This window comes from Phaseolus vulgaris, chromosome 8 (assembly GCF_000499845.2).
Source record: "Phaseolus vulgaris cultivar G19833 chromosome 8, P. vulgaris v2.0, whole genome shotgun sequence".
NCBI classification, from domain to species: domain Eukaryota; kingdom Viridiplantae; phylum Streptophyta; class Magnoliopsida; order Fabales; family Fabaceae; genus Phaseolus; species Phaseolus vulgaris.
In genome coordinates this window covers 15,251,865-15,372,144 of record NC_023752.2, presented here as the reverse complement: position 1 = coordinate 15,372,144, position 120,280 = coordinate 15,251,865, and the positions used below count along the sequence as shown (strand labels likewise).

The 120,280-nt window shown below is 34.7% G+C and overlaps 6 protein-coding genes across 13 annotated transcripts; 4 read left to right on the top strand and 2 right to left on the bottom strand.

Moving 5' to 3' along the window:
* The first annotated feature begins 10,737 nt into the window (after nucleotides 1-10,737).
* On the top strand, nucleotides 10,738-20,909 carry LOC137823709 (transcription factor MYB3R-3). Of its 2 annotated transcripts, none has more exons than XM_068628944.1 (9): nucleotides 10,738-11,016; nucleotides 11,474-11,625; nucleotides 11,839-11,890; nucleotides 12,132-12,189; nucleotides 14,559-14,653; nucleotides 14,732-14,835; nucleotides 15,098-15,226; nucleotides 15,855-16,962; nucleotides 20,605-20,909. In XM_068628944.1, exons 2-8 carry the CDS (start codon nucleotides 11,477-11,479, stop codon nucleotides 16,948-16,950), a joined length of 1,683 nt encoding a protein of 560 aa, XP_068485045.1. In that variant the 5' UTR covers nucleotides 10,738-11,016; nucleotides 11,474-11,476; the 3' UTR covers nucleotides 16,951-16,962; nucleotides 20,605-20,909. The 2 variants fall into 2 exon arrangements, with proteins under 2 accessions (XP_068485045.1, XP_068485046.1); XM_068628945.1 differs by having other exon boundaries at nucleotides 10,848-11,016; nucleotides 11,465-11,625.
* Nucleotides 20,910-23,961: 3,052 nt separating this feature from the next.
* On the bottom strand, nucleotides 23,962-48,597 carry LOC137826445 (E3 ubiquitin-protein ligase PRT6). 5 transcript variants are annotated; one of them, XM_068632408.1, is made up of 19 exons: nucleotides 48,198-48,597; nucleotides 46,895-47,965; nucleotides 45,528-46,678; nucleotides 45,295-45,435; nucleotides 35,682-35,925; nucleotides 34,893-35,603; nucleotides 31,965-32,177; nucleotides 31,148-31,833; nucleotides 30,007-30,058; nucleotides 29,271-29,910; nucleotides 28,412-28,617; nucleotides 27,789-28,330; nucleotides 27,605-27,709; nucleotides 26,625-26,710; nucleotides 26,354-26,431; nucleotides 25,567-25,635; nucleotides 25,372-25,476; nucleotides 25,150-25,282; nucleotides 23,962-24,575 (listed from the first exon to the last, which is right to left on the bottom strand). In XM_068632408.1, the coding sequence occupies exons 1-15, from the start codon at nucleotides 48,267-48,269 to the stop codon at nucleotides 26,358-26,360; spliced, it is 5,994 nt and encodes a 1,997-aa protein (XP_068488509.1). In that variant the 5' UTR covers nucleotides 48,270-48,597; the 3' UTR covers nucleotides 23,962-24,575; nucleotides 25,150-25,282; nucleotides 25,372-25,476; nucleotides 25,567-25,635; nucleotides 26,354-26,357. The 5 variants fall into 5 exon arrangements, with proteins under 5 accessions (XP_068488509.1, XP_068488508.1, XP_068488506.1 ...); XM_068632407.1 differs by having other exon boundaries at nucleotides 23,962-24,572; XM_068632405.1 differs by having other exon boundaries at nucleotides 26,625-26,691.
* An 8,503-nt stretch (nucleotides 48,598-57,100) lies between these two features.
* LOC137825571 (transcription factor AS1-like) lies at nucleotides 57,101-60,243 on the bottom strand. Of its 2 annotated transcripts, none has more exons than XM_068631265.1 (2): nucleotides 59,924-60,243; nucleotides 57,101-58,443 (listed from the first exon to the last, which is right to left on the bottom strand). In XM_068631265.1, exon 2 carries the CDS (start codon nucleotides 58,385-58,387, stop codon nucleotides 57,317-57,319), a length of 1,071 nt encoding a protein of 356 aa, XP_068487366.1. In that variant the 5' UTR covers nucleotides 58,388-58,443; nucleotides 59,924-60,243; the 3' UTR covers nucleotides 57,101-57,316. The 2 variants fall into 2 exon arrangements, with proteins under 2 accessions (XP_068487366.1, XP_068487367.1); XM_068631266.1 differs by having other exon boundaries at nucleotides 59,824-60,139.
* A 5,041-nt stretch (nucleotides 60,244-65,284) lies between these two features.
* On the top strand, nucleotides 65,285-66,078 carry LOC137826239 (uncharacterized). Its single transcript, XM_068632133.1, has 3 exons — nucleotides 65,285-65,320; nucleotides 65,404-65,610; nucleotides 65,693-66,078. Exons 1-3 carry the CDS (start codon nucleotides 65,300-65,302, stop codon nucleotides 65,981-65,983), a joined length of 519 nt encoding a protein of 172 aa, XP_068488234.1. The 5' UTR covers nucleotides 65,285-65,299; the 3' UTR covers nucleotides 65,984-66,078.
* A 582-nt stretch (nucleotides 66,079-66,660) lies between these two features.
* Nucleotides 66,661-67,998, top strand: LOC137826169 (uncharacterized). 2 transcript variants are annotated; one of them, XR_011083421.1, is made up of 5 exons: nucleotides 66,661-66,688; nucleotides 66,773-67,008; nucleotides 67,085-67,252; nucleotides 67,331-67,753; nucleotides 67,831-67,998. XR_011083421.1 is itself a non-coding variant. In XM_068632041.1 (4 exons), the coding sequence occupies exons 1-4, from the start codon at nucleotides 66,674-66,676 to the stop codon at nucleotides 67,437-67,439; spliced, it is 528 nt and encodes a 175-aa protein (XP_068488142.1). In that variant the 5' UTR covers nucleotides 66,661-66,673; the 3' UTR covers nucleotides 67,440-67,998. The 2 variants fall into 2 exon arrangements, 1 of the variants encoding a protein (XP_068488142.1); XM_068632041.1 differs by having other exon boundaries at nucleotides 67,331-67,998.
* Nucleotides 67,999-113,760: 45,762 nt separating this feature from the next.
* Nucleotides 113,761-116,276, top strand: LOC137824637 (protein transport protein sec31-like). Its single transcript, XM_068630302.1, has 2 exons — nucleotides 113,761-114,106; nucleotides 114,871-116,276. The coding sequence occupies exons 1-2, from the start codon at nucleotides 113,761-113,763 to the stop codon at nucleotides 116,274-116,276; spliced, it is 1,752 nt and encodes a 583-aa protein (XP_068486403.1).
* Nucleotides 116,277-120,280: the final 4,004 nt, after the last annotated feature.

Sequence of the window (120,280 nt, the reverse complement as noted above, 5' to 3'; positions counted from 1 at the left end):
GAGTAGTTGAAGCACAAAGTGGAGTTTAACAAAGCCTAATCCATACAAAGGGTGTATATAGAGGTATAAATGAACAAGACTTATTTAAGAGAGTAGATGAAGTATGACCTTGTAAAGACAAAATACAAGAGAAAAAGAATAAATGAAGTCTTTTATATGTGTACATCATCAAAACACATAGATTAAATATGAAGATCTTCTAAGAGTCCCAAGTTCACTAAAACACATCATAAAGTTGATTTTGTCACAAGTGAACAACCATTTAAGTTTGTTTGCTCAATTTAATTTTTCTCGAAGAATAAAGAAAATTTAGAGAAAAAATTGTCATTTACATAACACTTTAAGTACAACAATAAAATGTGTTAATATAAAGTCAAGCATATTTTGAAAAGACTTTGACATAAGAACAAGTGAGAGCATCAAGTACAAGGGTTCAATTTAGGACCTCTATAAAAGGAAGTTTCCTCATAAAAAAAAACACTAATGAGCTAATGAACATATGAATAAGTAAACATACACCTATTATTTGAACTTTGCATGCAAATTCACATAATTCTTAGTGGTTATAAAAATATCTCATATACTGGATCACTAATAGAGTGCTTTGTTTGTAAAATCCTTCACACTAATGAAATTAACCTTTAGAGCTATGAAGATTATTTGTATATCATCTCATTGAGAGTTTTCCTTGGAATATTTCAAAACAACTTTTGTTATATATTTAAGAGTGACTTTGTATACTTAGCTAAAAGTGAATTATATACTCATGCTTAATATTATGAGGAGATTAGTAGATAACTAAGAGTGACTTTGTGTACTTGTTGTAGCCAGAAATGACATGCAATATTTCTAATCAAGTTTTGATTAGTGAAATCTTTTACGATTAAAAAAAGAGAACTAGGCGTATCATAGGTTTAGGTGAATCAGTATAAACTAAAGTATTCATTATTATTTTATATTACTCGAGTTATTTGCTCTTGGTTGTCTTTTGACTTTTGGGCAGAACAACCATAATGCAATTATGATCACAAAATAAATACAACCCTAATTTAGACTACGTGACGATATATTAATTACATTTGACAAAATTGAACTGGTAAATATTAAAATAACGTGTGAGCTCTAAAAGGGGTTGAATAAAGAATTTAATTTTTTTCTCAAAGCTTTTCAGAAGATAGATATGAGTAAACGATATGATCTTAGTGTCTAATGTTCAAAAAGGTTCCAAAATGTTTTTGCATACACCTCTGGAAGGATGTAGAAGTGTAATAGAAACAAATAACAAAAATAACAATGAAAACTTGTTTTTGTAATTATTCATTCAAACTAAATTATATCTAGTTCTCCTTTAAAAATTCTAAAAGATTTTATTATAATCAAACTGATTACACAAAATCACTCTTGATTAGATAAAAAATCACATGTAACACCATTGTGTCTTCTTCTTATTTCACAATTATTAGAAAAACTAGGAAATTAAGTTTATCAAATAATTGTCTTTTTATTCACTAAAATAATTCTCCCATTTTTTTATCATAAAATTGATTCAATATTTATTCCTAAAGTTTAAAAAAATCAATTTTAATTTGTAAGATTATAATTATTCTATAAAATTCAACAAAGTATAAAAGATAATTTTTGAAAGCATTAGCCTCACAAAATACTTTGTTTAACGGAACAAAAGCATATGTTATATATATATATATATTACTCATAATTTTAAAATAAAGTAACTTAATTTAACATACATCACAAAATAAATTAAGCTTTATTAGCTATAAGTTTTCATTTAACAAGGCTAAAGTCGTATATTTCATACAAAAATCAGTGTGAACTAATCTCATTGTTAACGTTTGTGTTCTTGTTCTCTTGCTCTAAATAAAGAAAGTAAGTAAGGGTGAGTCTTTCCCTTACCTGTAAAACTTTACCATATATCTCAAAGTTTTACAGCATAATTAGTAAAATAAATTTGCAATTGATTGAAACAACTTCTAAAAGAAAATATTGAAATCATGAATCATAACAAATCACACCCAAAATAAATCAAGTTAATCACAAACTCATTTATAGCAAATAACATAAAATTTTGCTATAAATCCATGTATTTTATGTTCAAAAGTTTGACCCTTTCAGTTATTCATCTTTTAGTAATCATATTCTAATATTTTAAGTTCAGATCCATCATCAAACTCCTATCATAATCATTATTTAAGTATTTAGGACCCTTAAATACTGTCATTATAACTTATTTAAGTAGGTTGTAGGCTCCCACATATATAATGTGCGCGCCACCCCACCTTCTTGGTATAAAATTATAGTTAAGAGGATAGTCAAGAATAGAGTATATGGCATGTGATTTAATATACTCTACTAATTTTGTACATTAATCCAGGGTAAGCATATCATCACCCTATATTTCTCTAGGTTTACCTGACATTTCTCAAGATTTTATACCCAATGTATATCTATAACTATCCATACAATTCTTAAAATATTCATTGTAATTTATTTTAAATCTCTATCATATTTTATCTTGTGATAATCTTCCCACATTAATTTTTCATGCAATTGAAATTTATTAATAAAAACTTCGACAACATAACAATTACATTTCAACAATCAAAATTACTAGTCAACAAATATAGTTCATCCAAATACATATATGATATCAAATTATCAATGTGCAAGAAATTGGAGGTAATCAAAGTCATTCCAAATTGCAACAAAAATTTATCAAATTATACTACAATCTTAAAATTCAAAGCACATATTTTAGTATTTTGTGTATACATTTAAATTCTTCATGCATTATTTGACTTAAAAATAGTAAACAAGGTTACAAAAAATTAAGTTCAAAACAACAACCAAAAAAAACATAATTCTCGCATAAGCATTTTATAACTAAACCAACAAACTTGTTTTATTTATAAATTTTTTCTACAAAATTTCAAATGAGGTGATGTTTTAACCTAACCTTAGATTTTCATACCCAATGAATTTATTTATGAACTCATAATTTGAAAATGATGTGCATACAAATGTAGAAAAGAACTGGACAAATTGTATACTTGGAGAAATATTTGTCAAAATAATTTAGAGATTGGGATTGACCCTCTTACCCTAATGAAGTAAATGAAAATCTAAGATTGAAATGGAAGGCTTACAATGACGTATTTCCTTATTTAAGTTGCTTCACAATAAGCTTTAAAAAAGAGAAAATCAATTTATAGAGTAGGAGTTAAAGGATATGAAGGAATGAATCTTAACTCCAACTCTAATTGAATGAAACTAGATGACTAAGAATTTAAATAATAAAGAAGATAAGAGGAGAAAAAAAACTTACCTTAGACCTTTCTTTCTCTTGTTGTAGGAAATTGTGAGGAAGATGTGAGAGAAGTGGTTGTAATATAGGCAAACCTTTATATAAAAGGACAAAGATAATTTATAAAATAAATGTTTTTAATTATTGCAATTTTAAAGGTTACAACTGGAAAAGAATAAAGAAAAATATTCTTAAACTTATCCTTTACACTAAACTTATCATGTCATAAGGGTAAGGCACATCTTACTACTAGGATATATGAAATTTGTGGTAAAAATGGGCTAATCCACTTGTTTCTATTGGTTTCAATAGACCAAACAATAGACTTAAGTTCATGGGTTTGTAATACAAAAGTTTACTATTTTAACCTCCTGTTAAATTTAAAACCATGTATTTAAAAGAAAACATTTCAAATGATTTTTAATATATTTTTACGTCTATTTCTATGGATTACTGATGAGTTTCAAAATGGAAGCATAGTTTTTTTTTTCTATTTTCTGTTTTTTTATTTCAATTTCAGCTTTTAATTACTAAATTTTCAGTAAAAAAAATTATTGAATAAAAACTAATTTTAGATAAAAAAAAATAGTTAGTTCTTATAATGACTAAATTAGAGACCAAAGACTAAAATAATTTTTTGGTTTCTAAATTAGTTTTTATTATTGTTAAATAGTTTCTAAATTGGTATTTAATTAGCTACCAAGGTTTTAACTATCAATTATTTAGATTTCAAAATTTGGTAGAAAAAATATTGGTAGCTAATTAGATACCAATTTAGAAACTATTTAACAATAATATAAATTAATTTAAAAACTAATTTTTTTAATTAATATAGTAACTAATTATTTTTTCTCTAAAATTAGTTTTTATTTAATGATTTTTTGTAGTGTTTGTTTTTGTTTTTTTATTTTATTTATGTAGTTAATACAAGTTTTTGTTTAGAATGCATTTCAGTTTCTCATTTAGATTTACATTATCTTCAATTTCTATTTTCTTAATTCTTACTATTAGATAAATTTTTGGTTTACATGATCTTCAATTTCTGTTTTCTTAGTTCTTGTTATTAGATACAATTTTTGGATTTAAGATATGACCGTTGGGTTTGCAGAGTGAATTTGAGAGTCACTTCTCATTTTAATTTGAGCATCAGAGAATATGGTCCCCTTTGTTTGTGGGACCCATATACCATGCTTAAAACTCAATTTTAGAAACATATTTATATTATAATATTAAGGTTAATAGGCAAAGATATAATTCATAAATAAATAAGTTGATTGAAAATTTAATAAGAAGGTGCTGATATTGTTAAATAATATATTATCATAATTCTTATTATTTAACCATTGTCAGTGATAATTAACATAATTTTCATTTAATATAATTTTTGGTAAAATTTCTTGGAATCATTAGTGTTGTTATATTGATAAGTGCGTGTCAATGCTGCTATAAAAATAAGTGAATGCTACTTGTAATACTTTAATTTTTGTAGTTTCGTTTATGTAGATATTTTATTTTGTAAATTATTGTATGTTTTATGTAATAAACATGTATTAAGTATTCTGTAAGTTTATTTTTAATAAGAGTTATGTAGTTCTATTTGGTAAAAATTTATGACTGGTTTACTAATTTTATTATTGGACTCATTGGGAGATGATTTAGGATCATTTGGCCATACTATCATCTTTCTCACGAAGACGATTTAACATTAGTTAGATGGTTTACGCTAGAATCATTCTAATTTGACTGCTAAATAATAACAATCAATAAACAACTTCACCATTTACATTTCAGTTTTTAGTTATTCTTGGTTTTCTAGTTTTATTCAGTTTATACTTTTGATCATCCGAGTTCTTCATTTTCTCTCTTCTTTGTCTCATGTTTTCTCTTGTACTCTTTACACTTTTATCTCATTTTATGCTTTCTAATTTGTGAATTTAGATTTGAAAGTTGATTGAATTATGAAAATGGATAACAACAAATACGAAATTGTATTAGACGATGCTCCATTTCAAATTTTTTTTCTTCTTTGAAATCGTTTTAGAATTTAGTTCTTGTTTAAGAATCATTTTTTTTTATTGTTTGGTTATGTGTTTTCTTCATTAAACAATGAATCCAAATATGGGTTTCTCGCATTCAAGGTTGAAGATAACTTGACCATGATTTATATTTATTATTGCACATTTCTTGAATGAAATTTTATTTTCTTTACTGCGATTCCTTTTAATTTTTGTTTGTTTACAATTATGTGTTTTACATTTTTAGTTTATGCACTTAATTCATTTCAATTATAATATAAATTCCAGTCATGCTTTGTTTTCTATTTCTCATTTTTTACAGTTTTAGTTCATTAGACGGTGTCGTCTCGCTTGTAGTCTTTTTGTTTCCTTTTAATTTCTATTGATTACAGTTCTTTTCGTTTACAGTTTTTGCATTCTACATTTATGTTGTTTATGGTTTAGAGTTTAGGATTTAAGGTTTATGGTTTTAGGGTAGATAGTTACACTTGTTTTACATTTCACAAATTCATATGTGTTTTATGTTAGAATTAGAGGCCTTAAATAAGAGAGGAGTGAATTGTTCATGAAAGATTTTTGCAAGTATTGAAGGCAGAGTAAAAAGTTATGAAGAATTAATCAATGGAAAATATGTTAAGCCAAATAGAAAATTGTTTTTAAACTTGATTCCAAAAAATCAACCTATTGTTTTCACGAAACAATCGTTTGTTTATACCAACAGATTTGAAAACCAAAGATAAAACAGTTTAATGAGTGTAGGGATAGAGAAATTCACACAAGATGTTCATACTGGTTCACTCTTAACCAAGAGTTACATTCAGTCCTCAACTAACCACTGCGAATTCACTATGTAATCAAACCTAGATTACAAATCACACACCAAAAGTGATGATCTTGAACCCTTCAAGAACACACACCACTTTTGGCCAACCACACAGTTTTCAGAAACACCTTCAGAAACTGCAGCACACCAGAACACACAGAAATACAATGTTCATAGAAGAGAAAAAAAATACACCTGGGTAAATCAAAGATTAAAGTTCATAATTACAAGAGAATCTTATTCCACACTTGAGATGATCCAAAAGCTCTTTGAAATCTTGAAAATTGTTTTTGATTGATCTATCTTTCTTAGTTAATGCATAGGAGCATAAAACAGCCTTTTTATACTCCAATCAGATGGTCAAAACAGTTAAATCAAGAACCAAAAGCTGTTGGAATCATTTAAAACAGATTGAAACATCCTAACAGAATTCTGTTAAGGTTTCCAGAAAAAAACAACCAGTTGAATTCTCGAAACAACCGGTTGAATTAGTTTGATAGCAAAGTCAAAACAAAGCCAAGCTTTTCAAACCCATTTTAAAAGCCACTAAGTGTTAAACAATCGATTGAATAGACATTTCAACAGGTTGAAATTTCACACTCTTTAGAAAAATCATCTTTTCAAAAGGATTAAGATTCAATTAACATTGGATCATCTTAAAGAGTGGATTAACAATTTAAAGACTATTAGACACACATAAAAAACCAACAACACAGTCTTCAAGCGTTCATCTTGGATTGGGAGACATCAAAACACGTTGTTCAACACTTTACCTTTTGTTTTAAATTTGGATTGTAATTTTAATTCACTTTACATTCATGTATTACTTGAATCGTCTAACATAATTTTAATTTAACCATCAAATACATGTTCTATTTTGTTTCTGCACTGTAATTTTAGTTTTTGCCAATTTATTTCCAATTTTTTATTCACAATTCTAGTTTTCATCTAATTATGATACACAATTCAGTTTCTATAGTTGAAATGTTGGTAAACGGTATGATAAATGATTGTCATTAGGCAGTTTACTTTGTACTATTTTTTTCTTGTTTATGTTGTAATTTGTTTTTGATCCTAAACATCTTTCAAACCCCCAATACTTAATTTGCTAAGAAATAAATTCTTCAAATGAACTTAATGCACTTATGTTCCTTGGATTGACCTAGGTTGACCCTATACTACATTAGGGAGGAGCTTATTTTTACTTGAAAATTGAATATGACAAACATTTTATCAAGGACCTTATGGAGAAAACTTGGAACTAAACTTTTCTTTTATACTACTTGTTATTCCCAAACTGATGGTCAAACAAAAATGGTTAATAGAACTTTATCTTAACTATCATAATGCATGATATTTAGGAAGCCAAGAGAGTAGGAATACCTCTTAGCTCATAAAGTTTGCATACAATATAGTAGTCACCACCAGAACTTCCCATTCTCCTTTTGAAGTTGCATATGGGTTCAATTCCTTAACACCTCTTGATTTTATACATCTTCCAAACTTTAACTTTATATTATGCAATGATGGATTTGAAAACTCACAATTTGTTAAATAATTGCATACTAAGTAAAAGTCCAAATGGAGAGAAGGTTGATTATAAGTCTAAACATGTCAATCAAGGAAGAAAGGAAGTCATCATTGAACCACGAGATTGGGTTTGGTTACTTGAGAAAGGAAATATTTCCCTCTTAAAGGAAGTTCAAACGTCAACCAAGCAGTGATAAACATTTCCAGGCCCTAAAAATAATAAATAATAATGCATATGAGTTAGATGTATCACATGATTACATAGTTAGTTCGTAACACATTTAATGTGTGATCTTAATCCTTTTGATGTAGGCTTTACAAATTCAAGGAAAATTTTTCTCCAAAAGGAGTAGATGATAAGTTTATGAGTGAAGACAAGGAAAAGAGTAAGAACACAACATTTAAAAAAGGATAAGAAGAAGCATGATAAGAAAAAATATTACTCACAAAAATAGTTGTTTAGTTTCTTTATTTTTTATTTCTTAAACTGAAAATATAGGATTTAAATTTTCTTTAATTGTAAAATAGTTACAAATAAATATTTTTTTTATGTAATTAAGCCTAATAAGCTTATTAAGTTTGATACAAAATCATTGGTAAAAAATCAAGGTCTCCAAAATAAAAAGTGTTTAATTTCAATAAACAATTTACAATCTATAACAAAATTTTGTAAAAGAAATATAACTAAAATTAACGCATCATCAACTTTAATGGTGAATGATCACACTAAAGACAAAACACAAGGAATTATTTTATACATTCAATATTAATTATATATACACAATTTTATAAACCAATAACATGATAAAATACAGAAGTTTGCTTCATTTAGCATGGTTGAAATGTACTTTCATACAATAGAGCAACTTCCATTCTCTTTCTAGATAATGACAAATAAAATCAATGGTCATGATCATTATATTTTATCATAATAACTGAATAAAGTTCACTCGTATAATATAAGGTTATTTTTCAATGGTGATGATCATTATATTTTATCATAATAACTGAATAAAGTTCACTCGTATAATATAAACATAATATAGAGTTATTTCTCTAATTATTCCTAGAATCTATCTTCTATTATATACAAACAAAAATCATAAACCATCTTAGATGTAACTATTAAAATAATCATATTGGTAGAGCTACTTTTCCTTAGAACTAGAGATACTTTTAAACACTTTGCTTAGAGCTACTTTTCCTTTACACAAATAAATTATGTTATTTGGTAGTGAAAGAAAAAAAGCTTAAAAAAAATTGCAGATAAGTTCATGAATATTTATACTTTGTGAATTTAATGGGTAATTTTTCACTAAGTATTTTGTGTGTGTAGAATACCTAATTTTAATTTAGAAGGTTTCAATTTTGATGTTTTAAATATTTTTTATTTTAGATACAAGAGTGAGTAACATGATATATTTAGTATGGTTGACTCTATATTTATTTTTTTTAGATATTTTGCATATTATATTATCTAGTATGTTTAAGATAGTTAACTTTGCTGTTTCAATTATTAAATCAGTTAAACTAGTTCAACATCGTTCACTTACCACCTAAATTTAAACTTTGCAAATAAAATAATTGAGAGATAATATTTTACTAAAAAGGATTGTTCAAACTTGATAATGAAGATTAATTATCAATAAAACTGGTAGATATTTTTTTTATTAAAAACATGGTTATAAAAGAACTTTTATAAGATTAATATTCTTACCTTCCAAAAGAAAAAGAGATTAGTTCTTAAATATTTTTGAGTCACCCAGTTATTAATACATTTTTTTAAAAAACTTTCGTAAACCTTATCTTCATCAAGAAGCTAGACTGATTTAGTAAAAATTATCCTTTCAATAATTATGTTTTATCCATTCATAAACCCAAATTCCCAACAACATATCAATAAATTAATTCTTAGATTTTGATGGTAATTAAATAAATAATCTCTTAAAAAAATAATTAATCATATTAATAAGTTATCTACATTCAATCAAGTTTGTTAATTTTAACTAATAAAGCATAAATTTAAATTTATGTAAGAAATATTTGTAAATTAAATGGTTTAAGTGTTAACCATTATTTTTTTTGTCACCATGTTCTTGAAACTTTCATGATAAATAATTTTCATGAGAGAAATTGTATGACTACTTTTAGTGTGATTTTTCAGTACAATACTCTTTTTCATCAACATGTTTAATATGGAATTTAACTTAATACATTCTTTTCTCTTGATTAACATAATCCACAAATGTCCTACAATATTTAATTCATGCTATGTGACTTTCACTAATTAATAGTTTTAATGACAATACTTCTAACACAAATGATATTTTTTCCATCAGTAAATGTTCACATGCATGGAAAATTAGTGAACTATTGTCTCCAAAGTAAACTTCATAATAAATTAAGTGTATAAAAAGGAATTAACAATATAAATCTATGTTTGTCACAATTAGTACAAAAGACACACCTATTTATTTCTCATATAAAACATTTATTTATTTATTTTAATAAAGTAAACATATAATAGGATTATCTATTTTTTTTCTATTTACTGAATTGGATTTGTGTAGGTACATCCTCGTTATTTTAGAGGAAATTTTATAATAAAAAATAATATATACAGACTAAATTGTATAATAAATTTATTTATTTGAAGAAAAAATATATAAAAAAAAATATAAAATATCATTTGAAAAATAATAAAAATAAAAAGTATTATTATATAAATTATTACATAAATAACAAATGTATTTTATGACAACCCTTTCTTTTAATAGTTGCTATCATCCAAACCTAATATATTATTATTTTATAATATATTATTATTTTAGTTATCAATAATTAATATATTTTTTTAACCTTCTAACAACTAGTTAGAAGTTTTTTTCTTATACCTCAAATCCCTACCACTCCTCTTATCCAACGGCCGAAACTTGTTCGACCTTTATCGCCGTCACGCCTTAAGTGCCGTTTGAGTTTCAAACTTTTGTTCCCCTAGGTAACGTTCACAACAGCCGTTAAATGACGGGCTCTGAAACAACGCCCGCACCCCTAACGGTAATTCACGCGACGTTACGTCGGTGCTCCAACATTTATTATTATATATTGTTATTATTATGGTTATGTGTATATTCGTCACACATACACTCATTTACGTAGTAAATAAATAAAATTCTATTTTTTTTTAAAACTAAATTTCAATTTCCATTGTTTCAACGTTCGAGGATTTTTCGAAACCTTAGCTCAGAGAAGAGAGATAGAGAAGCCATCGTGGTTTCTCTTCTATGAGCTTCACTTCGATTCCCGCCACTTCTCTGCAAGCATAGGTACTTCACTGTTGGGAGAAATCACGATTCTTTTTTTTTTCTCGATTTATTTTTATTTCTTATCTGTTTCCGTTTTTTATTTATTCTGCCAAATTCAGATGTTAATTTCCTTTTATTGATTTGATCGAGTCTTTCCGTTTCCTTTTGCTACAAAGACTCCGAATAGATTTTGTTTGAGTGGAGCGTTACCATGTTTCGTGTGAGAATTCTTTTGGGGAGGGGGTATTGAAGGTTTTGATCTGATAATAGATTTTAAGATCTGGCTTCTGCTTAAATTTGTCTTTCACTGTGAAAGTTTAGAAAATTTTCAATTTGAGCTGGGTTTTTATGATGTTTTGATGGTTGGTGTACGGTGGGTTGTTCTGAGAATTTATGCTTTGTTTTTTTTTTCTTTTAACAAATTTTCTTTTAAGGATATGAGCTATGGTTTGTTTATTATGATTTTGAGCTCTTGAAGGATATGGCTGAGGTGGTGAAATCGGAGGAGTGTTGCCTGGAGAATAAGCAGTCTACTGCTGCTTCTTGCTCCTCTGTTTCTGAAGGCAGTGGCAGTGCAATTCACAAGTCTCCTGGGATATGTAGCCCTGCATCCACATCACCTTCCCATCGGTAACATCCGTTAAGTTCTTTACTTTTTCATTGCAGTATCAGTCATGAACTGTGATCATTATGCTCTACCTTGATGGCAGTTTTCTTTGCTGCATGTTTTATACCTATGTGGAGTGACTGATTCCCTTCATACTGTGGAAAATTTTCTCCACAATGAATCCTTGCTGTGTTATATATGCATTGACTTTTGTTACATGAATGTTTTTGGCACAGGCGGACCACTGGTCCTATCAGGCGTGCTAAGGGTGGTTGGACAGCACAGGAGGTTAGTCTTTACTCATTGGAGACAGATGCTGATTTTTTAATCATCAATTTTTTTGGTTAGATATGTTCTTGGTTGTTAGCAAGCTGATTAAATAGTGAATTCAACTCAGTTGATTTTATTTCTGTGCAAGTCTAGTTCAAAATTGTTATGCTTGTCCTTTCAATTATTGCTGGTCTTATAGAAGTTAATCATAACAAAAATTATTATTATTTTTCTTAATATTTTATTTAACATGATGCAGGATGAAACATTAAGGAATGCTGTGGCAGTTTTTAAGGGAAAAAGTTGGAAGAAAATAGGTATTTGTTAATAGTTACCGCAGTTAGTCCTTCGGAGTTCTGACATAACTTGTTATTGCTGAATTACTTTTTTCGAGACATCTGGTTCAATAAATCACTAATGACCTTTATATGTGATTTTCAAATTCATAGAAGAAATGGAATACACTCTAAGATTGATTATGTATACGAGGAAATGAAACACATTCAAGCAACATGTGGGCAATCATCAATGAAATTAATAATTCATTGATTACATTTGTATGAACAGTAGAGGGAAACTGTACATTCATATTAACAAGCTAAAAAATGTGCTTCTTTTATTGCTTTAATGGTACATGCTTGTGTATAGCTCTAGCTCACGCATCTCCCAATGAAGATTCTCAACCAACTGTAGTTACAACAATACTGTCTGCACTGGTAGTTTTTTCATTCCTGGGACAAGGTGAATATGTGAAGTGTTTGGACCAGTGTCACGTGGTCTGTTGCTCATGAATCCAATATCCATAACTGGGTTGAAGGTAGTTCAGAGATATTTAATCGAAATGGGAATGGGAGCTTACCTGAATATGCCAAAACAAATAAGTACCTGTTGGTTTAGGCTTCCAACCCTTTGTATCCCTTCCTGATTAGTTTGTTGATTTTCAGGCTTATTCTCTTTGTTAGTTCCAGCAACAGCAACAAGAGCATGTCCTTTCTTCTTTGCATTGTCCCCATTCTTGATAATAAGAGGTTTTCGATGCACTTTCCATCATTTCTCTTGGGTGTAATGTGCAGTAGGTGCATGTGCTCACAATCCATCATTCTTCTATTTTCATGTTTTTGAAACCACTTCAATACGCCAGCCACCATAGCTGAACTGTCAATAGTTGGGGTATCTGACATTAAACTCCTGCTGTCTTTCACATTGTGAAATAGTCAGCACGTCACTGAAAATTTAGTTTGTTGTTTTCCCAAAATTTGAATTCTGATTTAGTAAAGCTGGAATTAATACCAACAAGGAAGTATTCAGTTATGCTCAATAATTTTCTTCAGAACTGTTGCGTTATCAGAGCATTTAGTTTTTATCACTTTATAATGATCTATATCATCATCCATAGAGACTTCAGTTGATTGTGACATTCAATAACTGTTTTGATCCCTTGTTTCGTCACTACTGTTATCCACTATATTTCTTATACTTGAACAGCCTCTTTGACTTTGGAATAGGTTTATTGCATCCCATGTTTCATCTGCAGTGTTGAGAACAATGCAAGTGTCTCTAATTTCTGGGATCATTGAATTCCAGAGCCAAGCTGTTATCATGGAGTCTTCTATCCCATGCTGCAAACTTAGGGTCAACATTGATAGGCCGGTTAGTAGTTAGGTGAATCTGATTTCCTTTTCCTTTCAACACTGTACAGACAAGTTGAGACCATCTTTTATAGTTCTTCGAATTCAGCCAATACACAGAACAGATACTTAGCAAAGCCCACACCACATGATCAAAGTTTGTAGGTTACACATTGATAAACCGGTGCATATATGTAACTGGAAGAAGAAATTATCATGTCATGATTGCCTATCGGAAGGAGAATGACAAGCAGAGAATTATTGGCACTGAAGGCAAATTGACTTTGGAAGGATTTTAGGGTTTCAGTAGAAGGTACATGAGATGTAGTCTGTCAGGGGACGGGAAGAGAGAGTATCAAAAAGGTATACTCTAGAAGGAATAAGACAAGTAATAAGTGATTAGGAGGGTAGTATAAATAAGAGGGGAAGATAGTGGCGAGGGATTATGAAATTTCTAACAGACAGCTGTATTTCAGTTGCAAAGTGAACATTTCCTTGGAAGGGTGTTTTCCCTTGAGAAGTGAATCCTTGTTTTTTTAATTCTTTTCCACTGTCTGTACTTCTCTTTCTTTTTCTTTCACCAATCAATTGGTCCAACCTAGTTTGGAAAAGCTCTATCACCATCTAAAAAATTTGGGCTGGTATACATGTTTCATGAAAATACCAATCAGTTTATATATACTGGTCTGTACATTAATTAAGGAAACAAATTTTGCCTTCTCTACACTGTAGTCCCATGTTTTCTGGATTTACACTTATTACTAACTAATTAGGTATTACAATTTAATTTCATGATAAGATAAAATAAAATATATACATTCCTGAAATATCACATGGATTCCCACAGTTTTTCACTTCTTTAGAGCTCAGAAAGTTAGAATGAAACAACCAAACCACTAAAATTTCAAACTTGTTTTTGCATCTTTCAATATAATGTTTATTTGTTATTTGTTCTGTGATGGACTATTGTCATATGTATAAACCTAGTAATGGTCATGTGGGTTTCATGAAAACACTATGATCATTTTGGTGACATATATTTAAAATGTGGAATGCAGCCGAGTTTTTTCCTGATAGGTCAGAAGTCCAGTGTTTGCATAGATGGCAAAAAGTTCTTAATCCAGAACTTGTTAAAGGACCTTGGACACAGGAGGTTGAAACTTAGTCCTTTTCTTTATTAATTTTCTTACAATTTTATTCAATTAATAACTTCTCTTTACTTGGTTTACAGGAGGATGATAAAATTGTTGAACTGGTGACAAAATATGGGCCAACAAAATGGTCTTTGATAGCCCAGTCTTTACCCGGTCGAATAGGCAAACAATGTCGAGAGCGGTAAGTTAGCTGAAGATCATGTGCAAGTTATTACTCTTTGTATCTTCTTTTATGAATCTTTTTATTGATAAATAAATGTTTCCCTCTTTTTATGAATCATTAAATATAATTTTAGATTTGTTTCTTGCATACTTCACAACTTTTGGAGATCTTAATTTATTGTGAGTGGCCCTTTGTTTAAACTGACAATTTGACTACAAAGACTGGCTTTGAATATGGACTACTCAGATTATAGTGGTTTTTCCTTTTAAACTGTTGTCAGGTGGCACAATCATCTTAACCCTGAGATAAAGAAGGATGCCTGGACTTTGGAGGAGGAATTAGCCCTGATGAATGCTCATCGTATACATGGGAACAAATGGGCTGAAATAGCTAAGGTCCTTCATGGAAGGTTTGTTTTCTTTTAATTCCTTAGTTGTTATAAAGGAAATTAAGGTCATAGAAAAAAAAATCATGGAATGTAATCTTTGAGTTATTCGAATTGAGAAGTATTAGTCTGGGCTAGTGTCCAAAGCAGCTTTATTTTTCTGGTGGTGGTGGTACCTCTTGCTCTCTTTCAGTATTCATATATTCTTATATTTTTTAAAATAAAAATGCAAATTCATTAAGACTAGAAAATATTACCGGGAAATAAATGGGAGTAGGATTTTTTTTAATGTAAGACGGAAACGTGAAACAAAAAAGAAAAAAAATAAAATTAATGCAACAAAGCTACTTAATCCTGAACATCAAGTTCTGAAGATTTGTCCACCTTTTAAGGAGTTGACTAAGCTGTTCAACTTTCTTCAAAACATATTTAGGAGAAGCACTACATGGTATAATTCGAATAAGTCCTAGAGTGAATGACTGCAAAAAAAAAATGACCAAAGATACTTCAATGAATATATAAGTTATGTAAGAGGGATGGCACTCGATGTTTATTATCTGACCTTGTAGAAGATTTATTTTGTGATGGAATGGCATGCCATTTGATTTATTGCAACACATGCTAATATTTGCCTGTTATTTTTCTTCTGCAGGACTGATAATGCAATAAAGAATCATTGGAATAGTTCTTTGAAGAAAAAGTTAGATTTTTATTTAGCTACAGGAAGACTTCCACCAATTCCCAAGAATAGTCCACAAGTTACTGTCAAAGATACAATTAGACGTTCTGCTAGTAAATCAATACTTGTTTATTCAAATAAAGAATTAAATGCAGCTGTTGAAACATCATCTGAAACTACAGCCATAAGTAAGCTAGATGACAGTAGCAGGAATCAGTTTGAGTCCTCGGGAACAGTTAGAGAAGTTGGTGATTCTTCAAGTGTTCCTGCAAATGAATCTGCTGATTCTGACTGTGTCGAATGCAAACCTGGATCTTCCAACATTGATCTTAGGTGTAGCAACTCAGAACAACTGTCAAAAGGTAATTGGGGAATAACTTATGGGCCAAGACCTGACAATTCCGGATTCAATGGACACTCCACTTTTGAGCATTGTACAAACAATGGTGACATGAGCACTACAAGCTTAATTGGAACATCTTTGCAAGAAAGTCCGACCTGTGGTTCTCTGTGTTATGAGCCACCACAGTTACATAGTTCAATTCCCATAGATTCTCTTTATTTAAATTATATCTGCCAGCAGAATGAGTTTTGTTCGACTCCAACTTTGTCACCTATTGGTTTCTTCACTCCACCTCGTGTGAAGGGTGATGAATTATGCACTGAGACACCTGAATCAATTTTGAAAAGGGCTGCCAATACTTTTCCAAATACTCCTTCCATATTGAGGAGGAGGAGAACTGAGGTTCAAGCACTCACTAGTCCTAGTAAAGTTTTGAAGGTAGATAAAGATCCACGTTCTTCTAATGAAACAGGGAGAACCAATGATGATTCTGGTTCTAGGCATTTCTCCAGGAGTCCGGCAAGCCATGGCAATGTGAATGACATTCCCAGTAATAAGACATTCAATGCATCTCCCCCATATAGGTTAAGATCCAAGCGAACTGGGATTGTCAAGTCAGTGGAGAAACAACTGGAGTTTGCTTTTGACAAAGAGAAGAATGATGACAAGAGAAGCAATGTCATGACTGAAGATTGTCTCCATGAAAAAAAATTGGTTGCCACATAGTGCACAAAAATTGTAAGTCATTGCTAATTATTGTTTTTTAAATGTATTATGTTATCTTTCTGCTTAAGCTTTAAGGCATAAGATAAATTGCTGTCTAGTGGTGAATAAGCCAAGCTTTCTTGTAGGATGAAGTTGATCCAAAAAACAAACTCAATCCACTAGTAACTGATAATATTAATTACTTTGTATTATATATCTTTCTGCTTAAACGTTAAGGCATCAGATAAATGGCTGTCCACTGGTGAATAAGCCAAGCTTTCTTGTAGGATGAAGTTGATCCAAAAAAACAAATTCAATCCACTAGTAACTGATGATATTAATTACTTTTTAATCTCAGAAAGGATATTTTTATTATCTGATTCACACAGTTGTCTTTCTTATACAATTTGTTGAAGTCTTGTTTCTCCATCAAATGAGAAGACAACTTTTAGATGCTCAAACTAGATCTTATTTAATGGATTATCTCATTTTGTTTACTTAAAGTTTATTTATGCTTTAAATTATCAATGTTGATTGTGATAATCGTTTTCATATCACATTACTTATTTTGACCTATAATTGTGGTCCCATTTCAATCTAGATTCTTTTTGCAAGACACAAAATGATTGAATTAGCCCATTATGTGTTAGAAAATGTTTTTAACCAAAATGAGACAATTGCCGACCAAAAAAAAAAAAAAACCAAAATGAGACAGATTTTTGGTTGTGTTAGAATAGTTTGTATTATCTTCTAAGCAAAAGCTATTTTGTACTATATCTATCTGTAACTTAGAATCTTAGGGATAAACTCTATAATGTTTTTCATTTTCTTTTCTTAAGCTTCTATTGTAAGCAACTAATTTATGTGTGTGTGTTTGAATCTGTAGAGATCTCTCTCTCAAACTCTTTTTCTCATATATACTCTTTCAAGTTGGTACCAGAGCGGGTCGATCCTACTTTGTATATATTGTCCAAAACCACTATCCACTATCTTAGGTCATGTTGTCCAATGTCTTTGACTGTCATCTGTTGCATCCGGACTCTGCCTTTTTCTCAAACAACCACCGACAGCAACATGACCAGTCACAAAGGCTGATTGTCTCTCTTGCTTTGTCATGTGCCACTTTTCTATGTGGCTCAGTCAAGCGCATGTGGACCACGCACTACCTTCCCTTCCCATCACCGAAACACCATCATCTCGCCTCTGTCAGTTTCAACAACTTTTCTTATCCTTGTTCCACCCCTCATACTTAGCTTTCCGATGTTATGCAAGTGTTGGTTCTCTTGAAACCTATGGGGCTTCTCTCCCTTTTTATTGGTCTTATGATAGTCTATATGGTAGACCTGCCTACTCATTTTTTTTTCAGGGTCTACAACATTTACTTCAAAAAACTTAGTGGTAAGAGTTATTAATTTTGGTCTGGAATCTAACATACCGGAACTAAGTCACATTACACCTTTTAGATTTTGATATTTTTTTAGTGTCATTAGGAATACTTCATATGTACTTGAGTTTATTTAATGAAAATCATCCTAAACTTTTGTCCATCTTTATATTTTTCTTGAATGAAATAAAAAGTCAATTTGGATAGTTATCAAAAAAACTTAGTGGTAAGAATTATTAATTTTGGTCTGGAATCTAACATACCGGAACTAAGTCACATTACACCTTTTAGATTTTGATATTTTTTTAGTGTCATTAGGAATACTTCATATGTACTTGAGTTTATTTAATGAAAACCATCCTAAACTTTTGTCCATCTTTATATTTTTCTTGAATGAAATAAAAAATCAATTTGGATAGCTATCAAAATTTTCTAAAGTGATAATATTAAAGAATATTTTTCTTCTGATTTTTTATGCTATTTTGAGCTCACATGTTACATCAATCTACTTGTTCTTGTACACTTCAACAAAATGGGTATAGTAGAAAGAAAAAATGGTCAGTTGGTTAAAACTGCATGCACCTCTTATTACTTGGTGCTAATATAGTTCATCGTTGGGTGATGTTTTTCTTACTAACTTGTTTTCTTATCAATAAAATATCTTCTTCTGCGATAATAAAATTCCTTAATCCATTTTGTTTTCGAAATGAACCTCTATTTCATGTTACTTCCCATGTCTTTGGTTGTGTGTTTTGTACGTGACATGTTTCCAAGTCTGGACAAATTCTTGGCAAGAGCCATCAAATTGTGTTCCTAGGATATTCTCGCCTCCGAAAAAGGTACCACTGTTATACTTGTGAAACAGAAAGTACTATGTCTGCAAGTTTCATCTTTTTTGAAGAGACATGTTTCTTCTCTAGTCTTTATTTTGTCCTACATGTCTTATCGGTGGTTGAACCCTTATTTTTTCATACTTATGACAGTGGTACCCAACCCTCCAAGTTCCTTTCCCACCTTAAAAACTCACTTGAGTCATCGTTGCCTATCATCAGTGATTCATCCAATTTACATGATGAGTTCTTTTCAGCAAGTCCTTCACCATTGTCACTCAATACCATGACCCTTGATAATGAAGATTCCAGTTGGCCCATTCTTTTTGAAAAGGAACTCATTCTACTTGTAATCCTTATCCTTTTAACAATTATCTAAGCTTCACAGATTATTTCCTTCCTACTTCTCATTTATTTCCTCTATGTCTTTTACTAAAATTCTAAAACTGTGACTGTAACACTTTATCATCCTGGATGACAATAAGTTATGATTATTGAAATCTCTTAAACATAATCACACATGGACTCAGTTCCTCTACCACGTGGGCAAAAGATAGTTGGTTGTAGATGAGTGTATGCCATTAAAGTTAGGCCGAATGGTTAGGTTGATTGTCTTAAAGTCCGATTGGTTGCTAAAAGATATACTTAGATATATGGTTAGGATTACGGTGATACTTTTTCTCATCTAGCAAATTTGACTATTGTCCATTTCTTCTTTGCTATGCCAACTGTGGCCATTCACCTCTTCAACAAATTGGATGTTAAGAATGTTTTCCTTCATATGGGAGGAGGACACCTACATGGAGCAACTTCCTTAATTTTGTTACTCGGGAGGAGTTTGAGTTGGTTTGTAAATTGAGACAGTCTCTTAAAGTTCTCAAGCAATCTTCAAGTGCTCAATTTGGAAAATTTAGTTATATTGTTCAAATCTGTCTAAAATACAGTGTATCAAATATTTTAGTTTTTTATTGTCATACATCTCCTAGAAAATATGTTTTGCTTCCAACCCAAGATTGTCTGTCATTTTGTTAGAGAAAATTGTCCAATGAAATTTGCTTTAAGTTTGTTGATTCCAGATTAACTTGTACGACAAAATACTTGAGAGTACCTCATTCAATTTATATGTTCTAAGCCTGTCACAAAGACTAAACTAGATTTCAAGCTTGTTCTTCTCCTCCGATTTATGGGGTACAAAATGGAATCATTCTTTATTTGTTCCATCAGAAAAGCATCCAAACAATAAAATGGTTCCATGCCACTCACCATTAAACATCTAAACATCGTCCTTTGAATTATTGGTTTTTTTGTATAGCTTTAGCAATATGATTGAGCAGGTTTATTTACCTTTATCTCTTTTGGTAGGAGATGGTGTTTTCCTTGCAGTTTTTGTTATCTGATGATCAATCATCATCAGGCTAGTAGTTATGAGTCCTAATAACTATTTCTTCTGAATTGACGCAGGGATTATGATTGGACTTGGTATTAAAGCTGGCTGATTGTTTTCTAAATTGTTTGAAATGTTTACCAATATTATAAAGAAAATTCAGTGCACGGGTCACAATGACTTGCACTTGTCCACATAATAGTTTGCTGTCATTTCCATCACACCTCAGCAACAGTAGGGGTCTGGTATGTGTAGAATAAGAATTGAAATTTTCATTTACTTGTGGATACATATAGCTAGTTGTATTTATCAGAGATTTGTACAGTTGTCTTAGGACAAATAAATTTTCTCAAATGTCATCAATGTTCTTAGATTCCTTCAATCATTTTTCCAAATAATTTCTTGCCTGAGCTACTAATAAGTGTGTGATCCTTACGTTATCGCCCCAGCTGGTTTGATGTACACTTTACATTGAAATTACTCTGACAATCACTGAGGTGCTGCTATTTCAGAATGGAAATAGAGCATGTTCAATCTGAAATTATCATCAAAATCGAAGATAACTTATGCATACAAGTGGTATCAACACAACTTAAGAGAAATAATTAGTAGTCCTAGACCACCTTGACCATTCTAATATACACGAAAAAAATTTACTTTAACTATTTTTTCTTATAAATTTTAAAGTTTAAATGTATAAGCATTGGTTTGAATTTGATCCTTGAGAACTGTTGCATTAAAAGCTGTTACAGTGATTTTGGAATAATTTAAAAGCAGCGAACTACCAAGTTCGTGTAAGGGCAAAGGAAATTTGCAGTGGAGTGGCAAAATGCTTAGATAGGAAAGAACACCAACTTTATTGTGTGGACACTGACACTGAGAGAGGAAAGCTAGGGAGTAAATGAGATTAAATACCCACTTGTTCTACGCAAAAATGAAACTATAAGGAATTAACGGGTCTTTTCAAGGGGTAGATCATGTGGTTTAACTAGTAAAATGAAGAAAGTTTTAGATTAATTAGAGATAAGTAAGATAAATAATATATAAATAGAAGTAATCATAAATGTATTATTTTATGATTTTAGGTTGAAAGGGATTTCTTAATCATTTATACATGAATTTATTTATGACATTAAGATTGCATTTTTTCAGTGTTTTTTCTTGAAATACCTAACAAATGTAAGCTCGGAAGGTGATCTCATCCTAGTTAATTATTTTTAGTTTTTCTTTTAATTTAAGATATATTTTGTTTGTTTAAATTTTTAATCCAGTTTGAATTGGATTGATTTTGGCTTTTAATATTTTTTAGAAAGTATTAAGTAAGTGCTATAAATAAAAGCAATTTAAAATGTCAAATATTTTTATGTATTATATAACTAATGATAGTATAACAGTTAAAATATAGTAAAAATAAAATTTTACACCACTTGATAATTACAACTCACAGTTAGAATTTTTTATTTATTTTAATTAAATACTTTTATTTAAATAAGTACAAATTATGTGAATTTATAAATATATAATATAAAATACAAACATAAGTGATATTGCAAATTCATGAATAAAATTTTATACGTATGTGCAAGTAAATTTAGTTTGAATTTAATTGCACCTGTTTTTAACATCAAATCTGAAATACAACTCCATATAAAAAAAAAAGTATATGCTGTGTTCAATTTTCAGTTTTTACGATTTTAGTCTTTTAGATTATTTTTTTTTCTTTTTTCTTCCACTGAATTAGATAGGTTTATGAAATCAATATTACAATGTTTTTTCCTTCAGTATGGTTTGTGACCTTCTTCTAAACGAAAAACAAGTAGCAGGGATGGAAATAGTAATCTTTTCATTCTACTTAACCTCAGCGTAAATAAAAGGGATGACACAACAAATTATTAATTGTTTTTCATTTTTGCCAATTATGCTTTTGGTGAGCAAAAAATGGAGTTCATAACCTGATATTATTAGCCTAACAATAACACGATGGAGTAAAAGCAAAAATCACTCTTAAATAAGCACTTAGTCATCAAGGTTCTGCTTCATTAAACCGTAGGTCTTATATTATTAATTATCAGAATAATTTATTAAACTTAATTAATAATATATTTAGATTTTGATACTTGGTTATTAGAGTGTGTAAAGTGTACATGTATACAGAATAAAGAGTATTTGAATATATAAATATTTCTTATATTTGTAATACAATTTTGAAAATTGAAGAATTATATTTAGTTATTGATTATTGTTGTCTGTTTGATATATATACTGATCGTATCTTGTATGGAATAGACTACAATTTTTAAAATACAATAAATAAGAGAAATAGAAATTAATTATGTGTTGGAGTATTTCAATCAATCTAAAATAAGACTTCCTAGTTACAATAAATCTTTTTATGAAATAATATTTTAATTGTATATTTTTAAATTAAAATCTATATGTAAGTAACGTGCACAACCCAATTTATATTCTATAAGATGTTTGAATTTTTTAGTTATCATTGTACAATATAAATAGGTTGTGAAGAACTTATTAATTATTATATTTAGAGTAAACCATGAGAATTTTTTTTAATAGTTAAAATTACAATACTTCAGATGTATTACAATTATAACATTACAAACTTCAGCTTTCATAATTTTTATAGTTTTTTTAAAAAATTAATCGATGGCTTAAAGAAATTAGTTTTTTAATAATTGTTACTATCTTGTTTTTCTTTTCCTATTTTCGTTTCTCTTGTATTAGTAATATATGTACTTCTAATTTTATGATCAAGAACATTAATTCATATTTGATTTATCGTCATTAAGTTTCATTTGGTATGATTAGTAATGTCAATAACTTTAAAAAGTAAAATTCATTTTAAAAATATTATAATTACATAAACTTTCAATTATTTTTATTTATATCAAGGCTTGCACATTTTATGGTTGAATTTTACTTTTGCACATTTTACATTATTGTTGGTGTGTCAAAAATTTAAATGGCCATAATCTCTAGTATTCTTTGTAGTATTACTATTTTGAAACAGGCCAAAAGATACCTGGGACCTATTTGAAGAAAAGAAAAGAAAATTATGATAGACACAAACCAGCATAAAATTGATTGTCTACTCTTCTACTTTTTCTCTAAAAACAAATTTGAAAATCTCTTTCAGCAAACATGAACCTGCACAGTTCAAGTGAAACCTAAACATAATGCAGATATGAAAATTGACAAAACATTTGAACACAGTACAGCCCTAATTAGCAGTACTCATTTTTTAAATTTCCCATTTATAACTTCATTCACCTGTAAAGTCCAAAGAAAGCATCAGTTAAATTATAATTTGTCCTGGATATTGTGAAAGAGTGAATCTAATTGAGTAGCATACTTCCCAAAAAACTTAAATTTGCACGGTTTAATTAAAATATGAGAAAGCTCAAATTGAAAATCGCTTTCCTTCGCAACATCCACCCACTTCACTAGGATAATTCAAATGGTATTCCAGCAATAGCTAGATAGTGTTACTTATCTAGTCTTACACTCCAATCCAATCAATTCTTTAGTTTATTTAATTCACCAAAATACGATACTATTATCACAAGCGACACTTGAAATGAAAAACAACCCAAATTTTACAATCAGTCTATTAGCATTGTTCCTCAAATATACTAAACAGGAAACATAGACGGTAAAATTTGGTGTACATATATGTACCTTGTATACAATATGCCCATAAATTGGGCATTGTCTTGTTTCCCCTACCTGGGTAGAGGAGAAAGGCTCAACCAAATATCCAAACTTACGATATTGATATACCTTGAAGTAAGGATACGCTCATAATTCCACAAAGTATACCTTGAAGCAATTGCTCCTCTCACTGGTATGATGATATATATGTACACCAGTGCACCAACTAAATTGGGAAACGTACTTTATGGTAAGCATGGAGCAGAAGAAAAGTCGCAGCTATGTCAGCATCGACCAAATCTGTACAGCCATGACCAGCAGGTAGATTCTCCCACAGGAGCCAAGTTTTAAATCTTTACCCGGCAACTGTATCAATCTACTGACATGTGAAAAGAAATAGCCTTGTAAGTATAAACTCTTACCAAATATCATCTCTTCATAATCTAGAGTTAAAATGATTTTTTATTGATGAACCATAAATCCTAATTGCTATGATAATATTGTAGCAGCTTTAGGCTAGGGAAGATACAAAATAAATGGTGTCAATGGATATTTGAAAGACCTGGATTCGTCCCTCTCCCTACTTAAGAAGTCTGTCCTAATCTCAATCTCCCCTCTTAACTATAGTCAATATCCTTATTTTTTCTACTATCTCAACACCCTGAACTAACTTAACTTCTTCACTAATAGACTCATAATTAATCTATCAATGAATTCCTAGGGATATGGATCACTGGGTAGCATTCCTTCTTCCTATAAAATAAGAAGTCTCTTAAGTCCGATGACTATTAACCTTTATCCAAATAAGAAAATCTCAACATTTTCTCAATTATTTGAGGCAGTTACGAAGATTTATGAACATAAAGAGGTCATCCAATTATCCAAGAACATTCTTCCATGGCAAAGATGACAATGAAATTGATACAAACAATTTTCCATTATAACATGCACACCTTAATGGGCTGTACATTTTTAACAGAAGACACAGCATGGAGTAGTGATCTTCTGATTAGTCAGGAGTGTATGACATGATAAATTAGCATATCTAGAACCAATTTTCATCCTCCACGGGTCCAGTAAAAAGCTCTGCATGCACAAGGTCACACCAACACAGTGATTTAGATGACAACAAAAGGAAAAATGAGGATTTTGAACTGCAAATTCAAACATCAGACCTTAACACTATAGTAAACATGATATTTGAACTAAACCAGGAACAAGGAACCAATGGTGGTCTGACCGAGAACCTTGGAACTCCGGTCCAGACCATGAGAAGCAACCTAAGCAGATAAAAAACCATTGTTTAAAATGTTAATTGATATAAGAAAATTGAAAGAAAGATAAGGAGAATAGATGGAATATTTCTTTACCATATATGTTAAAGCAGCATAGCGTTCCTCTTTCAGGTAAAGTGGCTTCCCTCGTGACATTTCAGAATCCTGAAGCAAAGAACATGACAAATAGAGAAATTTAAAGAAACAGAAATACAATAAATTTGAACTTCTTGGCTTCAGTTATATATCAAGTGCCAAAATCCTGACAGCTTAAACAGAATTCCAAGACAAGAAATTCAAAACCCTGACACCAAAATATGAGGTTTATAATTTTCAACCCCCACTTCCTGCTCTTTTTGACATGATGCCAAATGACCCCTGAAAAAGATTCAACTTCAATTCAAATACCTTGAAGAAAGACCGAGCATATCCAATTAGGCATAGAGTCAATATCCATCAACATTGGACAACGGTGAAAAAAAATGGAGAAGTTAGGTTTTTGAGATATTTTATTCATTACATTAATATAACTTTTGTTGAGAGATTCTGTTATAAACTCTAAAGAAACTATTATTGGTGTAGGAAATCCAAACAAAACAAAAAAAAGGAGGAAATTATCCATCCAAGGCCCTTTGGGCTTCCCTTTCCTCCGACTGATCTACCGCTCAATACCATAAAGCAAAAGTTCAGACTGAGCTGTCGTTCCTATCACCTACTTACTATTTGAGCTAAGAGCCTAACTTTACTATTATAACCAGCTAACATTTTCTATAACTGCTTTCTAAATAATTATACAACTTCCTAGGTTCTATCAGCTTCTTAGTTGCAGAGAAAAAAATAATAACTTCTGTATGTTAGTAAATCTGTCGAAAGGTAAACTTACCTCCTCACCAAAAGCATCTAAGTAAGGAGAAGGCCAGGGGGCTTGACGTGCAGATCTCTGTAGTAGGATTGTTGTTCTCTGACAGTACAAACGAACTCCTTATTAATTCAGTATTCAAGCAAAATAACTACTTAATTAATAAAAAGCAAGGAAGAGGAGATGTGTCAAGATAGCTCAAAAAGAATATTCAAAGGGCAAGAGCAAAAAAGAATGACAACAGAAGCAGACAAGTAATTCAAAACTCAATCAAGTTCGAGAATGAACATGATACCCGAATCAACAGAAACACTCCAGTACCAGCTCCACAGGTTACTGCATGAGTTTGGCATCCACTTTCCCTTAATATGTAAAAAAATCCTTTCAAATTCACAAAAATAAGCAAGTACACGATAAAAATTAAAAACCAAATAAGACCAAAAAAACTAAGAAATATATGAATACAACTAGAAATGCTATGGACCAGTTAATTCTCATTTCCGTTATCGTTATGTAACATGTATATATCACAAGACTACATGAAATGAAACTTATGTCAAGCAGCACAGTGACTGGGTTCTCCAAAAAATTACTTTTATAATCCTTGCAAACCAGTCATTAGCAGAGATTAGATATAACTACTAATGGAGAAAGACCACGTCTTCTTTGTTGGGACACCAAGAAAAAGAATCATCCTAACAAAACCAAATTGAAAATGCCATCAAATTCCTAAACCTCTGAAGACTATTTCACCATGAACACCTAATATTTTTCTTCCATAAGTAGACAGCAACTCCCAATAAAAAAAATAAAACCTTCATTGATTAATAGAACTCAGTCTATGACGATCAAATATAAATTTTTGTGTGGCTTGTCATCAATAAAAATAAATGATACAGACCACGGTCTCCTAACTCAAAATATTTACCACATTTGTAAACGTAGTTGAGAGAATAGCATAAAAAACTACAAGACAACATAATAAAAAAAATAAAAGAAAACTTCAAATCTGAGATGAAATGGCGACGGGAACAAATCTGCAGAGGTGGAAAAATAGAAACTACACTTTTATATGTAGAAAGTTAATGACATTCTAGCCATCAATAAGCTTGAGAAAGTAGTTCAGTTGAATCAGAACCCACTTAAAAAATTAAAATCTAGTTTGTCATTACTGAATTAAAACTAAAGTACCTGAGACAAAACATTAAATGCTCAAAATGCATTTCCTGGCATAAAGAGGGTAGAATAAATGAAGAAACTGGAAAAGAAATGAACCTGCAGCATAATTTCCAACTTGGAGAGCACAATCTTCCACATAGCAGGCACAAAGCAGGGTCTTCAAGAACGGATTTGCATGCAAGGCACCGCTGTTTGATACACCTGCTTGTATAGATGTTGCAAGAGTAAAAAGAATAGTAATATGCTACCTTACATAACACAACATAATAATTAAAAGTACCTCTGCAAAAGATCCTGATAAATATTGGGCAATCTCATTAACTCAAATGGAACAGCAGGTGTTACATGCAAATTTTGTTGAATTCTGCGAGATCCAAATTCATTGCAAAAATGATGACACCAACTAGAGACCGTAGTTCTTGAAAATTCATCCTTGAGAACCACATCAAGAGGGGGAATTCTGAACATGTTCTCGAGCTCATGAATTTTAGTAACCTCAAACATCTCAATATTGGCATTGCCTATTGTGTCCTGTGGGACACTCCATGATCTATCCAATATATTTTCCTCATCACAAAATGGTGCTGGAATAAAAGAATGGAGTATCTTCCACAACAATGCACATCTTCGCAAATATGGAAAAGTAAATCTCCGAATAGCATATTTAATATCAACATTGGGATCAAAATAATTTGACACAATGTACAGTGGGGCATGTGCAGACTCATTCATAACTTTATATATGTCAGTAATCAGACAACCTGAAAGATCTGAATCCCTTGATGATTTATGCTTAGATTTCTCATGATACAAAATTATAGCCTGCATCCAAAAGAAATTGTTTAAGAAATAGACACTCCGCAAGAAAACACATTTAATTAAGTTGTAAGCAATGTAACCAACCTGGGTTACAGATACTGTATAGAAAACATGAATCAGGGACAACAAGGATTCTTCACAAGACAAAAATGGGTGTGGTAGACAAAAGAGAACCCACATCAATGTTGAAAAAGGGTCATGGGCAAGTACAGGATCTGAAGCTTGCCTCCAAATGCTGTCAGCTTTTGACAGATCCATTTCAATATGTTTCAAGATACTTAACATGTCACCTGTGGATAGTAGATATGAAATGATAATATTAGTAACAGATAAATACAGTTATGTGTAAGAATGGATTGAAACAAGAGTGGACCATTTTCTTTTTAATAAAAAAGGAAGGAACCAAGGAGAGCAAAACAAAACAACTCAATTTAATTTTGTCTGCAGGTCAAGAACTACCTTACTGTAGAATAAAAAACAATTCAGAAGAATATATTCAAGCAAATTTCTAGCATGTAGATTGCATATAATGTGCACAAATAGATGGATTGTAACTGTTATTAGAATTAAGTAATTAAATTAGGAGTTTATATGCAAAATAAGCCCCCGATTTTAGTAGATCCAATGCCTATTATCAATTTAAGTTTATAAAGATACAATTCTATAAATTCATGTAATAAGTAATTAAGCTGAGAGCCTTTTAAATTTTACACACTAGTGGAGAACTTTGAAGCCTAACAATTTTCCAAATAGAAAAATTTATCTTAATCAACTATTAAATTTATATAAAAGTAATCCTGTTAAATGTGACAACAGCAAAACATGAAGTCCTATACTTCAAGTTCCATATTGAAAAGCTATTTTTCAAATTCAAAAGTAGGATAAAATTAAATATACTAATAGTATGTCATTTTATGCCTGAAGCAAACAACAAGAATTATACCTGTCCCAGAGTTGTCATTATTTGCATAACTCGGAGAAACACCAGCACAAATTGATTCTGCAAAGAGTTGAACACCTCTGAATCTTTGTAGAACATGAAGAGAATTCTTACTTCGTGTCTTTTGAACAAGTTTCAACATCAGGGATATTATAAAGCCACTTGAAGATTTGAGTTCTTCATACAAGGCACTAAGAGCATAGTTTGGAGTAAAAGAAGTCTTTCCACACCGTGCAGAAATTTCCATAGATGTCAAAGAGTACTTAAGAGTGTCCCACATCAACATTGAGTGGTTCATTCTAGCAAATCTTGATAACTTTTCTTCTTTGCAAGGGGAATACATTTTTGAAAGTACCCGCAGGAAGTTTTCAAGATTTGTTCTAGTTCTGTCGATGTGATGCAAAGGAATAGAATTTAGGAATTTAAGTTTCCCAACTGCATTGGCAGCAGATTGCAGAAGCTTTAAGCCAGAGTGCAGGCGAAGTGAATAAGTCAATTCACTTGATTCGGCCAAGGGGGGAGCAGTATTTATTGAACCAGTACTCAAGATGATAGACTGCTTCAAAGGCTTCTTTAATTCTCCAGGTAAAGTTGGCAAGACACAATTTGCAAGTCTGCGGCACACAGGGCAGAGAAACTCCCCCTTGAAAAAAAGAATGAGCATTTCCAAAGGTAGAGAGTGAAAAGACTGTAGAGATGTCATAACAAAATGAAAAAAGGTATTTAAAAAGACTTAAACCTGATCTGGGTCAACAATATGTCCTCCTTCAAAAACGATTCTTCTGACAGATCTGTTGTGTCACAATAACATAATAATTACTCCATAGCAAAACAAGAAAAAATGACTATTAACTCATTACTTTGTAACCTTTTCTGTACTGCCTACATGTGTGCATCATTTAAGTTCATCAGCTTTGATTTGATTGAAAAACTCAATCATCTGTATGAATAATGACTGAACTTAAATTCTCAAACTTTTTTGGTAGTTTGGTACATAAAATTTATGGTGAAGGGAGGCTCTCTTCATTCCAAGGCGGCAAGAACTTAAAGTGACATAACAGAGCATACCACCCAATGAAGGATACAATAACAATCGATCCTCCTTAGAAAAAGAAACTACGAACGAGAGAAAACACAAAGGTAATAATGAACTACAACCCAACCATGAGACTGAAATTCTCTGCGGTGCAACTTTAAGATTTTTGTGCTGTGATATGGAGGTCACATGTTGGCCTGTATACCAGAGTTGAAACACAGTTGGCAAGTAAAAGACACCGGAGGATACTGGGTCCAAAGGTATACATTTTAAGGTTGCTTCTCTCTAGGCTTTCCATATCATATTTCTAAAGTGCCCCATCACATGAGAAACCTTTGAGCTTGACGTGTGGATTTATGCACATTCTCATATCCTCTGTTGAAATTAAACTTTTTTTATTCAAAGAATCAAGGAGGAAAAGATCAATTTCAAGAGTCAAGACAATGGATCATTAAGGCTCGGATACTATGTTGGAAATGAATTAAATCTTACTCAACCTTAAAAACTAGCTGGGTAGGGGGTCTTAACTCAAGCCTTTGAATAAGGAGTATCTGGACATATTCTTTAACAGCATGGGACATCTTAATACATCCTCACGCCCAAGGAATAGATATCAATAGCGTGAAATTTAAAGGACTGGTAATTTTTAGGTAACATCAGGATTGGAGACATTTGTGGCTTTCCATTATATTTTCTACAGTCAAAAGGATACACAGGACAAACCACAAAGTTAAAACTAAGAAATTTCAAATGCTATCGATTCAGGTATAGCAACTGGGAAAGGCATTCAAAAATCATAGACACAACAAATATAAGCTATGTAATAAGTCTAAATGAAACATACCTTTCTCTCAATGAAGATAAATATCGATCAAGACAACCTTGATGTACTGCATGGCCACAAGAAGAAACATGAACACCATCACAATCTGTAGGGCCAAATCCATCATATGCTGCTGGATGCTGTGATGTAGATTCCACAGAAGCAGTCTCATTAGAAGTAATTTCAGACACAGAAGAAATTTCTGACATCTCTAGCACAAGATCAGCTGTATATTTCCCAAGCAACATAGATCCAGTGTCTACTATAATATTTGAATTCTCCCCAGATGTTGAAACTCTGTCATCCATATTCATCAAATTCGAAGATAATGGAAGACACATTTCTTCATGAATGGAGAAGTACATACCCTGTTCTAAAGTCTCAAAAGAATATGGTGCCTTTTCTTTTTCATCATAATATGTGTCGGGGAGCTGAAAATTTACCAGTGCTGGGTACTTATTTTTGACATATTGCAGAAAAGTAAGAACTTCCCCAGGTTTCCCACAAGAAGCTAATTCTTTTGCAGCAATCTGTACAAATTGATTTAATTGGGAAGATGAAGTTGTTCCCGAACTAAGTGTATTCCAGTTCATTGTCAATGTATCAGTCTCCTTGGTGTTGATAACAGGTGTGTGTTGTTTATCTGATTGGCAAAGTTTGGCCCATGATGCAGGACCCCTGTCAACAGCGCTCACAAGCCTAGATTTCTTATACACCAAAAATACATCAATTAGGCCAGGTGATAAAATAAGAGTAAATAAAGTTTAAAAAAATGCAATGCAACAGACTAGAACCTATGCTTGATCAAGCCTATAGCAGGTATGACTGCCATATGTACCTGAAGAAGTATCAAAAATGAGATGGGCAGTTCTGAATTGTGGTCATGACAAAGGGAGCAAACAACTTGTTTAGTATGAGATTCTTCACAATCTTGCTCATTGTCTAAATCTTGCTCATTGACTAAATCATCTTCACGACCAAGTTGAGAACTATCATTGACAGTGGAATCAATGCTGGCCAAAAATTTAGTCTGTTGGACTCTCATTTTTTCCTGCATCAGAAGCAAGGAAAACATGACCAAAGGGCGAAGAAAGACAAATTGGTGCAACAGAACAGATCAAAATGGCTAGATGAGAACGAATACTAAAGCATGCTTAGCTCTTTTGAAAAGATTGCTTGTATTGTGTTGTATACACACAAGTATTCTTATTTCTAATGAAGAACAGATACAACAATAAGAATTGGAATCAATAATTAAATATGAAAAATATTTTCTAAGATATTTCCCTATTTGATGTAATCAAATCATTTAATGTATGTAATCAAATCATATCTTTCAACACCCTCCCTCAAGCTGAAACCTATGCATCATAGGTCTAGTCTGAGAATTATTTAAGTCTCTTTATGGACTAAAGTAATCACCCAAAGCTTGGTTTGGTAAATTTTGTAATACTATGCAAAATTTTGGATTGAAATAAAGTGAGATAGATCATTTAGCATTTTATTGTCATACTTCCCTTGAGAAGTATGTTTATTTAATGGTCTATGTTACTGACATAGTCATTACGGGATATGATCCCACTAGGATTTCTCTATTGAAATAACACTTATTCAGCCATTTTTCAAACCAGAGACCATGGCTACTTCAAATACTTTCTTGATATCAAAGTGACTCAGTCAAGGGAAGGTGTTCTAGTTTCACATAAAAATATGCTCTTGATATTCTGGAGACATATTTGAAAAAGCACAAGCCCATTCATAGTCCTATGGACTCGTTGTAAAAATTAATGATAAAAGAAGTCACAAATGATGGTATCGCTCAAGTACCATGTTGAGAAGAGAGAAACCAAGAAGGAATGTAATGAATTTTGTGTTGTATATACACACAAGTATTCTTATTAATAATGATGATAAGATATTTCCTTATGAAATAGCATCATATATCCCCATTTAATCTATTCAAATTATATCTCTAACACTCCTACCCAAGCTCGAGAATATGTATCATATGATACAAGCTTGTTACAAATGTCATTAACATAAGACCCCTTGAGAGAATCATGTCAATCAATTGGTTGTTGGAACTAATAAAGTAAATAATGACAAATGATATCTTTAACACTTTCCTTCAAGCTGGAGCATATGTATCATGAGTCAAGGTTGCAACTAATGTGGAGGGTATGACGGCTCCTATTGAGCAAAAATTACTTGAAGAGCACAACAACTGTCAGATAGCAAAGATTGATGTCACACAACATGGAGACGTCAGTGGTGGCAAGAACTCTTTGGAAAAACATTGGTGGTGAGTAAAACTAAACAGAAAAACGTCGGTCTTGAATAGTAACGCACCAGAAGAAATGTTGGTGGAAAATCATCATTGGTAAACATAATTGTCATAAAGACATCGGTGGTAAACATAATCGTCAGAAAAACATCAATGGTAATATCAATCATTGGAAAAACATTAGCAATGAAAAGTAATGCTAGCTAGAAAAAAAATCATAATAAGTCATCAGAGAAGACAAATGCCACCATCAGAACAGTGAGCAAACCTAGAAAGGGATAGAAGAGTTTGTTCAAAAAACAAACTTCCTCCAGAGACAGTGAGTCTGTGGGTTCATCAGGCAAACACGATTTTCATGAGGCTCTAGATACCATGTAAGGATTAGTTACAAAACTGGTCATAGAGGATGTACCACTCTGGAACAATGTTGAGAAGACAGAAAATTATAAAGGATAATGAATTTTGTATGTTGTTTATACACAAGTATTCTTATTTATAATGAAGAGAAACAATAATAAGGAGCAAAATAAATATCTAATAATGGGAAAAATTTGGTAAGATATTCCATATCAAATCATATAAATCAGAAGCATATGGTTGACAAAGGTGAAACCTTTTTAGATCAGAAGAGATAAAGGAGGCTGGTTGGAAAACTCATTTATATCACTATTACAAGACCTAATATTTCTTATGAAGTTGGAATTATTAGTCAATTTATGCAAAACCGTCACATTGACTGACCACTTGTGATTATTAGTCAATACAACCACTTGTGATTTGCATTCTCGTATGTCAGAAAAGCTTTAAGACAAGGATTGTTGTATGAAGATAGAAAATACTAAAATCTTAGGAGATCCACCAAATGACATTGTGTATTCATTGGAGGGAATATTATCTCTTTGATAAGCTACAAAGGTGTTGTTACCCAGTCCAGTCAAAAGCTGAATATGGATTTGTGGCTTGGCCACATGTGAACTTTAGTGAACTCCTTCAAGACTTGAAATTTAGTGAAGTTAAGCACATGAAGTTGTACTGTGATAATCAGAAAGCTCTTCACACTGTCTCCAATCTAATGTTTCATGAGAGAACCAAATACAGAAAACAATTGTCAATATGTTAGGGAGGACTTGTTGTCTAAGAAACTCGGTACTGGATTTATCAGCTCTTATGACTAGCTAGCTTCAGACATTTTTACTAAGTCTTTACGAGGACCTAAAATTCAATTTATATGTTCCAAGTTTGGTGCATACAAATTATTTGCTCCAACTCGAGGAAGTGTTCAAATAGTTGTTTATTGTTTGTTGTAGAACCTTGTTAACGCTGCTTTTTGGCTGTATCTAGCTTAAGGGTCATAGGTTGTATCTTTTTTCCTTTGAATGAACTTGTTCTCACCTTTTTCATATATGTATAAGACTAAATCAGCTAAGGTAATACTCGCTGATTTCTGCATCCGTTAATTTAAGTATTAAAACAACAGATTACCATTATTGCAGCCTGTCTATCTCGAGCTTTTGCCTTGCGTTTCTCACTTTCAGAAGCCAACGATGAGATATTTGAGTCGCTAGTTTGAACACATTCAGAAATATGACAGACCACTTTAGGGGCAAGTGTTTGCAACTTAGTCATGCATCTTTTGTCAATCTCAGCAAATTTCTTCAGTAAGCTTTCAATTAGAGTAAAGAGACTACAACCACCTGCTTCTACAAAGTTGTCTACATTCTCCGTCCTGTGCATTTCCATCAATAAAACAAGAAGTGTCAACAAGCTTTGTTCACCAAAAGAAGTCTGAATGATTTCTCCAGAAAAGGCTATAATAGGAAGCTGTGCCACATCATGGCATGTATCGTCACTAGATTCCTTTTGCTGAAAACAGATATCTAACGATAATGAAAGTAAATGTAGCGCAGGTAGAAGAACACTATCAGGAGCACGAGATTCAGATGATTTAAAAGTGGAAACAGCATAAAATATTGTGGCCCGGATAATATGTAGAACAACTTTGCAAGTGGCTATTCTAGCTATCCCCTTCAGAGGAGGATGAATTTTTGTCCACTGGGGCAATTGGGTGGTTAGTGCAGAGACACTGCGGAAGCGCAAGTATCTTTCTTCAGCAACTTGTAAATCCTTTGAATTCCAACGTAGATGATACAAATCCAATTCTTTCCAAAATGTCCATCGCAGAGAGTACATACCCTAACATAACAGATAAAAATATCAGTACACTCAGGCCCAGTAAAAGAAAGTGATAATTTTTACAAGAGTTAAGCAAACCTGATTAAATCCAGATGGATTCGAATAAACAGCTACTGCATCCAAGATGTCTTGAAGCTGTTCAAACTTGGAGAGATCACGAGGAAGAGACTTCACCAATTGACTATGTGTGGCATCACCAATGGATAACTTATAAATCAGTTCTCTTTTCAAACTTTCAGCAGTAGTTAGCCCACAAAAGCGTCGTTCTTTTATTATCTGAATAATAAGAGTAAGCATTTCCTGTACTAAAACAGGTTCATATCTGAAAATAACAAAACGCTCATTAAAAGGGCTACAGAAGTAAATCATGCAAGAGCATGGAAAAACGGGGGAAAATGCTCAGAATGAAGCATAAATCAGCAAATGTCCATGTTTTCAAAAGGAAAATAAAATTTGATATTCAGCAACAGGTAAGAAACATAGTCCGGTGAGATGGACAGGTGTAATTGTTTGAAAGTTACAACATTCTGTCTATTATGTATAAAGATCAAAATATTGATGAGAAAACATGTGAAAACTGGTGCATGAAAATAGCAAGGAGGATACAAGTAAAGCACCATTATCACTCTTACGGGATCTGAAGATTATGATCATTTTGTCCTAATCAGACTTAGATAAAAACAAACCGAGCTTATTAAGGACTGCAGCGAGACAGGACAAGTGTGAATTTGACTATTTCCATTCCCAAAGTAAAATTTCATTCACGTCCTCATCCTTATACCCAACGGCATAAAATTTGACTCATCCCCATTAGGTAATGTGTATACCCATACCAGCACCTATACCCACCAAAAAGGTAAAAAAAAAACATAGCAAAGGAAACATGTTATTATCAAGGATTCAATGTCATAAGGACACACATTCTATGGATTACATGATTGAACACTTGAAATTGAAAGTTAGATATTCTTATGTGAAAAGGATAAACAATAAATGAAGATATGAAGATATTAAAATGAGTAGAAATGATAGGGGAAAAAAAACTATTTGATTTAATGAAATTGAGGTTTGTGCTTCCCGAAATACAATTTATCATTTGAATGAAACTGCACAAAGGAAAAAATGTATAATTAAGATTGTGATAAGAGGGAAAGTACCGTAGGGATCTAAGTGAGCTTTGTGAATGATGAACAAGTAGAACAATAGTTGAGAGAATGAAAAATTGTGTGACAAAAAAAAAAGAAATAAGGTTTTCCAAATGAAACAAAACTAGAGATAAGTGAAGATAACTTTTTTAGGTTACTTAACTAACTATGGATATTTTAATAATTTAAAATGGGGACAGATAGGAGAACAGGGGTAGGGACGGATAAGGGAATGGGATAGATATGTACATATTCATCCTCATCCCCATACTCAATTTAAAAAATCGAATATTACTTATACCCATACATGGTCAATGCAGGGATTTCATGTCAAAATCTGGATGAGTTCGAACAATACCCATGAGAACGATTATTTGCCATCCCTAGAGCTTATAAAATATATCAGGGCTCCAATCATCTCTTTTCTCATTCTTCATGATTAAAATTAAATTTCAACACAAGGTCAATTGAGTTGGTGTATTGCCAATACTTCAAACCCTCGAAAGGCTCTAGCAATAAGGGGAGTGTTGTAGTTATAATGAGTCTCCAACTAACAACTAAAGCTTTTAAGAGGATCACCAATTCACTATGATAAAATAAGGAGACAAGCAATTTATTGAATTGGTTGTGATTGAAATGGAGCCACTAGATCTTGTTACTCAACTCATGTATATTTGTAGATGATATACCAAAAAAAATTGACTAGAAATGAGTTACAAGGGATAACAATGTTTGTAGACAAGGTTCACACTCAGTTGTTATTGCAAAAGAGGGCAAGAAATGAGTTTGGTATTCCTGCAACAATAAAAGCACGAACTAAAATGGCTCTTGGTAAGTGGGAAAATTCACTTAAATTGAATTATTATTTGATAACTAGTGTAAATCCCAATGTGAATTACATTACAGTTGTGTGGTGGAATATGTATGGAGGATGTGCACCACACTTGCAAAAGCTTGCCATAAAAGTTACTTGAATTTGGATTTGATGAAAAAATCAATGAGTTCCAAGCTTAGTTTATGTATATTTTATGTGTAAAAAAGGAAAAGTACGTTACAAGTAAAAATATATCCTATAATACTCTACCATTATAGTGTGCTTGGATAGGGTAATTCACTTTTAAAGAGAATCTGAAATTTTTTATGACAATATGTCGTTTGGGTAAAAAGTTTAAAAAGAAATTGAAATTCTGGAGTTTCATTATAGTAAATGGATTCTTTAAAATTAGAGAATTTCAAATTCTACCTAACAAGAATTTAAAATTCTTCATGACAATGCTTAAAATAGTTCTCTGTTGAACTTTCTTCCTTCTTATTCTCAATGGGTATTCTACATCAATCCACTTGTCCTCACACACTAGAACAAAATGGCATATCATAAAAGAGGAATAAATGTCTCATTGAAGTTACAAGCTCTCTAATGTTGAATACAAATGTTCTTGTATGTCATTGGGGAGATGCAGTTCTCACAACTCATTTTTTAATAAATAGAATGCCTTATTTCTCTCTTGAAAATCAAATTCCTCACACACACCATTATTTTTCCAAATGATCCTCCATTACTTGTCCCTCCCAGGGTATTTGGTTGTACTTGTTTTGTTCATAATGTTTTTCTAGGTTTAGACATTCTGCAAAGGCTATTAAATGTGTTTTTATGGAATATTCCCGCTTCAAAAAGGGTCACGAACGCTATTCTTCAACTATCAAAAGATAATATATGTCAACTGATGTCACTTTTTTTTGGACACCCTTTTTCTCGCCCTCCATGGACACTCTTACTTCCAGTCAGGAGGTTCTCCATGTTCCAACCTTTGGTCCTTTGATAATTTTGACTTCTTTTGGCTTCAACCCAAGTGAAAATGAGTCTGGCATTGCTCCACCACTTCCTTCTATACCAACACAGGACAAAGAGCTCCTCCCACTCTTCCCGAAGTCTCTCAAGATTCAGATCCACCTCCAAAAACTTTGCATGCCATGGATCATTCTCCATTAACTACTTCACAAGACTCCACTTCAAATTGGCCTATTGCTTTTGAGAAAGGTATTTGGTCTATTTGTATTTCATATCTTATTTATAATTTTTTGAGTTATTATTGTTTGTCTCCATCATATTCTTTTTTACGTTAGTCACCATTGTTCCTAAAACTATTCATGAGGTGCTTGATCATCCTGATTGGCAACAAACCAAGATTGATGAAATGCAGGCACTTACAAATAATGGCATGTGGGAACTTGTTCCACTTCCCTTTGGAAAGAAGACATTTGGTTGTAGATCGCTCCATGCAATCACAATCGGGCCTAGTGGTGATATTGATCACCTAAAAGCTCGGCTGTTGGCTAAAGGATATATGCAAATGTGTGGACCTGACTACTAAAATACTTCTTCTATCGTGGTTAAGAACACAACAATTAGGCATTTTCTTACTGTTTTCGTATGAGGGTTGGGGCCTAGAGAACTATTGAGAGGGTTCTTCTATCTCCTTCTATTGATCGGTCGTTTGTCCTTTAGCTCCCTTCCTTCCTAGCCTTGGCTCTCGATCTTCTCATGATCCAGACTCGGAGGGTACCTGCAGAAGGCACTCCGACGCTCAAGTCAGCAAAGACATTCGGTACTCGGTTCTCAAAGCATTGTAAATGATGACATACCTAATTCTTGAAATATGTGCTATTTATATTACCTTTGGTGGGCTTTCCTTATTGGGCCAGATTAGGGAGTTGGACCGCGTTTAGGGGTACATTACCTAGTTCCTAATCGAGGATTAGCTTTATTGACCGTGATTGAGCATAATTGGACTTGTGTTGTTAGTCGTCCCTATGGACGTGGGCCTTTACTTCGGTCGGCCCAGTGATGGGGACCGAGACATGACATCAGTTGTACGGCCCTTACCGGTACACTTACAATGGTTGTTATTAACCATTGGCCACTTCAACATGACATTGAAAATGTTTTTACCTTGAGGAGGAAATTTACATGGAGAACCCTCCTAGATTTGTTGATTAGGGAGTGTCTGGTCTATGTAAATTGCACCACTCTCTATGGCTAGAAGCAATCCCTCTTAGGTTGGTTTGGTAAATTCAGCCATACTATGCAGGTATTTTTGGATTGAAACGAAGTAAGGCAAATCATTCAGTTTTCTATTGTTATACATTTCCTGAGAAATGTGTTTATCTAATGGTTTATGTTGAAGATATAGTTATCATAGGGAATGATACCACAAGGTTCTCTCAACTAAAAGAGCACTTATTCAACCATTTTTAGACTAAAGATCTAGGTTATCTAAAATAATTTCAGAGTATTTAAGTGGCTGAATTAAAGGAAGGTGTGGTTATTTTGCAAAGAAAATATACTCTTGACATTCTAAAGGAGACAAACTTGGCAAATTACAAGCCTATAGACAATCTTACGGATCCAAATCAAAAGTTGATGGTGGATAAGGGTGAAACTTTTACAAAACCAAAACAATATAGGAGGTTAGTGGAAAACTCATTTATCTAAGTATTACAATACCTAATGTTTCTTATGCGATTGGAGTTAGTCAATTCATGCAAAAGCCTCATATTGATCGCTGGAATGTTGTAATTAGCATTTTTAGATATATCAAAAAGGCTCAAGGACAAGGATTGTTGTATGAGAACAAAGGGAATACTCAAATTATAGGGTATTGTGATGCAAATTGGGCTAACTATCTCATTGACAGGAGATCCATCATAGGATATTTTATTCACTAGGGGATTATTGTCTCCTAAAAGAGCAAGAACCAAAATGTTGTTGCCCAACCGAGTGTAGAAGCTAATTATAAATATATGGCTTTGGAAACTTGATTGGAAACTCAACAAGAGATGAAATTTTGTGAAGATAAGTAAATGAAGTGGTATTATGATAATCATAGAGCCCATCATATTGCTTCCAATCCTGTGTTCCATAAAAGGACCAAACACAGACCAATTGTCCAGAGAAGTTGTTGTCTATGGAATATTGGACTTATTAGTTCTAACAACTAGCTTGCATAAATTCTCACTAAGTTTTTGAGAGGGCCTAGAATTTAGTTTGCATTTTCCCAACTTGGTGCATGCAATTTAAATGCTCGAGCTTTAGGGGGAGCGTTAAAATTATGATTGTTATTGTACTATACAATTTTCATAAAACTACTTTTTGGGTGTATATGCCTTGTCATACATATAAAATTATGATTTTTAAGGAATTTCGTGTATTAGGAGTTATTATCCTCAACTCAACTAGACTTGGGTGAACCAAACAATCATGCAAAAAAGTTTTGAGGCAGAAGAAGCAAAATAGAACACAGATGAGTTCGTTTTCAAATAATAAAGTCCTTGTGATTCATGTCCTTTGTCAATTAGAGAACTCATACCATGTTCACTTGTGACAAAGGAATCAACATCAAAGATTACAAAACAATTTAAAGAACAAGTTAATTGGCTTCAAGAGAATAAATTATAAGGACAATGTGGAATGTACAAGACAAAATTAAGATTTAAAGGACAGATAAGTTTGGATCCATTGGCTATAATAACAAAGTGGGAAATTGTTTTAGAAGAGAAAAATGAGAATGAGGAGCTATTACCAAAAATATTACAACGACACCTGATTCAGGTATGACCTTGACCTTCCACAAATTGAGAAATACAAACTCTTGAAAACTTGGCACCAAAGAAGATTGACATAAATGGTTAAATTTTTCAGATTTAAGTCTCAAATACTCTAAGTACTCCTCGTAAAAAAACTTGGACTCTCCTCTTTCAGATTCAGACATATGGATTGCCTTGTCTAGAAAACCATGTAATGAGTAGTAACTCTCTCAGGTATGACGCATTACTTTGTGGTATTGCAATGAGGGTGTCCACTCTAGCCACCACAACCTTCTCATTGCTCATCTTCTTTGTTGTGTTGCCATTGTTGATGTTTCAATAACTTCAGCTAAATTTTCATCTTTTAATAAGGTAGGCACCCAAAGAAGTTCGGAGACTAAGCTATCCGTACAAGGAATATGATCACTGGCTGAAATTTTGGTCTCGTACATGATCAAAATTTGAGTGTAGACTTCTCATAATCAAGACCAATTATAACTTACCAAGTTTTTTGTACATATCCTAAAATGAATCAGCCATTAGAAATCTCTTTAACTCTTCTACTCAACTCGAGCCTTTACTATGTAAGATAATATCATGATTGGTTTGCACGAGGACTTCTCATAATTAAGACCATGCATAATCTTAGGAAGTTTTTTCTTCATATCCTAAAATGAATCAACCACAATAAATCTCTTTAACTCTTCTATTGCAACTCGAGCCTTTTCTATGTAAGATCATATCATTGAGAGCTACTCTAAATCATATCAAAAGAGTTGTTGAATGTCAGTAGCAAAAATATCATGTTCTTTTTTTTTCCAAAAAAGAATAGAATGTCTAAAAGGATCTAAATATTTCTAAAACATCGTATTCAACTAACTGCAATAAAACAACAAATAACTAGAAATCCAATTCGTGCCACTAGGGTTTATCTTCATTCAAAATAGCATTAACTTCCTTCTCTAAATGATCATGGTAAACTTGACCAAGGAACCACAACTCCATGAATGTAGACCAAGATAAGTAGTTTTGCCATGGTAATAGTAGTGGCCAAAAAAAAAGGCATAAATAGTAAAAGTCACTCTAGAGACCAAGAGCTACAGAAAAAAATTTATGGAGAGAAGGCAAAAATCCTAAGTCGTGAGGGGAGTGCCTTGACTAGCTATCTAAGTGCAATGAACCAAAAGGATAAGGACATAAACATGCCCAAAAGAAAACAACAAGGTGAACGACGACAATCTTGTGTGATTCCAACATCGAGAAGGCAACGCATGGGACACACACCTGGTGAAGGGCTCACAACAATCAACACATTGTGGCGCTTTTGTCACGCAACCACTAATGTTGGGTCGTTTCACAAGGAGCACCAAACCTTGACTTCGCCAAACAAAGCAATGGCAGACAACGACAATAGACAATGGACAATGGTTGTCCGACAACAGGGCCCTTAGTACCAAAGTGAATTTGGATTGTGATGAAAAACAATAATGAGTTCCAAGCTCGAATGATATATATTTTGTATATATGAAAAAAAAGGAAAAGTATGTTACAAGGAAAAAATAAATATATCCTAAACCCTAAACAAGGTACATACACCGAAAAAGAACATTTATGGAAGTTGTACAATACAATAACAATCGTAATACAAAGTTCTTAGTTTGACTTGTAGCTCATCTTGGATGCGAGCATAATTGAAACACATTTGCAAATGCAACTTAATCTATTAATGTGAAAGAGAACATTTTAAATTTGTGCTTATAGTTTCATATGATCATTATAAAACAAATAAAGCTGACACTAAAACTCTTGTTTTTAAAATTACAAAAGATTTACTTGAAGATAGAGAAGCAAACTTGAGTACCAAAAGCTTCTTGATTTGGTGTATATTAATCATAACTAAGCTCTTTGAGTACACTTTGAGTGTCATGACATGATTGATCCTAGCTTTGATTGCATGGTAGTCAAAATCGCGAGTTGCATCGTAAGATTGTATGATTTTACGATATATACTCATGGTGCCGATCTGCGATCACCAAAATAATACGATTCCGACGAATCACGTGGGATGGGCGTTGCAAATCCCAACTCGCATGGGATCGTCGAGTTTCGCGATGCTGGAAATCGCCACATGCAACGCTTGTTACATGGATGCGGTGGCGCGACAACATTTACAGCGGCACGATGGCTGTGGTGTGGCAACAGCAGATGGAGTAGTTGATATTAGGGTTTCTACTTAAGATGGAGGAGGCTACAGCAATAGCATATGGGCTCAATAAGATAAAAAGCCCAAATAAGTGAAAAGAATCCACTTACTGCAAATTTAATTTTTTACTGAAAAGTTACAAATTCTCCAACAGAATTAATTTTTTAATCCAGTGCAATCATGAATCCTGCTCTACTCCCCCCTTCCCTTTCAACTTCTCCTTCCCTTTCAACTTCCTCATTCACGACTCCTACTCTTCTCTCCCCTTTCCTTACACCTAATTATGTATTCTTTTATATATTATGAGGTTCAATTATGAATTTCATAAAATTTGTAGGATCTTACGATCCGTGTTATGATCTTCCAATTTACGATTCATGTTTATCTATCCGATCCTAAGTAAGATCTCGATTTTGACTACCTTGTTTGATTGTCACTGATGATAGAAATAAATGGATGTAGTCAAAATTTGATGGAGATCATGAGTTTGAAGATAAGTTGGATTTTATGATGTTTTGACTTGGACAAATATTGCTAAGGTACTAGGGGGCTTCTAAAATACACTAGGAGACAAACAAAAGTAAATAAGGCAGTTAGTTAACCTAAATCTAGGTAAGAAAAAGAAAAAGGGGTGGGGAAGAAGAGGATGATAGTGAATTGACTGAGGACAACACGAATGAAGGGTACAACTCTAATGCTTAAGAGAATGAGGAAGACACGCTAATTTGAATCTTTAAAAGGTTGAATATTCTTATTAAGATAAATATTAAGGTGTTGCATTTTTCTATTTGCATTTTTAATGTCCTTAGTTACTCTAGGCTTTATTTTTCAAGGGTATAAGGCATTAAGCACTTTGTTTCCCTGACCTTCTACAATATATTTATTTAACTATATAAGTTCTTATTAATGATCATTAGTGAATGAATTTTAGATTATTTTTCTATTATACATATATATACATATATAAAATATTAGAATAGTGGTCATCCCTTTATTTGCTATCCCACTTTTAGGGTCAGTAAGAAATGACAACTATGACAAGGCTAAAAATTTTCCTAAACAACTTTAAATGATTGTCTCAGAATGACACTAAAATCCCAATGGGTTCCTATTTCTATGGCAATAATGCATTTCAAGGCTTATAGGATCCCAATGAGTAGACGAAGATGAGCCATGGGATCCAGCTTCCATAATTCCAAGCTTGAGGTCGTGGTTAAATTTTAGGAGGGATGTATTATTAGGGTATAAGGAGAAGTTGGTTAAGATAGTTTGAATATTAATGGGTTAGTTAATTAGTTAGTTGAGGTGTTAGTAAGATATAAATAAGTGAAGGATAGAAGAGAGGCGGAGATGTTCATTTGTAAATTAAGCATTAGCTCTTTGTAAATGGAGAAATTCTTTGTAAAAGGAGAAATCCTTTGTGAAATGGGTATGCTTGGAAGAGAGAGCAACATTTATAAAATGATGGTACTTTAGATGAGTTCAACAAGATAGTTGTACTAAAGAAAGGCATCCCATACAGGGACAGCTAAATTCATGAGAGCATATGTGCATTCAGAGTTATTAATAAAAGAACTACAAAACAACAAAGGACTGACTAAAGTTACGGAAGGACCACAACAAAAAGGGGTCAATCTAGAAAAACATTATACTGTTTATGAACTTGCATACCATTAACTTACAATAATACTGCAAATTTAAGCATTTCAAAATAACAAACATGCATGAAAAGTTTTCTTTGTTGCAAGAGAGTACATACTCGCTAGATCGTTCAAGATTTAGACTTAAGTAGTTTGACAGCCCAAAGCGCTCCAGAATTCTACTGACAAAGAGATCTTCTGGAGCAAGTGCAGCACAACACTGAAGAAGAAATAGATCAAGCTCCATACCTTGTTCAGACCTGTTGATTGCCAAATAACAAAACAATATAGTATGATATAATGAATGAGTTTCAATCTTTGTACAATATATAGTAATACAAGATGGACTCACCACCGTACTGACCGATACAATTCACATGATAGTAAAGCAGAATCTCCATTTTTACGCCACATTCCAGCATGGACTTCGGCACAAAAGACCCTAATCCGCAATGGATGCTCCATTATATTGGCAGAGAAACCAAATGGATGGCTTCCTCGTAAAGCTTGTTCAAAGAAGTCATTGTAACTAGTTGGCAATGAATTAGAAGAAGCATGAGTCACGTCTGAGACTTCTGATTGACAAAAATATTTTTTCATTGCCTTCTGTAACAGCAGGGAAAGCAATCTATGTAACGGAATGTGCACAGATATATCTTGTGAACTAACATCATAGACTATATGTGGCCAATCAGGCAATGATAAAAAACGTGGACCATCTGATTCCACGAGAAAATCTTCTTCCATGGCATTATCATCAGAACTGGAACGAATACATGTACTTTCCGAATCCATTTCACTATTTTCAGAACACTGCTTACCATGATCTTCAGTTGTACTGGCAAACCTACCAGTTCGAAACTTAGATATTGCTCTCTTAAATGCTGAAAAATTGCTATCACAGGCATTACCACTATTTGGAGATAATAAATTGGGAGGTACAGCATGGGTATTCTCAACAATCAACCAATTCTCGATTGCCCTTAAACACTCATATATCAACCAAGTGACAGCACGTGGAAGAGGCAGATTTGAAGATGCATCAGTTTTTATCTCACAAAGCTTTGGAGAAGCAAAGACACTATTCCTGCTCATAACATTACATGCAGAGCTTTCCTCGGATCTTCTCCCTACCTTTGCATGCCTTACATTATCTCCATCATCTGAATCATTAATTTCAGAGTTCCAATCAGTTTCCCCGTCTATTTCTATCTTGCTAGCATCAGAAAATGCCCCATCCACCAATACAGAGTGAATATTGGCAATAGAGTGCCCTAAAATAAAAGGATAATGGACATTCACATTTTCTTCTTCTATATGTTGACCTGTTTCTCTCTTTTGAGGGTTCATCCCTTGTACAAAGGACAGAAGTCCCATCCATGTTCTTGAGATATCTTGCTGGTCATTGGTTACATATTTGGGCACTACCACATGGCTCATAACAAATCGAATATCTTCAACAACACGTATTGTTGTCTCAAATATATTTGCCCACTTGGATACCTACAAAAAGATCCTATATTTCTTTAATGAAATGTCATGCAAGAAGACTAGAAACATAATAATCTTGAGAAGTATATCTACATTCATTAATATAAACTTAACCAACTTCAAAACCATAACAACTTAAAATTTTATTGAAGGATGAAAACCAGACAGACATTTTTTATCCTGACACATCTTAGACATCATAACTACTAAATTGTAACAACTCATTACCTGTAAGCGTCCATCATCAGAACAAGAACAGAAAATACTTTTAAGGCATCCCAACAGCATGGTTAGTAGATTGATTTCCTTCAAAAGACGTGGGGTAAGAGTGGGCACTGTAAGTATCTGCACAGAGAACGTTGACAGTAGCGGGTAATTCTTTAGAGGTTTGTCACTGGAGTCTTTTGTGGCCTCATTTATAACACTTGGATAGTAAATGAGAAAAACTTTAGCAAAATCATACTTAAAACTTTGTTCTCCCAACAATTTCAGGAGTAGCTCATGGAGTTTCTTTACAACAACATCCGTTAAAAACCTCTCCGCTCTCACCAGCATCTCAATTAAACCATCAGAAGAAAGCAATAATCTAGCAACAAAACTGAGCAAACTCTCACTGTGCTTTGAAAATTCTAGAAGCATATCAACCACAGCATAAGTTAGCTCATTTGCTGGCTGCTTTCTTTCAGTAACTGATTCACTCGCCAATTTCAGCTTAACTTTCCAACAATTGAAAAGAGAACCGAGAACAGGATCAACAGAGTTTGCGAATTCCTTTGGAAGCGGTTGTACCTGTTCAGCACCCTTATGCATTGAGCAGAACCCCTCACGCTTCCACGCAGTCACATCCCCACAATCACAGCAACCTCCACCCGTGTATATAACACAATAATCATGACCCTTGTGATCCCCCTTCTCAAAACAAGGAACACAGATAGCACATGTTGGGTCGTGCTCACAAGTCCTGCACCTGTAAGCTATATCATTGTGGCCCCAAACAGCCCCACAGACACCTCTCTGCCCAACAGACATCTCGGAAAGTCTTCTCAGAGCACAACCTGGGTCACCCTCAAACATCAACCACTGTAACCACACCATGCTCTCATAAAACCTCTTCTTCATGATCACACCCGAAAACCTTTTAGAAGTCAATCTAGATGCTTGAAAGGCATCTGCCACTTCCGCATCAGTAGGCAATATAACAGACACCAGCTCAGGCATCAAAGCCCTCTTATCCTTAACAAAAGCAACCAAACCAGGCTGGTCAAGCTGCTCCTCAGGAACACCAAACTGGGCAAGCCTCTGCAAACCAATCCAAAACCACATATCAAACACACAATTCAACATCAAAAAATCTATCCATTAACAGAAAAAAAATCACTCAATCCAAAACGACAGAAACAGTTCAAAACAGCTAAACCAATCCAAACATTTATTTAAATGCAAGGAGGATCAAACAGTGCCCAAGCCACGAAGAGTATGAATTTCGATAATAGTAAAAAAAACACCAGTCGAATCGTAGAAAAGGCGTTACCCGAACGACCCGATCGCGAGGTTTGAGGGGTTGGGAATCTGAGGGAGAATCGATTTCCATGTTATCGGCCATGAGGGAGCGCCAAAACCGAAGGAAGCAACAGCACAAGGAGCGACGATCGAACCCCAAACCTTCACTCCCCAGGTTTGATTCTTTTCACTTTTATAATTCCGCAACGAAACGAGAAATTGAACGGTGAGAAGAACGCAGCGACAATACCCGCCGTTTAAAACCCTAATGGAATTTCCAGAAAGCCCCAAATTTTGGTGCGGAACCAAATCCCATGAATCATTGTGATGACGATGACGACGATGATGCTGAATGCACCAACTTACACTCAAAACACTCTTTCCTCGTGTCTCATGTCTTCTTCATATAACTATCACAAACTAGGGATAGCAAAATAGTTACATCTAAAATACCTAATATATATCATCTATATCAAAACATAAGGAAAATATTAATAATTAAAAAATATTTAGAATATAATTTTATAGATTTATGTCTTATATTTAGATTTATAGAATTTAAATTATATTTAAAAAGAATAATTTTATTTATATTTATACTTTGCATAACTAACCATTTTATAAGTTTAAAGGAGGAAATTTAAGTTAAGGGAAGAATAAATATTTTAATATGTAAAAGTTTCAAAAGGTTATATATAATATAAAGTTAATTTTTGTATTTATTTATTTAAAACATTTTATTTTTTTTAAATATAAAACTATTTACTTCTCTCTGTATTTTTTTAAGTTGTTTCTTATCATTTATTCGATCGGAGCATACATATTAGAATTTAAGAAACTATTGGACATTTTGATTTGATTAAATTTTGGTTTCAAATAAATTTTTCTTTTCTATCATATCTTTGGTTTGCTTGTATGTGTGGGGTTTAATTATTGCATGAGAGATATAGGTCAAATAGATAACTTCTACTAATTTAGGTTTGTAGTTATATACTTATGTGAGTTAGTTCTCCATTGAAAAAGTTAGAGATTCCTTGACTTTTATAAGTAATTTCTTGAAAATTAAAGGAATTAAGGTACAAAAATAATTTAACTTAAGAAAATTGAAAAGTTTAACAAGAACACTTTGATGTAGAGAAAAGATTTTTGGGAAAATTGAACCTTATGTCGATGGAATGAAAATTACTTTTTGTAAGGATTACCTATGATGAAAAGTAATTATGTACAAGAGTATGTGAGTGATAAATATTTTTTGGGTTTGTAAATCCTTTAATTTTGTGAGATGTATTTGATCCTTGGGATATTTGGAGTTGGTCTTGAACATTTTTTTTGTAGGGACTATTTGGAAATGAAATTGATGTTATATAGGTGGATAATTGGTGAACAAAATCCTATGGTTATATATTAGTTGGTAAATTGTTGGTTTAATTTATTTCTTTAATTTATTTATAAATTTAGGTGCAAATAGTAATTGTAGTTTAGGATATAGTTGGGTTTCAATTGAAGATTCAACTCTAACCCAATTAGGCCTAGAAGAAAAATAGGCATATGCAAACAAGAAGAGATAAAATTGGGTTATAATTGAGATTTATTCAAGTCTAATTAAAGCATTCGCCAACTTCGAAAAAAATGAAGCAAGTATAGAAGGTGTGACACAAGCATAAAAAACATGGGTTTCATCTGTCTAGATTTAGGATTTTTAAATTTTCATTTTCATATTTGAACTTCCCTCCATTTCTTTGTTACATGGTTGACCAAAGCAAACTTGAATGGATATAGGGTCATTCCCTTCCTTTGTAATTCACTTTTGATAAAAATGAGATTTGAGAGAGTTTGAATCACTCATGAGATTGATCTTGTACCTTTGGAAGGAGTCAAGTGGTGATTCTTCCTTTAGACACTTATATTGAAGAAGATGAAGTTTAAAGGGGTGTGGCCTCTTGTTTCATCTATTTAAGTCTTCTTCGTATTTTTCTTTTATGTTGTGTTTTAGTTCATGTAAACAGTCTTGTTTCCTTGTCCCATCTCCATGATTTTTCTTCTTAGTAATTTTTTCATGTTATTTCATTCATATTATGGAGTTTTTCTTAAGTTTATTACTTGTTCTTAATACATATATGTAGATTCATGTTGTTTTATAATCCTTCTTTTAAGCTTATTGTGAATTCAAGTTCATATTAAGAAGTAAACCCGTGGTTCAATTATAAACTTGATAACACGTTCATATATCCTTCTATAAGTTAAGTTTTCATGTATAATTTACCTTTATCACATTCACATGATAAGAACAAATTTTCACCTATCCAAAAACTAAAAAGAAAGAATCATACATGCAAACATTTCTAAATTATAATAAATAAACATAACTAGTAAAACACAATTAGTTGCCTCTTAAACTCTAATATAATATTTTCATTTAACATTTGTCTCCTTCAACAAGTCCCCTTACTATTCCTTCTTTTGCCTCCATAGAGTATTTCTTATTTTCCTTTGCCACGTTTTCTTTATTTCTTTTCTTTTCAGCAACAAAATCCTTTAATATTTTTTCCCTTGCCTTCATAAATCAAACTATTAAAAATACTACTTGGAAAAAGTTAAAACAAAAACTTGAAGTAAAAACCATATCATTGCAACTTGAAGTGGTGCAAGCAAAATGTTTACATCTAGTTCTTCCAACTTAATATTAATATAAACAAGTGGTGGTCTGGGTTCCTTACATGTCATTTTTCTTTGATGTCTTACCCTAGGTGGATACTTCTATGGACAACCATTTTTCCTTATTAACTACTTAGGTTGTGACGGCTCAACATCAACATCGAAAATTGGTTTCATAACATCAACCACAAATCCTAACTTACTATCAACCTAAAATCTTAACTCAAAATAAATAGACATACTAGAGGTAGGTACAACAAAAGTAGATGACTTATTATGTGGTGTATCATTGTTCTCCATTTGCACCTTCACAATTAATTTATTTAGTTTGAACCTCAATGGTTTCTTACAAATTCTTTCATTATAACCATATTCTAAACATCTTTCACCTATTTCTTTTTTGTATTTAGTTTCCCCTAACTTGTTGGGTTGCAATCTTCATTACTTATCTCGTCATCCTATACCAAACCTTGTATATTGGTGGTAGTATCTTAGTGTCATTAGTTTCAGGCCACATTTTTTCTCCATTTATTAGAGAAATTAGTTTACCATAATAACACTTCATTTAAGCTCTCTATTGTAGTAAGGATGAACATAGTCTTTTCACATTGTGTTTCTTGTATAAAATGACACTAACAATATCTCTGCATGGGATTAGAACAACATCCCCAAAATTTCAAAAGCATAACTTAGAGAAATCAAATCCATTACAAACTTGTGTGTGAACAAGGAATGTATAACCTCAAATCTATTATAAAATCACTAAGTTGAAAATCAATTTGAATTATATTTTATCTCCATATCCAAACTTCGATGTGAGTGATAAATGTCATATTTCAGTAATATTTCATATTAAAAAATAGACACTTATGGATATTTATTGATAAAATAACTATAATTTAACCCCTAATTTATGAATTTAAAGATTTTTACATCTTTTATGATTATAATATGAATAAGAACGATTTATTCCTAAATTTGTGTTAATTTCAGGATTCTAGGAGAAAATGGAGATGAAAGGGCCAAAAGAGAATAGACAAGATGAAAAAGGAAAGCTAGAACGCTTAAGACTCGCCCAAGCCAGATCATTTCATAGGAACTCACCCAAGCGAGCCCAATCTCGCCCAGACAAGATCACTCCAGTGGAGTTGGGCTTTTTTCTCATCCAACTTGCCCAAGCGAAAAGTCACTTAGCCCAAGCCTAACTAGGTTAAATATGAGGTGTGAGGCATAACCCTAAACATCATTGGTAGAATAGAAGGTGATAGAAAATCCTAGAGGAGACAGTCATCAAGGAAAAATATTATGGGTCTTCTTTTCTTTCTTTCCATGCTTGTAATGGCCAACATGAGTGGCTAATTCTATCATTTAGGATTGGGAGTAATTTGTTCAAACTCTTATGTATTGAGGTGATATTTAAACATAATATTTTGTTCTTGATTGATTATTGGTATTGTCATTTTATTCTTAACACTTGTTTTATCATGATTTTGATCCTTAGATTTGACTGAAAAGTACTTCTAAGCATTTGACCTAAATGGTGATGCTTAACATATTTGAATGCTAGAAATAAATTTGAAATGTTAATTGATATCTAATTTTTGTTCTTAACGATAAGGAGTTTTATAAATATGCGAGGAAATTATATTTAGGAGACTATCTTAATAATTTTATATGCGAAAAAATGATATAAATGAATTTTATATGAGCATCAATATCAATCAATGATAGAATATTATTATGCTTTTCAAAATACAAAAGAGTGAGAAGGATAAATCTCAATCCCAATTTTCCCATTTGAATCAACAACTCTTTACTTTGCTTTATTTACATTCTTGCAATCATACACTATAAACTTCCAACAAACTTTATTATATTGTTTTCTATTTAGTGAATCTTATACTTGATAATTCAATCGTTTCTTGTGGGTTCGATACTCATCCTTAGGGGCAAATTATTACTTCTAACACGGTATATTTTTCGTAAAATAGTCATTAGTCAATTTAGGTATTTGTACTTATTTAGTTTTTCCTTCATTGTTGTGCCTTTTCATTATGTATGTACAAATCTATTCTAACATGGTGATTAAAAACTTATCTTTAGCAGAACAAAATTATGTCATTCAATGACTTGAACATGTTATTCATTATTACATTACATTTAAAATGGGTATTAAACTTATTCTTGGACCATGTTTTAGCTTATTTATTGTTCAATCCCTTATAAGTAGCATGACTCACATCTTTGATTTGTTTCATCTTTTCCTTAAAAGTTGAGCATAAGTAACCTTTGAAGATCATATTGTTAAGTCTCTTAGAATTGTGCCTCCTCTATTTTTTTTAAGTTGCTATAGAGGTGGTGAAAAACATATTTTAGTATCTAACATCATGTGTTGAAAGGCATGCACACATAACATATAAGTGTAGTATATTACTTTTGTTGATTAGGCACAAAGGTCCACATATATGTTTGAATCCCACCAATGTCTTCCAATATGTTTTAAAGAAACTAGTTCCAACTTTCTTTGGTTCTAATCTCCATTATTGCCACTGTTATTGGGAAATACTAGTCATTTTGCATCCTTACCAATTACAATTAAACTTTTGCCACCATTTTTTTAGGTTACATTCATAAATGGAAAAGAATGGTCTACAACCTTGAATGAATCTTGGTTTCAAAGTGAGCTCTGCTCTTACTAGTTGAATTTTACAAGTATTTTGGTTATTCATTCTCCTCAAACTTCACACTGTAACTACATACTTGAAAGTATTGTTTAGTAGCATCCCCCTCTACCATTGTCAATGTAATCTTTTGGTCAGTTATGCATATACCTTTCATAATACCAACTGAAAATATCTTCCTTACATCCTCAATTATCTTTGTTAATTTTATCCTTTCATTTAAATTGAATATGTCATTAGGAACCTTTTCTTGTCTACTTTGTTGTTGTATACCATTTCTAAAACACCATTGGACAAGTGTGATTGGAAAGTAAGTTTTCAAAACAAAAGTATGATTTTTTTAATCTTATAACAAACATTTCAAATGAATAACCTTCTCGCATATGAACCATGCTCTAACTTTGTAATTTTTTATGAACTCAGCTTCTTTTACATTTATAACAAAATATTCTAGAATGAAATCTTTAAACTATTACAATGATAAAAACTCCATCGTAAGTATTTGTTTGAAGTTTTGACACATTAATCTAGGTTTGAATAACTTTGTCTCACTCCTAACTCCAAATCCCTCTACATTATCTAGATCAAAATTAGAATTCAACTCTTCAATGTCATAATTTGTTTCCAAATCAAACATTTGATCATAGAGTTCTTACCTTTGACAAAAGGAGTACAAGATTTTTGATGGAGGAGATAGACATTTCAATAGAGGTTCGACTAGCAAGATTGTTTGCAATGAAACTACAATTTTGACATGTACACCTTGGAATAAATATCTAAGGTACATAAAGAATTGTTCGAAGAACTCAAACATAAAGATTGTTATCAAACTTGCACTAGACCAATTGTGTGTCCAAACCCATAATTTAAAATAACTTCAAAAGGTTAGTCCATATAAATATAGATAAAAACCAAAAATGGACATTAGAAAACAAATAAAGTCATCCAAGAATTGTTTTTACTATCACACCAAAAAAATGTCTCAACATTACTCGCATCAACATCACATAATTAATTGTTGTTGTTTTAAAGTAATTATCTTCCATGTATATTATTCATAAAATATTATCTATAAAATTTTAATTTAGGTCTTTCATGCAAACTATAATTACAAATTAATTATTATTAATTTTAATCTGTATTATGTAAAAAAATACAATTTTTATATTATACACGCATTTTAAGATTAAAATTAACTTTTTAAATACTAAAAAATCTTACATCTTTAACTATATTAACATAACTTTTAATACTATTTTAAAAATATTAATTATTATTTATATGATACTTTAAAATCACAACTTTAAAAATAATCTTTTTTTTATTTTTTATTAAATATGTTCATGATATTAAAAATGTAAGTTCATATTATTTTATTAGGTTTGTGTGGCATGAACATTTCTTATCACATTTTAAAGTAGCATCCCACATTGCTTCAACAATGATGAATGCAATGCTATATAACAATGAATAATTGCACATTGATTCAAGCTCTTTCTTTTTTAAACACCTTCATTAAGAATCTATGTAAAAGTTAGGAATCACACACTGTGGATTATGTTTTGTTTAGTGTCGGTTGAATTTTGTGTGTCCATTATGCTAAGTCTTATCTAAATTGTTACTTTAAAAAGACATACATATCAAGGTTATTTGTCATTCAGTAATTCTACATCTATAAATTGAAGCATTTCAAACATTAAAATAATTGTGTCAAATTCACCCTTGTCCTTAACTAAAGAAATTCACCCTTCTATTGTATGAGCAACTTTGCATCACATACTTTAAGAAATATTTTAATTCTTATCTCGAAGTTGTGTTTGCAAATGATGAAATCATAAAAAATGAGGAAGGTGTTCACTTTCAATGTGTTTCTCCTAAATTATTTTGAATGTCATATGATTGCATCTTTTTAATATGAAGGAAGAAGTATTCACTAATTTAAATTTTTCTCTTGACGCACAATTCAAAAAGTTGTATTACCATCAACCTAAAGTCACAAATGATGGTCTAATTATGTATGATAAATATTATATAATGTCCATATATAACAAATAATTAGTTACAAGTCGTAGTTTCCTTTGAATACCATAATTGAAATATACACTAAGCTTAGAATATATTCCAAAAAAAATTATGATGCTTTTAAATAAAAATTTAAATCTCTATATTTAAATGTTTGATCATTAAATATTATTTCACATACTTTTAATTCAAATTAGTTTTCATATTATTAGTTGAATCTATTATACTTCAATGCATGTATAATAACTTTGTTAGGTTAAATAACTCTTTTATGACAATTAAATATTTATTAATTATAAATTTAATTTATTTTTTAAATATAATTTTTCAATATTTAAAATATATTTTTATCAACTATATTATTTATTTTATTATTATTATAAAAAAATTAAGTCGTATTAACATAATTTAATTTTTAATAACTATTACTTTAAATTTATAAAATTTTAAACTTTCTAATACATTATTTTTAATGTTTTTAATATTCATTTTAAAGTTTTATCATGAATAATTATAATGCAATATTTTTTTTTTGTTTTTTTGTTTTTTTCTAATTTTTATATCAATAATTATTAATAATAATAAATTATATTAAATTTTTATTTTATTATTTATATTATTTTTAATTATAAAATTAAATGGCACAGTGTACTTCTTGGGAACAAAATTTCTCAACTACACTAGATCAGAAAATAAAAATCGCATTTACATCTTTTGATTTTTATTTGTGTTTGCATCTACATTTCTTGACTCTTTTTTTTTTTTTTAATTTACATTGATCTTTATATGTTTTTACATTTACATTTCTTGCTTGTTTTTCTTGTATTTGTATTTCTTGTTCTTCAATCTTTCAAAACACTGTTTATCTACTTGTTTTTCTAACTTTGTAGAATATTTCCTTCTTCAAAGTTTCTTTTCCATAAATAGTTTTGAGCCATCATCAATGATTTTATTTGTTTTTAAATACTATCTAAGATGATTCAAATCCAAAATGTATGTATTTTATATAATTAATAAAATTACATTGTTATATAGGCGAAAACTCAACTTTTTACAAGTATCGAGTTGTTTTGTAAAATAATTATCTCTGATATAATTTAACACATTTAAATTAAAAATTACATTTAATTGCTGGCCTATGTAAAAGGTGTCTCAAAAACTATTTATTTATTTTCTTTGAAATTTTATTAATGGATTTTAATAATTACATAAAAAACAAGTTTACATAAAATCCCAAGTTCAAACCATTGTAAACTAAAAAACCATTAGATCTATGTTTAGTGTATTAGTAAAAACCACGAATTTTCTGTAACAAATACAAGATAAATAAATAAACAGAGTAATTTATTGAATCATATTCTAAGAACTTAAAGAGAAGAAACCTATGAGATCTCTTGTACAAGATCCTAACCCTCATGCTTGTCACTACCTCCTACATATGCTCAAACTCTTTCTTTCTCTCTTCTTCCTCTGCCTTACATTGAGCACATGAAAAATAAATGGTTTCTTGGCAATAATCCTCTTTTGCATGCCAAATTGAAACCTATTCTTGTAACATTATTCAGGCAAAATGGAATGATAACAAAGTCAATATTCATAAAGTGCATCAATAGCTAGTGTAAGTTCTCAAGTTGTATGAAAAGATAGGGATATTAATAGGCATATGTAACAACAAATTTTAGAATAATGACTGAAACAAAACTACTATGACTATAAAGTTCATATAAATTGAAGACATAAATAATAATAGTAAGAGTAAACTAGAATTTTCCCAAATGTGAATGATGGCACTCTATCTTCCATTTGGTTCAGTGAGCCTTGATCTGTATCCTACCTGTTCTAGAAATTTGGTGAGACGCATGTGTTTTGCAGCCCATTGTTCAGCCAACTTCTGCTCCTTGCTTTCTGCATCTCTTCTCAACCCTGCTAACTGCTCCCTGTATTCTGCTTCAATTCTATCCAATGCAGCTGTTTGCTCCTCCCTCAGAGCTTTCATCTTTGCTTCAACTTCCTCCATCTTCTCCCTTCTTCGCCCGGCCTTCTCCGACTCCAACTGCAGCTCCACCCGGCTTAACCGCCACGCCGCCTCCTTCTTGTGTGCTGCCAAAGCATGATGCACTTCTTCCAACTCTTTGCAGCACTCCACCAGCTCAGACATGACCATGTTTTCACCAAATGCTAGAACAGCTCCATGAGGAGCCACATTCCCCAAAACAAGAGGAGCAGCATTGTCTGGTCCTCTCACAGGTTGCATCCACAGCGGAGGCGCAGCCACTGTGGAGGGAGAGAGACTGAGGGTCACAGAAGGGGAGGGTGGCCTCACAGGTGCAGTGCCATTGGAATTTGAAAGCCAAGATGGAAGCAAGGCCTGTGCAGGCGCAGGTTGATCAGTGTGCATAAAAGAACTATTAGAAGTAGCCATAACAAATGATGGTGAAGGCCTTTCTTTCACTAGTTTCTCAGCAAAACTCTCAAGTATATGCTCGTACTTGCTATCGTTAATTGGGTCAATGGTGCAGTTATTCCCCTTAGTTTCTCTTTGCTGCTTCTCTTTGAACACTTCCCACCACTTTCCTAACCTCTTGGCAGTGCGACCTGGAACTTGTGCTGCTATTTTCTTCCACTTGTTTCCGTGTGTTGCTTGAAGGTTGATCACAAGACGCTGCTCTTCCTCTGTAAGAGATCCTTTCTTAATGCCAGGCTTCAGGTAGTTCTTCCACCTTTCTAAGCATGACTTGGCATCCCTATTCAGAGGTGTGTTCATGCGCTGAGACACAAGATTCCATTCTCTAGGACCATACTGCTTGACATATGCACGTAGTAAAGCATCCTCTTCAGCTCTCCAACGTTGTCTATCCTTCATTTCCAAGTGCAAATCCCACAGCCAGTTGCTTGGAACTTGAAATCTTCATGATGTCTCTACAAAATTCATGACAACATGTGCCATCAATTCATCAGAGTTCCAGTTAAGAACAAGGTTGTAGGGGCAAAGGGTACAATTTTTACAATTTCCAATCACATGTGCACAGATGAGCAAAAGTAATCAGACTATGCTGAATTCTTATTATTACCAATGCATTCATATCATTCTTAAGATATACATACAATACTATACCAAACTATCTGCAAAAATTGAGCTTATAATAACAGTAGGTTGGAGACTAGCTTATACAATGATATTCAGTTAAGATCAGACAGAGATAAAAAAAAAAGATCAAGCCATTTATAAAAACCAAAAAGTTATAGTTTTTTAAAAATACAATCTACCAAAAGACAAGAAACAAACCAACAAGAGTCTGCATCATTTTCTCTCTCACTTGTTACTGTATTGCAGCAAGAAAAATGTTCAAAAAAAGAGTTCACGTGACCATGCCAAATACATGTCAGAAATAAAGAACGGAAACTAATATGCAATGAAGCATCTAACAGAAACAAACAATGCATACAACATATTTTGTAAGAGATCATGTGATAGGGGCAGAAATGCTCAAGGATCAATACCTTCAACTTCAAAACAACATTTTTTTTTCTCAGCCTAAGTAAGTACTATCAGCAACAATACTATTCATTAAGAACTACAGTTAGTGAATCTTTAAAGCCATTCTCCGTGAATTAGTTCCATGTGCTCTTCTAAACATACAATCAAGAACAATGAATGAGAAAAAAACTGCACTAGTAGCTTAACCACTTCCTTCCCCCAAAAAAATAAAAGAAATTTCAAGTGTAGTTAGTGATTATATCCCAATTCTTCAGTTGCAGCTTTAGCTAATTATCCAAACACACAAGCGTCTGATATACACATTGCACTAAAGTAAGCTCATTAACAGACCAAAAGGGAGATCCAAAGAGCGTTCAGAACATCAATTGAAGGCAGACACAAAGACATAAGACTATAAAACTTATATGATAATTAAAACAGAAAGCTAAAAAATCAACGAGCAGATAAAAATTCAGGAACTCCACACGAAACAATCTGAAGCAGCACCAAAAGTAAGGGCACATAAGCCAAAACATGTAACACGATATTGACTTAACATCATAGCACACCAAGACACAGAGGCAAAAGCCGAAAGGACCTTCACTGCACTTTCTCACTGGATACTAATTCACATAAACCAAATCCTCAACCATGCATACACAGTGCAAAGAACATAGCAAACCAACAAAACCTTTACAAACAACACCAAAAAATTTACCAAAAACAACCCTTTAAAAGAAAACTCCAGAATCCAGCTAGTCACCACAACATAAAAACACAAGCTAAAAACTTTTGCAAAAAAAAAAAGAACTTTTTCATACTAGGTAGCATAGCACCCCAGATGGTTCCTACAGCACTTGAAGTAAAAAATGAAGCAGCCCAGATGGTTAAAAGCAAAAAAGATGAAGAGGAGGTGCTCACTAGGGGTCGGTGTGAGTGACTAATGAGAGATAAGCTATGAGGTCTGGTCCATGAAACAACGGCAGAAATTGAAGCAGTGGTGGGTTCTTAAAGCAGAGAGAAAGTGGAAACCGAAGTGCAGAGAGAGAGGTTGGGGGGTGGTGTTGTGTTGTGTAGTGGTGTGTTGGAGGGTTGGAGGAGTAAAGACAGAGAAGTGTAGTAAAATGGACCAGAGAGAGAGAGAGAGAAGAAAAGCGTGATAAGACAAGACATGGAGAGTGACCCCACAGTGTGACAGAGAGAGCGAGAGAGGGTACGTCAGTTTCAGCGCCTAATATGCGAGAAAGAAACCAGAGGGCACGCGAATGATAAGGGACACACATCACATGATAACTTCACCCATGCACTTAACCCCACTTCTAATTACACTTTTACTTTTCAATTCTCTGACTAATATACTCAATTTAAGCTTTTTTTCCATCCTAATTATAAATTTTACTACATTAAATAAGTTTGATTATGATCTTTTCTTTTATGCATTTTTTGCAAATAAAAAGAAAGAACTGTGTAGATCATGAAATAGAAACACAAAAACTTTGTACTAGTTTTCTAAATTACCCATATTATAATTTGTGATTTTTCAAGAGAAAAAAAATCAAAAATATTTAATTAATAGATTTATCTTGAAAGTAATAACATTATTATAGGTGTTTCTGATTAGATATAACAGTTAGGAATTATGATGGAAGTGAAACATTTTATGGTACATAGCATTTATCTGTGCAAAATGTTGTTCCTGCAGATCAATAAATAAAGATGACAGAAGAAAAGGATGCACACAGAACAATAGTAGCATTTGTTAAAACCAAAAAAAATAAAATAGTGGTGTGTGCTTACGTCTTACAGGGAATTTGCCAGCGTAAGCGTTACTGTGTTTTTCAAAATAACGGCTCTTCAATAACCTCTTACCATTTTATTTCTATTTTTAAAATCTATTTATAGTTAAATTCTTTTTTTTTTAAATGGTCCAACATGCAAAGGGTGAAGGACATGGGTTTTTAACCCTGATGCAATTTTGTTCATTTATTATGAAAATGGATATAACTTTTTTTTAAGATAAGTCCTTTTGTTGGTATCATTTTGTTTGCAAGAAGGCATGATGAAGTACGAATTAAAAACTTATAGTGCACACTAAAAAGTTGTAGATTTTAATTATGAGAATGGAATTTAGATTTTAAATAATACACCAATTATAATTATTTTTTAGAATACTATATTACTTATTGGTCATCACATAAATGAGTTTAATCACATGCTAAATAGCAAATTTTTATGAAATGTATAAAATATCAAAAAATAAAAAAAAATAAAAAATAATATATATATATATATATAAATATAAATATAAGTGTTTAAAGGGTTTTGGTCTTCAAGCTCGTTACAATCCAGTATAATATAGTAAAGGGTATGTTTTTCTAATTAAAATTTAAAATTTTTTTTATTAATTACAATAATGGAATATCATTTTCACTCATTACAACACAAATTCAATAGAAATGTATGATAAACACATTTACAACTTTTATATTTTGTATATGTAATAATAAAATTGCGTACAATAGTATTACATTTTTCATTTTTATAAATTCATCATATAAATGATGACATTTTCTTATTGATAGAGATAATTATTCTATTATGACTTTTATTTTATTAGTAAAAATATTTTTTTATTTATTGTGAATATATTAATTCATTTCAATATGGATACTTGTAGTTTTTGGTCTTTTAATTCTTTATGTCTCATGTGAGGGTTATGAATGAAATTCAGTCCAATATAAGCTAATCAATAATTCTCATTATGCACTAGATGAGATTGGAAGTAAATGTTGTGGAGCCTTAAATTGGATTGACAAACGCCATTGCAAATGACAATAGGAACAAACATGGATGACATGAGGACAAGGTAGGCAAAGAGCTTGAAACTCCTCGCAATCACACCACTATTCATTTAATTTGACTGTGAATAACATAGGTCGACGTCGGAAATGGCGACGTCGGAGATGGCGAGTGGTTATCTCCTGAACATTAATTTTTTGAATTGTCTCGATTATATCTATATATATGACACATGGGTAGTTTGTTGCTCATTTTTTATTAGTAAAGTAGAAATATCTTTAGGATAATGATGATTTGCTCATAACATACACGATGTCTTGGTCCCTTACTCAACATATGAATTTTTTCTTTCAAATGTTGTCTTAACAAAAGCATAAATGAGTAAGGATCATGATCCCTTCAAAATAGAATTCATGCATTTGACTAAATTGTTTTCATATGCAGTATCTATTTTTTCATATGCTTGAGTTCACTTTTCCAATGATATTTCATCTATCCAAGAAGTTGGCTACTAAAATTCAGATTGCATAGTGGATAAGTTGGCTTGAATAGTGGATTGTTTCATTCATAACCTACTACAATTTGATAAATAAAATTACATAAGTAATTCAAAATAGACAATTTGTGTATAATGCAAGTTAAGGAATATAAATACCGATATTTATTAGTTGTCTCTTCAACTTCACATTTTTCAACTTTTTGTTGAAGTTCAATGCTATATGACGAATGCAAAACACTGATTGCAAGTTGATTGTAATGTTAATAATATGATTGTTTCTCAGTCAATTATCATGTATACAGGTTGGGGTGTGATGTATGCACATGATAATCGAAAGAACCATACCATGGCTTCCTTTCTTTCTCCTTCAATAATTGCAAAAGTCAAAAGAAATATGTTACAGTTGTCATCTTGACCAATTGCAGTCAATGAAGTTTCATGATATTTTTCAATAAAAAGGTTCACTAGTACAAAATTTGAAAACAACGACTATTTATTTAGTGCGGCTTTGCGTTTAAACGCATTTGTAAAAAACGCGGTGGCATTTTTGTAATTAAATTGATTTACAAATGCGGTCTTACCCTAGAACCGCATTTGTAAATCAATTTTACCCTAAAAATAGAAGCGCGCCACTGGTTTTCACTTTCACTTTCGTCTTCTCCGCTCTTCGTTTCAACGTTCTCAGCTGTCTCCGCTTTGCATTGTAAGTTTCAGCTCTCTCTGCTTCAACGTTTGTTTTCGTTTTCGTTTTTGTCATTGTCATTATTCACTTCCTTGGCATTGTCATTTCGTTTCCTTACTCGTTTTCTGCATATAGGTGGTTACTGTTCTATTGGTTCTCTGGTTTTTTCTGCTCCGCCACCGCCACTGCTTCCGTCACCGCCACTGCTTCCGCCACCGCCTTCGCCTACGTCTCCGATCACCATCAACCTAAAGGTTGGTGTTGTATTTATTTAATATTTTGAATTTATATTTAAAATTTTGAATTCATATTTAATATTTTGAATTTTTATTTTTCTGTATTATAATATATATTTAATTAATAACTAATATAACTTGGAATGTATATAACTAATAACTAATAATTTATATATTTGTGTGTATTTTGAATTTTTGTATTATATAATTTCTATTTTCTTAAATTTATATTATATATAAATTCTATTTTTGTAATTATTTTTATTTTTTGCACTTTCTCTTTGCATATCTTTCTTTTTTTCCCTGGCATCATTTATTTTTTATAATTGTCACTTTAAACTACTTTTACTTAAATAAAAATGAATATGATATTAATCTTTATGGAATTATAATTATTAAACTTTGTTCTAGAATTTTAATTTTAGAAGTGAAATATTTAGTTAGTTGTTAATTACATTTTAATAAAAGTTTTATGTTATGTTAGTTATTGTTACTTTTAGAATAGAAATATCGTGTTTGGATTGAGTCCGGGGGTGTTCGACCCTCGACAAATGTGTGAGATTGAAGAGAATACTAATTATTAGAAAATTCTAACTATATTCCAGAATATATAATGGATCGAAGTTGGATTAATGCTGTTCGTATAAGTGATGAGTACGAAAGGGGAGTAGAGGAATTTATACAATTTGCACAGCGTAACGCGATTATTAGTGGTCATGATGGAGCAAAGATCAGGTGTCCGTGTGTTAACTGTTTGAATGGAAGGATACTGGATGTGAATATCATGAGGGAACACCTGCTATGTGATGGGTTTCTTCGATCTTATACAACTTGGACATGGCATGGTGAATTATTAAATTTACCACGTGTTTCCGTAACTGAAGAATATGTGGGTTCTACCATGGATGAAGCAGTACACGATGATGGAGATGATGATCGATTGGAGGACATGATTCGTGATGTGGGAGCTGAGTGTTTTGCAAAAGCGCATGGATATGAAAGTATGTCAAAAGATGCAGAGACTCCTTTGTATCCTGGATCAACTAACTTCACACGGTTGTCGGCGGTGTTAAGATTGATGAATTTGAAGGCAATAAACGGATGGACTGATAAAAGCTTCACGGAATTGCTCCAGCTGTTGAAGGATATGCTTCCAGAGGGAAATAGTCTACCTAATCGTAATTACGAGGCCAAAAAGATTCTTTGTCCAATGGGTATGGAGTACAAAAAGATACATGCATGTCCTAATGATTGTATATTATACCGGAAAGATTTTGAATTGTTGAAAAGTTGTCCGAGGTGTGGGTTATCACGTTATAAGTTGAAACAAAAAGATGATGATTCTATTGATGACATGGAAAAGCATGGACCCCCAATGAAGGTTATGTGGTATCTTCCCATCATTCCAAGGATGAAGCGTTTGTTTGCAAACCCAGACGATGCTAAGAATCTTAGATGGCATGCAGATGAGAGGAAATGCGATGGCATGTACCGACATCCAGCTGATTCTATTCAATGGAAGAAATTTGATGATGACTTTCCAGAATTTGGTAAAGAATCAAGAAATATCCGACTTGGTTTAGCTACAGACGGAATGAATCCGTTTGGTAATATGAGTACAAATCACAGTTCATGGCCTGTATTACTAGTTATTTACAACTTACCTCCTGGATTGTGCATGAAGCGAAAATACATGATGTTGTCTATGATGATATCCGGTCTGAAACAACCAGGGAATGATATTGATGTTTATCTAAGTCCCCTAATTGAAGATTTGAAGTTAATGTGGGACCAGGGTGTCGAAGTATTTGACGGATTTGCTAATGAAACTTTCAAGCTTCATGCCATGTTATTTTGCACCATCAATGACTTTCCGGCATATGGTAACTTATCAGGTTATAGTGTTAAGGGTCACAAAGCGTGTCCAATATGCGAAGAAGACACTGCTTCTCAACAATTGAAACATGGAAGGAAAACAGTATATCTTCGGCATCGGAGGTTTCTTAGAAGTCATCATCCTTACCGGAGGTTGAAAAAAACCTTTAATGGACACCAAGAGGGTTTCAGAGGTTGATCGGAACATGCTATGGGAGGATGTTCTGGTAAGCTTTACATTATTATTGTTATCATATAATGCTTTTTAATATTGATTAATTAATTTTAATTTCATGATGTTATTTTGCAGGCAAACTTTGACATTCCTGATGTGGAACCGCTTCGATCAAAGATATTATCCAATATCGCACTTAAATTTCGTACCTTTAAGTCAAGACTGACATCGAGATACATTTTTGGCGACCTTAAAGACGAAAATCCATGTTTAAAGTACCAACATATTGATGAAGAGACATGGCGTCTTTTTAGAGAAAGCCGTGAAAATGAGGCTTGGATGGTAAGTGAAGTAACTTTTTTGTTTATATAACATTAATAAGTTTATCTTATTTACTTCAGTTTGTTTATTTCAATTATGACAGGATCGTCGGAAGAAAGCTCAAGAGATAGCTTTGAAGAATCTTACCCCGCACGTTATGTCTCGTTCGGGGTATAGAAAACTTGAGCAAACACTGATGGTGGAAAAGGAGAAATCTCAACAGGGGACGTATTCTGAGAATGTGGAAACAGGGGTCACTTCTCCTCCACCACCTTTTCGCCATGAAAAATGGAAGAGGGCCCGAATTAAAAAGTCCGGTGCACCAAGTTCCGAGCAATCCGGGGTTATAATCGAAAAAATTGTAAGTTATTTTTGTTATTTTCAATTTTTTTAAAGCATTAATTATATTAATGATTGAAAATATGATTTTTGTGTACTCTTGCAGGATTCCTTGGAATCCGACGGTACATTTGTTGCTGAAGGTCGTCACGATATCCTTGTTGAAGCAATTGGACGACCTGAACACTCTGGTCGTGTTCGTGCCGCTGGACAAGGGGTCGGAATTAAACTTTTTTTTGGAGTTTCAGAACGACAGCCATCCTCCTCCTCCAAGAAGGAAACTCAAATGAAGACTAAGTTACGTGAAGAAATAATGGAGGAGATGAGAAAGGAGACTGATTTGATGTGGCTGGAGATGAAAAAGGAGAATGATCGAATGCGACAAGAGTTTCTATCGCAACAAGTTTGTGCTGAGCCGATTGAACCCCTTGTTAGTCCCACTCCCAAGAGCACAAAGGGGAGTTGTGCGGCTCCTCCAACATCAGGGGATGATATCAATGGGCAGACAGAGGATTGTGAGCTACTGGTAGTGGGCGGCAAACTTCCTCGGGTGGTGGCACTTGGAAAAGTCTATAAAAACGCCACCACCTTACATAGCGTTCCTCTCTCCCCTGATGTGGCGAAGGTAACTGTTGAAAAAGTACGATTTCCTGATGCTCGTGTTCCACTACCTTTAGATGAGGTAACCACTGTGGCCGATGCATTTCAGACATTCGTTGCCTGGCTCAGAGAGCTCATTCGATCTATGCCCGAACCTCATGTAATAATTTCGTTTCATTATATTATTTTTTATTTATATTTATATATTACATATAATTTAATACAAATGTTGTTTATCTTGTAGGAACCTTTTCAGCCACCAACTCCGAAAAAGAAGCGTGAGGTTCCAGTTGACGATCCTATGGCTTCCCTACGTCTCATTGCTAGTCAGATTGGCAATGATCCTTTTCCAGTTCCGTGGGATAATACATTTTTTCAAATCAACACTGAACTGCCACTGATGATTTACAACACAGATTTATCAGAATTTATATCTGGGAACCAGGAGCTCAATATAAGTATAATTCAATTTTTTATGATGTAAGTATCTTTACCTATTATTCAATTTACTTTATGTTAAATTATTATTGATTATGCTTTAACTAAAAACTTGTAGGTTTTTGCATAGAGTCTGTATCACTGAGGGGAAGGAAAATATGTATGGATTCGTAGATCCTGCATATACTAATCCCGTTGGACCAAACTCAACTGAGACTCAAGCATACATCACTAACATCCTGGAAAAAGAGGGAAAACAAATTTATTTATGCCCTTACATTAATGAGTAAGTTTAATTATATGTCATCAATTATTATTATTTCATGTTTTAAATATTTACTAACTCTTTTCAATGATCATATAGGCATCATTGGCAGTTACTTGTCTTATCAATGGTTGATAAGACTGCTGTGTGGTTCTGTTCCCTACACAAGAAGATGCCCACAAAATTTAAGGATATCATTGATACGTAAGTATAGTATAAACTTAACTTTGTATATGTTACTAATTAACCATCTACTAACGAGGTTTTTTGTATTAACCAGTTCATGGCGTGGATATAACATCCTAAAAGGTCGATCCAGTTCAAATAATTTGAACTACATAAGAGTAAAGGTTTGTAATTTTTTTCTTTCTCTATTATCATTGTTTATCAATATACTAACATATTACTTTTTATTGAATTATATAGTGTAATAAACAACCAGGAAGCTATGAGTGTGGCTATTACATTATGCAATGGATGATTACCATTATAAGACTAGGTGTTAAAACTGGTTGGAAGGAGGTATATGTTAAATCATTTTTATAATTCTTGAACATATATATATCTAGAAACTAATTTATGTCAACTTTGCAATGCAGTTATTCACAGAAGAAACACCAATGAGTGAGGAAGGCATTTCATATGTTAGAGATTCTTGGTCCACATACTTCATTAATTTTTATAACTCTAGCATAAGTAAACAACATTAGTGGTTTTATTATATGTAATTTGATCACTTGTAAATGTACATTTTGATGATTTCAATTGGTTACTACATTTTTGTATTTGTCTGCCTGGGTTTAATCATTATGCAGGTTATTTAAATATATGGTTTCTGCACAAAACAGGATGTACCAAAAAAAAAAAAACACTATTTACAAATGCGGTCATTTACCAAGACCGCATTTGTAAATAGTGAATTCGCATTTACAAATGCGGTCTTAGTAAATGACCGCATTTGTAAATAGTGATTTATGAATGCGGTTTTTACCAAGACCGCATTCATAAATCCTAAACCCCAAACCCACTCCCTAATTCAGAATAATATACAAATGCGGTTATCTAAAATGACCGCATTTGTAAATGTGATTTATGAATGCGGTCATAGGACCGCATTTGTAAATTCCAGATTTACAAATGCGTGTTGATCAAATGCGGTTCTATGACCGCATTTGTAAATTTAAAATAGCCGCATTTGTTTAACTTATCTGCACTAGTGGTTCCATCAACTTGTCCTATAGGCTTGCAATAATTGAACTAGTCAATGCAATGAAGACCAAAACACGTATTCTAAGATGTTCATAACAATAAAAATAACTCTAAATTTGAGGATTCCAATACATTTTATAACATGAAATTTAAATATTATGAAGAATAATTTTTTTATAAATAATATTCCTAGAAATATAATTATTGAAAATATAATATAATTTTATAAAGCAACCATCCTTAAGGTTATGTTAAAATTATTATTTCTGCAAAAATATATATAAATATTTGCAACAAAATATTTTTCTTTTATGAAATTAAACTTTGAGTATAACACATTTTTTAAACTACTTTGATATAAACTATTTTTTAAATGCTTAATTAGCTGTTTATATAAAATTTGAATGCCTATTGTTTTCCACAACTTAAATTTTACTTACATAAAAAAGTTGTATAATGGAGATGCTAAGCATTTATGTTTTGTATAAGTGACATGTAAAGATGGAAGGAGAAATGAGAAGGAGGGTTAAATTGAAAGTTTATACAACTTTTTTTTTCAAACAATATTTTAAACACAAAATTATTTCACATACAAAACATAAAAAAAGGAAAGAGAGGACATACCATATATACCTTTTATGATAGTTTTGTCTTAAATTGAGTTGCATTCAATTGCTTCTACAATGCATAAAATCATTAATTGATTTTTAGTACAAGTATTCTTTATATGTCTTGAAGCAATATGATAACAATTTTACACCTAATAATTATTTAACTCAAGTATTATTTCTTCATTAAGTGATGAAGACATAGATAAGAAGAAGATAATCCACCAAGGGTCACTACAAAGTACTTTATAACCATGACTCAAGAAAAATATATACTTCAATAAGAAGAGATCAATATCAAGAAAGGATTATAAAAAGCTAATAATTAGTTGAAGAGAGGATTAGTAAAACTAGTTGCTTAATTAGATTAGATAAATCCACCTTAACTAGTAAAAATAAACATTTTTTTCATTTCCTATAATTTTTAAAAGTTATAATAATTGGCTATTAAAACTATTTCTAAAGTTTGTTTATGTTTTGTTTGGATTAGGGAATAAAATTGAGGGGTGAATTTGAATGGAAAGTTTGAAGAGACTGAGAATGTTTGGATTAAGGTAAATAAAATTAAAAGTAAATAAAAATTAAGGAAAAATTTATGAAAGTTTATAAGTAATATGATAAGTGATTGAAACTTAAATTTTTTTAATTGATAAAAAAGTAAGATATAAATTGTCTCTTGTACTTAAAAATAATTAAAAAAGAAATATAACTTATTTATTAATACATGTTAATTATTTTATAATTAAAACCTAATTTTGGATATGGTGTAATAACTGACTTCGAAAAAATATGAATTATGTAAAATTGTGGAAACATTAAAAATTATTATTTTTATTTCAATAAAAATATATATTCATAATTGTAAAAAAATGTTAACTGAAATTTAAAAATGTAGAAAAATTTAGTAAATTATAACAAAATTAATACGTAAAGTGCGTGTATAAGGAATTTAATTGATAAAAATATAAAATTATGATTTTATTTTATTAATAAAATTAATTAAAAATTAAATACAACTTACTTATTTGTACATAACATCCATTCATATTAAAATATAATTTTTACTATAATTGAATACTTAAGTTAAAAAAATACGAATTATTAACTTTATGAGTAAATAAAAAATATTAAATAGAAAAAAATAATATTTAAATATTCATAATTATAATTTTTTTAATTAAAATTATTTTTTATATCAAATTTAAAATAATATTATTATTTTTATATTATAACTTATAATTAATAATAATATTATATAAATTTATTTTTTAATTATAAATAATCATATATATATTAATTATTATTTTTTATTTTTATTAATAATATTTATAAATATTATTATTGTTTAAAATTATTTTATTTTATTATATTATATAATTATAAACTTAATCTATAATCAATTATATATATAATGAGTTGTAAGTTAAAATTATAACATATGATCAATTATATACATATATAATTAATTATATGTTATAAATTTAACATATAATAAATATATAATTAATTATATTTATATATGTGTATTAGAAATTAATATATTTTCAATTAATTTAATATTTATATTTAGTTTTAAATAAAATTACTATATTTAAAAAGCATTATAAAATTTAAATTAACAATATAACTTATTTATTTTATATATTTATAAATAATTAATTTAATAAAAAATAATTCAAGAAAGATATCACATCTAAAAGGAAATGACAAAAGAAAAAATAAAATGAAAAATTAGATAATCAATTATATGGGAGAGATGATTGATTATCCAGTGAAACACAGTCATATAATCAGTTATATGTTATGGTGACAATGGATTATATAAGTTTATTCTGGCAAGCACAATGATATACATATAAGGAGAAATGAGATTTTTCCAAATTTGTCACCTAGTTTTCTTCCTTTTTCTTCATGATAGAGAGATAATTCATTCTCTTGTATCTTCCGCATTTTCTTGTGCGTAAATTATCATAATACTTTTGTATTACTCTGTAGATTCTACAACACACAAATACGGATATAGACATGATATGATATGGATAAGGACACAAAGATACGTATAATTTCTAAAATGTAGGATACGGGAATACGAATCTATATATTATATTATTTTGAATTATATAAATTGAAAATAAATATTTATGTGTAAAAGTATATTGCAGATTATTTTTTAGAATAGAAAGATGTTTTTCATGACTGATTCAAAAAGATTTGTTTCTTATTTTTATAGTTATAATAAAAATTTATACAATAAGTTTGAGTTTTTAGAAAATTAATGTATACGACAAATATTTTTTTTAATTGAACACTTCACCGATAAATGTCCTAGGAATGTCGACACTGATACGTGTATACATCATTTAACAGAAGTGTCTGAGCCTTATATTTCCTCCATCATCATCTAGAGTACTTACGTTGAAACACACATACCACAAAACTTCTTTTATATAAACTATTTATTTTTTGCCAACATTACTATAAAGATTCAAACATAAGTTTAAAAAAAAATAATGAAATTGACACTTCTTGTTTATTATATTATGCAACAATTCTAATAAATTATTCATTTCATTAGTTATAGAATTTTCTAGTAAGAATTGATGGACCACGTACATGAGTTAGTTTTTAAAGTTAAGTCCATAATGTCGAATTTTAAATTACATAATTGTGAGATTTCATATCCAAATTTAAGATAAGGTTATTTAACTATTTTTTTTTCTTTCATTTTGTTTGGATAAATGAAAATAGTGAAAAATATGAGAAGACTCGAAATAATTAAATTCCTTAAATTTATCTTATTTTACATTTTTTTACTTTTAAATTTATTAATTAAGGTAGATTCAATCTATTGAATTTTAATTTATTTTCATTTGAGAAATAATTTTAATTACTAACAAGTTATATAAATATAAAAAATTTGTTAATAATTAAAAAATATTAATAGTAATGATTATCGGTCGATCTTTTATTAATGTTATTTTTTGAAAGTTCATCAAGGTTTTCTTAATTAATATTGACAATATATTTTCTTGGTTCACATTGATAAGATTATTTTTAATAATGCCGACCATAATAATTAGATTGATATTGATTAATATTATTTTTATAGTGTTGGTGATTGAATTTTTTTCTCCAATCTATTTTTCGATTGATGTGGTGATTGAATATTTTTTCTACAATTGACATTAAGGGATAAATGTTTCTTTTAATTGTAGGAGATTGTTGACTCTAAGTACGGGTGAAAAGTTTTAAGAAAGAGAGGAAAAAATAGTAAGGACTCTCTCTTTGATGGAGAGATTTGAAGGAGGTTTGAAGTTCAGAGGGTTAGAGTCGGAACTTTGAAGATGTTATCAAGTGGAGGATTGGTACAAGGTTGTTTTTTGGGAAGACAATTGGGTGGGCAGCGGAGCTTTGAAGGAAGTTTTCCCTGAGTTTGTCAAAAGAATCTAAGGTGGCCGAGCTTGGGGCGTGGAATAATGGGTTATGGGTTTGGACATTCGCCTAGAGAAGGAGTCTTTTTGAATGAGAGAAGCAATTGGAGTGCCAGTTCTCACATGTAGTCCAAGGTGTGCGTTTTGACTTGGAAAAGGATGATAGTTGGGTTTGGAAGGATGAGGAGGTGTTATCATATACGGTTCATTCTGCTATAATCGTCTTAGAAGGGTACGAAAATGGGAGAATGTCATCGTGTTTAAACAACTTTGGAGATGTAAAGCCCTACCTTCTGCACTTGTTACTGCCTGGAGGGTGTTGGAAAATAAGCTAGCTACTAGGGTTAACTTGAAAAAGTGTGGGATGGCGGTTGAAAGTCCTTTATGTAGTCTTTGTAGGGTGGAGGTGGAATCAAATAACCATTTGTTTTTCGAGTGCAGATTTGCTTGGCTAGTGTGGAGTCATTGTTTTGCACGGCTTGGAGTGCAGTTTGTGTCTCATAATGATCCACTGCTAAATTTTTCTCAGTTTAGATTGTATAATGTGTCTGCTTCAGCAAATGAGATGTGGGGAGTGATTTGGACTACAATGGTAAGTGAGTTGTGGAAGCATAGAAACAACGTAATCTTTAATGGGGGAGTTGTCGATGGTTTAGAAGTGGTTGCCTTGGTTCAAGTGAAGACTTAGTCTTGAATTACGTCCAAGTCTCTCTTTGGTTTGTTCTCCTTTTCCGAGTGGTGTCTCAAACCTTTGGTCTATATGACGATGGTTTCTTGATTTATCTTTTAACTCAGATGTATGTTTTTAGGGTGTTTATTTTTGGGTTGAGACAGGGGTGTTTTGTAATTCTAAGCATCCGAATGTGCGAGGATTGAGATGAAGTGTCTTATATATTTTATTTTGTATAAGGGTTGAATCACCCCTGATATAGTTCACATTTATTTATTTTTTATTGTTGATAAAAAAAACTTTGTGAGGAAAAAGAATATCTAATTTATGGCAATTTTTTTAATCAATTCAAGCAAACTACATGTTTAATTATTTTTTCTATTCGTTAGCTTTGACATAAATTTTGTTATTAAAATTATTATTTTTTATTGTAGTGTAAATGTGTTTTACTAATATGTTAATCAATAAACAGATAAAATGGTGGGACCAATTAAATGAGTTTAAATTTTATATTAGTGATTAGAAACACTTTATTATCATGAATATCTTTCTTTTTAAATCCATCCTTTTCTTTTAGATTATGGAATTTTGACATACAAAATCTCATATTATATGGGTTTTACAAAATCTCATAATATATGAATTTTGTTCTACTATTTTATATATATATATATATATATATATTTATATATTTTTATTTTTTTTTATTTTTTTTTATTTTTTTTTATTTTTTATTTTTTTCATGTGATTGTAGATGATTGTTGTTGTTTGAAGTATCAGTCTGATTGAGATGTCAAATTGTATAGTAATGAATAACATAAAAGCTTTTATATAAAAAAAAAATCTAAACTTTTCTTAGATGATACTTGTATTTTGAAATCCAAACATCAACATTTAGATATTCAAACTTATCATTCTTCTCACATCCTATTTTCCCATGATGAAAAGCTCAAGAGTAATCATTAGAACCTCATCTAATACAAAACAATAGTATTGAAAAGGAGCTTGAACTCGTGATTGAAAGGTGGCTTCAAAAATAGGGACTAAGGTCTTAAAAAAGAGTATTTGAGGTTCATATCAACAAGAAACCACGTATCAAAAGGGGAATTGAAGTTTTGTTATGAAATAACATTATCTAGAATGAGGAAAACAAGATTTTTGGATACAAGATTTTTGAATTTGTGTGAAAGCATAAAATTTGACATTTCTTGTTTATTATATTGTACAACAATTTCGATAAACTATTTATCTCATTGGTTATAAATTTTCTAGTGAGAATTGATTCCTCCATGTGAGTTAGTTTTTAAATTTATCTTCATAATACAAAATTTTAAATTACATAAAAATAGTCTTACCTATTTAGTTTATTAATGAGTATTTTCAATTTTTTCACCATTTTCACTTAACAAGATGAAATAAAAAAATAGTTAAATAACTTTTTCTTGAGTTTGCATTCAAAATTTCACTATAGCAAAGACATTTAAATACATTACATTTATCTCGTTTTAAATTATTTTATTTTTTAAGTAAGGTAATTTAAATTTATTGATTTTTATTTTTTTTCATTTGGAAAAATAGTTTCAATTACTATCGAATACAAAAAATTATTTAAATATAAAAAGTTATTAATAATTCAAAAATATTAGTATTAATGTTTTTTAGTTGATCTTAATTGATGTTATTATTTTTTTCAAAGTTCATAAAAAAAATTCAATTGATATTTACAAAATATTTTCTTTATTGACGCTGACTAAGATTGTTTTTTATTTATGTTGATAAGATTATTTCTATGACATTGTTGATTATTTTTTTTTACAGTTTTTTTATGTTAATTGAAAAGTTTCTTTCAGTTGGCATATCAACTAAAATAATTATAGTTAATATTGAATGAAAGGTTTTGGTCAAAAGTAGAAAAAACAAATTATTAAAAGAAAAATAATACTAATATCATGATAAAAAAAAGCAGTTAAAAAATCAACAAAATATAATCCGATGGAGACTGATAAAATAAATCTAGTTTACATTCGAGAAAAAATAGTTTTCTCAATATACAATTTTTGATTAATATCAAACAAGAAATAATTATGATTTACCATAATAAAAAAAATATTTCTAACAATATAAAAAAAATAAAAATCATATAAACATCAATAAAAGAATTGTGATTAACATCAAATTAAAAATAAAATAATTTAATAATATTTAATCTTAACTAAGACGACCATTTTTGTTGCGTGATGAAGCCTCTAAACAAGATGAGTGTGGTTGGGTTTGTGAATTTTAAATTTGGAAAAAGGACTGCTAAATAACATGAAAAGTTAATGCATTAATTTTTGGAGTGTTGATTTTTGTTTTCTCTCTTATTTTTTGGTATTTTTAAAATGAAAAGTAATAGTTTTGTGCATGATAGAAAATGATGTTTATTAATGTGTGTATAAAAGAAGAGTGGGAAAATGAAAAAAGGAGTGAGGCTGTGAGTGGTAGAAAAGAAGTGTGTGAAATGGAAGTGGAGGAGAGAGGAAGAGAAAGTTGGAATTGGACAAGACATGGATAGTACAACTGCTTTCTACAAAGAAAGAAAGAGAAAAATGGTAAAGCTGCAATAATGTACCTCACTCTACCCTTGCTTTCAGTGTTCAATATTTCTTTTCTTTTACCTTCTCTTCTTATAATCTGCCCTCAATGTGAACACAACTTTTTAATTTTGGATTTTTTTAATCTTCATTTATGTCAATTATTTGTAAGCCAATTCAAGTATAGTATAGGTTTAATTGCTTTTTCTACACCTTAGCTTTTACATAAATTTTGCAATTAAACTTTCTATTTTTATTGTAATATATAAGTTATTAAAAAGGTGTAAATGTATTTTTACTAATATGTTAATTAGTAAATGCAGTTAAATTTTAGATTACTAGTTATAAACTCTTTTAAATGATGTCATCATCTTTGTTTTTAATGTTTTTATGAAATCAAACACCTTTTTAAATTTTTTTTTTTAAATCAGACTCACATTCAGAATGCTAATATTTAGATCTATAAACTTATCATCCTCATCATGCCCTCTATTTCTTCGATGATAATCTCTAAAATAATCACAACCTCACTCAATACGAAACAGAAACAAAAATTGTTGAAGATGAAAGTTTGAATCTATTGTTATTGTTGAAAGGTTTCAAGAAAGGAAGTAAGACTTTAGAGAAGAGTATGTCTTAGTGCACTAAGACGTGAGGGAGTTGATGCACATGAGGTTCTTCTCGGGAAGCCACATGTCAAAAGGAGAATTGAAGTTTTGCTATGGAGCAACATCGTCTAAAGTGAGGTGCACAAGGTTTTTGGATTCAAGAAAGCTTGAGGGAGAGGTTGTTGTTGGTGATGGTGGTAGTCTATATCTCTTTGTTAACTCCTTCGTGAAAGCCCGAAATGTCAATAAGGACCCATCATGCCCACATAAAAAAAATACGTGCATAGAAATTTTGGAAAGCTTGTGACATGCACATAGAGGGCATTACATTGACACCACTATTGCATTTCCTACATTGCATCAACACTCCTAGAGAACAGAGCCTCCATGGACCTTATCCTTTCGATTATGCACAAAGAGTAAAGCAAAATAAGAAAGATTGAATTGCATCTACACACCACTATAGTATAAGAGAATCCTCGTAAAGTGGTCATCACAAAGATAGAACACGGAAGAGAAGAACTGAAATTAAGCATTCTAATGAAAATATAAGAAGCTCTAGAAGGGATTGAATAAAGTTCTAAAACTTTTCGTAAAGAGTTTTAAAAAACAAATATGGGTAAACGATTTATAAACAATGTCTAATAGTTCAAAAACATTTTAAAAAACTTATTCAAGGATAATTAAAAAAGGCTTACACATGTAATAAAAAGCATAATGAAGATTTATTTTATACTAATTCATTTAATTTGTTACATTGAGTACTCATTTTAGAAAATCTTAAAATTTTTACAATACTTAGAAATTATACAACTATTTTTCTTATTTTTCTTAGCACTTCTGACTTACATGAATACGAAAAATCATTCTTGGATATCACCTTTATTTCCTTCTAAGATAAAAAAAAGCATAAGTATTTATTTATATTAAGTTACTTTTGGTTTTCATGAGTATTGTTCAAACTATTACTCTAGACTATGCAAACATAGAATCTTTGAAATACAAAATTCAACTCTCAAAGTGAAAGATTTACAATTTTCACTTGATAAACTATCATCTAATAAGATTATCTAAGACTTTTTTTACATAGATTTTTAACTAAGGATCACATAGAGCATTTGAATGCAAAGTATGTTTGTTGATTTTATGCATGAAAGAGCTCAACTATTTATAGGCCAAGAAAGATGATTATTCTTAGATAACATGTTGTTTCTTTATTGATGAGTTAGAGCTTTTGCAAAAGGGTAGGTAGCTTTACAATGACATTTTATGCATTACACTCCATTTCTTGTGTGTAGTTAAACTTTCTTTCTAATTATGATTTTCTAGACATAACCATTTTCAACATACATGTATGAAGTCTTTTGATTGCAAGGTGTACTGTTGTGTTAGTATCCTTTGAAAAAGTGTGTAGCCAAATTTGTTTGCATAAGAAGGTATGATGAATTCAAAAAAATTTCACGTCTTGTATGTAGCATATCTTAATTTACGGTTATTATATTTAGATATATTTTGTAGTGCTTGCTCAAAGTATATGTAACTAGAAAGTCTTGTGAAGAGTTTGATAAAGTATACCTCAGTAAATTGTCTTTTGTCTTGATCATATAATAGTAGGAATTTTTAGTCCATCAAAACTTAATATTATTTGCTATGATAAAAAACACTAGGAATGATCAAGTTTTATCATGATTGGACAAGACAATTAGGGTTATATTATTTAGAACAAGTCTAACAATCTCCTTTTCTTTACAATCACAAATAATATTAGTTTTTTTCATAACAATATGCGTTATAGTTTTGACTATTTGTTTTTAACTTTTCAAAAAAAATCTTTAGCGTCTATGGATGGTGAAAAGATTAAAGTAAATATGATTTGTATTGAACATTATGATGATTTGTTTTTAAGGTTGATATCTTCCATAACATCGACCATCAAGATTGATACAGACTCGATACCCTTAGTAATATAAATAATCTTTACAAGTTTAGTGAAAATTTTAGTTTAGATGAATTAGCATCTACCTTCATCAATTTTTCCTCAAACCTCAATTGCCTTACTTAATTTCTTTTTGTATGACATTCTTGAAATGAATACAATTGTTAGTCCAGTGTCCACAAACATGATGATATTTACAATATTTTCTCCATTTCCTTTGTTCTAAGGAAGGTATTTCATGATCATCACTTAATTTGCTTCTCTTTTAATAAGATATTAAATATTTTATTAGCTTTTAACATATCATAAGTATAAGTTTGATTAGTCATTTCATCCTTGACTTCACCATATTGTAAAATTTTATATACATAAAGTTATCTTCATTATTACCTTCATAAATCACATCTTCTCCCTCGTCCATTTCACCAAATTCCTTATTAATTATTGAAGTTTTCACATAAGTCACTCAATCTTTGTCGAATTTTATTTGTTCAATTGTTCTCACTTTGTATCCCAATTGTGACATGATCCTTAAAAGGTTGATTTAACAATTTTTTTTCTTATTAGAAATTTTAACCATGTTGTAACCATGTGAACTAATTCATACTCATGAGTTTAAGTGATACATATTGATTTCAATTGTCTAAATTGGTTTAGACAATCATCAATGTTTTCACTATTATATCTTTCTATTTTCATCAAATCAATTAAATTTACCCTAAGTCTCACCTTTAAAGAATTGTTCTTAAAAATTCATTTTTAATTGAGTTCAAATATATATTGAACTTGGTAAACCAAGTAAACACATTTTTCATCAGTAAACTTAGGAAACATTTCATCCTTAAGTTATCATTCAATATTATATTTCCTCACTCAATTTGATATCAGGCTATACGTTCTACCATCAAGTCTCCCATTTCCCCATAAAACATAATGAGTTTGAGTATTCTATAACCCTTTCGTAACTTAGCCCTAAGACAAAATTTGGAAATGTAGATAAAAAGTAAGGTTTATTAAAATATCTTGTTCTTATCCCTTATTGGCCTACCAAATGTTCCATTATTTGGTTCATTTGATGATTATTTTGATTTGGAAACATATGGTTATTTCCTCTATCGGTATCCACCATATTTGCATAATTCCTTATTTGATATAATATTTGGTCTCCATCTTATCCTATCCTTGATATGTAAGGGTTTTCTATTTGGTTATTTGTGTTATGTTATTGATGATTATTATGTCTTTGTTCATTATGATTTTTTTTCATTTTGAGTTGCTCTAACATCCCCTATTTGGACCATTTGATTAGTCTGACAAGCAAAAATTATCATTAGTGGTTTGTACCAATGAATTTAAAATTGAATTCATTTGTTGAGACAAAATGTTGACCATTTCATAGTTACTATCCTCCACATGTTTCCTAATTATTTCCAAATAACTATTTGATATTCTAGTACTCACATTCTCAAGTTGACCTAAATTTTTGATGATTTCTCATGTGAGAGTTCTATGTAGGCTACCATGGTGGACATTTGTGTGAATTTAGCGTAGGTTGTTGTACCATTCGAGCCAAGATCGAACATGTATCGATCTGGATTAGGTCGAATTTATGTTGGTTCAGCCTAAATCTCGAAAAGAGCCCATGACAAGGAAAAATGCAGAATTTTCAGGATTATTATTGTTTTTATTTAAGAATCCTCACTGAATAATTCTCATTATTAAATAAATATATTTCGCTGGTCGAAATTATCAATGCCTAATTAATGTAAAATCTCGCTACTATTTTATTATACAATATCTCTAATTATATTCACAAAACACTCTATTTCATTGAATACACAAATATTACGAAATATTCCAAAATTATATCACAAAATGTTCTCAATTATATTACTTGAATTATGAAATGCTCTGATTTTCTGTAAATGATATTAAGATTTTATGACATGATACTATGATATGCCACATTAAAATCTGAAAAAAAAACCAGTGTCAAAGATCCAAGTCCATGAAGGCTTATAAATTGATGACCACTTACAAAGCACAAAGAGTAATTTCAACTCATATTTGACACTATAATCACTTTATACACAATTTTTTTTCTCTTATTAACTTGAATGTCAATTATCTTTTGTAGGTAGAGCGCCCTCATTCCTTTGGAGCGAACTCACGAATCTCACAAGGTTACGATATGGTGGCCATGTTAGAATTCAACTGACCCCATCTCGGCGAGAACATTTGGTGCCTACCGCGGAGCAGGTAAAACTGATCCTGCTACCACCACTTAACTGAAAAGAAATATATGAACTTGATATCATGAGGAACATAAGGCAAAAAGCAATTACGCTACATAGAGAAGAAGCATTTTCCATATAACAGATCATGGAAACAATGCGGACGCTGCAACGGGATATTGAAGGCAAGCTGCGGAGTTCTGGGCGGAACAGGAACGCCTTAGGGGAGAATCTAAAGCTGAGCAACAAAGATTGAAAGGAAGCTCAAAAGATGAGGCTTACTAATGTCTGGCTTGAATGTGATTTTGTCTTGGTTTGTGTTGCGTTTACTGCTAGGATTAGTGTTCCGTGGATGCTTCGTAATCGATGGAATACTTGTCTTAATTACTGTGGAAAAATTAAGTTTAGGGTTACTCATATTTTTCGTGAAAGGAATGTGTGTGCTGATAAGTTAATTTAGGATTTATTCATAGAGAATCATTTCATTGGTATAATAGGCTTCCATCTAGTTTGTTCTTAGAATTCTTTATGAATAGGTATAATCTACTTATGTATCGTTTTTGTTAACATATGAATTTTGGTTTAGTCCTCCCATATTTTTTTTATGTGATGGCAGATGATTGTTGTTACTTGAGGTGTCATCTTAGTTGAGATGTCAAGCTGCATAGTGATGTCTAACATGAAAGTTTTTATATAAAAACAAAAAACAAAGATTGAGAGGTGAAGCTAATGCGTCAAGGAAGTTGATGGAAAATGCCATCATAGCCCATGAGGAACTGCAAAGAGTGAACGAAGAGTTGCATATGACCATATAGGAACAACTAAGACAAGGACCCACGCCAAACATGTTCGAAGGAAGATCACAGGAAGATCCCAAGCCATTTACCCAGGAGATAATGGAGAAACCTTTCCCTCCCCATTTCTTGTTACCCAAATGGCCCCTTTCTCAGGAGTTGAGGATCCCAAAAGAAATCTAAAACCTTTTTGGGCCCAAATGCTGATTTCGAGAGGATTGGATTCAGTCTGTTGAACAATGTTAGTAGGTACTTTTACAGTGGTTCAGTGGGATCCCATATGGGACCATAACCTCATTCTGGGAGTTCTCCAGAACTTTTAAAGAGAAATTCATGGCCAACAGGGTGAAACCACCTTAGATGGCGGATCTCTTTGATATAAAGCAAATGAATGTAGAGCTTTTGAAGGAATACCTCAATCACTTTTGCAAGGTATCGGTTTGCATCCAGGACCCGAAAGAAGAAATGGTGGTTGGTGCGTGCCTCCGAATAAATCTGTTCAGCGAGTCCTTAATCAGAAACTGAGTAGGATCAATGACAGGAATTTGATGACGAGCGTCGATCCACATTGAAGCAAAAGAAGTAATACACTAAAAGAAAGCAGATGAACGAAAAGACTAAGAAAAATATAAAGAATTCCTAAAGAAGCCCAACCTTGGACAAATGAGATCATCACTGGAAGACGACCAGAGAAAATGTATGCCCTTATGTAGCCTAACGAGAGAATGAGAAAAAATTCCAATCTCAGTCTCAACCATCTTGTTTGAGGTTCACCTTATCCTACAAACAAATGTTGGAGGATCCTAATATGACTAGTAAATTGGAGTATCCCCACAAGACCGAGCGCGATTTGAGGCATCGTTGTACCGCTTGTTGTATCTTTCACCAAGCGCACATGCATGACGCCATGAAGTGCCAAACATTGACTCACCAATTGATTGTACTAGTTGAAAAGGGTTTTCTAAAAAAATACTTGCAGATCAGGTACAAGGGAGAAGGCACTCGAACAACTGCGCTGAAGGGCCATGACCATGAAAGTCCCATCTTAGGATATTTCAACACCATTGTTGGGGGATTCTCGGGAGGGGGGATCATGACCACAAGTCAAAAACGTTACTCTCGGGTTATTCCCACACTTTCTTTTTGCATGCCGACTTGGACGATGTTTTCCTTCACGGAGATGATCCCATTGTCCTGACAGTAGTGACCATGGTACGAAATGTACACCTAGTTTTAGTTGAACAATGGAGCTCGATCGATGTCATGTTCCTAAACACATTAGAAGGTTTGCCGATCCCCATCGATCATCTGAAACCTTTCGATGGAATGCTCATTGAATTTACTGGAGATTAGATGGAGGTGTGCGGTTATGTAGAGCTTCAAAAGACTTTTTCCGATGAAGAAGAAACAAGCACCATTACAATCAAGTACATTGTGGTCATCGCCCCATCCTTGTACAACATGTTGTTGAGGCAACCTTCACTAAACAAGTTAGGAGCAATTGTTTCAACCATACCTCTAAAAATGAAGTTCCCTTCTCCCACGATAAAGGTGATAACCAAGAAAATAGATCAAAGGGTTGCTCAAAAGTGTTACGAGAACAACCTGAGGATCCATAGAGGAACCAATGCCATCACAACCTTCATGGGGGCCCAAACATGGAGGTAGATCCAAGGATAGACCAAGGAGAAAGACACCTCGAATCAATGGGAGAAGTAAGAGAAGTCGTTTTAAACGATAGAAAATTCAAGGTTGGTGTCTTGGTAGAGGAGGATTTCGAAAGAGCATTGAAGGAAGTGTTGAACAAGATGCTTTGATGTCTCCAAATCCAAGAGGAAAGCTTGAAGACCTTGCTGCTGGGTGTGTGTGTGTTGTCTAGTTGTTTGAAACTTGTTAATTCACTCCTTAAGATGATCCAAGTTCATTTGAATCTTTAACCTTTTGAAAAGATGTGTTTTCTAAAAAGCTGTCAAAAATTCAACAGGTTGTTTTACCTAACAACAGGTTGTTTTGCCTTAGCTGTTTTTGAAAAACTTGGTTGACTTTGCTGTCAAACCAAAACAATCGATTGTTTCTACAAAACAACCGATTGTTTTCCTGAAAACCTTAACAAAATTCTGTTAAGCAGTTTTAATATGTTTTAAATGATCCTAACTAACTTGGCTCCTTTATTAAATGCTTTTGACCACTTGGTTGGTCTATATAAAGGTAGTTTTACGCTCCAAATCTTGGAGTAACAGAAAGATTTTATCAAAACAGTTTTTCCAAGATTTGAAAGAGCTTTGGATCATTCTTAAGTGTGTGGAATATGATTGGGTTGTAATTTTGATCTTTAAGCTTTGTAATACCCAGGTGTATTCTATTCCCTTCTTCCTTGATTAATGTATTTCTGTAGTTGTGTTGCCAAGGAGTGTTGTGTGTTCTTGAGGGGTTCAAGATCAACATTCTTGGTGTGGTTTTGCCAAAGGTAGTGTGTTTCTTGAGGGGTTTAAGGTCACTACTTTGGTGTGTGGTGTTTGTAATCTGGTTTTGATTGCATAGTGGAATACCCAGTGGTTTCTGGGGACTGGATGTAGCTCTTGGTGTAAGAGTGAACCAGTATAAATTGCTTGCGTGTTTATCTCTTACCCTTAACTCTTTAAATTATGTTTTTAAAAACTGCTGATAAAAACAACTGATTGTTTCGAAGAAACAACCGATTGTTTTTTCTGATATCATCTTGAAACAATTTTGGTTCTTTGTTTCTTTGATTTCTTTCTCTGTAATTCAGCATTGATTTTCATTATACCTTCAAAGTTTGCGAAAATCCCTCTTAAACAATTCACCCCCCCTCTCGTTTAAGGCCATATATTTTAACAGGAAGTACTAACAAGAAACATGAACGCTTTCACGTGGTCGACAACTGACATGCCAAGTATTGGCCCAGACAATTTATGTCATCATTTAACAATAGATCCACAAGTAAAACTAGTAACACAAAGAAGACGGAAATTTAAAGAAGAAAAGAGATTGCCGATCAAAGAAGAAACTCAGAAGCTAGAGGAGGCGAATCACATAAGGGAAATTCAATACTCCAAATGGTTGTCGAATGTAGTCATGGACGCCTTTTCTGGATACAACTAGATCAGTATACACATTTTCGACGAAGACAAAACAACTTTCATGGCAGAGACGACCAACTACTGCTACAAGGTAATGCTTTTTGGTCATAAAAATACAGGGGTGACCTATCAAAGATTAATGGATAGAATCTTATGGACTATGATAAGAAGAAATGTTCAGGCCTATGTAGATGACATGGTAGTGACATTGGTAAAGGTTGACACCCACCTCACCGACTTGGAAGGACTTTTTCAAACAATAGGGAAATATTGATTAAAGCTTAACCTAGAAAAATGTGTTTTTGGTGTACGAGCAGAATAATTCTTAGGTTTTCTACTCACAGAGAGAGGCGTATAAGCAAATTCCAATAAGCCTGTCGCCATCATTACTAAGAGAATGGAAACTTTATCCCAATTCTTATTGGCCAGTGGAGAGAAGGGTAGCCTTATTTCTAGTGCTTACGGAAAAACGAACGTTTTATTTGGTCAACAGGATGCGAGGAAGCTTTTCATAATCTATAAAACTATCTCTCCAACCCCCCGACCCTTTACAAATCTACATCGGGTTGTCCAATTCGACTATATTTGTTCAGGATCAGGAAAAGGGTTAGAAATCAGTGTATTTTGTCAACAAAGTTTTACAAGGAGCGCAAGCACGATATCAGTCAATCGAGAAGGCAACCTTGGCCATTGTCTTCATTGCTCGAATACTATGCCACTATTTCCAAAGCTACGCAATAATAGTCATGGCAGATCTCCCTCTCTGACAAGTCTCCGATAAGCCAGATATAGCAAGAAGAATGGTAAAGTGGGCCATCGAGTTATCTAAATTCGAAATCCACTATGAACCCTAAGGTCCATTAAAAGGACATGTGCTCATTGATTTCATGGCCGAACTAACCCCTAAACAATCTCCAATGGATAAAGATTTCAATTGGAGTCTCTTGATAGATTGAACATCGAATTTGAAGGGCAGTGGGGCGAGACCTTGATTGTTGGCATGCTACTATAAAAAAAATGGGAGTTCAACAATTAATGGCGAAAAGCGATTCACAACTTATCGTCGGTAAGATCTTAGGGGAGTACCAAGAAAAGGATCCACACCTAGCTTTATACCTCAATTATGTGAAAATTTGAGCCGAAAGCCTCTCGGCATTCAACCTTATACACGTTCTCCGATATTAAAACTCTCGGGTTGACTCTTATCAAAGTTAACAAGCTCAGGAAAAGGAGGAGCACAACAGATGGTAATAAAAGAAACACTGAAAACACCAAGAGTAACAGTTGGCGATCTCAAATAAGAGTGTCTGACACTATTGCAAATATCAACAGAAGATACCTGGATGACCCTTTATGTTCGCTACATCGTTGATGGGCTCCTCCCATGAGAATCTGATCAAGGAAAGATAATTCGAAGAAATGTTGGGCAATTTACTCTGATCGATGGACATCTTTTCAGACATGGATATGCTCATCCATTACTCACTGTGTAAACAGAGAACATGCTGATCGGATTCTGGCTGACCTCCATGGGGGAATTTGTGGCAGTCATGTTGGAGATCGAGCTCTTTCCCTCGAAGTAATACGAGTTGGGTATTACTGGCCCACATTGAAGGAGGACAACCTCTTGTATGTTTGATACAAATGGTGATGTCTATTTCTATATTGCTTTTGCAACTGTTTCATTGCATGTTCTTTATCCTTTTCCATCAAACATAACACATCCTAAAGTCATGAAGTTAAAAATAGTACCAAATAATCAAAATAGATTAAATATATAAATAAAAATTAATTAAGTACACTTACATGAATAAAGTAATACTAACCTTCTTATGTTTCCACATTAGAGTTAAATCATCTTCAGATATTTCCTTTCAAGTTTTAACTTGTAACGGAACATTTTGGCAAATACACAATTAATTAAGCCTTGACATATTTTGCATGTTTTCCACAAAGTTTAAAATAAGGAGGGGGAAATTGGATGTCAAAAGTTGTAGGGATATTGTGTGCGGAAGCGTGATAATTTCAACCAAAGATTATGAGAAATTAAAGTAACAAGTAAAGTGAGAATGATACCAGAACTTTTAGGTGGAAAACCCCTTTAAATAGAGATAAAAAAACCACCGGCGAGAGAGCCAAAACTTCCACTATAATGGTACTGGGGGTACAATGAATTCCTCTCTAGCTAATAGATAAATAGCCCCAAAACAAATCCTCTCTATATGGGTTAAACACTTACACCCAAGAGATGAAATAAAGAGTATAGGAAAAGAGAGAGGAAGCAAGTTGTGTGTGTTGCTGTATGTTGTGTGTTACATTGCTTGGAGGAAGCCACTATATATAGTGGTTCTAGGAGACAACAATAATAAATACAATTAATGGTAATTAACCTCCCATTGATTGCAATTGATTGTGGCAATTAACCTCTCATTGATTGCGGCAATTAACCTCCCATTGATTGCAATTGATTGTGGCAATTAACCCTTTAATAACAATTAATTGTCAACGGTAAATAACCTCCCATTTATGCCAAGATAATAGTAAAGGTGAGTCATAACCCACAGAAGTATTTCCCATTACCATTAATTTTTCTCTTTTCTTTGGAAATTTTACATTAATGGTATGCTCACGTCACTTCTTAACAACATGTTGACCTAAATTAAATTAGAAAAATAAATCAATACCAATTTCACTAATTATTTATTCAATCTAAAAAAACATGTTATACAAATATTTGTACTTATTTCATGTTGCTCAACATTAACCAACTCAGAGACATTGATCCTTTGAGAATTTAATTTTAATGGTCTTGTTATCTAAAAAATATAAAGTAAATAGTCACAAAAATTTAAGAATGAGTTGATAGTAATTATACATGCCCGCAGACACTTGCCTTAACTATTAAAACTATGTGTGTAGCGTATCCTAATGTTTTGCTTTGTGAATCTACCAGAAGAATTTTACTACCTAAACTTAGAAGCAATTAGTGTGGGAAGGATTAATAGAATTGAGGTTGGAAGCACTTTACCTAGAGCTGGTGGAAAGGGAAATATTGCAATTGACTCAGGTACAACAATCACTTTTCTACCAAATGATGCTTACTCAAAGTTGGAATCAGCTGTTGGAAAAGAAGTTAAGTTGTAGTCTGCTAAGGATCCAAATCAAGTGTTGAGCCTTTGTTACAAAGCTAAATCTGATAAACTAGATGTACCAGTGACAACAACACATTTTACTGGTGCATATGTTCTTTTATATGCTTCGAGCACCTTTGTGAAAGTGGTTGATGGTGTTGTGTGCTTCGCATTCGTGCCAACTCAAAGTACTCCTATATTTGAATACAGTGATTATTTACTCACTTTTATTCATCTTAGTCATGAAAACAATGTCACACTCTATGTCTCTAGTTTTTGTTTTACTGTGTCTTTGTAATCTGTATTTTTCAGAAACTCTCGATGGTGGATTTAGTGTGGAGATGATCTTCCCTTATCAATCAATTGGGTTCTATTGATATATTAACAATTTATTGACTCTTAGGCTAATCGATTTAAGAAAACTAAAAATCCTAGAATGTGTAACCTGTTCATTGAATTAACCCGAGTTTAATATGGGAAAGATGAACATTAGAATCTCCCAAAAATCTAGATAGCAGCATAATCCTTATGTAAATATCTTTAAAGTAGCATTATGATATGAAATTAGGAAGATTTTTTTCAATGCATGAGCAACTAGTTTTTTCACCACATAACAACAAAATATTGTATAGCAAAATCATAATTTTGGGATAAAATTAATTCTTTGCCTATTTATCAGATATGTTGGCACAATAATTAGACCCATTTGTATGCACAACAAATTACTCTGCAAAACCTGTACAAAAATAAAATAAATATAAAAAAATAAATAGTAACTAAAGCTGAAATTGAAAAAAAAAAACAGAAAATAGAAAAGTTCTAATTCATTTGAAACCCATAAACCTCCATAATGTTATTGCATTTGTTAAACAAAATGAAAAAAGCTCACCCCTAAACCCTAAACGGATCCCAAATTTCATAATAAAAATCCTAATGTATGAGAACAAAAAAATATGACTTTACACCTTATTTTAATTCTAAAAGAGAAAAAGACTTTCAAAGTTAAATAAGATTTTGGTTTATAAGTAAGTACCTGCACCCAAAAATGGTAAACTACTATATTTTGAAGACCGCTAAATAAATGCGCGTAAAACATTTTTGATAGCTAGGCAAAGACTGTTTCGTACTTAGTCATTCCAGATGCAGTTTTTTTAGTTTATTTAAAAATAGGTTGATTATATATTAAATTAATATGATTATGTTTTTATTTTATTGTTTATTATTTTAATATATTATGATGTACATATGAAAATAATGATTATAATTAAATAATTATATATTACAATGTTAATAAATAGTTTAATTCTATAGTTTTAAACAAAATTAATAAATTGATAAATTTGTTTTAAAAGAGAATAAATGCGAGTTTTTTTTTTCATAATAAGAGGTCTAAATATTAATTTTTAATTTATACTACCTGACGCTAAAATATTGAGAGATAAGTTAATTGTTTCTGATTGAAACCCCATTTGTTCCACCTCGATTTATTCATGCTTCTATTCGAAAATAACATTATAAATTTTATTTCAATTGATTTTATTGAGTAATTAATTTTTCTAATTTCTATTAACTTAAGCATTGAATAATCTTCTATAGGTGGATTTCTATTTCTCACAATTCGGTGATCATTCTTCCAAGAATACAATTCAACTTTTTTGAAATTTCATTTGTTTCACCTCGAATTATTCACGCTCCTACTCGGTAACACTCCAAAAAAAATCATAAAATAGAAACAAATTTTAGAGATCAAAATAATTAGTTGTTGTTAAATAGTTTCTAAATTTGTATCTAATTAGCTACCAAGGTTTTAACTACCAATTATTTAGATTCTAAATTTGGTAGCAAAGGATCTAGAAAATAACCTTAGAGTAGAAGTGGCATATTTTAAATGATACCTGAATATTTTATTATTAAAATGAAAATGACATATAAATAGAAAATTCAGTTATTTAGGTTTTATTTTAAAATAACCACCATCTCTCTACAAGTTTCCCTTTTCCTTTCTCTCCTTTCTCTCTAAGATTCTGATCTCCTCGCTCATCCGTTAGACTCCTGACAGCGAAGAGTAAGTTCAGTTTTGTTCCTTTTTTCCTTTTCTCCCTTTTCTGTAAGATTCTGACTTCCTCGCTTATCAGTTTGGCGATCGGAGTCTGCCGTTGGACTCTGGTAGTGAACCTTATAAGTTTGCCGGATCAAAATATCAAATAGAGTAAGTTCCTTCTTGGCCCCTTTTTCTTTTGAATTAATTTTGATCTTATTAGATTTTGTACGGGTTAATCTTAGATTTTGTATGGGTTAATCTCTGTTAACTCAAGGTCCTAGTTATATAGTTAGATTTTGATTAGAACTTTGTGGTGCAGGTTAATTACCTTTAGGTTTTTGGTAGATTTGATCAGCTAAAGTTCAGGTAAGGGAAGTTAGTCTTATTAAGATTCTGGATTTGGAGGTGACGTGGTCACCAATTTCAATTGTTTTTGCTTGCAGGATTTTGTTGAAACTGTTTGAGATTGAAACTGTTTGAGATTGAAACTGTTTGAGATTGAAACTGTTTGAGATTGAAACTGTTTGAGATTGAAACTGTTTGAGATTGAAACTGTTTGAGATTGAAACTGTTTGAGATTGAAACTTTTTGAGATTGAAACTTTTTGAGATTGAAACTGTTTGAGATTGAAACTGTTTGAGATTGAAACTGTTTGAGATTGAAACTGTTTGAGATTGAAACTGTTTGAGATTGAAACTGTTTGAGATTGAAACTGTTTGAGATTGAAACTGTTTGAGATTGAAACTGTTGAAATGTAAAATTTAGATATAGTAGATGATGTCTTTGAGCGAGTCATTGTTGAAGCTGCAAAGGAAGAAGAAAAGGAAAAATGATCAGGGTTCGCAGAGGCTGACTCGATCATGAAAGAAGGGTGAAAAAAACCAACGAACGAAGGTTCGTTGTAACGAAGACGAAGCCCTAAGTTACGAAGAAGGAGAAATAGCAAAAACAGCCCACAACGTATGCACCAGACAGTTAAAGGATGATGCGAATCGGTTAAAATGCAGGAAAAACCAGCAGAAGAAGGAAAGGAAGTACCTTTTTATGATCGGAAGAGTGATGAAAGGAGTTGGTGATTCGGGAAGTCGAAGAACGTTGAGAGCTTTTTTGCAGAAGAGAGTTGGAGCGTCTGAGAATACGAAGAAAGTGAGAGAACAGTGCAGCGAAATGGGTTTAAGTTTTTCGAAATGGGTTTGGGAAGCGCAAACGTTAACTGAAGGTAACCGTTGATGAAGCCACGTGTCGAGCGATGGGTGAGGGGTTTGGTGGAGCGTCAGAGAAGCAGAAAGTACAACCGCTTGAAATTCTGCGCCAGTGCCACGTAGATCGGTATTGACGTGACTCTTTTAGTCTTTTCGCTGGACAAGTCTTCGCTTAAGACTGGGGGGCTTGTGTACCGCCCTGGTAGTCGGAAGTGATGACGTGGCATCAAGCTACAGTGTAGGCGTGTTGACGAGACGCCAGATTTGCAGAAGGGAAGGAAGTCGGGGGGCTCGTATAGTCGCCAGTTATTAAGTTGGCGTGCTCCGACCTCCAGCATACCAGAACCGGCGATCACCCAGTTGAAGATGAAGTCGCTAGATGTAAACCAGGCGACTAAGTGATCAGAGATCGTCGGAGCAAGCACATCGCCGAAGATGAAGGTGGTGCAGATTATGAAGGCGGCCGGCGAGACCACCGGGAAGGTGTACGAAGGCACCCTAACTCGCCAATTCTAGTAGAGATCGCGCTCCCAAGTTAGCTATGCACTGGGCAGTACCATGCATAAGTAACTTAGCCAAAAGAGAGTCAGAAGCAGCGCCCAAGTCAAGGAGGCTCCAGATGATGGCACGTGTACGACTGGATGCGAGCCACGTGTCCAGGTCTGTAACTGCCAGGAGAGAGAAAGTGACCAGGTATTTAAGGGTTTCCCAACGAACTTTTAAGGTACGCACGTTCAGATTGTACTCTTTATGCTTGCGAGTTCTTTAGCATACTGTGAGAGAGAACATTGCAGGTTCCTTGAGAGTTCTTGAGTGTTTGCTCTTGAAGTATTTGGTGGTTCAGTCACTGACTTGGGCGTTGGAGTGCGATCGGCCGCAGCGGCGCCGCTCTGTTCTTTTGCAGGTTCTCGAGGTGGATCGTGACGAAGGACGGAGGTTGAAGCGGTGTACACGTCGATCCAAGTTTGATGAGGCAAGTTCCCACGTTCTGGTCAACAGGCAGGATCATCTACCGCAACTCACTTTGAGAAAATGGTAATATTATTATATTTCTTCTCTTTCTATATTTAATTTAAATACAATCTATTATATCTTTTTATTGAATTTATGTAGACTAAAGAGCTTGAACGACAACCAACTGATTGGGAGGTTGTAGAGAGAACAAAGAAATTGAAGACTGGAGAATGGGTCAATGACAAGACTCGCGACCTTACGCTATGTTTAAAATTTGTTATAGTTTAATTTTTACTATATGTTTTCTTCGCAATAATCAATTTGACTTCATTTTCAGGAGAAATATAAGAAACGTCGAGAAGAAGCCCAACAACAGCAAATGCTTGAAAGCGCATCTTCGCAAAACTCTCATGTTGCCTCTATTGATGACAATGAAACATACATTGATGTTGTTGGAAGTGGAAATAAAAAAGGGAATGTCTATGGTCTTGGTGTATTGAGCAAAAGGTTTAATAGTTCAACAAGTGCTCACTCTGTTGCAAGTCAAGCTCCAGTAGTCCATCAAATAGAAGAATGCGTGAGATTATTCAAAAGCTAAATGATGAACTTATGACAAAACGTGTCAAGGAGCGGACACTTGAAGAAAAGATGGAGCTATTGATGAAAACTCATGAAGAGCAAAGTGAACGCATGCGCAAACAAGATGAGAAGATGCAACTCATCCTACAACACATTCAAATGAATAATCCCGCATCAGGCTCTTCAGATCCTACTACCAGTGGACATCATAAAGGAGACCAGAGTAGAGATGACAGTTCAGAAGAAGATTAGTTATATGTTGAATTATATCATAGATTTGACTCTTTTAACTAGTTTTCAACAGTTTTAGTTGTGTAGTATGATTTACCTTTAATTTGAGCACAACTTCTTCTTAAACTATGTATTTGAAGTTCATTACAATTTAGCTTGATTGAATTTTGAGTATCTTTATAAGCAGGTCTGAATTTTTTTATAAAATGGTCAAAATACCATTTTAAATAGGTATTAATAATACAAATAAAAATAGCCACCGAAATTGATTTGGTGGCTATTTAGCCACCGAAATTAAATCCGTCGCTGTAGAAGTCTCCATTTAGTCACCAAAATAGTCACCAAAAGATTTCTTTTTAGCGACCAAAAATGGTGGTCGCTATCACCTTCTAATTCAGCCACCGAAATTTGGGTAGCTAATTTGGATTTTGAATTTCTGTGACCAAATTTTCTGCGACCGATTTAGTCACCGAAATTTCGGTTGCTAATTTGGTTTTCGAATTTTGGTGACTAAATTTATCTGCGACAAATTTAGCAACCGAATTTTCGGTTGCTAATTTAGTTTCTAAATTTTGGTGACCAAATTCTCTGCGACCGATTTAGCCATCGAAATTTCGGTTGCAAAGTAGTGACCACTTTATAATTCGGTCGCTAACGGCTTTGCGACCAGGATTTTCGCTTCCATCTTTATTTGGTGACTGTTTCGGTCGCAGATATGATTAGCGACCGATTATAGTGATTTTAGCGACCGAATTTGGTGGTCGCTAAAAGTGATTTTTTTTGTAGTGTATATTATTTTAGAAACTAAAAAAGTTATTGATATTTAAATTTGTATCTAATTAGCTACCAGTTATTTAGATTATGAGGTTGGTAGTTAGAACTTTTATAGCTAATTAAATATCAATTTAAAATTTATTTATCAGTAATAGAAACTAATTAAGTCTCTAAAATAGTATCTAATATGGTACATATAACAACTAACTACTTTTTATCCCTAAAATTTATTTTTATTTAATAATTTTCATATAGTGTGTGTCAAATTTATTATACACAGTTAAATTTTTTTCTACTTATTAAAATCGTATGGACCAAATAAACTATCTTCACAAATGTCATATGCACAAAATTTAGTTAGAATTTGTATTTGTCATATACTATTTTTTGAAATTTTCAAAAATCATGAATATGATTAAAGATTTCATTAAAAAAATTTGAACTCTCCATGTACACCAAATTCTAAAATACAATAAAATAATTTATCCATTTAAAGTAATATGAAATTAAATTACATACATCTAATACTCCACTTGTAATTTTATTTATTTTTTATTGATAAAAAATATTGATACCTTTGTATTTTTTTCATTCATTTCAATATTACCTCATAACTATTAATATGCTCTTTATCTTTCTTATTAGTATGAACTTAGTCCATTTATGGGAACATGATGCATGACTGAGTCCACCATGTTCCTTTCTCTATGTGCAATCATATTTGTGTTAAAAATGGATGAAGCTTCTTCTCAGCAAGTCTTAGTGTGTGTGTTTGATGTAGAAAATTGTATTATTTGATATGAAGTTAGTGGTGATGTTATTAGTGGTCATAGTAGGTTAGAGTGAGTTTAAAGTGGCCTTTTGCTTCGTAACCTACTTCATATCCTTAACCAAGGTGGTAAGATCAAGCAGAAAAAGTTTTTCAAAACTCTTTTATCAACTACCTTAAGTTTTCTCAAAATCAGGTTATTGCACAAAATTAAATTTGTTGATTTTTAAAACAATATATTTATTTATGAACTGGTTAATGGTTTTTAAAATTTTGTTAGGGCACCAAAGAGTTTTTGCAGTCCGTTATTTCTGTTAAGATGAGTTGGAAGTGATTTTAAAATCATCTTGTGTATTTCATAAAAACAATCCATTTATTTTAACTTCAACTTGTTTTTTTTATAACAACTTTCAACTATTTTTTGGAAAATTGTTATGAATTGGTTTCTATATAAAGAGAGACACATCTCACATGAAAAATTGAGTGATCACGTTTTTGAACACAGATAAAAGTGTTTTCATTGAGAAACAAAAGCTTTGAATGTTTTCATGAAAGGTTCTCTCAAAGAATTCAAGTGTGCTTGTTCATTGTGTACCTTGGTCAAGAGTTGAGGTTTTGTCATTGCTAAACTGCAGAAAAGTGTTGTTTTATGTTTCTTGCATCTTCTTTTCAAGTGCTTTCTTTCCTTGTTCTTTCTTGTGTAAAGGTGGTTGTATAGACATTTCTTGATAGGGTTTCATGGAGTGTTCTTGCTACTGAAATAGAGTTTTTCAGCATTGTGTATGCCTTGTTCTTTAGGAGTCCAAGAACCACAAGGTCTTGTAATTGGTTTTGTATTGATTAGTGGATTCCACCTTGGTGTGAGGTGAGACTAGATGTAGCTCTTGATGAGTGAACCAGAATAAACTATGTGTCCATCTTTATTCTCAAACCCTGCACTCGTTTTCTGCATAATTTGATAATTTTCCAAAAAATAAATCTGTTGAATCAAAATTAAATTTGTTCTTTCTCGGCTTGGTCATATTGTTCTTCAAAGATCCTGAATAAGTTCTTTGTAATTTGCAAATATCTAAATTTGTGTGTTGGTTGTTTAAAGAGAGTATTAAATCTTTAAACTAACTCTTTTCAAGATTCATATTCTCTTCAAGAGCACTTGTTAAAGATTTAGAGTTGAAATTCTGGGTGTAAATCTTGTTGTAGTAAAAGAGCCTACATTGTTCTGGAAAAACTATATTTTAATCTCAAGCTAATCTTATTAAGGTTCTGGATTTGAAAAAGTAATCAGAAAATAAATTTGCTCTTTTTAGAATCAATCTGTTCTTTTTCTCAGGATTACTGGAAAACAATTTTTGTTTGTGAAAAATTTTAAAAGCTCAATTCAACCCCCCTTTTGAACTTAGACACTAATAGACCCAACAATTCGAACACTTCATAATTGCTCAAGAACAAAAATTGCTCAGGTGTATTACTTTAGGCTCTCTAAATATGGAGGAAGAAGACTTTTGTGTATAGGGTAAGGACCCTTTATGTCTGTTCTTGGTTAAATCCACGTATGAGTGCTTGGAAAGTAAAGCTAATTACAATTTTGATGGCTTCTTCAAACAGTTGTGGCAGGTTAAAGCATTTACCAATGCTTTGACTACTGCATGAAGAGTCCTTTTGGATAAAATGCCCACTCCTAGTAGCTTAAGTAGAAGAGAGTGGTAGTTAGCTCCTCTGGATATGGGTTATGCCAAACTTCGGAAGAGACTTCTCAATCTTGAAAGTTGTTTCTAAATCTTGAAAGTATTCATCTACCGTCCTATGCCCTTGATGAAGCCTTTGAAACTTCAACAAGTGATCATTCCTATAAGGAGGAGGAACAAACCTCGCGCACATACATTCTTTTAAGTCCTCCCAAGAGACCACGGGTTGTCTCTTGTTTACACCATTTTCCATTACAAGTTTATGCCACCATTGCATGGCATAGTCTATGAATTCTAGAGAGGCTAATTTCACCTTTTAGTCATCTTTGACCTCATGCACATAAAAAATTTGTTCATATTTAGCCTCCCAACCTAAATACACATTAGGATCACTATCTCCACTAAAGCTAGGTAACTTTACAAATGGAAGATAAGGCTTGGCTTCATGGTGATGCCTATCTCCATGATGATGATGATGATGATGATGTTGTCTCCTCCATTCGGTTTCCTCTTCATGACTTTGATAATTGGAAGAGCTTCTTGAGAAATGTCTATGATTGGAATCTTGGATGTCGTGAGCATTATCCAAAACGCCAACTCTTGCCTGTAAGTAGAAGTGTTGGCCTCCATTTTGGATGTTGCAGATCCAACCTAAGTGCAACCAGGGTAATATTGCCAAGCACACGGGTTTGTGCAGGTTTTTATGCCTGTTGTCAAAAATGTTTTTTTTTCAATTTTTTTTGAATAATTTGGTAGCAACATTGGCAACTTTGCTTTTCTTTCTGCCCGTGTTTTGTATATTTGGTTGCCTCTGACTTTTTTTGTGAAAGGTGGTTCTTGTATAAGGGTTGAGATACTCTTAAAGTGTCCCTCTTAATTTATTTTATTCTTTGTCAATAAACAAAATATTTGGACACTTCGTTTGATGAGTTTAATTAATTTTAAATTATGTTATAACCATTTTTTTCCTATCTAGATGTTTAATTATTTTTAATCACTATCCAGATGTTTTCTTGGTTTTATTTTTTTTAGCAGGTGCAATAGTTTAGTTAATTCGATTCATAAAGATTATCTTAAACCATGATAGATTGATGAACGGAATTAGGGTGAAAACTATATCTATCAAATTTTGATTCAAATAAAAACTTATTACTCTCTTTTATTTTCAAATAATTTAAAAAATATAAATATGAGAAATTAAAACATTTCTTAAATTAATGTGATTTTTTAAATATTAATAGGTGAAATATTTAATTTTGGAAAAAAAAATTATTGATGAATCATGGTATAAAATTATATCTGTTGATTGAAAAATAATAATTATGATTATAATAATCTTAAACTGATTAAAAATAGATTCTTTCTTATTATGATTTTAAAATATAAAAATGTGATGCAAATATGGTGGTGAGCAGTTTGTATTACTATTTTTGGTTTAGTTTGTTTCTAAAATAAAGTGATGGAAGAGGCCTAAGCATAAGCCCACATGCAAGCCCACCAAAGGGTAGATTTGGGCCAACCATAGAGTTATGGCCAAGAGGATCCAAGAAGACGTTCTTTTACATGTTCAAATGCCATAAACTCTAGTGTAGAGTAGACTTTAATTTCTTGTCAAAATTAGCATAGGAACTTTATTTGTAATTTTCTTAGAATTAATTTTGGCACCTAAAACACCAACCTAGGTAAACTTAGAGTTTCTAAAAAAATCTCTAAATTTACCAAGGCCGGTCTAGAAAGCCCATGGAGGGGGTGAACATAAAAACTAGACACACCCCTCCCCATGTGCTCATTTGTGCACCCATGTGCTTCACATTTACATTTCATTTGGCTAGCATTAGGGTTGCATTATGGTCCTCCTTAGCCTATAAAAGGAGGAGCCTACACCTTGTATTTTCAAGTTTATTGTGAGTAAAGTTATGCTGCCATTTTGTGCCAAGCTTTGCTTCTCCCTAGAATTCTAGGCTCTAAACTTCATCTCCTTCACCTCTCCTTGGGTTGGCCGAACCTCCCTAGCTTCATACACTTCATGCACCTTCAAGATCAACACCACTCTTAGGAGGATCTTGCTCACTCTCATTCATTGCTTCCGCCCCATACTCTACATTGATTCAAGAAGAACTTCATGAAAATGCCATCATTTGGTATCAGAGCTTTGGTTCTTCAAGATGAGTAGCTCCTTGTCTTTTAAATTTTAGTTCTTCTTTATTTCATATTGTCATTTACTTTCCTTACTTGTCTTGCTGTTTTTTACATTTTAATTTTGTTCTTGGTGTGCTTTGTGGAAGATCCAACCGAAGCACTCTTGTTCATTTGATCTTGAACAAGTTCTTGTGCAATTTGTGATAGGATTCCATAACAAATTTCAGAGCCAAATTCTAAAAATACAGATCAGCATAAATCGGGGAACAAACACGTTTTCTGGCCCACAACATTTTCCAGTGGTGCTGTTTTTTTTATTTATTTGGTCATCTAATTTAGTGCTTTTCTTTAGGAATTCTTTTGTGTGCCAACTTTTAATTGAGTAACTTTATTTGTTTGCTTTAATTACTTGACTCTCTTTCTAGTTGTCACAATCTAAATCCTTTTGGTAGTACTGTTTTTTTCAATTAAATTTGTTTCTTGCTTTTGTTCTTTGACCTCTAATTTGGGTGCTGGAATTTAATTCTTCTTTGGTGCTTATGTGAATGGGAACTTGATTTGGTTAAGGTTTAGCCCTTTGCTAGGTGCTGGAAATTGGAGAATTAAAGACCATCATTCTAAGGAGAAGACAAGGCCAAAGCCGAAACAAGCATTCTTGAAAAACACTACAAACACTTGGAAGATCAACAAGCAAAGACAACAAGGAAGTGCACTAACCAAAAAAAAAAAAAAAGGATCAACAAAGGGAGTTCTCTTATTTCCTTTGCAACTTGGTTTATTGTTAATTACCTTTTAATTACGTTTTAGACGGTGAGTGTGTCTTCAAGGGCTCTAAGTGTCCAAGAAGCCTCACCTAGGGCCGAATAGTATAGCATTCTTGTTTAGTAATTGTTACTTGTTTGAATTTGCTATTCTATTGCTTTAGTAGAAACGCTTTGCATGTTTAATTTTGTTTAATTTTTGTGCTAAACCGACTAGCCTTGTTAATTAGTTAGCATACATTGTTTTCTTGCATTGAAAAAAAAAAATTGATTTCTCAACTTAATTGTGTTCTAAGTAGTTTACTAAGAGAAAGCTTTGTGTGAAGACATTGGGGGATAGTTTTTTGCTAAGGCAAAGGCTTGGTATTTAAGTAGTCCTTTGTGACTCACCTCCCTTACCTGGAAAACTACCTTCTTTGACTTTCCTAAGTTTTCTCAAGGTAAAATACTTGTATACACAAAGCTTTAGCCATGTCTTCTTCTTCTCATTCTACAAAGTCTATTGGAAGTGAATTAAAATCTTTAAAAACTCTTTTGAAAGAAGTTTCACAAACTGTGCAATCAATTGCATATAGACAATTGGAGAGTGAGACTAAACTTAATGTTTTGACTAAAGCAAAGGATGAGAAGTCTCACATTCTAAAAAAATTACCTTCTCATGCATATATCTCTAAAGATCATGATTCTTTTGGGGAGGGAAGCATTAGAGTAAATGATTATTATCAAGCACCCCCTAGAAGACATAGAAGAGATAGAAAAGAACAAGAAAACCCAAGAGAGGTTAGGGTAGAACAACCCCATTTCCATGGAAAAGAAAATATAGAAGCTTGCCTAGATTGGGAAATGAGGGTAGAAAAATTGTTTGCTTCCCATAAAGAAAGAAAGGAAAGAAAAATACAAAAGAAGAGAGGGGAAGTCGAAAGGGAAGCTAAAGAAAAAGAAGAAAAAGAAAAGCATGAGAAGACCCTTGAAAAACAAAAGGCATGGGAGAAGAGTGTTCCTTCCCACAAGGTCATTCAACAAGACTAAAGATTTAAAAATACCTTTGAAAATATGTGTCTTGCTGAACAACCTCAAAGCCTTACCTTTTGTAAAGGAACACTTGCAAGCCTAAGTGAAAAAGAAGAGTCTTTAAAAGAAGCTTGCATAGATAAAAATGAAATAGATTATTTCTCATATGTGCTAGGATATCACCAAGTGAATGTCAAGTTTTTTATAAGCATCTACAAAAACAAATTTTTATGTGAAGTAGGGCCTAAAGAAACTTGTCATGTCTTATTGAGACAACCATTGCAAAGTGTACAAATCCTTATAAACAATGGTTGTCACAACGAGACTATCCTTACACATAAGAGAAAGAGTCTTCATGAAGGAGAACTCATGGGACAAATTAGAGTTGATAAAACTCTAGAGCTTTTAAAAGGAAAACTTTTGTCCCCCATGAGAAAAGAAGTTCAAAGACATTACCTTAGGTACAATTCTTGTTTTCAAACTACACCCAAGGCAATGTCTCATGAACTCTATACTCCTTCACCTTTTGCAAATGATCCTTGGGAAGATATAAATTTCATATTAAAACTCCCTAGGACAACAAAAGGTTGTGATTCAATCTTCATGGTTATGGATAAACTCTTCTCTAGAGAAGTCATACATCTTCATGGTTTATCTTCAAGCATAGTGTTGAATAGAGTTCCAAATTTCGCAAACCATGATTTGAGGATTTCCTTTGGAAAACTTGCAACTAAATTGCACACTTTAAATTCTTATCATCCTCAAACGCATGGTCAAAATATATTTGAAAATCTAGCTCTTTCTACTATGCCTAGAATAAACATGAAGTGCACACACAACTCTAGAGGTGAGCAAACATACCATAAAGTAGTCCACAAAACTACATATATTTCTACTTTTAAAGTTATGTGTGGGTTCAATCATCTTTCTCCTTTTAAGTTGTTACCATCTTCTATAGGATTTATGCCTAAAGAGAAAGTAACCACAAATGAACCTTTTAAAATACATAAGATGATTAGAGACCACACACAACCATTAAAAGAGAAACTTTGTCCAAGGTTGCCAAAACCAAAAGAAAAACAAAAATGGCAACCTAGTAAAATTAATTTGCAAACTAACACCTATGCCTTATTTGATTATTTCTATAGGTGGACGTTTGACCCAGGAGGACAAGCTTTGGCGAAGCAAGAGGCTGCTATTCGAGATCAAGTCTGAAGATCTGAGGATACATCTTCTCAAAGAAGGAGGAGATGATGGACACCATCCAGCCACAACCATCCCCTAGCCATGAAGAAGAAGAAGCAATGAATTTGAGGACAAATCATTTTCAAGAGGGAGGGGATGATGGAAGAGGCCTAAGCACAAGCCCACATGCAAGCCCACCAAAGGGTAGATTTGGGCCAACCATAGAGTTATGGCCAAGAGGATCCAAGAAGACGTTCTTTTACATGTTCAAATGCCATAAACTCTAGTGTAGAGTAGACTTTAATTTCTTGTCAAAATTAGCATAGGAACTCTATTTGTAATTTTCTTAGAATTAATTTTGGCACCTAAAACACCAACCTAGGTAAACTTAGAGTTTCTAAAAAAACCTCTAAATTTACCAAGGCCGGTCTAGAAAGCCCATGGAGGGGGTGAACATAAAAACTAGACACACCCCTCCCCATGTGCTCATTTGTGTACCCATGTGCCATGTGCACCCATGTGCTTCACATTTACATTTCATTTGGCTAGCATTAGGGTTGCATTATGGTCCTCCTTAGCCTATAAAAGGAGGAGCCTACACCTTGTATTTTCAAGTTTATTGTGAGTAAAGTTATGCTGCCATTTTGTGCCAAGCTTTGCTTCTCCCTAGAATTCTAGGCTCTAAACTTCATCTCCTTCACCTCTCCTTGGGTTGGCCGAACCTCCCTAGCTTCATACACTTCATGCACCTTCAAGATCAACACCACTCTTAGGAGGATCTTGCTCACTTCATTCATTGCTTCCGCCCCATACTCTACATTGATTCAAGAAGAACTTCATGAAAATGCCATCATAAAGGGTAATTGATATGAATACATTGAAGATTGTATTAATATTGTTATCAACAACAATAATTTTTCATTATATATATGAATAGTTTTTAGAAGAATTTTAATACACATAAAAAAGTTGCTCTTTTTTTCTTCATTTACTGTTTGAGTTTGATATTGGGTGAGATATAGTGATAGAATAAAATAAAGATGGCAATAAAAGCAAAAACATGTTTACCACTCCTTGCTTGCATTCTGGTAATCGTTTTATTCTTAGGTAAATTGAGTTTTGTACCGATCAGGTCATCGGGTGTGATGACATGGCAGCAAGCGATAATATAGGTGTGTTGAACGGGACACCTGACCGACAAAAGGGAAGTAAATCGGCAAGTCAGAATAATCGTCGATCGCTGAATTGGAGTTCTCCGATCTCTAGTGTGCGTAACCGGCGGTCACCAGAGTTGCGTCACAGTCGCCGTATGTGAGTACTAGGAGATCAGGTGGTTAGAGATTGCCGGGGAATGCTAGGAGATCGGGTGGTTTACACACCGCCGAAAGGGGCACATCGCCGAACGATCAGGAAAGCTTATTTAAGGTTTTCAAGAGGTACAAGTATGGAAGACGAGTGATATGTTTGTCACGTAGCAGCGGAGGATGAGGTTATCAGATGATCACACCCTAGCCAGAGGTCGAGTCGAGGGAACAGTTTCCCAGAACATGCATGGTGTGCAAGTGAGGCAGATCGTAATGGCGGCAGGCTAGACTACAGAGATGGTGTACGTGGTGGCACCCAGTACTCTCCACTTAAGGGGGTCGCGCTCCAAGGAAAGCTGTGCACCAAGTTACTCCCTGTATGGATAACTTAGTCGAATGGCGAAAAGAGTAGAAGTAACGCTCAAGTTGTGGAAGCTCCAGATGGTGACACGTGTACAGCTAGATGTGAGCCACGTGTCTGGAGGCGTAACCGTCAGGAGAGAGAAAAGGCTCAGGTATATAAGGAACACTTAACAGACTTTTGAGGTACGCTTTCAGAATACTTTTAGTACACTACATTCACTACGCATGGTTCCTTGAGTTGAGATATTCTCTCTGAGTTTTTGGTGATTCTTCCACTGACTTGAGCGTCGGAGCGCAATCGGCCGCAGTGGCGCCACTTTGTTTTCTTCAGGTTCTTGCGAGGAATTAAGACGTGAAGAGCAAAAGCTAACGTGGAGCGAAGCTTATCCAAAGGAGAGATCTTTGACGTGGCAAGACTCTTGCACTCAAGTCAACCGGCTGGATCATCAGGCGCCCACCGTGGGGCCGTGTAAAACGTGTTTCCCATCCACAGCGTGAGTTTCTTGAAGTTTCTGCAGTTCTTGTGTGGTTGTGTGCTGGTGCAACCATTTTCTGAAGTTTTTCACCGTTCGTTTGAGTTTTCAATCGGTGAATCAAGGGTTCCACCGTTCATTTAAGTTTCAATCGGTGAATCGGGGGTTGTAGTGGAGAAGTAGGAAGTTCGTGTTGAGATCGCGAGTTTCTGTGGAAGTTTGAATATCCGAATCGATCGTTTGCTGTCGCGGTTGTTTTCTTGGAAGTTTTTCGAAGTTAGAGAAGTTCTGACTGATTGATTGCTGGATCAGTCGTTCCGGTGGTGAAGGTTCTGGTCGTTGGAGTTTGATCTGTTGATATTTCATGCGAAAGATGAGAAGTACGCGTCCAAATCCCGTTGTGCCAACTGTTGAAGAGAGCGTCGTAACCATGGCGCAAATGATGGAGATGATGCGCACGTTGCAAGAGAATGTGGAGGCGTCGCGCGCTGAGCAAGCGAAGATGCACGAAGACCTGGTCGCATCTCAGGCCAGAAACGAAGAGCTCAGCAAGGTTAATGAGGAGTTGCGTCAAGCTCTTCACGAGCAGAGAGGACGCACAACCGATGAAGAAGTTGCATCGTCGTCACCACCGCGTGTTTTTCCGATGCCGTTTGCTCAGGCGATCATGGACACGGTGGTCCCTGCGAGCATAGTGGTTGTGAAAGCCTCTTTCACCGGCGTGGAGGATCCTGAAGCGCATCTCACCGCGTTTCATACGCAGATGATGCTGTCAGGGGCTCAGATGCAGTTTACTGTAAGATGTTCATGAGCACACTCCATGGAACAACACTGGAATGGTTTGTCAGCCTGCATACAGGCCACATAACCAATTTCCAGCAGTTCTCTAAGCTTTTCGTCGACCAGTACATCGTGAACAAGGCGCCACCTATGGTGTCTTATGACTTGTTCGACGTAAGGCAGCATTAGGGAGAGTCCCTCAGGGACAATCTGAATAGGTTTGGAGCACAGATAGTCCGCCTGCCTGGCAAAGATGAGGAGATGTTTGTGCACGCCTTCAAAAAGGGCGTGCTGCCTGGACCTTTCTGCGAGTCGCTGATCAGGAGCCACCCCGCCACGTTTGCTGAAATCCGGCGACGTGCTGTGGCTCACATCACCGCTGAGAGCGAGGTTGCAGAAAAGAGAGGGAACGTGGCTCCTACTAAGCCACGGGCCCAAACTAGAATTCAGCCGCAGAGGGTGTTAGAGACGGCAGCGGCCAAGAAAGATCAAAGGACTCGCCATCCTTACGATCCAAAGAAAAACAAGGGGAGAGGGTCAGGGCGCCCTAGAGAGTTCAACCGCCCCCCGAGGTACGAGTTCGTCATGGGATTGGCAGACCTGATCGCCATCCCCAACATAGCTGCCAGGCTTAAAGTGCCTGAGAAAGTTTCAGACAAGGTGTTGGGACCAAAACCGGATATATGGTGCGAATTCCACAAAAGTTTTGGTCACTCCCTTGATTCGTGCTTGGCCTTGGGTTACCAACTCGACGAATTGGTCAAGTGCGGTTTTTTGAAGGATTACCTGCTGGACAACAGAACGGGGCAAGCGTCGAGCTCCCAGCCGGCGAGCAGTGAAGGCCAGCAGCATGAGGTGCCCACTGACGGCGAGATCCACACCATAGCTGGAGGTTTTTCAGGGGGTGGATGTACTGCATCACAGAGGAAGAAATATGCAAGGTCTGTGATGGCAGTAGAAACGTTTGAAGATCACTCGCCGGATGTGGACATTACGTTCATCAAGGAGGACCTCAGGGACGTTGTGCCTCATGACAACGATCCCATAGTTATCTCGCTAGTCACGGCGGGAAGGAAGGTTCACCGGGTGCTGGTGGATCAAGGAAGCTCGGCATATGTCATGTTCTGGCCGACTTTCAGCAAGCTGCAACTACCCCTTGACCAGCTAAGGCCCTATGGAGGATGCTTGTATGGGTTTTCTGGCGACCGGGTGGAGGTCAGGGGGTACATTGAGTTGAGAACTACATTCACGGACGAGGCGGCCTCGAGAACGGAGAAGATCAAGTACCTCGTCGTGAATGCCCCCTCGGCGTATAACATTCTGTTGGGAAGGCCGACCCTCAACAGGATAGGAGCTGTACCCTCAATGAGGCACATGAAAGTTAAGTTGTCGCAATGGAGGGAGTGGTGATCACCATAAGGTCGGACCAGAAGGAGGCAAAGAAGTGTTACGAAAATAGCCTCAAGACTAAGAGGTTGGTAAGCTACATCACAACAATGCCGCCTCCCGATGTGGAGCCCAGGCCAGTAGAGGGGCGGGTTGTTGATACGGCGATGGAGGTGATCACCGAAAGTGACGAGGTCATGATGGATGCCGAGGCGGGGGGAGAGAACGCCGGTCGGGAGGGAGAAGCGAGAAACCGCCCAGAGGAGGCTAGGGAGTCGGGAATCGCCAGGGCGGTGATCGCCAGTGAAACCAGGCCCAAACCCGTCGAAGAGTGGCTTGAGAGGGAGATCGGGGGTAAGGTCTTCAAGTTGGGGAGATCTTTGGAAGGTGAGACACAAGACCAGATCGCCAAGGTGATAGAAAGGCATCTGGACGCTTTTGCATGGTCTGCTTCAGACATGCCGGGAATCGATCCCGATTTCTTGTGTCATCACCTAGCGATGGACCCTCAGGTCAGACCAGTACGACAGAGAAGAAGAAAGTTCAATGAGGATAGAAGACAGGCGATTAGGGATGAAACGCAGAAGCTCCTCGCCGCGGGCCATATCAGGGAGGTCCAGTACCCTGAGTGGTTAGCTAATGTCGTGCTGGTAAAGAAGAGCAACGGGAAGTGGCGCATGTGCATCGACTTCACGGATCCAAACAAGGCTTGTCCGAAGGACTCGTACCCTTCGCCAAGTATAGATGCCCTGGTCGACAGTGCAACAGGGTGCAAGTTGTTGAGCTTTCTGGACGCCTTCTCGGGGTACAACCAGTTTAAGATGCATCCTATGGATGAAGAGAAGACCGCCTTCATGACTGAGAGATCGTGCTACTGCTACAAAGTGATGCCCTTCGGGCTGAAGAATGTGGGGGCCACATACCAAAGGCTGATGGATAAGGTACTTGCGCCGATGCTGGGGAGGAATGTACAAGCGTACGTTGATGATATGGTCATGACTTTACTAGAAAAGAGCAAGCACATCTCAGATCTTGAGGAGTTGTTTACCACGATTGCCAAGTATAAATTGAAGCTAAATCCTGAGAAGTGCATTTTTGGTGTGGAGGCGAGGAAGTTCCTGGGTTTCCTCTTGACTGAGAGAGGAATTGAAGCAAATCCTGATAAGTGTGCTGCCGTCTTGGCGATGAGAAGCCCGGCTACTGTGAAGGAGGTGCAGCAGCTTATAGGTCGGATGGCCGCCCAATCTCGTTTTGTGTCAGCTAGTGGTGAGAAAGGCCATCCGTATTAACAATGTTTAAAGCGAAACAATAGGTTTATCTGGACGAAGGAGTGTGAAGAAGCTTTATTGAAGCTTAAGGAGTATCTGGCGAGCCCGCCGGTTCTGTGCAAGCCTTTGGTGGGAACGCCTCTCAGGTTGTATTTTGCTGTAACTGAGAGGGCGGTGAGTGCGGTGCTCGCCCAAGATAAAGATCAGACCCAGAAACCTATTTATTTCGTTAGCAAGGTGTTACAAGGCCTAGAAGTAAGGTATCAGGCCTTGGAGAAAGCCGCGCTGGAAGTTGTATTCTCGGCGACGAGGTTACGCCACAATTTTCAAAGCTTTGCGGTGCTGGTGATGACCGACTTGCCTATCCAGAAAGTTTTAAAGAAGCCTGATGTAGCTGGGAGGATGGTGAAGTGGGCAGTGGAGCTGTCGGAGTTCAACATCAACTATGAACCCCGAGGACCGATCAAGGGGCAGATTTTCGCTGATTTTGTGGTCGAGCTTTCTTCAGAGGCAGCACAAGTTGAGGGGGATGATTTTCGTTGGGTGCTTTTGGTAGATGGATCGTCTAACCAGCAGGGCAACGGTGTTGGAGTCGTTCTGGAAGGGCCCAACGGCGTGCTGATAGAACAATCCCTGAGATTTGCCTTCAAAGCCAGCAACAATCAAGAAGAATATGAGGCGTTGATTGCAGGTATCTTGTTGGCTAAGGAGATGGGAGCTAAGGTATTGGTGGCTAAGAGTGACTCGTTGTTGGTCAGGGGCAAGTAACAGGCGAGTTCCAGGCCAAGGACCCACAGATGGCGGCTTACTTGGAGTATGTGCAGGAGTTGAAGGATTCCTTTGCCTTGTTTGAGGTGGTGCATGTACCCAGGGAGCAAAATGCCCGAGCTGACTTGCTAGCCAAGCTCGCCAGTTCGGGCAAGGGGGGTAGGCAGAGGACCGTTATTCAAGAAACTCTGAAGACACCTAGAGCGTTTGTAGCAGATCACGAGGTTCTTCAGATAAGTAAGTTGACGGAGAGAGTGGCGAGGAGTCACAGGTCCTTGACCCAGGAGACCTTGAGAACGCCAAGGATAAGGGCATGTCTAGGGGAAAGGGTGAACATAGTGCAGGTTTGCGCTACGCATAGGCCAGACACGTGGATAACGCAATACCAGCGCTGCCTGGCAGATGGCGTTCTCCCGCTGGATCCAACGGAGGCTAGGAAGATAAAGAAGAACTCTAGCAAGTTCACCTTGATCGATGGCGAGCCGTTCAGGTTTGGGTTTACACACCCACTCCTAGTATGTGTGCACGGAGAAAAATGTACAAGAATTATGGCCGAGCTCCATGAGGGTATATGTGGGAGTCACATCGGGGGTCGAGCTTTGGCTGCAAGAGCTCTCCGTTCAGGTTATTATTGGCCAACGATGAGGGAAGATTGCAAGAAGTATGCTCAATGTTGCAAGCAATGCCAGCAGCACGCCGATTGGCACAAGGCACCCCCAGAAGAGCTGAAGTCAATTTACAGCCCCTGGCCGTTTCATACTTGGGGAATTGACATTCTGGGGCCCTTCCCATTGGCGGTCAGGTAGATGAAGTACTTGGTAGTGGCGATTGAATACTTCACCAAGTGGATTGAAGCGGAGCTAGTGGTCCAGATCACCGCACACAAGATCGAGAGCTTTGTATGGAAGAACATCGTGTGCCGGTTTGGTGTGCCTAAACGCCTGGTGTCAGACAATGGGACTCAGTTTGCAAGTCACCTTTTGAAAAAGCTGTGTGAAGAGGTGGGAATACAACAGGTGTTTGCATTCGTCGAGCACCCACAGACGAATGGCCAAGTGGAGTCTGCCAATCGGGTGTTGCTGAGAGGTTTAAAGAGAAGACTAGAGAAAGCTAAGGGATCGTGGGCTGAAGAGGTACCCCGCATAGTTTGGGCGTACCATACCACTGAGCAATCAGGAACCCACGAGACCCCGTTTAGCCTGGTTTATGGATGTGATGCGATGATTCCAGTCGAAATCTAGGAAAGCTCGCCGAGATTCCAGAACTTTGTGGCGGAAGACTCGAACGAAGAAAGAAGAATGAATCTGGATTTGCTGGATGAGGTCAGGGAGGAGGCGAGAGTAAAGGCCGAAGCGGTAAAGAGAAGGATTGAGCAAAGGTATAACTCTAAGGTAATGCCAAGGCAGTTTAGAATTGGCGACCTGGTGATGAGGAAGGCCTATCAGTACGAGATGGAGAACAAGTTATCGCCTAAGTGGACGGGACCGTTCAGAACAACCGAGGTGCTCGGGAACGGCGCCTACTGCTTAGAGACGTTAGAAGGAGGGGCGATTCCTCGCACTTGGAACGCCACACATCTCAAATTGTATTACAGTTAAAGCCTTGTAAGTAAAGACGAACATGAAGAGATTTAAATAGTTTTTGTTAAAACAGTTTCAAGGGGCACTCTTTTTTCCCTAAGGAGGGTTTTTAATGAGGCCACCCAATAAAGAAGAGTTTTCAAGTTTAAAGTTTCTAAGATTGCATGCTTATTGTTTTGAAAGTTTTTAGAAAAAAGACCTTACCACTTGTACGTGATCTAAGGTAACAGTAAAGTTATATTGCATGCTTTCTAGTCAAGTTTTAAAGTCCTTATCATTTTTCGGGGATCGGCGGCAATAGTTAAAAGTTTTAAAGACATCATCGTCTTTCGGCGATCGGAGGCACCAGTAATGTGAAAAGCCCTCAACGCTCTCGTGCGTCTTGAGGAGAGAGAAGAAGTCCTCCTCGCCCTTGAGCGAGTGCAGGCGAGAAAGAGAAGAAGTCTTCCTCGCCTTTGAGCGAGTGCAGGCAAGAACAGATTGAAAGACCTCTTTGCATAAGCAGATTGAGGCAAGATTAAAAGTCCTCAGTGCATCCAGGGGGGAGGAGATGTACACCCTGGGCAAGTTGAGGCACCGGAGAAAGTCCTTCTCACCTTAGAGTGAGTTCAGGCAAGATGAAACTAAAAGGTTAGGGGTGTTCATGACCTTAAACAGCAGGAAGGGAAGGTTGATGGAAAATGGCTTTTCCCCTTTAAGTGAAACATCAATATTGACCCAGTAAGATTAGATAAAGCTTACACGCCTGCGGGCGGTGCGAAGATAGATAAAATCCTTCTCGTCTTGAACGAGTTCAGGTACGGCGTGAAGGGTGGAAGAAGTTAAAGGATAGCTGAGATAGGTTCGCAGAGAACACCTCACTATCCAGATCATTGTTCTAAAACTCAGGGAGGTAGAGAAGGATCCGAAAGGCGCCTCTACCCCCAGATGAGGGAACAATGATCAAGTTATGCAAAAGAGGGTAACATCGCCAAAACCCTAAGGCGTATAAGGTGAAATAGAAAGACAATGTTCAAACAATAGAAGTTATATAAACAGTACCAATTGAAGTTTATACACAGATTGGTCATTACAAACAAAAGGTTTTCAACGAAGAGGTGATGGGGAAAGGCAGTTAGTCTTCAGAAGGCACAATCTTCCCATCCACCACTTTGTTGGAGATCGACAACATGGAAAGGTCGAGCTCAGGATATTGGCATGACATTTGCTCCAGAGCAGCTTCGAACCCAGAGGTGAGGATTTGAGCAACACTCTGCTCGAGCTCATGTATTTGGTTTTTCAGTCCTTCCTTCTCCTCATGAGCTCGAGCAAGTTCTTCAGTAGCTTTCTTACTCTCACCCCGAGCTTGGGCAAGCTCTGCAGCAACCTTTGTGGCTTCCTCACGAGCTTGGGAGAGCTCAGCGAGAGCCTTCTCTCCACCCTGGAAGCTTCAGCCTTTCGTGCAGCCTCCAAATCTGCCACCTTGACCCTAAATGGGGCCCACTTGCTCTCCAAGTCAATTTTCTCTTGGAGTAGGATGTGCAGTTTTTGGCACAGATCAGAGGCTTCCTTGCGTGTATTCCTTAGCTCAGCGTCCAGCGCATCCTCCAGCCTTGAACGTTCCATCTCATTCATCAGTAGATGCAAGTGAGCTTTTCAGCCTCAGCCCTTATCATGAGATTTGACTCCTTGAGCTCGAAGTTTTCCTCTTGGATTTTCTTGAGTGAATCCTTCACAGCTCTTGATACAAGCAAAGGGAGATCTTCCACCATGGTCTTCAGTTGAGCTGCGAAGGGTCCCAAGGTCTCCTTAAAGGGATCTGGGAGGTTTGAGGCTGATGCTGGAGGTGCTGGTGGAGTTTGATGTTGGCTTTCACCGCCACCCTCTTGAGTTTGTACAGCAAGGGGGGCTTCCAGGCGTGGTGGTGAGGCTGGCATTTCTTTTATAGGTATTGGCAACGCCAGAGCACCCTCATCTTCTCCTAATGCGGCCCCAGCAATGGATGTGGTGGAAGGAGGACCCTCTACGACAGATACAAACAGTGTAGAGGCGCTTGGAGGGTCCTCTGCATAATTCGGGCTGCTACTTTCGATCACTATGGGCGCGGCGGCTAGTGGTGATGCTTGGACTGGTTCTAACGGAGCTGGAGGTGATGGCGGTGTTGGTGTTGGAAGTGCAGGTGGTGTGGAGGTGGTTACCCTTTTTCTCTTGGTGATGAGACCATCCTCGGTGGCTTCATCGTCGTCTTCTTCTTCCGACACCACCTGAGGAGTCTTCCTCTTTGGTCTTGATCCTGCCGGTTGACTTAGTGCAAGAGCGTTGCCTTGTCATAGTCTTCCTCACCAGCTTGTCACCACGTGCCCTCCAAGTCCACACAGCAGATAGCCTCTCTGAGAACCTGAAAAACACACAGTGGCGCCTCTGCGGCCGGTGGCGCTCCGACGCTCAAGTCAGTGACAAGAACACCCAAAAAACTAAGAGAAAAAATGCTCTGTAGGACCGTACTAAAGGCACACAACCCTAGCAGAATGAGCCGTATGAAAAACGTACCTCTGCAAATTCTGTTAAGGTTACCTTTATAGCTAGGTTTCTTCTTTCTCCAGGCCGTTATGCTTTTGGACGCGTGGCTCGCATCCAGCCCTACACGTGTCGCCATCTGGGTTGGGATAGCAAGTAGCGCCCAACCCTACACGTGTCGTCATCTGAGCTAGGACAACTTGAGCGTCATTTCTCTATTGCACCCAACCCTACACGTGTCATCATCTAGGTTGGAGTAACTGGTGACATCCAACCCTACACGTGTCGTCATCTGGATTGGGGCAACTTGAACGTTATTTTTGTGTAGTAACCAGCCGCACAGCTAAGTCTTCTACTCAAGGAGCAAGTTAGCGCACAATGCGCTGTGAAACACCACCTGACAAGGCGAGTATCGGATGCAACAAAGTGCATCATCTCTGTGATACCGCTCGTCGCAAGCGGCACCTTTCTTATTGCTGCCCCGTGCATGTTCTAGCTGGGGAAACCTTGCCACCAACGAATGTCCACTCTGGGAACCCTGTCGCTGATGAGCAAGGTGTTCCCCCCAACCCACTCGACCTTCAGGCCCCATGCTGGTGCAACAATCGTCTTACTGAACTTACACGCTTGAAATTACCCTTCTGAGCCTTCAACAGCTTTAACTAAGTTTACTGGGAGATCCGGCGATGTGCTCCTTGTGGCGGCGTGTAAACCACCCGATCTCCTACCTTTCTTATTACTGTGACGTAACTCTGGTGACCGCCAGTTACGCACACTAGAGATCGGAGAACGCCAATTCAGCGATCGGCGACTATGCCCACTTCTGAACCATTCATCTTTTCTAGCCTACGTGTTCCACTGAGCACGCCCCACCCGAGCCCGTGCAAGACACGTCATCACACCCGATGACCTGGTCGGTACACAAGCCCCCCAGTCTCGAGCTGCGACTTGTTCATCGAGGAGACTAAAGAGGTTTACATCCGGCGGCTTACGTGGCTTTGCGCGTTGGCGCTAAAACTGTTCACTGACTTGACATTTCACCAACTCCTTCGATCGTTCGACACGTGGACTCATCAACGGCCATTGTTCACTGTCGTTTACGCTTCCTACAACGTTTGAAACCCTTAAACCCTTTGCGCTATTCACTGTTTCATTATCTTTCTTCATCTTCAATCATTCTGAACGCTCTCTCTGCGAACTACGAAACCTACGTGATGTGATTCCACTAGCCATATAGAGAAAGGTTCTTGACCTTCTTAGGAATCACCTTGAGTTGGACATTATAGAGGCACTTTTCTTAGAGTTGGATCATTTGTTCTAAGACAAGAACTCACCAAAAACTAGTACCAAATCCCAAACTCATTTGGATGAACCAATTTTAGTCAAATTGAACCAAAAAAGAGGAGAAACTAAAAGGAACCGAACAGAATTGAAATTAAAAGGCAAGAACAGAACATAGGTGCTGGAAAAACAGAAAAACCGAACCAAAAAACTCTAGAACACAAGACAACATGAACAATTGAAAGAGAAGAAAGGAAGGAGAAGAGACTGCTCATGAAGATGGAAGAATGTTGGATGATCTCGCCACTAGAAGTGTGGAATGCTCCTAGATGAGAGTGATGCCGCCACTTGAGGACTCCAATGATCCATCAAGATAAGACTAGAGAAGAAGGCTCCAAAAGCTCTCCAAAGTTCACTCAAAATTTGAGTGGAGTTTTCTTAGATTAATTCCAATCTGAATTTTTACAAAGAGAGCACCTCTATTTATAGCCTAAGGTGCTGAAAAGTAAGCTACACAAATTCAAAAAAACTCCCTCCTAAAAAGCTTCTAGAATTTGCGCCTAAACAAAGCATGAGGAAGGTGTGATCCCTTCTCTCACTTTGGCACCTCCTTATTTACTCCTACACCTATCTACTAACACACCCCCCCTAAGACTCTTAACTAAAGACTAAAAGATGCTTTAACAATAGAGGTTTCTAATGTTTCCCTCTAAGCACCTTTCTAAACAATATTTATTTAAAACTTGGCTTTGCCCTTCATGGGATGGTCTTTGGGCTTTTGTGGGCTTTGGCCTTCTTGGGCTCGGGCTTGGGCTTTATCTTTTGCAAAGATTAACAAGAAAAACTTTAAATGTGAAGGCGAATGATCTTGTTCTTCATTATAAAAAGCCACCTTTAGTTGATTCTCATCACTACGTCTCCCTCAATCTTCAACTTCTTTCAACACTCATCCGATCATCAAAAGGTAACTTTTTTACTCCTTCAACTGATATTTGCTGCATTTTAATCGGTTTGCCTCATCCATTAACTGTCTGGAGCATACGTTGTGGGTTGTTTCTCTTTTTTCTCGTAACTTAGAGCTTCGTTCTTGATAGCGTCTTCCCCAGCGTACTCTCACTCGTTCGTTCTGTCTTTTTCGTCTTCGATCGAGTCATTCTTTTGCTATCCTCATTTCCTCCCTTTTCTTTCCTTTGCAGTTCCTGCGATGGCTCAGACAAAGTCCACCGCTAACCCTCCTTCCTCATCACGAAACCCTCCTCCCAATACTCGTAGGGTTACCACTAGGACAAACCGTCCACCAACACGCAACCCCCCACGAGCCTCTAGTGCTCCTTCCTCTCAGGCTGAGAGGCCTGCCTCATCCCATGCCAATCCTACCCAAGCAACTCCACCACAGGCCGGGGGAGTCTCCCTTCCTTCACAAGACTACAAAGAGCTCTACCCTTGGGCCTCACCGATTCTTTCGTTTCACAAGGAGCACGATAGCAAAGTGACAGTGCTGCCTTGCCTCCCTGGAGAACCAATCTATGTGGACGATAAGAGGAGCAACGGCGAGTTGTTCTGCTTCATCTACGCCACACTGTTCAAGAAAGTGAAACTTAGGTTTCCTTTCACTCGCTTCGAGAGGGAGCTGCTTACCGAGCTCAACATCGCCCCTGCTCAGCTCCATCCCAACAGCTGGGCATTCGTGAGGGCGTTCCAAATCCTTTGCGCGCACTTGGGGCTACCGGCTTCGGTGGATGTCTTCCTCTTTTTGTTCGAGGCAAAGAATCCTGGAGATCGCCCCTGGGTCAGCCTGAACGGGATTGCTGGGAGGTCAATCCTCTCCATCTTCCAGCAATCCTACAAAGACTGGAAGGGGAAGTTCGTCAAGGTGTGCCAGAACGATCAAGACCCTTCACTGCTTGATGGCTTCCCCTTGTATTGGGTAAACAAGGGGCACAAGGACTCCAAAGACAACTTTAGGAGCCCAAGAAGTCCTGACAACATGGGGGAGCTGGACAAAGACCTTTGTCCTTCTGGAAGAGTGTGGCTTCTGCCAACATCACCCTCCCCACTGCTCAGATAATCTTCTTTGAATTCCTTGAGGACCAACTCGAAATGTACATAGGTTAGCCCCTTTCCCAATACCAAAGCTCTCACTTCGCGTTAAAACTGACTTAGCATTGTTACCATTCTATCTTTGGCACTCCATTATTCTGTATTGGCCTTGACCATTCATCCATGTGCTATTTACTTATGTTATCTCTATATGTATATACCTGCATGTTCTGCTTCTACTTTGGTTACTCATCTATTTTTTTACCTTGTGCAGACAACATGTTGGGAAAAGGAAAACTGGCGGAATTGAGGGCGATCACCCGATCCCACAAACTCGCGGCGAGCTCCCAAACTGTGCCCAACTCAGTTGTGGAGATCGCCGCTGCTCAAGGCAAGACTCCTCCTCAAGGTCCAACTTCTTCCGGGGTACTACCCGCCCCGGAAAGAAAAAAACTGGTGCTGAGAAGGCCAAAGAGGAAGACTCCTCAGGTGGTGTCAGAGGAAGAAGATGACGACAAAGCCACCGAGGATGGTCTTGTTACCAAGAGGAAAAGGATAGCTATCTCCACACCACCTACACTCCCAACACCAACACCGCCACCGCCTCCAGCCTCGTTAGAACCAGTCCAAACGGCACCACCGGCCGCCGTGCCCATAGTGATTGAGAGTGGCAGCCCTAATTATGCAGAGGAACCTCCAAGCGCCTTTACACCGTTTGTATCTGTTGGAGAGGGTCCCCCTTCCACCACATCCATCGCTGGGGCTGTATTAGGAGAAGATGAGGGTGCTCAAATTTCTCCAACGCCTATAGCGGAAGTTCCGGCCTCGCCTCCACGCCTGGAAGCCCCCCTTGTTGTTCAAGCTCAAGAGGGTGGTGGTGAAAACGAACATCAAACTCCACCAGTGCCTCCAGCACCAGCCTCAAACCTCCCAGATCCCTTTGAAGAGACCTTGGGACCCTTCACAGCTCAACTAAAGACCATGGCGGAAGATCTCCCTTCGCTTGTATCAAGAGCTGTGAAGGATTCACTCAAGAAGCTTCAAGAGGAAAACTCCGAGCTCAAGGAGTCAAATCTCATGATAAGGGCTGAGGCGGAGAAGCTCACTTGCAACCTGCTGATGACTGAAATGGAACACTCAATGCTGGAGGATGCACTGGACGCCGAGCTAAGGAACACGCGCAAGGAAGCCTCCTATCTGCGCCAAAATCTGCACCTCCAACTCCAAGAGAAAATTGACTTGGAGAGCAAGCTAGTCCCACTTAGGGTCAAGGTGGCAGATTTGGAGGCTGAACGAAAAGCTGAGGCTTCCAAGGTGGAAAGAATTGAGAAGAGATCAACAGATAGGGAGGTCCTCTTGGGGAAGGTCGAGGCAGACAGAGATAAGGCTCTCGCTGAGCTCTCCCAAGCTTGTGAGGAAGCTAAAAAGATTGCTGCAGAGCTGGCCCAAACTCGGGACGAGAGCAAAAGAGCTACTGAAGAACTCACTCAAACTCATGAGGAAAAGGAAGAGCTGAAGAAGCAAATACATGAGCTTGAGCAGAGTGCTGCTCAAGTCCTCACTTCTAGGTTTGAAGCTGCTCTAGAGCAAATGGCATGCCAATACCCTGAGCTCGACTTTTCTATGTTGTCGATCTGCAATGAAGTGGTGGATGGGAAGATTGTACCTTCTGAAGACTAACTGCCTTTCCCCATCACCTCTTCTTCGAAAACTTGTTATTTATCTTTTGTTTGTAATAACTATCTGTGTATAGACTTGAATTGACACTGCTTATATAATTCTCATTGCCTGAATATCGTCTTTCTATTCACCTTGTATGCTTTTGCCTCTATTTGTTGTGGGGTTAACTAACATAACCGGTGGAACTTACTCAACTGCATTAACTTAGCAATACTTGAACTTAACCCTTCACATGCTGCTTTAAACTCGAGCAAATTGTTAACCTTGTAACAAACTTAGCAAACTGTCAACTCAAAGTAAATTTGAGCAACTATCAACTCTTCGGCGATGGCATTCAATAAAACTTGTGAACTTAAGGCAACAAACCTTAACATAAAATCACTTACTAGGCAGCAGGTTTTAACTCAAACTGGTATTGAAATACAGTTTACCTGATCTGCCAAGTGAAGTGCCCCCTACCTCTGTCATCGCCTGGAACTCTTCTGATCTGGCACTCGCCGTACAACCCCTTCACTGTCTCAACCTTCACGCCATAGGGTTTTGGCGACGTTACCTTTCTTCTTTGCGTAACTTGATCATTGTTCCCTCATCTGGGGGTAAAGGTGCCTTTCGGATCCTTCTCTACCTCCCTGAGTTTTAGAACAATGATCTGGATAGTGAGGTGTTCTCTTCGAACCTACCTCGGTCATCCTTTATCTTCTTCCACCCTTCACGCCGTACCTGAACTCGTTCAAGACGAGAAGGATTTTATCTATCTTCACACCGCCCGCAAGCGTGGAAGCTTTATCTAGTCTTACTGGGTCAACATTGATGTTTCACTTAAAGGGGAAAAGGCGTTTTCCATCGACCTTCCCTTCCCGCCCTTTAAGGTCACGAACACCCCTGACTTTTCAGTTTCATCTTGCCTGAACTCACTCTGAGGTGAGAAGGACTTCCTCTGGTGCCTCAACTTGCCCAGGGTGTACATCTCCTTCCCCCTGGATGCACTGAGGACTTTTAATCTTGCCTTAATCTGCTTATGCAAAGAGGTCTTTCAATCTATTCTTGCCTTCACTCGCTCAAAGGCGAGGATGACTTCTTCTCTTTCTCGCCTGCACTCGCTCAAGGGCGAGGAGGACTTCTTCTTTTGCCTTAAAATGCACGAGAGCGCCGAGGGCTTTTTGCACTACTGGTACCTCCGATCGCCGAAAGACGATGAGGTCTCTAAAACTTTTAACTACTGCCACCGATGGCCGAAAAACGATGGGGACTTTAAAACTTTTACTACTCCCACCGATCGCCGAAAAACGACGGGGACTTCAAAACCTTTAACTATTGCCACCGATCGCCGAAAAACGATGGGGACTTTAAAACCTTTAACTATTGAAGCATGCAATATGACTTTACTGTTGCCCTAGATCACGTACGAGTGATAAGGTCTTTTTTTCTAAAACTTTCAAAGAAATAAGCATGCAAACTTAGAAGCTTTAAACTTGAAAAACTCTTCTTTATTGGGTGGCCTCATTAAAAACCCTCCTTAGGGAAAAAAGAGTGCCCCCTTGAAATTGTTTTAACAGAAACTATTCCAATCTCTTCATGTTCGTCTTTACTTACAAGGCTTTAACTGTAATACAATTTGAGATGTGTGGCGTTCCAAGTGCGAGGAATCGCCCCTCCTTCTAACGTCTCCAAGCGGTATTCGCCGTTCCCGAGCACCTCGGTTATTCTGAACGGTCCCGTCCACTTAGGCGATAACTTGTTCTGCATCTCGTACTGATGGGCCTTCCTCATCACCAGATCGCCACTTCTAAATTGCCTTGACATTACCTTAGAGTTATACCTTCGCTCAATCCTTCTCTTTACTGCTTCGGCCTTCACTCTCGCCTCCTCCCTGACCTCATCCAGCAAATCCAGATTCATTCTTCTTTCTTCGTTCGAGTCTTCCGCCACAAAGTTCTGAAATCTCGGCGAGCTTTCTTGGATTTCGATTGGAATCATCGCATCACATCCATAAACCAAACTAAACGGGGTCTCGTGGGTTCCTAACTGCTCAGTGGTATGGTACGCCCAAACTATGCGGGGTACCTCTTCAGCCCACGACCCCTTAGCTTTCTCTAGTCTTCTCTTTAAACCTCTCAGCAACACCCGATTGGCAGACTCCACTTGGCCATTCGTCTGTGGGTGCTCGACGGATGCGAACACCTATTGTATTGCCACCTCTTCGCACAGCTTTTTCAACAGGTGACTCGCAAACTGAGTCCCATTGTCTGACACCAGGCGTTTAGGCACACCAAACCGGCACACTATGTTCTTCCATACAAAGCTCTCAACCTTGTGTGCGGTGATTTGGGCCACTGGCTCCGCTTCGATCCACTTGGTGAAGTATTCAATTGCCACTACTAAGTACTTCATCTGCCTGACCACCAGTGGGAAGGGTCCCAGAATGTCAATTCCCCAAGTATGAAGCGGCCAGGGGCTGTAAATTGACTTCAGCTCTTCTGCGGGTGCCTTGTGCCAATCGGCGTGCTGCTGACATTGCTTGCAACGCTGGGCGTATCTCTTGCAATCTTCTCTCATTGTGGGCCAGTAATAGCCTGCACGGATAGTCCTTGTCGCCAGCGATCGACCTCCAATGTGGCTCCCGTAAATTCCCTCATGGAGCTCAGCCATAATCCTCGTGCACTTCTCTCCGTGTATACATACAAGAAGAGGGTGTGTAAATCCAAACCTGTACAGCTCGCCGTCAATAAGGGTAAACTTGCTGGAGCTCTTCTTTATTTTCCTAGCCTCAGTTGAGTCAACTGGAAGCACACCATCCGCTAAATAGCGTTGGAATGGCGTTATCCACGTGTCTGGTTCGTGGACAGTGCAAACCTGCATCGATCTTGCCTCTTCCGCTGGGCGCGCTCTGACCCTCGGCATCCTCACAGTTTCCTGCGTCAGGGATTTATGACTTCTCGCCGGTCTTTCCATTGATCTGGAAACATGGAGAACCTGGTGGTCTGCCACGAATGCTCGAGGCGCTTTCAAGGTTTCTTGAATGATAGTCCTCTGCCTGCCCCCCTTGCCCGAACTGGCGAGCTTGGCTAGCAAGTCAGCTCGGGCATTCTGTTCTCTTGGCACGTGCACCACTTCAAATAAAGTGAAAGATCTTCTTAGCTCTTGCACGTACTCCAAGTAGGCTGCCATCTGCGGGTCCTTGGCTTGGAACTCGCCAGTTACTTGTCCGGTGACCAACAGCGAATCGCTCTTGGCCATCAGCACTCTCACCCCCATTTCCTTAGCCAGCAGGATTCCGGCGATCAAAGCCTCATACTCTGCTTGGTTGTTTCTTGCTTTGAAAGCAAACCTCAATGATTGCTCTATCAACACTCCGTTGGGCCCTTCCAAAATGACCCCAGCCCCGCTGCCCAGCTGGTTGGACCACCCATCGACCGAGAGTACCCAGCGAAAGTCATCCTCGGCGTTCTGTGCCACCTCGGAGGACAGCTCGACCACAAAATCGGCGAAAACTTGCCCTTTGATTGATCCTCGGGGTTCATATCTGATGTCGAACTCCGAGAGCTCGACTGCTCACTTCACCATCCTTCCAGCCACAACGAGCTTCTTCAAAACCTTCTGGATTGGCAGGTCGGTCATCACCAATACCGTGAAGCTCTGGAAGTAATGGCGCAATCTCCTCGCCGAGAATACAACCGCCAATGCTGCCTTTTCTAGGGCCTGGTACCTTACCTCTGGGCCTTGCAGCACCTTGCTAACGAAATATATAGGCCTTTGGATCTGATCCTGATCCTGCACTAGCACTGCGCTGATCGCCCTCTCAGTTATGGCAAAGTACAGCCTGAGCGGTGTTATGTCTTGAGGCTTGCACAGAACTGGAGGGCTCGCCAAATATTCCTTGAGCTTTACGAAGGTCTCCTCACACTCCTTTGTCCAAACAAACCTGTTGTTCCTTTTCAAACATTGGAAGTATGGGTGGCCCTTCTCTCCGCTTGCCGATACGAATCGGGACAAGGCGGCCATCC

Excerpts from the sequence above, each read along its gene's own strand:
- LOC137826445 (XM_068632405.1), bottom strand. The coding sequence starts at position 48,269 with ATGGCCGATAACATGGAAATCGATTCTCCCTCAGATTCCCAACCCCTC. Across the intron at positions 30,059-31,147 it reads TTATCTTCATTGAGAGAAAG|ATCTGTCAGAAGAATCGTTT; the intron begins GTATGTTTCATT and ends GTGACACAACAG. Across the intron at positions 26,692-27,604 it reads AGTTGGAAATTATGCTGCAG|GGAAAGTGGATGCCAAACTC; the intron begins GTTCATTTCTTT and ends TTACATATTAAG.
- LOC137826169 (XM_068632041.1), top strand. Across the intron at positions 67,009-67,084 it reads ATAATTCAATTTTTTATGAT|GTTTTTGCATAGAGTCTGTA; the intron begins GTAAGTATCTTT and ends AAAAACTTGTAG. Across the intron at positions 67,253-67,330 it reads TTATGCCCTTACATTAATGA|GCATCATTGGCAGTTACTTG; the intron begins GTAAGTTTAATT and ends ATGATCATATAG.
- LOC137825571 (XM_068631265.1), bottom strand. The coding sequence starts at position 58,387 with ATGAAGGATAGACAACGTTGGAGAGCTGAAGAGGATGCTTTACTACGT.
- LOC137823709 (XM_068628944.1), top strand. The coding sequence starts at position 11,477 with ATGGCTGAGGTGGTGAAATCGGAGGAGTGTTGCCTGGAGAATAAGCAG. Across the intron at positions 12,190-14,558 it reads AAAAAGTTGGAAGAAAATAG|CCGAGTTTTTTCCTGATAGG; the intron begins GTATTTGTTAAT and ends TGTGGAATGCAG. Across the intron at positions 14,654-14,731 it reads AAGGACCTTGGACACAGGAG|GAGGATGATAAAATTGTTGA; the intron begins GTTGAAACTTAG and ends CTTGGTTTACAG.
- LOC137826239 (XM_068632133.1), top strand. The coding sequence starts at position 65,300 with ATGCTATGGGAGGATGTTCTG. Across the intron at positions 65,321-65,403 it reads TGCTATGGGAGGATGTTCTG|GCAAACTTTGACATTCCTGA; the intron begins GTAAGCTTTACA and ends GTTATTTTGCAG. Across the intron at positions 65,611-65,692 it reads GTGAAAATGAGGCTTGGATG|GATCGTCGGAAGAAAGCTCA; the intron begins GTAAGTGAAGTA and ends CAATTATGACAG.
- LOC137824637 (XM_068630302.1), top strand. The coding sequence starts at position 113,761 with ATGGCTCAGACAAAGTCCACCGCTAACCCTCCTTCCTCATCACGAAAC. Across the intron at positions 114,107-114,870 it reads GGACGATAAGAGGAGCAACG|ACAACATGTTGGGAAAAGGA; the intron begins GCGAGTTGTTCT and ends TACCTTGTGCAG.